A 144,179-nucleotide genomic window follows, 5' to 3' on the forward strand; every position below is an offset into this window, starting at 1 on the left:
TTATATACCTCTGTCATGTTCTCCCCCCTGCCCCCAGTCTCCTCTTTTCTAAACTGAGAAGTCCTAGTCATCTTAGCCTCTCCTCATACAGGAGCTGTTCAAAGTTGCTAATCATTTTAGTTGCCCTTTTCTGAACCTTTTTCCAGTGCCAGGATATCTTTTTTTAAGGTAAGGAGACCACATCTGTACACAGTATTCAAGATGTGGGTATACCATAGATTTGTATAGGGGCAATAAGATATATGGGGGGGGGGGATCATTTTTTGTTAAATCTCTGTTCAGCTCAGATGGTTTAACTGAAATGTGGCCTATAAATAGTTCTTGGCCTTGGCTTTTTGCCCAGCTTAAAATGTAGACAATCTGATGTACCTGGCATTGGTTGTCTCTTAGCTGAAGTAACTTTTTTCAAAATAAATGAAAAATCTGTTCTAATGACACTTTTTTTTCCAAAAGTGAAGGGTCAGGAAGGGGTGGGAGATGGGTGGCCATAGGGCAGAGATTTGGTGGGGGGCTGAAGGCAGGGGTGGGGTGCAGAAGTCTGGGCAGTGATCTAAGGACAGGTGTCAGTGGGAGGGTGGGGGAGCTGGGGCCACCTGTGACAGTGATGGTGAGGCTGCTTTGGTGGCAGCTCTTCCTGAGGGGGCCAGGGCAGCATTTTCCAGCCAATGATTCCTTGTGGGGGGTGGGGGGGAGGTGGTATGTATCTGCAGGGGTATGCTTGTCAAGTGGCTGCTGGTACTTGGTGAGTTAGCCATGGCTTTCAGCTGCCTTCCTGGCTGGCAGCTAGGAGGGCAGCCCCAGCTTGCTGCTGTCCCCTCCCTGGACTGCAGCTTCTTGGGGGGGTGGTCTTTGCTTGAGATAGTGGCTGCCCCATCTTACTGCCTGTTGTGGGTAGGGCAGCATTCTGTAGCTGCCCCACCCCCTGGTCATGCAGTGGCCTGGCATGGCACTTTAGAGCCTATCCCCAGCCTCCAGCAGTCACCTCTGTTCTTCCCCCTGTTTTGGAAGGGGGCTACAGGGGCTGGCCAGCTTCAGGGTGCTGGCCCACACCTCCAGTGTCCCATGTGGCCTACCGGCTCTTGGGGGCAGGAGGAGAGCCAGGCCCCTAGGGCTGTCCTTTCCTCCTGTAGACATCCCTCATGGCCTGTAGGTTGTTGAAGTGGGGGTGAGGTTCTGTGGGCTGCCTCCACTGGCAGCCTCCATTTGTCTGCAAGCTGGGGAAGGGGAAGCTCTTGGAGAGGCACCAGCCTCCAGTGGCCTCCCTACAGCTGACAGGCTCCTGGGGGTGGTTCAGTCTTATGCCCCCCCCATGGCCTGTCTACTATCTGGGTAGGAAGCCAGGTTGAGGGAGGTGGTCTGGTCCTCCAACAGCTCACCTCCCTGTGGCTTGCAGGCTGAGTGGCAGGGTCCAGGGGCTGTGCCCCTCTAACAGCCCTTCCTACAACCTTTAGGTTGTCTGGGGTGGGCCAGGCCCTGGTGTGTGCCAACTCTCTTCAGCTGTCTCTTCCAGCAGCCCCCACTTCCCTGTACAGTTTGTCTGGGTGGGGTGAGGTTCCCAGGGTGGCCCCTGGCCTTCAGCACTCCCTCCTGTGGCCTGCAGTTTGTCTAGGGGCTGCCCAGCCTCCAGCAACCCCCTCCTTGCCCTGTAGGCTCTCTGTGGGGTGGGACAGGCTCTAGGGTTGGGGCAGGGGAGCTACTTAGCCCATGTCTGTGACACGCAAGATGGTGGAATCCCAGCCCTGTTGACCTATTGTTGCTGCAGCTGCCCCCAAGTGGTGCACTCAGTATCACATTCCTCCGTCTGTGCCCCTTCCTTCTGACCCTTCCCTCTCCTTTGTTCTAGGAAATCATGGGAATTCGGGCATTTCCCACTCTTAGGCATAACCAAACCATGACCTTGGTTTGTGTGTGGTAAGAGGAAGCTGCATACCAAATTGTGGTCATTGCCTCTTAAACCATAAGAGTTTTCTTGAACAGACTTGGCACTTGCGGACACACACTTTAAAATGTATAGATTGTAGCTGCTCCTGTCAGTTTCCATAGAGGCTGTACACTGTCATCCTCTCCCCACCAAAAATGTTTCCCTATCAAGAACAAGAAAACAGGGTGAATAAAAGTGGATTCCGCATTTTCTTCTTTTCAGGGTTTACATTTTTTCCCCACAATCTACTATGTTCTAAGTTTTCACTTGAAATCAATTGCAAAGGAAACCGATGTGCAATGTCCTGGAGTTGTACAGAACCATGCAATGGCAGCAATGTGAAACTAACATCTCCTCGCATTGTTTGTCTGGGTTAATATTTAGATGTTAATATTCAGCAGAGGCAACTTCCTCTGACTTAATTACATGCACAATGGTAATGCATTGTCAAGGCTGCTCAGATTAATCAAAACTGAGAAATAGGAATGCTTACTTTCTGAAAGCAACAGTAGGTCCTGTCATAGTTCCTATATATATGATATAAATTGAACAGAACAAACAAATGCATTAAGCATCATATTCAAGAAGATCAAATAGGAAAGGAATTAATGCTCCTATGGCAACCTTCTGTTTTCTAACTTCTTAAAAAAACTAACTTCAATTTCACTGTTTCATGAGTGTAAAGCAAAGTACAGATCCATCTAATCTCCTTTGGCTGATTGTTTCATTTAGGTACATAATGTTTTTGGCTAAATTCAGCAATAACATCATTGTTTGCTCCAGTGATACCACTGAAAACAACTGATCAGGAAGTAAATATCTGGCTCAGCAAAGAGGGTTGCCATGCCCAATGTAAATCTCCTTTCCCCCTGAAAAGTTACATTTGGTTTAAAGGACTGACTTAAACTGGTACCAAAAGCTGTGGACAGTAATGAAATTATTTCAGGTAAATTTAAATTGATGAAGATATATGTTGACACTAAATGAAAATGTGACTACGCAGTGTCTTGCACCAATTTAAGTGCACTAATTTTTGTGGTGGGTAGAAATATAATATCTTCAGTTCAGCTGTGACAACTGCTGCATGGAGACATGGCCTTCAATGTTGCTAGTTTGTATTTTAGTTCTGGTTTCTTAGCCTTCTGGTGTAAACTTCATTGATGCTTGTTAGATACCTGAGATCAGCATGTGATCGAAGTCTGGACAAACAGCAAAGGAAATTAGATTCAAAAACTAGCTCTGTTTTTGAGCTTCTGAATGCTCTCCAGGGTAATGATACAAATAACAGAGGTTTGTGTGCTGAAGATATTGCACCTCTTCTCCCCAGAAGAAACTTGAATGTTTAAGCTATTCCTACCTCCACCTTAAGTAATGTGCTGGTAAGTCCTGAGCTCTTAAATGCAGAACTAGATTGCAGATATTCTAATCTATCAAGGATGGTGTTTGAGGATTGAACTGTTTTAAAAGCTCTTAAGAAGTGAAGAGGCTATATTTTGATTTACAAAAGGGCTTATTCAAAAAGGGAATCTGTAGAATACATACTGGGGTTTCTGATCACTCTGCTCTGCTTGCAGAGGACTGATGCTTAATCCAGACAATGAAAGTTTGATATCATGATTCAACAAGGATGAGCCAATGAGAGCTTTCACTGGAGAGTTGTGTGATAGTCAGATCTCTTTATTGATGTTCTGACACTAGAGGCAGAGTCTGCACTGCCCCTCCCTTGCAAAAGGGGCATGCAAACATGTCTGCTCAAAAACACAAATGGGGGGTGGATTTGCATATTCAGTGCCTCATTTGCATAACAGCAGCTGCTCACTATTCTGGGAGTGCTGTTTTTGAAAGCCAAAACAGCTTTGTAGATGGGGTTCCTTTGAAAAGAAGTGTGCCCCTCCCTGCTTTTGAAAGTGCCCTTCATGGAAAAAAAACTAGGAAGGGCACTTTCGAAGGAGGGGCTTCCTTTCAAAGGAGCCCTGTCTACACAGCTGTTTTGGCTTCTGGAAACAGCACTTGCAGAATGGTGAGTGGCTGCCATTAGGCAAATGAGGCACTGAACATGCAAATACACACCTCATTTGCATTGTTGAGGGGCTGTGTTTGCATGCCCCATTTGAAAGGGTGGGGCAGTGTTCAGGGCTGAGTGAGGTGGGTGGGGCAACTGTAAAGCTCTTTCCTGACTCTTAAATCTAATGTTTTTACATTTTTAAAAAAAAAAAAAAAAAAAAAAGTAAAATTTCTGGTGTGATTGTGCTTTCGTCTGGATGAATGTTTGCAGACTTTTTTATGCAGCCCCACAGGACAGAATAATTTTTTTGGGCTTTCTCTAGAGGCATTTCAGCAGCATAAAGTGGGCATGCTTGGTCCAGTCTATGGGCAAACATGCAGCAAAGAGCATCTTCCTATGACAGAGCTCACTGTAGTTCCCAAACTTTTTGGCATCATGCTCCCCCCTTTCAAATTATGAGAAATCCTCACAGCCCCCCCCACCTTTTTCCTCTTTTTTTTTTTTTAAACCATGGGTCAGCTGCCTGCCTGAGCCCCGCCCTGCGCCTCCCCCAAAGACAGGGACTGCCAGCCCCTCACTAACTCCATCTTCCTCCTCCCCCACAACCCACACTCACTCGCCTTTGCACGAGCTAGTTTGCGCCACATGAGCCTTCACCAGCTACCCGCTTTCTATAGCGGCTGTGCCAGGTCACCCATATGAAAAGATGGGCTGGCTTTTTCTTTTGGCGGGGGGGGGGGGGGGGGGGGGGCTGGTTGCCTCATCACTCCCCTGGGTTTTCTTTGTGGCCCCCCAGTTTGGGAAACCATAATCTAGTATGTCTCAGGAGAATTCCCCTTCCCCCTGCTCAACCTAGCCCAAGGAGGGATTGTGCACACTTCCCTGAACCAGAAGAAAACTGATCAAGGCATGTGGCAGATGGAACAGGGGAAGGAAGGGGTAATCCATATGTAGTTGCTCAAAGACAGCAAAGGCTGACTAGAGCCTGCCAAATTCACAGCCACCTTTGGTCAATTTCATGGTTCTAGAATTTTAAAAACTAAGTTTCACTATGGTATTCTGAAATTACATGGTGTGTAGTTGTAGGGGTCTTGACCAAGAGAGCATGTCCTGGGGGTATTCCAAAGTTATTGGCTGTTTCTACACAGGCCACTTTCTCTGAAAGTGGCATAGTAACACATGGCCCAAAATATGCTAATGAGGCACAGATGCAAATTCCCCGAACCTCATTAGCATACAGTCATGTGATTTGGAGTCCAGAAGACTGTTCTTCCAGACTCCGAAACACTCTGTAGAAGTGTGGCCCTAGGGGAGCTTCCAGAAGGAAGTCCTGCTTCTGGAGGCCCCTTCCTGAAAATTTTCACAAAGGGGCCTCCAGAAGCAGGACTTCCTTCCGGAAGCTCCCCTGGGGCCACACTTCTACATGGTGTCTTGGAGTCCAGAAGACTCTTCTTCCAATCACATGACCATATGCTAATGAGGTATGGGAATTTGCATCTGTGCCTCATTAGCATATTTTGGGCCATGTGTTACTATGCCACTTTCAGAGAAAGTGGCCCGTGTAGAAACGGCCATTGTGGGGTGTTACCTTTCTGTGCTGCTGCTGGTGATAGTGCTGCCTCCAGACCTAGGCAGCCGAAGAGCTCTGGCTGGCTGGGAGTCCAGCTCTGAAGCTGGAGCCAGCTCCAGCACCTGTGCAGAAATAAGGATGGCACTGTGGTATTGCCATTCTGTGCTGGTGAGCTGCTCACCTGAGGGCCAAGCTCTGCATGTGGTAGTACAGAATGGTAATACCTTGTGCACTACCCTCTTCTTTCCCCCCACCACCCCCGTACTCCTTTCTCAAGTCTTCCAGTTTGAAAAATGCTGAATTTTTTTTCCCTTTTCTTCCCCCTGTGAAATCTGTATAGTATTTTGGTAAAAGCACACAAGACCTGAATTTCCTGGTCAGTGAAATGTTTTTCATGGCTGTGAATTTGGTTGGTCCTGCTAACTGTTTGGTGACTGCAGCAGGTTTCTGCTACCTCCCAGTACAAAAGTGTGGCAGGTGAATAGAACCAAACAAATGGCCAGTGGACTAATGACCTAATACTAGGACTCCCAAGCCCTATTTCTTTGCCTGTTTCATAAGCCCCCTTAACACATGCTATGGGAAATATTTACAAATAGACTTCCCGAAGTACCAGGTCTGACACTGTTTTGCCCCAGGGTACCTCTTCCTTCATCCAGCTGACTTAAAGTTCCATAGGGATTTCTTGGGAGTCTGATACCTTGCCTGACTGGACAGGCATGCTGAAGAAACAAACAGCATTCTCTTGATTAGAGAGGGTAACACTTTTTTTTTTTTTTTTTTTAAGGAGATAAACATCTTGTCAGTGACAATCAGGCCTGTCTCAGCTATTTTTAGGTGATAAGGTAATTCTGAAAGCCAGAGAAAAAGACAAACTTTGGCCCCTGGGCCAAGAAACACCCCATTCCTCTCAAATCTTTCAAACTCTGATTCCAGGGATCCTATCTAAAGGACTTGTTTGTGTTTTGTTTTAGCTGCAATCTATGGAACCAAAGCACCTGCAAACGTGGGATTTCATAAGGTGGGAGTGGCGGGGAGAAATCAAAGGAGTTCAAACTCATCCTTGTAATGATCATTCTTACAGAAAACCCAGGCGTTGTGTGACAGAGGATGGCATATCAGAGTTCTGGTTGCAGTAGTGTCAAGTGGTTTTCATGTGTTCCCTTTTGAAGCACCTTGCTTTGTCTGCTGTTGGCAGGCAGGATCTGGAGCTAAATGGACCTTTAGTCTGGCTCAGTATGGCTCTTTATGTATAATGTCAGACTCACAAGGCAAACCCTTTAGGAAGGATTCCTTCTACCACTCATGCTGCTTTTTTTCCTGGGCATACTCTGTCCAGTTTCCTACCACGTAAGGCAGAATTCTTGTGTGTTCTGAGTAAGCCCTGTAGATATCCAGGGCTGTGCTGTTCATCCCAGATGGGTTGTGTTTCAGCCATGACTGCAATCAGCAAGCCAAGCATAGAAGTGACTGTTCATGGAAAGCAGCCACTCATATCTGCTCCTGGCATCACAATATTGAATATCCATCTTCTGAAAACTGATGGAGGCTTTTTTTAATTGCGTGGTAGGGAGGGTTGAACTAAATCCTCCCATCTACCAACAACGTACAAGGATCTAAGCCAAACTACAAGGTAAAGCAATTCCTTTTTGAGGCCGTTCTGTGAGCAATATGGTACAAACTCAGCAGAGAGCTAGTACTAAGGGGAAAACTGTTCTGGGGAGACTTCCTTCGAAGTCTCCCCATGAAACCCTATAAACTCAATGCACTTGCTCACAGTTGGGGGTCTTAACTGGGGTGCAGGCTCCCTTTCATCAGACAGGTAATCAAAATACATAGCTACTAGGAATAAGGTAAACTGACCTAAATGTGCACTTAACTTATGACTAAAACCTGGATGTAAGGGAAGCTATAGTCCTCTTTTGCATAGATCTGTGATGATGTTGCCTCCTGGCTCTGATGCCAGGGAGACTAGGAGGGAGCGGTGCAGTTCTGGAGCAGAAGTACAACTAATGCTGAAGTTTTAGATGGGTTAGTATCCCAAGGGGATCTTCCTCCTCTGTGATGGATGTTTAACTAAGTCTCCATACACGTGTCATCCAGCAGCAGTCGTCTTCACTTCATGTACAGTCAACACTGTTTCCAGTACACATCCTTACCATTTTGTTTCATGAGGTCTGTGGGCTGCTGTTTGCTGTTCGCTGTTCAACAGAAAAGGGTCCATGGTGTGATTTCTTAAATCACTTGATCCAGGCACCTGTCAGAAACAAGGTCCAAGTGGGTGGCTGGCAGTTCATATACATCAGGTGCATAACTTTTGATTTTTGTTCATAGCTGTTTAAACAAATTTTATATGTGGGTGCAGGTACAGAACTCCTATCTTAAAAATGAGAACAAAAGCTGACAAACCATCCATGTATTCTGAGGGAAAACAGAGTTCTTCAATCCAGTGCCTCCTAAGCCTCTTGGGCATCTTGTACAGAGCTTCAAATTGTGTCCATTTCTGCTCACTGAATTCTCCTTTTACCTCTGCTCCCAGCTTCCTGCTGTGATCAACCAAAAATGAAATGTTCAGATCACTGCAGTGGTAGAAGAGACTGATCATAGATGGTCTGCAGAGCTCAAGCCACAAGCTCATCCTGCATGGCTGGTGTATCCATGTGAACTGTTTTTCTGCTTTTGGACTTTTTTTATAGACAGCACAGAAATTGGTTAGAATTGCAAGGTGTTAAGTCTTGATGGGATCAATACCTTCATCAGAGGCATTCCAGTTAATAGTGCTTTGTTTGCAAAAGTGGCTAGGCTGCTCTTTCCTTGAGTCCTTGGCTTGAGCTCCATTCACACTGATGGAGAGATGTGTATGGTATGCATCAAAGGGCAAAACAATAGCCTGGAGGTTTGACAGTGCAGACCAGGTGGAATGGTGCATTCACAGATGTCATAACACAGCCACAACAGTTGTTAAATCGGTAGATCTGCTTTCAGACACAGATGCCAAATATTTTACTGTTTCAGGGACTGGTGGTAACAGATGTCTTCTAGCCCAGATCAGAGAACCTGTTAAATTCCTTCCATTGCTCTTCCTAAAGAATATGAAGAAAATCCAGGAACCAGGTGGCTGTTTTAATTCATGAAGCACCATACTGGCTTGATGAATGAGTGGGCTTAGTAAACATGAGCACTGTTCATTTCACAATTTTTTTTTCATAAACCTTTTCATACAAAGGCTGCTCATACTCCAGGCAAAAGCTGGCTGACCAGAATTTGTACAGAAGCAACCAAGAATATTTTAATAAACCACTTTAATTTTCTGGAAGAGGTTAAAAATTGGTACTTTGAGCAGAGCTGCACTAGGGTCAGCAAAGATACATTACTTTGCAAAGTGCCTGCAGATTGGCCTTGCTGTGAGGTTTACAGGCCCTTAAATTGAAGGGGTGTGCCTACTTCATTCAATGCAAAGAGAACTAACGTAATTGGGAGATCAAGGTCATTTGGGTTCATGTGGCTGCAGGGGGCATAGTGTGTTTGTTACATAGGTAGCCTCGTGTTGTACATAAAGGCAGACACTTAATGTTTTCCTTCTTGGGAATGCAATTTGAGGGCAGAAGCAGGTAATTGAAATCAAGGAATAAGGGAAAAATCTGACTCATTAAATCAAATGCTATCAGCTTTGAGTTAACTTGTAAAACTGGCTGCCTATGTCTTCATTGTTCATATAGTCCTATCAGTACTAGTGCTACTGTTTAACATTCTGGGAATAGACATTTAGGAGGATGCAGGTGCTCTGTTGCCTTACTGAATGTCACAAGGTTTTTGTTGAAGTTTGGGACAGTGCAGCTGGCTTAACCCAGATGTCTGTCTACAGACAGAATTGGTGCAGGTGTTCAGATCTGGAATTGCTACACATCATAATAGCTTCCCCTTGCATTCAACCAGTATCCATAGTGAAAATGGGAAAGTTACTCCTGTTGGGGCGGGGCGGTGTCTGAGTGGTTCTTGAGTTCTGTTTTTTCTGAACAGATATCAAGAAAAGCTGGCCCAGGAGCCTAATACAGCCAGAAACTTCAGGCTAAAAGCTGGGTTATGGTCAGCTTCTGCCTCTAAGACCATTACCATGCCTTAAAGACCTTATTGAAACAAGTTTGTATTGCTTCTAACTGGCTTTAGAACTGATTTGTTTACTTAGTGGCATGGGTGAGAAACCGACAAAGTTTTGGTATCTGGTACTCTGCAGCTGACCTGAAGTGGCATAATCTGTTTGTGTTTCTTCCCCTGCCACTTGTGGTTGCACCAATTTAATGCTCCAGTTTCTGTGCACCAAATTAGATATCTAGGAAAGCAAAACACTGCAGTCAGTCTTCTAAAGCAGGCTTAATTTTGGTGATGGACTTGTATCTGTGCATATTGCTTCCCTCCACTTCCTAGCAAGACTAACAGGTGGGAAGTGGCACTGGTTTACAACTGTTAAGCACACTGTATCGGTTTGAACCTGTGTGTAGCAACCCTACCTGACTAAATGATTTGCCATTGTTCTCTCTAATAGATCACTTTAGGCAGCACAGTAGGATTCATCTCCAGACCACTGATAAGACTGGGCCAAATGTGTGCATAATGTTTCTCGGTAGTGTACAAAAGCTCATAAAAGATGGGTACGCAGAACAAAATAGTAAAACCAAGGAGTCCTACCAGGCAGCGTTTAAAAAATGCTTCTCTTTGCTTCATGGAAAGCATAATCTTAGCAGGGGACAACCTAGGTCAGTGTTTAACTAGTGACATACATTTTGTCAAGCAGGTTGAGTGAAGGCAGTTGTTGCTTGTAGGTGGGAGAATAGCACCTCGCTTTGAAGATGGGAGAAGCATGATTTTCTTTTCTTCACAGTCCTATGTTTAAACTCACTTAACTTAGGTTTTAGAGGCTTAGTGCTCTGTGGCTAACAGTATAGGTAAAGAGGGTTGCAAAGAAATGACCTGTAAAAAGAGGGTGCCAATGTGAAAAGACTGGAGTTTTTAAATACTAGAAAAAACTTACTGTAATTTTGGGGGAAAAGGGATGTAGTCCAGCAATATAGACTCTAATTGTTAACTGTTAGGCAGTTAAAGTTCAGTGAACTCTTTCATATCTGGCATTTAACTAAAATTTTAGTTTTCCATAAATTCTGTATTTGCTGTCTTTGTAGTTAGTTTCACTATACTGTAAGGTTGGAGTGTACCATTGCTAAATAAAATGCTCTGCATAAATTTAATCTTTATCTTCAGTGTTAAGCATTGCTAGTTACCTCTTGCTTATCCAGAATATTTGAATGTCCGGCAGCCTCCTGGTCCCAGGGTTGCTGGATATGAAAGAGTTCACTGTACATAATTCTTGCCTGTCCTATGCCGTACTCAGCACTCTTAATTTGCATGCCATCCCTTGTGAATGGAATGAACCCATGGCAGCATTTAGCCTCTAATGATTATTAAAAATAGAGATTCTAAAATGCACTTCCAGTACTTAACTAATGGCTTGTCTAATAGCTGAGATGAAACAGTTCAGGTAGACACTACCAAATTTTCAGTGTGTTGCAATAGCTTGTCCCACAGTGACAGCAGCTGAGACTTAAAATGTTAGCTAAGATCCATTTAAATACAAGAATGAAGACTTTCAAAGATTGATTTAGACAGTCTCAAGGTTAACACTTCTGTATTATTGCCATTAGACTCCTGAAGTATGTCTAGAACTAAAGTTGCCAATCCTCCAGGACTGGCTTGGAGTCTCCCAGAATTGATGTCAATTTCCCAGTGACTATTGAAAGCAATCTTGCAGATTTAAATAAGATCTCTTTAAGAAAATACCATTGAGTGTAGAAATCTCACAGAATAGTTTCAGTTGGCAACTGTACACCTTTTAATCTTAAAAGCAAGCATTATAATTACAAACTTGCAAAACAGAGCTAATTTATGGTATGAGATTAGAACTGATTTTTTTCAAACTGCAGGTCATGAGCCTTCTTTTAATGGAGTCTCCAGGGCTGGTTTAGACTTGCTGGGACCTGCAGCCAAAGGTGAAACCTGAGGGCTTCGGCTGTGGATGGTGGAGCTCAGATGACAGGCTCCCTGTGTGGTGCTGAAACCATTAGACTTTGGCCTCTCCTAAACCCTGCTCTGCATGGGTGGTTTTGGATCTGTGCTCCTGCTATTTGCAGGGCAAAAACGCTTAGTCTTCAGTTTCCACTCGCACAGTAATCTTTACCAAAAAGATTCATGGTGCACTGAAGTTTTGAGAACCACTGGATTGTAACATTCAAAATTGTCTGAGGACAATACAGCCTGACAGTAAAATAAATGAGCTGTACCAGGAGGGCTTAGCAGAACCCACTTACACATGGGTGAGTAAAAATCTTGCTTGCATTAATCACCCCAAATGAGTCAGGGAGCTGCTGCTTCCTTCACTGGAGAGGGAGGAGGAAAGAACAGTAGCTTCTGTGCAGGAGGAGGAGGCAGAGAGCTGAGTGGAAGCTGGGATCAGGGAAACTGCCCCTTTTTCTTTAAGGGACAGGAAGAAGGAAGCAGGGAAGCTAGAACCACTACTGCTTTATCCAAAAGAGTGAGGATCCTGTGGGGGCAAATGTCTCTGGAAAGCCAAGGGCCCTCTGTTCTGTTTTTTCCACCCCCCCCACCCCAAGAAGTATATAGGGTCTGCCCTGTACTAACTTCTTGAGAGGATTATGGGGCAGGAAGAATGGGGAGGTCAGAATTCTCTTAGAAAAGAGTCTGGCAGAACAGACTTATTTGTAGGTGACACTACATAGACTACAGATACAGGTGAGGGGATTGTCAGGTGAGTCCCCCATTGTAAGCCTGTAGAGATCTGCCCTTGTAGGACAGGCTAAGGACACTTCAGCCTGGCTGGTAGACATGGTTGTCAGCTGAATTGGTATTGAAGACTTCTATAAGCTTGGGGAGAGATGCATCCTACATAGGAAAAAACTTTTAAAATGCAAATCTCTAACTCCTTATTAGCTGTTTTAACCCTCTTACGATCAAGTGCTATGAACAGCTATTAATCCACCCTGCCTTAGCATTTTAACCCTCTGAGTTATGCCAGAACTAACACCTTTGCTCCCCAAGCATTGCTAAGAAAACATGTAAACTTGAGGCTTAAAGCTTATTACAGTCCAGTGAGTTGTAAGAACTATCTCTTGCTAGAACAAAAATACTGCCATTCGAGGACAGTGTCCCAAATCAACCATGATGGCTTCACTAGTTATTAAAGAAAATGGCATTTGGAATACAGATTTCCATAGTGAGGTTTTGGTAATCTTCATGGCTATCCTGCTAAAACCATACTTCATCACAATAGGGTGTGTGTGTGTGTGTGTCTTCCTCCACCCTTGGGCTCTATTGCTTTTCTCTGATTAAGGAAGTGCTTATGATGTATTGTGCTGTGTAGCTGGAGCATAGCTCCTCACTGGCTAATCAGCATTTCTCTTCCTCTTCCTATTCTGAAATAGCTTTTGCTAGATTCATCTTGTTCTGCTCTGAAAGCTGGTAGTGTTACTAATGCTTCTGCTCTTACATCTCTAGGGGTTGCACCAACCCTGTCATCCCCAGGCTTTGTCGTCATGGGTACAACATTATTAATATAAACGGTTTCATTGAATACCCACGTTGCTCATGAGGTTAATTACAAAATAAGTACTCTTGGTTATATGCATTAGATAACATCAGATTTTAGAAAGACTAGGGATTTCAACATAACTGCAGTTTTATCTGATGGATCCTGTCAAGAAAACTACTTTGGAGGCAAACTTTTTTGTATACAATGTGTATTTACCACCTCATGCTTTTGAGGAAGCTGACTGTTGTTCAGTCTTCACAGCATGCTGATAAAGTCCATGAAGCCTGCAGTTATTTCTCCAACTTTGCTTATGTGTGATTATTTAAGAGTATGATGAATCTCTGCTTAAAACTTGCTCATGTGAATATATCTGCACTAGGCTGATTTTCAGATTTCAAGAGCCTGTCAATGGCCACTGCTGCATGGATGTGGCTAGTCATGTAATCTGTATTCTTCAGTACTAGCTCCCCTTTTTTGTTCTTTCTGGTATCCCATCTAATGGTTTGTGAAGACTTCAGCTGTTTCAAATGTCACACTTTTTCTGCTTCACTTTGACAGTTATGCAGTAATCCAGGTTTTTTAGAAAACTTCTGAAATTTTCTTCCTTGAGGCCTGAAGATGCCAGATAACAAGCTGTAGTAGACTGACCTGTCTAACTACAAAAATTAGTGCAGTGTGTGCAAAAGGAGTTTGATTTTTTTATCTCCTCTGCAGTATGGCTTGTGCATTAGAGAGGTTTCTGATTATGTTCAGCTTGAATTAAGTGGTCAGTCATTCAGTGGTTTTACAACCTTTTGTGCCCTACAGCAAATAGTGGGAAATGTCTAGGTTGATACTCAATCAAGTTAACTTAAATTAGTAATCAGGTCATTCAAATAATATGACCAACTCTGGAGAGTCTCTTGCAGTGTGTTTGTAGCAGAGGTTGAGGCTGGAAAGTTCCCTCAATGATGTCATCCCCTACCATGTGTGGGCTTTGGGATGGTAAAGTAACATTTGAATGCTTGGAGTCTGTAGAACTGAAGGGCTTGCACAGAATATTAGAACAGAAGGTATGAATGTTAAACTTGGGATGGGGGGAGAGAGACCCTTTAGTTTTCACCTTGCCTTAAAACATCCCTACAACCTATCAGTAATGTCAGATGAAGCTGCTATATTAGATGAAGAATAGAAAGATAGAATTCAGAAGCTAAAAAGAACAGAGGGTGATGGCTAATAACATGGCAGATTTGGTTGCTTAATATTAAGGCTGCGTGTGGGTCATCGTTCCCCCCCCACCATGCTCTGATTTACAGCATAGCCTGGTAATTCAGGTTCCTGTTTTTCCTTATCCAAAAGCTAGTCTAACTATTCCTTACATGGAAGAATCCATTTCTGACGCTTCAGTAAAAGCATGATGCCTCGTCTCTGTCTACTGATGCTGATAAGCTGTCATAAACAGCCTCGAGGCTATAGGTTGCATCTTGTACGAATGTCAGGACAGTATGTGTTGAAAGACCAACTTGATGTTCAGATATTTACGCAGAACTTTGAAGCACAATTGTGGTTTTAGGTTTCCTGCTTAAGTCTGAATTTATTTGCAAAAAGGAGCCTCCCTGAAGGGAAAAAAAGAAGCTTCAGCTGCACTGTTAAGAGGATCCTGTTGAAGAGCATGGCCTTGCTTTCACTTCAGGATGTAGTTTTTGTATTCTGACTCTGCTGCAAACAAATGGTGAACTCGAAAATTTATAGCAGGCAGTATTGCTGATCAGAGAAGAGGAGAATACTTTCTAGCATCAACTAAATACTTGAGACTTCTCTTTTTGGATCATGTATCTAATTTTATTCCCCATTCTGCAGCCTAAAAAGGGGAAGCTGTACGGTAATCCAGTAAGTGTATAACCAGACTGGCCAAAATAGCTGGCCCTTCAACTTCTTAAGACAGTCACACAGGAATTGAAGAGCTGGAGTGCATCTGTCACCTGGAGCAGGTTGGAAGCCCCAAGGCCTGGCAGGTACAGCCTCTGGGTTGATGCTCCAAGACTTCTCTTCCCTGCTGGGTGGAAGCCCTGACTGCACCGCCACCTACAAGGCAGAGGTCCTGAGCTTCCTTCCATTGTATGGGGGGGAGGTGTGTGTGTAAGGGTCTGAGTTGTACTTCAGTGGTCTTGTGAACCATGACTTGACTACTTCTAAGCAAATTAGTGTGCTTACTAATATTTGTAATTGCCAATCACATCACCAGTTTCTCTGCAGTATAGGTGGAGAAAACTATGGTAGCAAACCAGGTAGAAAATTAGCTGGTAGGTAGAACTTATTCCCATCTCTTTGAGCCTGTGTTAGACAGTTGCCTGAGACACATTTTCCTCTTCAAATGTATTCTCGTCAGAGCTAGGTCTGAGGCCAGTGGCAGAAAACAGTGAGTTTTAGATTTGGAGCAACAATGAACATGTGCACAGCGCGCTCGTTTCATAATGTGGGGGCAAATTGTCAAACCAGCCTATAGCTTTAACAGGGGACAGGTCTTGGTAGTGGGAGAAGCAGTACGTATGGGTTATCTTGAGTTGAGGGAAATACAACTTAGGTTCGTGGTTCCCCCCCCACCCCAAACAAATCTTTGGGAACAGTCAAATTAGAAGAGCATATTGAGTGGGGGTTCTCCAAGAATAAGTTCTGTTCATTATCTTCATTAGTGATTTAGGTAGTGGTGGGGAGAGTGCACTTAAAATGGCAGGTGATACCAAACTGGAAGGGATTGTGATTTAAAATTCAAAATGATCTGGAGAATGTCCTGTTTACTTCAGACCAAACACATGATTGGCTCTGCCATGAAGTCTGTGTGAGCTCCATTCCAGTCCCAAGCCTGGATGAAAGAGGAGGGTTGGTCAGATGTCATGCACTGGCCATCAAACAATGAAGTCTTATGTCAGTACAACTAAGTAAGATGCCAGCTTGGACATCACCTGGATGAACAAGGTCCACGATACCAATTGAGCAATCAGGGTTGGGCCGATAAGTTGGCTACCAAAAGAAAATTACAGCAACACACATGCTGTTCATTGGAAAGTGGAATGTCCGAACACTGTGGACAACCTGTAAAATTAGAGCTGCTTCGAAAGGAGATGGAGAGATACCGATGCAGTATAGGTGGACTGGCAGAGATGCATTGGGCAGGATCAGGAAAGATAACCATTTGCAAAATCATTTGGTCAGGAAACAAAATGAAACATGAAGTAGGAGTTTGATTCCTTTTTAGCAAAACAGCTAGAAGAGCATTATTAGGATACAAACTGGTGAGTGCAAGAATGATGGTAGTGAGACTTGAAGCAAAACTGTTCAACAGCTCAGCCATTCAGGTGAGTGCACCCATATAGGACAGTACAGAGGAAGCGATTGGGCTAGTCTAAAGATTTGACACAGACGGTGGAGGAGATAACGAAGAAAGATGCATTGATCATCGGAGGAGATGAAGATTTGGGAGAGAGTCATGTGAAGGTTTGGATATGGAGAAAGAAATGAATGAGGTGAGAAACTACTAGAGTTTGCTACAGAGCATGAGAGAGTGATCTGCAACACAAGATTCCAACAAAAGGATTGTAGAAAGTGGATGTGGCAATTGAATGATATGATTTTGATAGAAGATGGATAACATCAGTACAGCAGTGCTGAACTTTCCAAGGAGCAGACACAGGCTCAGAGCACAGTCTAGTGATGGCAAACATCAAGATAAAACACATAAGAAAATGTAAGACGCAGCTTAAAAGAAGAGACGTGGCGAGGGCATGTGAGAAAGAAACAGGGAATGCATACAGAGCAGCACTTGAAGAGAAGAATATTGCCACACGGAAAAACCTAGGTAAGAGTCGCAGGGATAGCCATTGCTATGGAAGAGGCAATTGAGCAGGCTGTTCCAGAAGAAGAAAAGATCAATAAGATTACCCAGGAGACACTGAAGTTAGCTCAAGAGAAGAGCGTTGAAGATCAGAAGAGATGTTTGAGATGGCAGAACAGCAGTGTAGGGTGAAATGCAATGAGATAAGGAAAGCAGCCAGAAAGGATAAGGAGAAATAGAGGTGTTACAGCGAATGTAAGACCAGGGAGGTGTATAAGACAATTAGGAATATTAATAGGAAATGGCAATCGAAGATGACAACTAAGAAGTGCTCAAGAACAGGGAGAAGATTGTGTAGCCGTGGATGAGATTGCACCAGAGTGTCTCAGACTGATTGAAGAACTGAAAGAGATCTCCACCAAGCATTGAGAACAACATTTCAAAGGAGGATGTAGAAAAAGCAGTGAAATGACTAAAGAGCCCTGGAAATAAGATCACAAGAGATGATCAAATACAGAGGAGGACGCATGATTCGGGAAATACAATGACTGTATAATAGAGCATGGAAAGAAGGGAAGGGGCTTAAGTAATGGACAAGGTCTGTGCTAGTGATAGTACCCAGGAAAGGAAGTACATTGGAGTGCAGGAACTATAGAACAATTGCCCTAACAAGTCATCTAGGCAAGGTGCTGATGATACTGATGGAGAGACTAAGATCTCAGAGAGAACATATAGCAGATGAGCAAGCAGGGTTCAGAAAAGAGAGAAGTACCATACAGCAGATATTAGCACTAAGACTGAGAGCAGAAAAAGCTTGACAAAAGAACAAGAATGTATACGCTTGCTTTGTCAGGTTTTTCCAAAAGGCATTTGACAGTATAGATCAGAATGACTTGGGCAGTGTTGGAGTCATATGGCGTGGATAGCAGACTGATATGGTTGTTAAAGGATATCGGTGACAATCTGGAGGCAGCAGTGAGAACATGCAGAGAGTTGAGAAGTTGGTTTTAGAACAAGTAGAGGTATGAGACAAGGAGATCCAATATCACCAAGTATCTTCATCGCACATCTGGAGAGCAATGGATGAAATCGAGGAAGAGGTAGAAGGGACATCCATGCACAGGAAAAACTTAAAACTTGAGGTTTGCAGGTATAGTTATCGTTGAAGGTGAGGAGATGCTCGCGAACATGGTGTGGGTGTTAAACAAAGAGGGGAAATGGTACAGATGTTTTAAGAACATCAAAACAATGGTATTTGGAGGTAAGGAAATAGGGTTAGGGTGTTGATGGTATTGGACTAGAAAATGTAGAGAAGCTCACATCTGGGGAGCAACATAATGCGTGGCCTAGACTAAGAAGGAAATAGCGACTAGAATAGCAAAAGCAAGAGCGAGTTTGAAGGTGAGGGATAAGGTCTGGAAAAGCAAAGTAATTTGCTTAAGAACAAAGCTGAGTATCTTAAACTTGTATTCAGCAGCATGTTGTACAGATGAGATGGGGCAATAACAAAAGATTTGAGAAGAATATTGGCAGTCGAAAGGAGTTGTTATAGAAAGATTCTAATAAGATGGATGCAGGTCACCAGTGAGGAATTATATAGAAAGATTCAGCTGAAAGAGAACCTCTGCTGCAGAAGGTTATAAAATGGAAGCTACAACTATTTGGGCATATTTGCAGAATGGACAACAAATGAAAAATCCAAGACCCTGGTATTTGAGCTGTCCACTATGCCAAATAGAGGCAGACCCCACAGAGAATTGGGTAGATTGGTGCGGAGCTAGTTTACAGAAACTAAGCCACTCTGCCCTGGACAAGGAAGATGGAAGGAAATAGTGAGAGGCATCAGACACCAACAGGTGTTGAGGCCATGGTTACTGATGTTGAAATGCACCATCGTGGTCCTTTCTGCCTAATGGCATTAAGGCAACAACAAAGGTCCTCCACTTCTCTCACTGGCCAGCCTCTCAGTAGTGCCCCATGCATGATTCATGCACTTCATTTCTACTTTTATAGTTTGGTGTCACATTGTCTTGGGTCATCCTCATTTCTGCTTCCCTTCAGGAGTCCAGTGCACAGCAGTCTTTGTGATGGAGCTTCCATCTTTTCTGAGCATGTGCCTAATCCATCTTCAGTGTCTTTTTATAATGATGGTGGGGGGGGGGGCTTGCAAGCTGGTCCCAATTTTGAATTATTCTTGGCCAAGAAAATAGAGGATCCTCTGAAGGCTTCTGGTGTGAAGGACCAAACAGTGTTGCATTTTTATTGCATGCAATTGATTCTTTCCTAAACAAACTGACAGCTTAGGAGGGGGTCCCAAGGAATTGAATTTGGAAATTAAGTGGATAGTAAACTAAATACGACTCAATTTAACCCTGTCAAGGGAGGGCAGGAACGATCATTGTGGGATATATGTATTAGCAGGGTTGTAGTAAGCAAGATAGGAGAAGCAATTCCTCCACTCTGTGGTGAGAAGCCTTCAACTGAAGTGTTGTGTAAAGTTCTGGGGACCAGATTTTTAGGAAAGAGGTAGACAAGTAAGACAGCTCTGAGGAGAGCAACTGAGTGAGTGAAGGTCTAGGCAACATGACTTATGAGGGGGAAATTGGGCTCATTTTCTCTGGAGAAGGGAATTTTCGGATGGGATTCTTTTCTTGTGTCAAGTACACACAAGGTTATTGGGAGGATGAAAAATTGTTCTTAATAGAACCTGACACAGATATGAACTTTGATAACCTAAACTACAAAGTGATCTGAAATAAAGTTGATATCTGCAAACTTGCAGAACTCTGTTCATTAATTCCTAAGCATAGGCGAAGAAGCAATGGGCTCAGCTGTAAAATATGATGTTTAGGTTGGATACATGGAAAAATCTTCCTTGTTGCCAGGATGGCTAAGCACTGGAGTAAATTGCCCAGGGAGGTGGTGGAATCTCATTGGTGGCTTTGTTAAACAGTTTATGCAGATACCTGTCGGTTATTGCTGAGTTACTCTCTAGTCCTGCCTTGAGTGCAGATGACCTCTTCAGATTCCTTCCCATCCTACACTGAAACTGTCTAAAATCATAATGTGTGAAACCCTTGCCATTTGTGAGTACATTCCTGACCCTGCAAATGGTGAAATCTACAAATGCTGTGGTGCAGAGGACAGGCTGTCCCAGTGGAGGGGTGGGGCTTGGGGCAATTTCCCTTATGCTGCAGTCCTCCCCTGACATGCTCCACTGCCTCTCTTCCCCCAGTGCAGTGGGACCTGAGAATTACTGGGGTCTGAGAGGCTGAATGTGGCAGACGTGGTAGGGGGTTGCATCCCCTGCCCTACCCCCACCTCTTGGGTTGTGGGAGCAGTAGCCTACTGCAGCACACCATGCCCTGCCTTCCTGCCCTGTTGTGCCTTGCTTCTCTGCATGCTGGGAGAGTGACATGGTGCAGCAAGGCAGAGCAGGCTGCTGCTCTTGCTATCTGCAGGGTGTGGGAGGGTGGAGAGGGGGACCCCTGCAGCCTCCACCACCTGCCTCTCGGCCCTAGGTAACCCTCTTTGGGTGGGGCAGGAGCCTGGCGGCTGCTGCTGCTTTGCAGAAGTCCCACTGAGGCCAGAGAGTGGGTTGCAATTGGTGGGGGTGGGTGAAGACATAAGATGGGGTGCTAGCAGGAAGGGGTGTGGCTTGGAGATATCTGTAGATTGAAGGTCTCCTGTAAAACATAGGTTTACCTGCTGAGGAGCATGGTAAAAGTTTTGCTTGCATTTCTGTAAGCAGAGTAGTTAAGAATCTTGAACAAGCTTTTCAGCATGATGAAAGTGGCCAAAAAAGGGCCAAATGGACACTTCAAACTTTTGTTTCAGCCGGTGATATATCAACTTACAGGCTAAAAGTCTCTTGCCCAGCACTCTGGGGAGCTGTCTGGTGTCAGACAAGAGAATTTGGTGGATCATGGCAGGTCGATATTGTCTAGCGCACAACCAACATTTTCCACTGCTTACTGACCTCTTTTTTTTTAAAAAAGTCAGTACACAACATGGAAAGCCAGGACTGGTGGCTGTAAAACTTCATGGCAGTGTTTCTTAAACTTTTTGAGACCATGGAACACCAATACGTATTTTTATGTGGAAAACCTATGAAAATTTTCTTAAACTTAAACAAACATTTAATCAGGCATCATAGCAATGAAGTAGTAAAATTCTCATTTTAAGAACAAAATATATACCATTAGTGTAAAGAGACCAAACATGCCACACGAGTGTTCAGTTGTTCCCTGGAATGTAGGTTAACACTGCTTTGTAGGACCATAGGAAGTTTGGCCACATCTATAAGTGGTGATCCAGCTAACTAAAATTATGCTGGATTATGGATGTTGGTGAATGAGAGCTCTGGATTAGAGAGGATCAACCTGAACTCTTCAATGTTAGTATAGCATTAGAAGCATGCAACAGAGTCCATTAGCTAGATGACCTGTGATCATTTGACCAGTAAGTAGAAGACACTACAACACTTCTTCACACTTTCATAATACTACAGTGTGCAAGACACGTTACCTGAGCATTATTTCTGTCCTACGCTTGAAGGAAAAAGTCAAGTGATTTGTCTAAAGTTTAATAGCTGTTCAGTGCCAGGATTGGAATCTTGGAGTCTAGTGTCCAGTAAGCAAGAGCTTGCTGCCTAGCAAATTCCATTGTTATCTGCGTGGCCAAAGTAATAGGGACAGAAGCAGGCTGTAAGTGACCTAGCACCACCTCCTGCAGTGGTTTGCAAATTGCTTATTTGCTCCATTATCTTTTTTGGGGTCCTGGGGTCAAGATGATTGGTCTAGATTTCCACAGGTTCTCCTTGCCACTTGTTTATAGACTGGCTCTGTGTCCTCTTCCAGTCCTCCTGGAATCTCTTGCTCTCCATGAGGTTGTTAAAATCAGTAACAGCTCATCGTCTCAGTCAGCTCCTTGAGTAATCTAGGATTGTGTTTCATCAGCTCCTAGTGACCTGAAGACCTTTTAACTCGTCTAATTTTAGTGTGTTTTCTTGTTAGCCTTATTTTACCTCATCTTCAATGGCATTCACTGCTAGACATCCAGTCGCTTCTAGCCTTTTTACTAAGAATTTAGTTGTTTCAGCACTTTAGCCATTCCCGCATCTCTCTTGTTATGGGTTTCCTCTCCACTGAGCAAAAGCCTCATCCTGTCCTTTTGGTTTTCCTCTAACTTCAGTATTGTTGTAGAATGTTTTCTTCCCCCCCCCCCCCCCCCCCGGCCCCTTGTCTTTAGGCAGCTTAATTTCATGTTGAGCTTTGGCCTTTCCAGTTTTGTCACTACCTGCCTTTTTTTATTGCTTTGTAACTTGGCCTAGCTTCCACTCGACCAGGGTAGGGTTTTGCATATTTCCTGTTTTTCTTACATAATGGAGAGCTGGCCCTTGTGCACTGAAAATGTCTCCTTGTTTTCTGGGGGGCTCTTACCTAGCAACTGAGTTTGCTGATCTCTGCCACCTTGAACTCGGTTATCTTTTATTCTGGTGGCTTTTTTCCCCCTCCTACCTTTCCCTAAATCATGAACTCTCTCTCATTTCATGATCACTTTCACTGTAGCTGCTTTCAAATTCACAACCAGTTCCTCCCTCTGTCAGAATGAAATATGGAACACTCTTTTCCCTAGTTTTCCCCGCCTTCTGAAATAGTTGGCAATCCCTCTGTAAACTGGCACAGGCTAAAGTAATGTGGGTTTAGTCTACCAGTCTCTTCCAGGAACACAGTCCTCCGCTCTTTCTAATACTTAAAATAAGCAGGAAATGTTTTCACTGCTCTTCAGTTATTTTGGGATGTAAGCACACAAAAATGAGATCTTCCTTGAATTCATCTGCTGTTGCTTTGTCCTAGTTTGCTGCAGTCACCTAACAAACCATCAGATATGATGATAGAACTTCAAGCTACAACATCTAAATTAGATCTGGGCCCTCTTCTGGTGGATGAAGGTGAGTGCCTCTTTCAAGGAGGGGTAAGATCTCGCCTCTATAAGAGCTGTAATTTATTCTGTGTAGCTCAGTCATGTTCATGCTAATAGATGTGCTGATTTTTGCGAACAAGTGGTGCGTGGAGCATTCCAGTTTGCTGCTGCTGCTGCTTCTGTTACTACTAATACGTAACACCGAGAGGGTCATAGGTCTCCTACAAGTCTCCTCCACGTCACGCTCTCAAGACAGAACTTGTAGCTGACTCCAGGAGTACCCCAGTTGTTGCTTGAGTTCCCTATTCTTTCTTCAGTCAAGTAAGGCCTTTTTTGACTTGGTTGTGCTGCAGCTACTAGGTGATCTAGGCAGGGATGGATATTCTTGCTGTGATTCCCTTAAGTTTTCTAAAGTACCTTTAGTGCCACAGGCCATAAGATGATGATGGTATAACTGGAGATACTATCTATGGTATTTGCAACCACTTTTAGGCAAGTTTTTGAGGGTGTGGTAGCATTGGATGGCTGCTCATGTTTGAGAACTCATGTACTGTATTCTGTTACATTTGCTGTTTAGTGTGTAGTCTGGGCTCTTAGGAAGGTCAGTTCCGCCTGCCTGCCTGGTACAGTTAGACAATGGGAAGCCTCAGGAGGATGGTATTTAGTTTTGGGGGCTGTCAGAATGAGCCTATTTGGACAAGGTGGGGAAAAATGCTTCAAGGTAGGTGACTGATTCTGCCCCACTTATTAGGGGAACCTTGCTTGTGACACTGGTATGCTGCCTGGGGATCTCTTGGACACTCATGCAGTCAAGGGTCTAGCTGGCAGGCATGATTTTAGAGCCTCTTTATAGGGGACGTGAACTGGTTGATTTTTGGATTGCTGGACTCCTAGCATCTTGTAAAGGGCAGGCTATTTCAGGACCACTTCTCTCCCCCCCCCACCCACCCCCAGAGACTTAAATCTTGCCCAACCCTTACCCGGCCTGCAGTGGAGCTTGCTTAGTTTCAAATCCCAGTGTACTGTATGTATCCAGCACTTTGCCCAGTTGTGCTTTAACCTTTTGGCTGTGGCATGTTAGAATGGTACAGTAGCCTGCTATTTCTTGCCCTCTTCCAAACGTCTCATGAGGTGGCCAGGTGGTAGCTCCTTCCGAACAGTCCTGTCTCAGTTTTTGAATGCCCTCTAGCTCTTCTTTCTGAAGGCTTCCACTTATTTCATTAAAATGAGGAACACACTCACTTCATTTTTTTACTTACTAATGCTTCATCTGAGGTAGCCTGCGCCCCATATAGTTCTCTTGCCTCTACCCTCCCCCCATATTTCATTTGGGAAGTAGCTTCTCAGACTGCCATCATAGCACCGAAGAGCTCTTCAGCTAAACTGTAGAGGAAGTTTGTTTTCTTGGGGCAGATGGTTGTGATGTGATCAGACTGCACTAATGCTCAAATTTTACATCCTACATTTTATCTGTTTAGCAAATCTGAAGGTTCACTTCAGACTTTGGAACTGTGTACTCACAGCATACCTATGGGGTGGGGTGGGGGGAATAGTCTGCTTCTAGGCAGGAAAACTGTAAGACTCATTTAATTGCTTAAGCATTTTGTAACTTCAGTTGCTATGCCTTTTTGTGCAACAGATTTGAGTTTCCTCTAAGAGGCTTCAGGATAACATGTATACATATGGAGAGAGAATATCTTCTATACATTTCTTTAACTTTTTTCATAGCTAAGTGAGTCCATGCTGTTTCAACTCATTTTAATTTGGCTGTCCAGCGAAGGTTTCCTTCCCTTGCGGTTAGCTCAGCTTCCTTCATCTGTAGTGGGTTGTTTTGGTTTGGCATTTATTCACTATCTTACTACGAGCTCTGTGGGGCAGTTTGCTTTCTAATTCCCATGTATGATGTGTCCAAGGGCAACAACTCTACTGCAGGAGAGAGTCCAAGTTATAGGTAAACAAGTTTGGCCTATTTCTGTTATGGATCTCCCTACCCTGCATTTTCAGTCTCCCACACGCTTTTTATATCCTGTATCTCTTACTTGTGCAACATGGGGTACAAGATGGGGGGGTTGTTGCATGGGAGCAGTTCTCAAGCTGTGGGTTGGGTTGCCAAAGTAGGTCATGACTCTTCTTTTGCTAGTGCTGCCATTAGACTTACTGAGACTGAGGGCTGAAGCCAAAGCTGGCTGTTGTCCCACCTTTCTTAATCCTGTAATGGCATTGTTGGATTGCAGTGCAATAAAGTTTGCAATTCTGTGTTGCATGGGAGTAAAATCACAATTCTGACACAATGATGACCTCAGTTTTAAAACATAATTGTAGTTTTGTCATCTCAGCTTCAGAAATATCTTTTTGGCAAGGAGGAGGATGAACATGTTAAGTCAGCAGGAGTAGCTTTTTAATATTTCTAAAACTTTTTTGCAGTTTCGTATAGCCATAAGTGGGTTGATATTTTGAGCAGTTTATACTGTGGGGAAAAATCAAAGTTGTAGGTCAGAAAACATACTTTCCACTTCTTCCACACTCTCTTGATTTACTTACAAATCTGTATGAGGTAGGCTCCAGCTTGCTGCAGGAATTGGAAGACTCTTTTCAGGAAGTTCACTGTGGGTGTCTTGTAGCTCTTTGAAAATCTATTGTTCAAATCCTCTATGTACTACTTCCTCCCTTACCAAATAAAGAAGTAATCTCAGAAGGGTAGCTGAGTTAGTCTATAGCTTCACAAATAGCACGCAACCTTCTAAAGGTGCTACAGGATAGATAATGAGCTTTTATTGGTGAGGCCCACTTCTTTAGATGGTGAAGACCTCTCTGACATCTGCACGCTGTATTTAATAAAGCTACTTACTCAAGTGCAAGTTGAAAGACCTTGTCCAACAATCTCAGTGCAACCATTCAGTTCTAAAATGCTCCTATGTTGTCATGGTTCTAAACTTATGGGAACAGTTATTTGAATAAGACACAAAGGAAACAGTCTGATTTCTGGCTGTACATGTAGATATCTATGGGTATGTAAAAAGTTTTAAAGCAGACAGTTTGAGTTTTGGGTGGCCTTTTGAAGCAATCTCTGGGTTAGCAGTAAGGTGAGCAGATAGTATGGAGGAGTAAATAGGTGCCTGTGTAAGACAGCCGCAAACATCAAGCCTGATGACAGATATTGGGATGTCTGGTCAGCCTAGTAGACAATTGGGGCCCCTTCCTAAATCTTCACAGAAGTAACCCACTTCTGTTAATTTAGCTGATCAGTTGTGTTAAGCATACCCATGCTTATCTGAACTGCATCATACAGATGGGTGGGCAGCTTTGCATTTCTCATGATGCCTTACACTAGGGCAGGGATCTGCAACCTGCGGCTGTGCAGCCACATGCCACTCTTTAAGGTCATCTTTGTGGCTCCAATGCTATAATTCCAAAGTTTTTAATTTTGGGGGGGGGAAAAAAAGCAAAACCCTCCTGATTATTTTAAATGGTGCACATCTAAAAGCCCAACAGCAAACTCATATTGAAATAGCAAATATAACTCCCCTTTTTATGTGCAGTGCACTGTGGGTTATGAAACTAATCTCTGTTGCTAATAGTCTTGATTTTTGAAAAGGAAGCTTGCAGCATGCCTGTTAAGGGCAACACACATTTTAAGAAACAACTTAAATGAAACATGAAGTGTAATTGACATAATTTAAATGGCATTGATATGCTTTCAGAAAAGAGAAATTTAAGATGGAAAACAACTTCAAACTGAATGGCTCCAACTCCTCACATTTATAGAGAGTTCGGCTAGGCTCCATTCATGTGTCGCTTGCAATGAGAGAGTCACCAGCCACAAACTCAACCTCAACCTCAAGAGAGGCATTTTCTCAAACACGCTACTCTGGCTGAACAGTATTCAGCTGGAGATGGCAGAGAAAGCTGTGGAGGAGCTGCTAAGCAAAGTAAGATCAAACTTGCTAAATGGGTGAAATCACCAAGTTGGAGCTGACACCAAACCACCCACAGTTATGCAGAGATCATGACAAGAGGAAAGCTGTTCACTCTACAGCCGTTGGAGTGAAAGGCAGGAAGACAGTGATAGTGGTACTAACATGCATGTGAAGTGTGAAGAAGTAGAATACGTTAGAAGTTCATGCATGTCAGGCAACGAACATGTATTGCATTACAAATCCATTCTGTGCACGCTGTTGAAAATAGAGCTTACAAAAAGCGTGGCTTGAACTTAAGGACCACCTGAGAGTCACATGTAGTATGGCTCTTGAATTGAATTGAGTTTTTTACCAAATTCTGGAAAAAATGGCTCTTGCTATTTTAGTTGTGGACACTCATACCAATCTTTAAATAAATGCTAAGGGACAATTGTCAGACTAAATGAGGCTTTGGGAGCGGGCCAGGGCCCTTCAGTTATCTGAAGGGCTTATATGCATTTTGGTGTTCAGGTTAAGCTAAAGTTCCATAATTTCAAGAAGAAAGGGGCATGCCCCTTATTCGCAGCAGTCAGCCTGTGACAATAGCCAGGGAGACCTTGGCTGTGCTGCGTTTTGAATACCTCTGACTTCAGTTTAGAGACTGATACGCACAGACCTGAAGTTGAGCAGGCATATCCAAAAGGAAATGGAATAAGACACTTTGCTCCTTAATATTAGAGAAGTTACTGCTTCCTATTGGGGATGAGAAATGCAAAGCTGCCCACATATCTGTGTTATGCAATTCTGGCCAGTGTGGGTATGCCCAACAACCAAATTAACAGAAGTTAGTTACTTTTGTGAAGACTTAGGATGGGGCCCTGATTGCCAAACAGGGTGACCAGATGGCCTGTTATATTGGGCTGTCTTACACAAACACCTATTTATTCCCCCACATGATCTGGTCATCCTATTTCTAACACATGAAAGACCACCCAAATCATATGCATTTCAAGCAGGCCCTTGCTTGCTGCAGAAGGGTTGCTGTAGCCCTCTGGGCTGCCATAGCCAGGGGTGCTGGAACAGTCCCCATTCATGGTGGCTGGACAGGGAGCCAGCTTGGGAGGCCACTGGATCCACCTGCCTTTCTGTGCTGCTCCCCTTCCCCCCCCCCCCCCCCAAAGCCTGTGGCATGGTAGGGAGAGTCCTAGCACATATGGTGCTGGGGACAAGGGTGGGAGGGCACTAGGGAGAGTGGCTCTAGCACTGCTTCCCCACCCAGTTGGCTAACTAGCTTAACCTACTGTTTAACTAGCTAATGAATTAAATGGGATTTTACGTTTCTAGTTGTCGTACCTGTTAAAGAATGAATTGTCTGTAGTAGGCAGGCAATGCTGTGCATGTTCTGAGCAGGCTAATGGGTGGGGGAGGAAGTACAGTCTAAGTCCTCCTCTAGTGACTTTGAGCTAATGGGTGGCAAGTGTTAGCCACTGTAAGTGGAAGACGGGTAAAGTGGCAAAAGAATATCCACCCCATGAAAAGTTGTTTTAGAAGCTGATTCACTAAACCTGTTTTGGGGGTACTTTTAGAAAAGATGAAGCTCTATTTCATCTGGCCAAATGTAAGATAGGCATAGCTCCATACAGAGCTGGAAGGGACCTTGAAGTCGAGCCTAGTCCCCTGCACTTACGGCAGGACCTATTTTGCCCCAGATCCCTAAAATGGCCCCCTCAAGCATTGAACTCACAACCCTGGGTTTAGCAGGTCAATATGCAAACCACTGAACTATCCCTACAGCCAAAGAAATAAAAAGTTATTAATTTCTATGTTTTCTGTTTGAAAAGCAGGGAGTCAACTAAAATGATCCAGTTAAATCCTCTAGCCAATACTTGTAGGTGCATTCTTGAGTAGAAAATAGTACTAGGCTGAAAAGTGTTCTACTCACTGGATAAGAATAAAAGCATCTAAAGACATTAAATTGTTTTATGTGCACTAACTAAGTGCAACTGTTTTGAAGAGGGAAGTATCTTCATCTTTGTTAGATGGAGGACAAAAGAGGGTGGTGGTTCTTTATATTGGCATAATACCCTTTAAAGATAGTATGACTTGGTTCTGCTGAAACAAAGCATCTGCATTTAGCGAATACAGGCAGCCTTTTGCTAGGCAGTATCTCGAAAGTCAAGTCAATCCTCCATCTCTTCAAACCCTAATGGTGGGGTGGGGGAAGTGGTTTGGTGGGAAACTCTTCCAAAAGAAGTCTGTTTTAAAAGTCTGCATGTGCACTTAAGATGAGATGGATCTGTGCTTCCACACATGCTAATAGACTGCTCTAAATATTTGTCTTGGGTGTCTGTCTACTCAAAGTTTTAATCTTGCAAAATTTTGTTTCCGTGTGCTTCAATAATGAAGCTGGAAAATAGTGTGTTGAAACCATTTTGTGGTTGGAATAGGAGGGGAATAGTGGTGGAAAGATTCCATGTTTCTTTTCATGATGGGGACAGGATTCCAGTTCTCTTTTTGGCACTGAATGCTAAGGTTTTAAATACCAAAGCTTTGCACAAGGAATGGTTTGGTGTGTGCTACTAGTGCTCAAGATGTGGGGTGGATTTTGTGGAAGCTATAGTATTGCAACAAATTCTTTCATTACTTAACTATCCTTATTTAGCCCATGAGTAAGTACGTACTGAAGACTAGTATAGTTTCGATAGCTAGAATAATGTTAGTAATTACAAATAAACTGCAGTGTTTCTTGCATCCAGTATGAATTTGTGGACTAAAATTCACTTACTTGCAACTGCTCTGTACAAGTCAGTTACATGAAAGCCTGGCAAATCTGAAACGGAGTGAATGCAAACCTTGTCCTCACCTGAAGAGTCTCTTACTTTTGTTTGGTTGTTTTTTTTTTTGGCTTTTTGCACTCTAGTAGAGAATTACTGTTCCAGAAGCAACGGATTATCACCTTCACCTCTGCCTAATACTCTGGCATCATGTTGAAGTGGGCATCCCATCTAGTGTCTTCCTTTTAAAATGCAATCTTTATATACTACAGTATTTTATTCCCTTGAACAGATTTGTGAAGTGGAAAGCTTGATGTCAGAAAGCTTTTCTCTCCTCACTTGCCCTTTTCCTAACTAAGACAAACTTTCAAAGGGGCAGTGTGCATGAAAACTGGATGCAGCAGTGATGAGATCGTTACCTCAATTGTCATCAACACCCTACCAAATACATGGCTCACTTTTTGGCATAGGATTTGAAAAAAACAAAACATGATTTCAGCTATTGAAATGTGAAATTGCCATGCTGGCTTTTTAGGGGGTCATGACCCAAGAGGGAACAGGTGGAGGTGGGGTGTAGTACTGCTGCAGGCAGAAGTGAGGCTTCTGTCAGAGCCACCAGTAGCAGCAGTGCAGGAATAAAGAAAATAGTGTAACAACATCACCTTTCTGCGCTGCTGCTGGAAGGATGCTGCCTTCACAGGTGGACACCTGATCCACAGCTGTTGCTCTTTGCCTGCTCAGCTTTGAAGGCAGCTCAGAATTGAGGGTCGCAACCTGGGTGGATAAAAATAAAATGTTGTAGTATTTTGATTTAAAGCATGTGTAACATCTTTGGGATAAGCAATTAACTTTTAAAATGTGAAATTTAATTGTTGTAGTCTGTCTAGCATAAGTATCTTAGTGCTTGAAAGTTCTGGGCTTCCACTTTTTCTGAGCAGACTGACATGTACAAAGAAAGATACAAACTGGATAGGATTGTAGTGGTGACCCTTGGCCAGGCATAGCGGGGGAAGCACATGAAGGCATTGTATTGTCATCTGCCTTTTAAGACTTAAAGTTCAACAGCAGCATAGACAGGAACACTGGACTAAAAGTAAAAGAAGCCACTCAGCATAACAATTTTGTTTGTAGATTTGACACTTACCCCAGGAGGACTAGCAAGGTTCTGGGCATAAGATACCCTAACTGGGAATATTCTGAATGGCTCAGGGATAGCTCAGTTATTTGAGCTTTTGCCTGCTAAATCCAGGGTTGAGTTCATCATCCATGGATGGCTCCATTTATGTATCTGGAGCAAATACATTTAAAAAAAAAAAAAAAAAAAATCTGTCAGGGATGGCAAGTCCTGCTGTGTGTGCCGGGGACTGGACTTGATGACCTGTGAAGGTCCCTTCCAGCTCGGAGAGGTGTATCTGCATATTAAATTGAATTAACTTTGTTCCCTTGGCTAAAAATAAAACGTCGCACATAAGCAGTGCAAGAAGATGATACAGGGCCTGCTTGAAGGGAGGAAGCTGCATAAGGAAAACAGCTTCTTTGAAGGATATGACTGAGGGTATACCTTCACTACACAGGTCGATGCTGTCATGGTCAATCTTCCAGAGTTCATTTTAGTGCATCTGGTAAGGACGTGCTAAATGGAACTCGGTGGGTCCCCATGTCAGCACTTGTACTCCTGCTCCCACAGGGAGTAAGGGAATGTTCCTGTTGACCTCCCTCAGTGGAGATCATGTGGAAGCTCAAGTTAAGGTACATGGACTCTAGCTACATATTTAACACAGCAGGAGTTGTGTGTATATCTTAATTTTGACCTTCCATCTTAGTGTAGACCTGATCTGAGTGGATCAATTGGTTAGTAACTTAACTTAAAATTGTAGTGTATTTATTCAAGACTGCCTTTCTTTTACTGGAAGTGTGATTTGACAAGTAAATTCCAAAGCTGTTTGGTTTGTTGGATGCTTGGTGGGGGTGCAGGGGCAGGTTTAGCTTAGCTAATTCTTAGCCCTAGTTAATGGCTAGGTTTGGAATGTATCGCTCAATATACAATACAGAAAGCTACAATAAGTCTAAAGTTACCAGTTGTCATCTTAACTTATATTGCATGATAGATGCTCCGTATTTTGGCATATCATGGTCACAGACCACAATGGTGATGCCATAAGTCTATTCCCTATTTTACTTAAGCATAATTCTGCTTTTCCAAGGAAACCCCATAATGTACTTGATTTCTCAAACAGAAGTGCCTGTGAGTACAGTTGGGATTACTTTAAAATCAAGATTATTTAAATCACCTAGTAAAAGCTAAGGCTGACTCTGTAGAGTGCATTTAATTTTGACCAGTCCCAGCCTGGTTGCAATACCACAACTTCCACCCCAAAATAACACTCCCTGCATCTCCCTTTTGGGTCAGAACTCCCAATTTGACATGCTCTGGTCTTCCCATATGCAATCTGATCTTTTGTGTCCTTTATACTTAGGCATTTCAGAGATGGAGGGGAAGGCCAGATTTCATGGTCTATTATGCATGTTTTTCAAGGCCAGGAGTTTGATAGGAACCTAACAATGAGTCTCCGTTTGTGCTTTATCTTCGTTATTTCCTTCCTCTCTGTGTTGTAGAGTTGCAAAACCTGCCTGATATTGCTGGCTTTTCATTGCATTAATTTCCCCTCCCCCCCCCCACCTTCACTGGCCAGTATGTCCTTGGATAGCTACAGTGCCTGGCAGAGCTTTGGGTCATCTCAAGCAGGGGCTTTTATGCAGAGGATGATTACAGGATCAAGTCCCTATTAGAATTCAGTGTGTCTTGCCCTAGATTCGTGATCCACCGTTGGCAGTATCCTCCTCCCGCCCCCCCCGCCCCACATGCTGTCCCTAAAAGTTCCATGGCCCTATCTACAAAATGTATAATGGCTGCCTGCTTAGGAATTTGCTCCTCTGCTTCTAGTCTCCAACCCCAGAGGGGGAAGTCCAGGTAGAGGTAGACCCTTTTGCCACCTCTGCTCATGGCATTAGAATCCTCTATAAGGGTATAATTATCTAAACCAGTGCTAAGGCTATAAGAAATATCTGTGATGCTCAAAGTATAGCCAACTAGGGAGAGTGTGTTTTATGGCCATCCTGTTAGATCTCCCTAATTGCAAGGAAGAAAATGCTGCAGGCCTTCCCAGAAGTTTCTAGCCTCAGGTATCATCTTTAAAGCCCTGTGGTAGCTATGCCATGTGGGAGGAGCTTTAATGTTATCCCTTTTTCCTGTACTTCTATCATTCACCCAGCCCTTTTCAGGAGACCTCCCCAGCATCTTGGTTGGTGGGTTTTTTTTTTTTTTTTTTGGGCGGGGGTAGAGATGTAGTGTTAATGTGATCACTGAGTTAGCAAGATGTCTGTTCCTGTTGCCAGAGTTTCTGCTGGCTGGAATGGCTTGTTTTTTCAAATGATCCTTGTGGTTTAATGGTGTCAGACATGCTTTATTTCTGGGTTACCCTGGAAGGGGCCAGTTTCCACCCGTGGCAAGTAACCATAGCAAGTGGATAGAACACCTGTCTACTTCAGTTATGCTCAAGGTTAGACAGGGAAGGACATGCTGCCTGTCGTGACAGTTACATTACTGTCCATGTGTGGTTCCCACCCCCCCAAGTCCAACATGGTATAGCCACAGCCTATATGGGTCAGCAAGAGGGGCTAGAACAGGTTTTGCACTTACTGCTGCAGCCTGTTTGCTGGATGTCCTGGGAATTGGCTTTGCCAGCTGCAGAGCATCTCCTCTGTCAATGTCTTGCTCATTGTTACGTACCTTATAGGTATCCCAGAGCCCCTGTCTCTGGATGCCGCCCTCCAGGGACTCAAATCATCCTTAAACTTACCTTTTGGCCAACTCTGTGTAGTGAGTCAGTGAAGCAAATCCTGTCATTTAGCAAGGGGATTGGACCTGTTTCTACCTGACTGCCTCTTGTAGCCCCGATACCCTCTCCAAGGTCCCATTTGTCAGAGCTTGAGTCCATGTGTTAATCTGTATGGAGCCAGGCTAACTCCCTTGCCTATGCCAGCATGGCTGTGCCCATGGTACTAGGTCCCATTAAGCAGTAAGTCCATATCTCTCTAGCCTTGGTGAGAAACTGAGCTCCCTTTTCTCTGAAGCTGTCTTTACAGGGTCTAGCCTGACCCTGTGATGGGCTGGCTGCCTACCAGCCCTCTCAAAGAGCTGTTTCAATACCTTCTGATTCACTGTGGGGCCAGTGCCATGTCGTTCCCCCTTTTGGCATAGCAGGGTCTCTGGCCTGGGCTACCTGGAGATGCCCTTCCAGGCTCTCCCACCTCTGTCTGCTCTAGCTGAATACATATGTTCCTTCTGCTGTGATCTCTAGGTATTCCATGTCCTCCACCTGCCTGTGCCTTGAAGCAAGCCTGTCCCCATGACTGTAAGTTGGACTCCCCCTGGTTCTCTTACTTCCAAGGTATGGGTTCCTACTGTGACCTACTTCACCATAACTAATTCCTTCCTCTGCCCATCACCCTCTGGTTTCCTTCACTAGGCAGAATTACCTTCTAGAAACTGATAGAAGTCCACAAAGTCCACTTGTACAGTGGGTGCTACAGTTGGACAGTAACCATTTAGTGACCCATTCTGTGTTTGAACTTGGGGCTTAGAAATGTTTCTTTTGCAACTGTATTCCCTAACTGTATTTCCTAAATGGGAAATCTTCACAATGGAAGGGGGTAACTAGTGGTGTTCCCCCAAGGTCAGTCCTGGGATCAGTCTTGTTCAACTTATTCATCAATGAATAGAGAAAGGGGTAAGCGGTGACGTGGCAAAGTTTGCAGATGACACCAAAATGTTCAGGATGGTCAAAACCAAAGCAGACTGTGAAGAACTTCAAAAAGATCTCAGCAAACTGAGTGATTTGGGCAGCAAAAATGGCAAGTGAAATTTAATTTGGGTAAGTAAGGTAATGCACATGGGCGGGGGGGAATAACCCCAATTATACGTACAACATGGTAGGGGCAAATTTAGCTACAACAGAACAGGAAAGGGATCTTGGAATTATAATAGATAATTCTCTGAAAACATCCACGCAGTGTGCAGCGGCAGTCAGTAAAGCAAATAGGATGTTAGAAAACAAGACAATCTTACTTTCCCTTTATAAAACTATGGTACGCCCATATCTTGTGTACTGTGTGCAAATGTGGCTTCCTCACCTCAGAAAAGATATATTGGGATTAGAAAAGGGCAACTAAAACGATTAAGGGTTTGGAACGGGTCCCATATGAGGAGAGGCTAGAGAGACTGGGACTTCTCAGTCCAGAAAAGAGGAGACTGAGGGACGATATGATAGAGGTATATAAAATCATGAATGGTGCGGAGAAAGTGAATACAGAAAAGTTATTTACTTGTTCCTGTAATATAAGAACTAGAGGACACCAAATAAAATTAATGGGTAGCAGATTAAAAACTAATGAAGTTTTTCTTCACACAGTGCACAGTCAACCTGTGGAACTCCTTACCAGAGGGTGCTGTGAAGGCGAGGACTCTAACAGCGCTTAAAAAAAGAGCTTGATAAATGTTTGGAGGTTAGGTCCATAGATGGCAATTAGCAAGGGGTAAGGTATGGTGCCTAGCCTTTTGTTGAAGGCAGGAGATGGATGGCAGGAGACAAATTGCTTGATCGTTGTCTTCGGTTCACCTCCTCTGGGGCACCTGGCATCGGCTATTGTCCGCAGACAGGATACTGGGCTAGGTGGACCTTTTGGTCTGACCCATATGGCTGTTCTTATGTTAAGTCAGGCTCTTGGCATTCTTTTTTTTTTTTTTTTCCCAGTCATGAAGCTTGTAAGTGTAAAGATAGGAAAATTCTTGCCGGCAGTAGCAGAGTATTCATTTGATATTTGACACACTTCTCTTTTCTGATTGCTGGCTTACAACCATTACCAATGAAAAGTGGTAAATTTTACAGTTGATCCAAAAACATGGTAGTACAGGTCATTCTTACACACCTTCACTGTAGGTTTAATGTTTTATAGTAGGATGTCTGATTAAGTGAACTGGGTAAGTGTTTTGAGATGGCTCCTCTGTGGCCCTTGCTCAGGCTTCTGTAATGAGGGGGGGGGGGTCAGAAATTTGATAGCCTTTTGTGCATGTAGGAAGTCATGATTGGTTTGCTTTATGCATTCCTTTAGGAAACAGCATTACCATTAGTCCTTCTTGCATATCTCACTTTTTAAAAGCTATAGTACAGCACCTTTTTATTTGAGACACTAAGGTTTTAAGCAAAAGTTGTGATGGGAGGGGAGAAGAGACCGTTAGCTGTGTGTAGAGCCTGCTGTAATTAAGGACTACTGCTGATTGATCCAGAATTCTGAAAACTGGAACTGTGTATAAAGAGTAGACTAATCAAGCAGATTGCTAAACTATACAAGGCCAAAACTTTCTGGTACAGGTTTCTGGGTCAAGTAATTTCAGTTACAACAGGTTTACAAAATTGTCACTTTCTTCAATTACATTTTGAGTGGACACTCAACCGGCTGAATCACTTTACCATTTAATCTTCCCATGGTCTGTCAAGAGAGTGCTGCTGATACTGCTTTGTCACCTGCCTCACTAAATACAAAACTCTCCGCCTACAGATTCTTGCATCTCTTTTTAGCAATTCATACTAGAGCCCCAATAATACCTTCAGCCTTGTAGCTAATCCACTTATGTATTGGATTATAGTAAAACACCACAACTGTACCATTATCCTCTAATTATAGTTAGCAGCTTGTAATGTGCTAGAAAAATCAGAGGCTTGCACAAGAAAATTAGTATATACCAAATGGATTTTGGATTTAGCTGGCAGGCTGAGCCACTTGCAGTTCAGGTTCCTCTTTTTAAAAAAAAAAAAAAAAAAAAAAAATCAAACTCCTTGTCTTCCTCTCCTTTTTACAGTAGTTTTTCCTAACAGTTCAGGTGTTACACTGTATCTGGAGCTCCTATTGACCTTCCATTTTACAAAAAGAAATGAGTTTGGGGGCTCATTTTCAGTATGACTCTTCCCCAACTAGTACAGATATTACCTACACAAGACTTGATCTGGAGCCTTCTAATTGTTTCATAAAAGACAAGTCTGTCAGTTGGATGCATGCAAAAATATATGTTGGTAGGCTGATTTTCCCAAATCAAAACGCTTAGCTTTTCTCCATTTTCCTCACTTCTGGTAAACAGTTGAGCAGGTTTTTAAAATTGTGTTGGTTTAGGCTGACACCCTATTCACTTAATGTTAGTAGGGTCACTGCTGCTATATCTGTATTTCTGTGATACATGATTTAATTTTCATTTCCAAAGAGTCTTAATTCACTTTTTCTGGGGGTGGTCGGGGGGGGCGGGGGGGGGATAAAGGAGTGGAGAGGTCTCCCGATGAAATGGGGATGCAAACTTTTTTCTTTTGGCTCTGATAAAATTCAATTCATGATTTCAAGAGGCATCTTAGAATATTTTAAGGAATTTCTTTATCCAATTCCAGGTGATCTTTAATTCGTTTTTCTGTGTCTGGTATGGTGTGTGTTTTTTTTTTTTTTTTTTTAAAAAAAAACAACAAAAAACTGGACTGTGCAGACAACAAAAGCAAATTGCTAGAACATGAGAATGGAACAGTTAAACTTGCATGCTAAAGTCAAATATTAAATGTACAGAATTGATATTTAGGAAGGAATTAAATTCTTTTCCTACCACCTTTCCATTTTTGTCACTTGGGTATTTCTTTGAACTATAGGAAAGGAAAAGGCGGCTTGACAAGTTGACTGCATCCCTTGAATCATTATTTTACAGACATACAAACTTAAATTGAGATACGCTACAGATGAGTGAAGAGACCTATTGTCTTTGGGGTTAAGGGCTATAAGACACATGTACAAAGATGTGTTAGAAGCAAAAGAAATCTTAATTATCTCATTCTAAGCCATAACATTCTTATAGAAAAGGCAAAGCTTCCAATAAATGCTGCTTGTGTTGTGTTTGGAAACCAAGGTGTATGATGTACTTGGATAATTCTGTAGTAATGAAATGCTTTCTATTTCAGCAGTACCTGGCTTTAAATGTCTAGCTTCTAACAGTTGCGGTAGGCAGGACTGGATAGGTTATTTAAGAGCTTTAAACGACTGGCTGAGAAACTCTCTGCACTAATCTTCTTGATAATAGTGGAATGCTGAGGAAATTCCAGAAAACTAAAGCTCTTTTTTTTGTCAGTATTAAAGGATGATTTGATGTCTCAATGTTTTTTTTTTTTTTTTTTTTTTTTTTTTTTTCTTGTAGAGAAGAATGAATGCAATTGCCAGGTATATTAATATGGCATATTGAGCACAAAATTAAATTTTATTTTAATACTAGTGACCACCTTTTTGTTAAGCCAAGGGTTTTAGCAGGTTATAGTAGGTAAATGCAGAATCTGTGGGGGCAGAGGGGGACTATCTCTAACTTTTGCCATCAACTGAAGGTTTACCAATGTTAGGCACTTCATTAAGTTCGTGTTTTTTCAGTTTTAGCTAAGTATTAAATCATGCTGACATTTTTTTCCAGCTATCAGTACTTTCTGTTGGGTAGAAGAATTTGATTTCATCTTAGCAGCTGCAGAATGTCTTCATTTGGACTACTTTGAGAGATGACACTGAATTGGAGGGGTGGAGGAAAGTCTTTTTTTCGTAGTCACTTGACTGCTATCAGAGAATAAGATGTACTGAATATAACATGTTGAATGATACAGGGACAGATTTTTTTTTTTCCAATGGTTTTAGGGACCCAAAAAGAAGCAGTTGCTTATTGAGACTTTTTTCCAACAGTGCCTAACTCCTGTTGGTTTCAACTCATTTGACTTCAGTAGAATTCAGACACTTTTGAAAACCCAGTAGGCACATACCTACATTTTTAGGCACCTAAATATCTTTTTGGAAGATTTAGCCCATGGTGATCAGGAATCTGAACTCACTAACAGTTATTTGCTTTCTTTATCAATGTGATTTTCATGTAACACTGATTTATTAAACTTTCCTTTCAGCCCATTTAGGGTAGCCTTATTTGACTACTTCTGAAGGAAGGACTGTTTTAGTGCACTTAAACTTGAGTTCCAGTTTTCCTGCAAACTGTGTAGGAAATTAGCAAATTACAACTAACACATTTGTTGTTTAAAAGCATAGTTTGAAGTATGCAAATGATATTTACCAGCTTGAGTGAGGTATGTAATATAAAATAAAATTATGATCTTCTTGGGTAGAAAAATATACCAAATTCCACGTACATGCTGTAGTTTGATATATATCATGTTGGCTGGGATAAGCATTAACCAGAACAAACTCTTTAAGGCAATAACATACAAATACAAAATGAGATTTCAGCTCAAGCAGGAAATTTATTTTTAATCAGTCCACCCTTAGATCAAGTTGGCTAGGGAAATTTTTGTTAACTCTTGAGATATAGCTCATTGCAACTAGATATTCAGGGCTGGCCCAGGCCAGCTGACTTTGGGCTCATAGCCTTGGGCTATGAGACTGTTTATTTTGTTTTAATTGTGATGTCACAGTGTAGATCGAGCCTTTGTCTTTGGCTCCATCTAAACTAGAGTGTTCCACTGACAGACATTGTCAGAAGATTGGTGGCCAGACGCTAAAGTGGATCAAAAAAGTAATCCACCTTGTTGACAGAGGTGCCAGACTGCTTGGCCGTGCTCTTGACTGTATGGCCCCCAGAACACTGGTGGACAAGTTCACATGACTGGCAGTCCCTTTTTGGAGCTCTGAGGTGCGCCCTTGAAGGGGGTGCTCCCCCAGACGCTCATAGCCTGCCAATGCTGAGGCATGCCTACCTCCATGAGGGACAGCACAGCTGCTACAACAGGATTTGGATGCTTGCTGAGACACTTCTTTTTCCAGCTAGCCATGGTGGCAGAGCGGGTCCAGTGCAAGCCTATGGCCTACTCAGGTGCTTCAGCATCTGCTGCACCTCCTCACAGCCATCCTAGTCTTCCTCTGGCAAGGCAAGTCTGATGCCAGTTTGGAGGAACTCCCCGTTGCTGCTGCTGCTGCTGCTGCTGGGTCCTGCCACTCCACACAGCCAGGGCCGAGCCGGCTCTGGAGGTTCTGTATCAGTTCTTACTGGTGGGACTAGCTGGTCAGGGGCAGTGGCTCGACTAGCAGTGGCTCCAGAGCTTCCAAATGTGAAAGGACACCTTCCTGGAGCACTGTCTGGCTCACTCAGAGACAGGGCCCCCAGCTGCTGCCCACTTTCCCTATGGTTGCCCTTGCCCTGTGGAAGTTTTCTATTCCCTGAAAGCTACTGCTGCATGGTAAACCAGTTTTCTTTAAGGAGAAGTCCGGTGAGGGGGGGAGCTTCTCATGGAAATAAGGCACCTTTGCACAGAGGGCAGTGCCCCTCCTAAGGGGAACTCTCAGGAAGCAAGGTCGGGTACAAGGGGTGGGGTTGGTGGGAATCCCTGTCTCTGGGGGACTTTTTTTGCCATCCCACCCTTGCACAGTCCTGTTGTGGGGGTGAGGGGGTGGCTCTGTGGCTGGGGGTGGGGTTTATCAGGGGAGAGGGAGGATGGGAGGGACCCAGGGGCTCCCTCAGTCCCTGATATGTGTGTTTGGTCCCCTCTCTTTGCAGGTTATGACTGCCATCAACATCACGCTGCTCCAGAGGGTTATCAATCTGGCAGATGTGGATGCAGTCATGTCTGGGAACCCCAGGGCAGTGAAACCAAACTGTTTCAGGGCTATTGATGGGACCCACACCCCAATGTATGACCAAGACCATAGCACAACCAAGTACATCACTGTGAATAGTTTCAGTGTTTGGTGGTGGTTGGGCCAGGCACATGGTGTGGGTGGAAGTGTAAGCTGGCTGTTGGGGAATGTACATATGCCACTGTGCACCATGGGGAGCAAGGCCTACCTCCTCATGCCCTAGCTTATGAAACTCTACTCCAGGATCAGAGCCAAGGGTTCTTTAATGCTTGACTTAGTGGGGCCTGGAGGCAGGTAGAGTTTGCCTTTGGCCACCTGGTCGCCTGTCTGCTCATGTTCTGCTTGCATGGTTTGTGCCCTCCACAGCATAGTGGAGGGAAAGGAGGAGGCCTTCCTTCTCAGGTAGGGGAGTGCATCCATGAAGCCCTGAGGGGGAGCTGCTCTTAGGGCATCCCCAGTGGTGGTCTTGGGCCTACAGCCCTACCCAGTCCCCACCATAACCCCTCCTTGACCTCTGCCCAATAAATACTTATGGTGTCTGAAGTAGTTGGCTTACTGAAAAAAGAAAAGGGGCGGGAGGGCGGGGAAGGACAGTGTGTGGTGTGTTATCACAAAGTGCATAACCAGCAAACTGTGTAGTGGAGGCTTGGGATGGGGCTGGATGTCCAGGAAGCAGAGTGGGACAATGAGCAGTGTCAGCCTCGGGCTCCTCTCCTGCCATGGGTTTAGGGCCCCTGTTTGGGGCTGGGAGCAGGGGGCCTGGGGAACGAGTTCATGGGTTGCTGTCTGTGACCTTCAGCTACTGCATCAGGTCTCGGATGCCCTGTGGAACAGCTGGTGGGGCCAGGGTGGTGCTGGTGGTGGGGTGGGGAGGAGCAGGGGCAGCTGCAAGTGGTTGGGTCATCATGTCCCACCAGATGCTGATTGTGTCAAAGTGGGCCATGAATTGGTCCCAGGCCCACAACCACCACCTCCCAGTCCTCCTGCACCCCCTGCTCCATAAACTGTCGTCCTCCAGAGAGCAGCATTATGGTCCATCTGGAGGGCCTTCTGCACCCAGCAGTGGCCCCTCTGGCTGTGGGCCTTCCCTGGTGGTGGTGGTGGTAACAGGCATGGCTTGCCCTGGTGGGGAGCTGGGCCTCAAACTATGGTTCCCACTGTAAGAGAGAGAGGGGAAATGGTCAGTCAGGAATGCAACACAGCCCCTAGGCCCCTGCCCCCCGCACCCAACATGAGTGGCAATGCACATCCCTGGGCCAAAGGATGGGGATGTCCCAAGAGCAGAACCACATGTGACCTGCACTCCCCCACCTCCAGTTGACAGGCTGGTGGCCAAGCAGGGGTGTCCAGCCAGAGGAGTCACCACATGGGTGGTGGGTGAGCCTGGCCCTCCCCAGGGCCCCAGCACCTCCTGCGGCTTACGGTGCCATCCATGGGAGACACTGGTGACTCTCTTGCCTGCAGATATGCCTGTGTGCTGGGAGCTGCACTCCTTATTGGGTCGGGTGGCGGCCTGACCCCATTGTAGCTGGCAGTCCCCATGCACCTCCCAGGCTTTGGGCTTGTCTGGCCTCCTGTGAGGCTGGCAGCAGGCTGGTTCCCATGCCCCAGGGGCTGCCTGCTGAGTCCAGGTGGGACACGTCCTTGCACATGATTCCATGGGCTGGGACCACAGTGTGAGGTCCCACCCATACTGGCCAGATGACTCTCATAGCATACCCTGTCTGTACCCACCTCCTGTGGCGTGTGGGCTACTTACTGGAGAGACCCTTGCTGAGCTCCTAGGCTTCCCTGGAGGTGGCCTGGCTCGTGGGGACTGACTCTGGCATGATGGCCAGCATCTTGCTGTTTTGGCTTCAGTCCATGTCTGCCTCCAGCTCCAGTGAGGGGGTTGGCTCTGATTGCAGAAGGGTGGAGGAAGCTCCTGTGCTGTTTGATAGAGGTGGTGGAGGGGATGTCTTCCCCCTCCCCACTACCCCAGGAGCCAGTGCAGCTCCCTGTACTAAAGCAGGTTCCTGGTCCTGTCTGAAGTCTTCAGTCATTATTGTGGGCCCAGGTATAGCCTTGCTGAAGTCTTTGGTCTGCATGTGCTCTGTGGTGCAGGTGGGGTGGCCCCATTTGAGTGTGGTGGCCAGCCAGGTATACATGGGGGCATTGCACCACTTTGCCCTGGTCACGGAGGATCTCTTCCTCACCCCACAGGTCCAGGAGGGCCTGGATCTGTGCCCTGGTCCAGGAGGGAGCCTGTCTTTTAGACAGGTGGGGAGGGTCTTGGAGTGTGTCCTTCAGCCATCAGGTTCTGGGGAATGGAGTAGCTGCAAAAATGTAGGGGAGCACAGGTGGAGCCCATGCTGCTTCCACACTTTCAGCTTCCAGTGGCAGGGTTTCCTGGGCTCCCTGCGGCTTTTACAAATGGCCAGAGGTAGGGACCATAGAGTTCTGAGAGCTGTGGATGGGGCATTGCCTGTGGGCCCCTGCCTGGCACCCTGTAGGCCTTCTCAGTCAACAGACGGAACCCCCAGAATGTCCAGATTGCCTTTCTGTCTACAGATTTCTAGAGAGAGAAGTAGGTGTTCTTCCTCGTGGGGAATGACACATGGTTGTCAACAAAACTTCTGAGTTCTGTCAATTTGTCTGATTGGATGCTTCTGTGGGTTTTGTTAGCAAAGCTCTAGTTTAGCCATAGCCAAGTTTGAGGCACTTGCCAGAATACGTCAGGTTCTTGTGCTAGCCTCTCAATAAGTGTGCAAAAAATTGGAGAGGTTTTAACTTCTGAACTTTAATATCTGGATAATACGTTCTAGCTTCTGAGTTGTAGGTTGCTTTTGATTGGTATTAAGTCTGTCCTTTCTGTGTTTCATCAGTTATGTGGCCATTTCACTGGAATAAGTGTGTATGTAATCCAACAAAGCATTTTTTTAAAGGACTGTTTGTTTGTATGCAGTTGGAAATAGGCCTGTTTGTACATTTCTGCCAGTTGAGCTCAAAGGGTCTGCCATTCAGTTTCTAATTCTAATGACTTTACCTGGCAAGTGGAAATAATGTTGATGACAAAAGTAATATTCTTCCTGAATTGTGTGCCTCTTTCATTCCAGCTTTGAAATTTATTGGGACTTGAAGGGTTAGGAAGAGGTGATTTCAGCTTCTCAATAAAATTGCATATTTTCCTCTCTTGTGCCAAACAATTGAAGATGCTGCTTGAATAATCACCTTAGGTGCCTCCTTGCTTCACTTTTGTATCTCAGGCTACTAGTCATGTTTGCATCCATGTGGTGGCAACTGCTTTTATTAACCATCCTTTATTTGGGACCAGTCAGCCCTTTTTGGTAGTTTAACTAAATGAGGTGATCAGAAGTGTTGAAAATCTGTTTCCCTCAGAGTACATCTGTGTGTCTAGGATCAGTACTTTTTCCTGGCTGTTTCAAAATTTCTTTTGCCCTAGGGCTGTGTCTACACTTACATTCCTCTTCTGAAAGAGGCATGGAAATAAGGTACAGATATACATATCAGGTGCCTCACTTGCATATTCCTCTTTTGAAAGAAAAAAGCAGTGCAATGCAGCTCTTTTGAAAGTAAGCCCCATCTTCAAAAGAGCCACATCTATACTGCTTTTCTTCTGAAAGAGGAATATGCAAGTGAGGCACCCGATACATAAATCTGAACCTCATTTGCATTCTTGATTTCCCTTATTTGCATGCCTCTTTCGAACGAGGAATGCAAGTGTAGACACAGCCTAGGTGTAAATCAATGTAATGACTTATAAAAGTGCTTAGAGATATTTAGTTGTGAAAAGATGCCTCTCTTGAGGAGGATCTCTAACTCAAGATCTGGTGGTTGAGTTCAGTAACTTCTTTTCTGTGTTGACATTTCCAGCTAGTTCTTTCACATGTTAATCATGAGCTATGTTGCTTATGGTGAGCAAAAACAGTGTTTCACCATCAGATTACACAGGGCTGCATAAATGGACTTATGAAAACTGTCCCATTCAGACAGTCTTGTAAGTCTCCTGTTACAGGTATATTTTTTTTCCATAAAATTGTTCGAATGCTGTACATACAGCCTGTCTACACAAGTGTTTTGGAATAAGCTATTCTGGAAAAGATTTACCACAATAGCATGTTTACACACAGTTTGTATCAAAATGGCACCTCCGCATTGGGCAAGAGGGCACCCGGGCCTGGTGCTGGAGGTCCCCTATTTCAAAATACCTGTCAGAATAGGTGCTATTCCCTATAGACTGAGGTTCACAGAATTCAAAATAAGCTCTGTTATTTCAAACTCATGGTTTTGCTGTGTAGACACAAAGTTATTCTGGGATAGCAACTGTTGTTCAGAAATCACTGTCGGTTGGTTGCACAGAAAAGTTACCACTCCTTTTCCAGTTGGAATGAAGTATTCCTTGCACTGGTTCTCCTTTCTTTTTACTCTGTCACTATCACAGTATTTTTTTAAATGCTTCGGTCCATTGCTTGAAGTGGCAGTCATGTTTTGAGGGTTTTTTGTAGATCTGCTTCTGTATAGGGTAGATGCCCAAGGCTTCAACCCTGTAAATCTCACACTTATGAAGTAATGAAGCTCCTGATGGGTGGTGGTGTGGTTTTTTTTTTTTTTTTTTTTTTTTTTTTTTGTTATAGACTCATGGGATTGGAATAGACCTCAGGAGTTTGAGCCCAACTCATTGCTGAAAGCAGGACCAGTCCCAACTAAACTGGTCCAGCCAGGGCTTTGTCAAGTGAGGACTTAAAGACCTCTAGGGAAGAAGATTCTACCACCTCCCTAGGTAACCCATTCCAGAGCTTCATCGCCCTCCTTGTGACATAGGTTTTCTTCCCCTAATATCTAGCCTAGACCTCCCCGACCCCTGCAGCTTGAGACCATTGTTCCTCTGTCATCTCTCATCACTAAGCAGCCTCTCTCCATCCCCTTTGGAACCTCCCTTCAGGTAGGTGAAGGCTGCTGTCTGATTTCTACCCCCTTATCTCTTTTTTTCTGTGGACTAAAGTGCAAATTCCTCTCTAAATTATGCTCCAGCTCCCTTACTGTTTTTTTTTTTCTCTCCCTCTGCTAAACTCTCTCCAGTGAGCCTACATCCTTTCGGTAATGGAGATACCAGAATTGGATGCAGTACTGTGTATGATGCCTCACCAGTACCAAATGAAGGGGAATAATAGCTCCCACCAGTGCACTCCAGGATGCCATTAGCCTTCTTGGCTCCAAGGGCACACGACTTGTATCCAGCTTCTCATCCACTGTAATCCCCAGGCCCTTTTCTAAAGAACATCCTATAGCAGTGCTTGGGGTTCCTCTGTGCTAAGTGCAGGACTCTGCACTTTTTTTTTTTTTGGGCCCAATCCTCCAATTTGTCTAAATCTCCTCAGTTGCTACCCTACCCTGCAGCATATCAACCTTTTTGCTCTAGTTCAGTGTCATCCACAAACTTTGCTGAGGGTGCAGTCCATCCCCTCATCCAGGTAGTTGAATAAAACTGGTCACAGACCTGCCCTTTGGGGTATTCCACTTTAGTACTAGCTGCTAACCAGACAGAGCCCTTGATCTATACACATTGAGACTGATCTAGCCAGCTTTCTATCCACCTTATAACCCATTTATCCAATCCATGCTACTTGCTGACATCTTTAAATTTTCTTGCCTCCTTTAAGTTTATACAGATATTGGGTTTCTTCCTGCTCTCTCTGCTTGTGAGACATGCTTGCGATTATTTTTTTCTACAACTGTTTGCAGTCATTTTTTCTAAAGTAATATCTTCTCCCAGAAAAATCAGTCCACTAATGTTCTATTGACTGCTTTTGAACACACACATAAAGAAATTGTGGTTCCCATTGCAACCAATACTATAAAATGCTCTTTACGTCTGTGGTGTTTCTTGCGATGTCTGTTACCTCCTAGGGTGTATTGGATCACTTACATACATGCAGCTGAAAATCTCCTCCCTTCCCCCCCACCCCGCAGTTGGATTCAGCTAATGTTTTAGGAAACCATACAAGGTGATACCCCTATATACATCTATCATCAGTAGCTTCTAGGAGACTCAGCCTATGGTACCTCAATCTTTAATACATGACACAAGGTGGGTGTGGTGGTGATGCTGGTAGACCAGGTGCCAGCTCCCAAGGCTGTGTCACTTGTCTGGCACAGATCTAAGTGATTCTTGAATGGTTGTGTGTTTAAACTTAAAAACTAATGAAATGTTACTTGTGGTCTTCTCACATCTGCATCACATTTTAATGTGGCAGCAAATACTTAGAATGTGCACCTCTCTGAGACTAAATGGCCCATCAGAGGTGTCCTTATGGAATGCAAAAAAATACTGAGAGAAGTGCTAAGTTGAAAGCAAGAGTAACATGTAACGAATAGAGGTCAAACTCAAAATGTATTTCTCAGCCTGTAATCAAAGGAACAGCCCAAATGTGAAGTAACATTGTTAGTATTTCTGTGAGAAGAAGCTATAAACATGGATTCAGTGAAGATTTTTTGATCTCTTGAGTTTTTATAGACTCTACAGAGAACTATACTAGTTGCAAAGTAGAGATCTCTGGAGACACTGTGTACTCCAAATTCTTTTGGGAAACTGGCAGTATGTTACATCATTGCCACCATTTGGAACTGTAAACTAAGGCAGTAAAATGTTTGTACAAGTGAACCATAATCTCTAACTCTTCCCTTAGAGCTGGCTACTAGTGCTGTCTTTTGGGGGTAAGACTTCGAACAGCATTTGATCTGGGTTACGTGACCGTTCTCTTGGGGCTGGGAGAAACCGAACATGATTTGGTGGCTTTTTTTCCTGCCACTTTGCAATTAAAAAGATCAAAGTGACATCAAACAGCTTTTGTTGAGGAAAGAGGCCGGCTTCTAAGCTCTTGTGTAAACTGTTTAAGACTGTGTTGACTAATTTAAATTGGTCCCAGAAAAAAGATTCCATAATGTCCTGAGACTAACACTGTTACAACACTGCAGACAATCTATAGTTAAAGGACATGCATTATAAAGAATTAAACAAACAAATTTAGTGTCTAGATCAACTTCCAGCCTAGTTTGAAAGACAAGGCCTTAAACTACTATGGAAGGGAGGTGGAAAAATCATCTCTGCAAGTTACTTCTTTGTTCTCCTCTTCTACTTATCACATGATGTATATAAAGCCATCCAAACAAGATTCTCACCAGCCAGAAAAATGGCATCCCAGACAAGCCCATCTGTTAAAACCTATTTCTGTCCCCTCTATGTAGAAGAGAAAGTGTGTGAGTAGCAGCTGGCAGACGCATTTGTAGTGCCCTTAATGGTAGCTTGACTTCCACCAGTGTAAATTTACAATTGGTAGAAAATGTAGCTAACTCACAAGCGCTGTTGAGGTTATTCATTTATTAAAGCATCCTAATAGAACTAAGTATAGTGATGATGGCCAAAGTGTGGCAGAATGTTGAAGTCAGTTAGCGCAAATGATAGCGGATTTGAGGAGGTGATCAGGAAAGACTAGTGAAAGTGTTTTAAAACACGCACAGGCATGAAGCTTTTCAGTCAGCATCCGCATTTGGTATTACAACTAAAGCAGCATTTTGGTAGCCTTAGATGTAATGATTAAGTACAGAACAGCTTTCTTATTTTGCTGGTTAAGCAGCATAAAAATGCATAATTTACTTCGTCAATGTTGAGCTGCATGTCTCAACTTTGTCCTTGAGGACCACTTTCTTCAGCATTCAACGTGCCTGCCTTTCTCCGTTTTAAATGGGATAGCAAGTGTCCTATTACTGAGTTCTATTAGAATTGAAGACTGGAGCACGATATTTTAGTTGGCCATTAACTAGGCTCTCTTACAGAGTTAATTCCACTGCCTTATGGAAAGGCTATTGACCTGTGAGTACGGATGCAAAGATGAAAGGCACATGTTGGAAATTAGGGTAACCATTAAGGGGAGCTTAGCAAAAATGGTTCCTATGAGGAGAAATTAACATGCTGTGTTTTGGAACACTCAGATGAAAGATCATATAAAAAGTACAGGGGTACAAACCGAGTGATAGCACAGCCGCTATCTCACAAATGTGAACTCGTGTGAAGAGGTAGAACAGTGTTTGGACAAAAATCGGTCTCCTAAGGAAGGGATTTTACGTATTTGTTAGCTTCCCTTTGTTGCAAGCACAGTGGAGAAAAAACAACATTGGCTCTTACAAAATATTGTTGTATTAACACAGGACTTCTCAGTCAACTGCTGTCTGAGCTTTGCTCCTGTCAAAAAGAATGTTGAGCACTGTTGAAAAATCACTCTGTAATGCATCTAATTGTATACTTCAGTTTGGGGGCTGCAAAGAAAAGTTTGACAATAGCCAGACATGTTTTTTCTTTTGAAACAAGAAAGTGGGCCACTTAACTTTGAGTGACAAACTTTGTTTTCAGAATATTTGAGTGAAATCATAGTCCCAGAGCTGGAAGGGACCTCAGGAGGTCTTGGAGTCCAGCCCCCTGCCAAAAGCGGGATCATCCCAGCCAGGACTTTGTCAAGCTGGGAGTTAAAAAGCTTTTTGGTGACTTCTGATCCTTTAAAACAAATGTCAGTCGTCATTTTCTACAAGATAAACTTCAAATTTTTATCTGAATGAGCTGATGTTGATAAATCACATCGTGCCATTTCATTTGTGTTTTACTCATTGGGTGCTGTTTTCTTATGCTAGTTGGGTACAATTCTGGGCTGCTCTTATTGGCACTAGTTAAGGAAATACTACCATCAACACCACCAAGTAGCTATTTATTTTGGTAAGTGGGAGATGCTTGGCAAACCAGGTTAAAGTAGCCAGCACTGAAATTCAGAACTGTTGATAGGATGTTTGGCCAAAAGACAAATACCAATGATGTTGGAGGTGCTTCAGATGTTAGGATTAAACCTGAAGATTCATATTTCACCAATGTTTTTGCAGATAATAGGTTTGTAAGGCCATTTTAAGTGCACTATTAGATATTCAGCATTTGTCAAATAGGCTACTTACTGAAGTGCTAAAATGTGGATTTAACAGCATAATGTCACACACCGGGTTCTTTCAATATCTCTGGTTTAGAAGTGTCTAGCTGTCAATTGTGTTTGTTTTCTGGCTATGGAATAGGAAGAAAGTGGTAGGTTATATTAGGTACCTTCCTGTCTTTTTTTTTTTTTTTTTTTTTTTCTTTTGAACTGCAACAATGCAGTTGTGAACTTCTGTGGTGGTGAATTCAATGAAAATATATATTGACTTACAAAGCCCAGGAGTTAGGATATGTAAAGAGGGTAATGGGGGGAAAAACAGTAGGGCATCATATAAATTAGTGGTATACATGCTGAAATACTGTGACGTCTGGTCCATTATCATTTTCTCCCCTTACTTAATCTTGAGCAGTGCCTTTGAAGGAGAGAACTAAAGCTGCATGAGGTTACAACGATATTGCAGCTCCCCCACTTCCATAAAGGAAGAGCAAGGTAGAGAACGCTGATTAGAATGTCTTCAGTGTAAAGAGCTTATCTCTGCAGAAATCAGGAGCGGAAAATGCTGCAACTCAAGTTACAGCCTTCTGTGATATCCTGTATGCTGAAGATCTTTGCAAGATCCTGTAGCAAAGAAAAAGATACAAATTTAATATCTGAAATGTACAAAGCAAGCTGGAAACCTGTGTGGAAGACTGTTCAATCTGTTGTCCCTCTGCCCCCATTTACACAATTTTAACTTGCACGTTTCTTAAAATGATGTGAATTGAAATCAACTAGCAAGTGGTGAGGAGCCAGGAACTAGGCAGCAGCTGAGCCCTTGCACACTTGGCTCGCCTCTGCTTGCAGGAGCCAGGAAACTGATGAGCACTACTGCACTGGTCAGTCTCCTGGCTCCTACAAGTGGCAGGCAGCCAGGTGCAGCAGTGGTGGTCAGTTTCTGGCTCCCTGCTGCTCATGGGAGCTGGGAAACTGACCAGGGCTTCTGCACCTTGTTCTGGGCTCCCTGCTGCAGCCATGACCCCTGTCCAGACATAAATGAAATTTGACTTAAGCAAGATTGCTGAGGAATGCAGCCTATGCATGTTAGGGGTCTAGGGTGCATCAAAAGATAAAGGGTAAAAGTGCATTTTTTTTTTTTTTTTTTATTTCACCTTCAGTAGAACATTTAAGAGAAAATTAGTATCTTTTTTTTTTTTTTTCTACACTGCAAATTGGCCACTGATTACTACATTAGAGAAGAACAGGTTTTTATTCCCCCTAGTGCACACCATTGATCTGTGGAAATAGTTCGTGTTGCTTTGAAATCTTTGTACTCTACTTGGGGAACTCCTGCCACAATCTGTTACATACTAGCAGGTCAACCACACACCTCATTTGGAATGAGAGATGCAGTCAGGCAGAGGTGGCAATGAAGAAAAATCATATGCAATGCAATTCTGGGTTAAACAAAGAGTTTATGGGGGAAAAAAGAGGCAAAGGAGTTTTGTGTTTTGCATTAAGGTAGTTAAAAGCAGCCTTTGTCTTCTGTATTGTGCGCACAATACAGAAGGGTGATTTGATAGGCAGAATTTGGGTACTCTTCACACCATGCAAGGATTGCTGAGAGGTATGTGGGCATGTGAGATGACTTAAATTATGGCAGAGTTTGGATGTTTCCACAAGTGTGGCGTTTTATTTACGTGGTACTTGTCCACACTAAACACATTTGAGTTATGGCCTGGAAGTGTGTGTGGTTTACCTTGCTTCAGTCTCCCTTCTTGGAGGTCAGTGTCTTGATTCTACTGCAGTCTTGTTTCTCTCTTCCCTTGTGATAAGAGCTTAATTTTCTTGTTGTTTTAGGACTAGTCAGCTGCATTGATATGTATAGGAAGGTGGTTAAGAAGATTTTTAATCCTTCTGTTGCATGGAAATAAGCTTAGAGATGATTTTAGAGCAATTGATGCCACAAAATCCCAGAAGTGAAGTTCAGGTTAAAATTTTAGTGCTGTTTGTGCCGCTCGTTAGTTTTATTCCTTGCTCTTTGTATTTATGGTTCCTAGATTGCATCTAATCTTGGTCTTCCACTTCATTTTGACCAGGGATTAGCAACCAAAATGGCAAGAGGAGACATTTTTTCCAATTCGGTAAACTCTAATTCAAGAGTGCAATGCATGTGAATGAGACAGTCCTTAATAAATAAAGCCAAACCATACTTTTTTAACCTCTATTTTAAGAACTGCATGCGCACGATGATTGGGGGGGCTGTGTACACCACTGTCTTCCTGACTTTCACTCCTGAACCATCTCTCTTTAATAAATCTCCCTAGCATCCTCTAAACATTTGAAGATCACATTGCTCGATGTTTAGATGAGTTCATTTTGGGGCTTTTTCGGGCGCCACAGAGAAGTCCTTAAAGAGCCGCATGCAGCTCCAGAGCGGCATATACTGATTTTTGACTGATGTAAGGCATTCTTATAGTGCTTTCTCACTCTTTACTCTTAACTGCTTAAGAACATCTTATTCTTTTCTCACACTAGTCTTCAGAAATGCCAACTATATTTGTCTTCTGATGCCAAGAATGCTTATCCACTTCTAAAGCTTATATGGAAACTTTATTTGTATCCCTCTTCACTGTTCCCTGCTGATGTTTGCCTTAAGGATAATAGATTCTTTTCCTTAGCTGATGTGGCCTTAGCTATTTTACATATGTACCTATTTCTGATGCATAGAACTACATGGTTACCACAATGCTGCAAACAGAATCAGTCACTACCTAGCCGAATTCATCTTTTGAGCGCCTCCTAGCACTTATGGGCCTTGGCTAAATCTATAGTTGGATAACTCCCCAAATCTTACATGTTTGTTTGTTTTGATTCCATTTGTGCACATTTGTAATCTCCAAAATTTCCCCTAAGTTACTTTTACTGCTTTCTGTCTGTCTAAAAACTTTTAGCCAAAATAACCATTGCTTGCCCCCTGTGATCAGCCTCTCCACAGCATCCCATACTAGTGTGCCAAATTTTTAACTTGGTCTCCCAAGGCACAATCCATATCTTTTCACCAGCAGTGTGCCAGTGATACTGATAGTCTGTTTAGTTTCTGTCTTTACCCTATTCATAGCTTAAAGTCTATGCAGCAAAACCTAAAAATGAACAAAAGTAGATTTGCTTGCAATGTACACATTGAGCTGTGGCACTTCACCTTTTTGCTACATCCGTGTTCTCTTTCCTTGTGTTGCCTTGATTTTTTTTTTTTTTTAAGGGGCACAAATAGCTTCTAACTTTTTAGCGAGGTGATGAGCATATATGGACAATAGCGTATACCTTTCCTTCTGCAGACTAAAACTATAAAGATGGTAACATTTTCCCCATTTTATGGTTGGGGCTATATGTGGGGAATACTAGTATTCAGTCTCCTCCTTCTCTGCCCCCCCAACCCATGTACCTAGTTATCATGGAAATAGGTTTAAAGACCCTGGGTATGAAGCACTGAGCCCAGTAAAATTTAAGAGAAGTCTCCATATTACTCTGCCAGCCCCCCACTTTTTTTTTTCCTGCCACTATCAACCTTTGCTTTCCATTACTTGAGAGTTAAAACTATTGATTCTGAGAGGACTTTGCTCTGTTCCTACATGCCTATGTCCGCACAGGAGAATCTTGTAAAAAAAAGAGCCCATCACTTATTCCTTCCAGTAGTACTCCTTGTGTAGGCTGAATTCCCATCCTGTCTCTGATTTTCATAGAGAACACCATTCTGTATATTTGGATTATGCTTTGAAGGATTAGAACTACCAGCACTTGTCTTTTTCTATTGGTCTTCATTGGAGTACTGATGTAAAGAGTTCCTTTCTTTTAAATAACACCCTCAAATGCAGAGTTACCTAGGAAAAGGCTTAGACACAATTTTACTCTAATCACTATGCCAATCACTTTAATTTTACCAAAACCAAATGCAGTGCAGTCCTGGTATCTCTTCTCCCATATAGTTAAATGGCAATATTTACACTGGAGTTTGCTTCCATTCCCCTACCTCTCTTCAAAGGCCTGATGGAACAAAGGGGCCATATAACATATCCTGAAGGCCAAATAGTTTTGGGGTGTTTAAAACAAAAAATGGGTGCTCTTTCAGGTCATTAAGGATAGCACCCTACCAACCAGCCATTATCTGTTAAGGAAGAATGCAGTGTAGTGTTGGCTGATCTAATGTCATAGTACCATATCAAACTGAGAAGTGCCCTTGCAAGTAGGCTTATCTCTGTCCATTTTGGAATTATAGGACAAAAGAAAGTATCTAAATGTGCATCCAAGGGGGTTAACTAATGTAGATCTTGGAGCACAGTTATCTCATTTTATAGGGTCCCTGTATAGCTGGAGATAAGAGCCCTATTCAAAAGAAAAGTCCTGTATCTGTGTGGAGAAATCTAAAAAAATCCTTCCTGACCACTGTGGTTGTTCTAGCTCAGGGTCCTGCACCTGAAATAGCAAGAAGAGCTATTTTTGTCCAACTTCAGTTACAAAATCAATACTTCGAGCTGCAATGCCTGTGAATGAGACCATCCTTTAGTAAAGAACATCAAACCATACTTATCACCCCTATTTTAAGAACAGTCCACACGCCATAACTTATACCAGTTAGAAAGTTTATCCCCATCTTCAGGCTTTGCTCCGCCTCTCTTCTTCTCCCCCCACCCAATCCTCAGGCCTATCCCTTCTGAGCCCTAGCCCCTGCATCCACAGAATGAATTCTCCTCTTTAGTCACCACCACTGCCGCCTCCTCTGTGCGGCTCTGGCAGGGCAGGCTTAGCCACCCCTTCTGCTGGCTTAGATTTTCCCCATGTGGGGCGGCTCCTTGCCAGCTTTCTTTTCTGGAGCTCCTTGCCCTATCTGCAGCTGATTGTTCAGCGGCTCTGGAGGCTGCCACCACTGAAACCAACTGAATTTAGTTTTTTTTTTTGGTTAAGCTGCATCAGCCTCTGAAGCCACAAGTGGCTTCTTAAAGAGCCACCTGCAGCTCTGGTGCCACAGGTTGCCAGCCCCTGCTGTAGCTAAACAGCTACGGAGTCCCAAGCTTGTAAATTACCACTTATTCTCCTTGGGAAATTTGTCTGGTTTTCTATTATCTCTAAAATATCTTCTGCTAATTGTTGTGGAAGAAACCCACATAAGATCATGGGAAAACGTAGGCTCTACGGTGTTGCTGTCAAAAAGCGAACAAGTGTGGGAGCAAGGGGAAGGCAGTGTAAACTTCACCTAAGCTGCTCATAATCCGGCAGGGTTGGTTTCAGTTTATTCCACTAGTCCACTTAAAGCTGTGAAGGTAACTGAAAGTTGAAAATGCAGGAAAGTCTCTTATCTGAAGAAAAATTCGTTCTAAAAAGATAGATCTTAGTTCTGAAGCCTGGAAGGAATCTGTTCAATTTACTTAAATGTTTTTAAAATGCTAAAGAAATCTAGGAAACACTTTGATCAATTTTAAATACATCTAGAACATTTAAGGTAGTTCTGTTTTAAAAACAACTTGTATGCATTTTAATTGAATTGCAGTATCTCTCCAAATATAGCTTGACAGTCAAATACCTAGTACATAGAAGACACCTTGCTATTTACTATAATGTTAAGAATATGAATGATTAGCTAAAACTGTTTAAAGAGCACACACAGTTCATAAAAAAAAAAGTACCAAACTATTTTCAAAGGCTGGTATTAACCTTTGTACAGAAAATTTAAGTACAAATGCAAAACAAGATTAAAATGGATTTCTTGCTCACTGGTTTTAAAGCTTAATTTAAATCACCAATTTTAATTATTCCATCTTGTAATCAGTTCCATTAAAATTTCTGTGAACCTTCAAAATAGCATCTAATATTATGGAGTTGTCTGAAATTCAACTGAGATACCAATCCATAGGAGTTAGGATAGTCAACTTCCATTAATAAGAAATCTTATTAAAGAGAAAAATTCAGTTTAAAGGCTATACAGCTTCAAAAAGGGCATTGGAAATTTTATGTTGCAATGGAAGAGATGAGGGGAAATGGTTAGCTCATAAAATGTAAGTGAAGCCATTTCTCTGACCAGAATTTGTGTTAAAGCCGTGAAAGTTGGTGACTCGGCAAATTTATACTTCCAGGAAATTTTGAGATTTAGAGGTGTGCGCATGCTCCTGTCAAGGTTGGTGGTAATAAGTGAAATTGAACAATGTGCCAGAGAGAGAGAGCTGTCCTTGAGAAACAGTTTGGGTAATTCAGTTGACTAGCATAAAGGATTGTACAGTGGTACAACATCATTTGAATATTGGGTAACCTCTACCACCAAAGAGAACTGATTATGCTATGGGTCTGCAGTCTACTGCTCTGGAGATGCATGAAGCTCTTTCTGGACTTCTTTGTGATTCCTAATGCTATATTTGCAAAGTTTTTTCTTTTTAAAAAAAAACAAAACAAAAAAAAAAAAAACAACTTTTTTTTGATAAGTAGTGAATGTCTAAAAGCCCCAGAATGAACTCTTAGCTAAATAGCAAACTATGATCTCAATGTTGGGCAACTCCCCCAGCGTCCTCCAGGGAGAAGGTTTGGGAGTGAAAGTCCAAGACCACAGTGGTACAAACACACAGTGTGAGGAAACACTTTGCGAACATCCTGCAATAAACATGTATCTTGTGTGCATGCTGTTTTTAAAATAGGGGTCACAAAAATAGTGGTTTGACACTATTAAGGGCTCTCATATTCACATGCATTGTGGCTCTTGAATTATTGATGTTTTTACAAAATTGGAAAAGAGAGCTCCTCTTGCTCTTTTTTTTTTTTTTTGGTTGCTGACCCCCTGGGTTAAGCAAGCCAGTTGACAGCTTGAAATTTAATTTCCTATGGTTTAGTCTTTTTTGAATGTGAAAAGTGCTTCTCAGAAGTGGTGAAATTCTAGTTTTACTTCAGTAACACAACTATGGCTGCTGCTACAGTCTGACTTGCCTGCCAGAGGTGCTGTAGTAATGAGGGAATTCAAAGCAGGCTAATGAGGTGCTAGTGTGCATATTCAGTGCCTCATTAGTATAATGGTGGCTGCACAAATTTCAAAATAGACTTAGAATTACAGAATGACAGGGTAGAAGGGGGCAGCTTCGAAATAAACCCCCCCACTTCCACAGGACTAGATCAGAGTAAGGGATTGTCAAAGTAGGGGGCTTTATTTTAAAGCTGCCCCCATCTACTGTGTCAATCTGCAATTTGAAGTCCTGCACTTTGAAATTAGTGCAGCTGCTATTATGCTAATGAGGTACTGAATATGCACACTAGCACCTCATTAGCCTGCTTCAAATTAACTTACCACCATGCCACCTCCAACAGGAGAGTGTAGAAGCAGCATATGTAAACTTAAGGTTTTATTATTTTTGAAACTTCAGTACAGGGGAATGCACGCTACTGTAAATCAAGACAATACAATATTTTAACTATCTTTCAGTTCTACTTCATTGTGAACAAACTGGCAGGTCCGCTTAAAATAGTTGAGAATTACTTGAGCTTTTTGCATGTGTGGCTCTTCAGTCTGGAAAGGGGTCGCTGTAGGGTAAGATTTACAGCACATTTATGTAGTATTCTCCTTGTGTTTGAGAAGACTAGAGAATGTCTGTCTCAAATGGTCTCTTCAAAGATTTACTAAATCTGCAACTGATAAGGTATAAATATAGGTTTTAACTATGGGTAAAATTCACAGCTTTAACTTTTCAAGCAAACTCTTCATAACCAAAAGAGAATCAGAATTCCTCCGTCATGGGTTACTTAAATTGAACAGTCTTTCTAAATTGTGTGCCTAAAACAACTTTCCGAAAGGTGAATTCTTGGACTGCGGCTGAATTAAACAGTCTCTAAATTTGCATGCATTTAACAGAAATGAATAGAGCAAAGATAGATTTGACTAGTACAGCTAAAGCTGTGGCAAAAAGCAGCAGTCTCCTCCAGTTTAATGCCAAGATCGTGGCATTTATATTTAATATCAACACTAGTTGTAAGTGGTCCATTACCTATGTTAGTGGCATCCTAACATTGCTGTTCTCAAATCCTACTGGGCCTTGTGATTTTGCATATTTTTAAAGCTGGTTGGTATGCTTGGGGATGACAATACTATTACTCAAGCATTACCTTTAGCACTTGCATTTATTGGTCCAGTTTACTTCAGTTGACAAATGCTGGTTCTCTGCTGCTGCCTTGTGTATGCTGCTAGTTTCAGTAAGGCTGTTTTTGAGTAAATTCACATTGAACTGACGCAACAAAGCTTCTGTACAGAATTAACACTTTTTTTTGTTTGAAGTGCAAAGGTTAAAAATAGCCAAAATTCTATCAGAGCAGTGTCTTGTGACTTCTGTAGGTGTGCAGTGTGCAAGTTGAGCACTTTTTACAAAAAAGTGCGTGACTGTCTTTTCTAATGGAAATTAGACTTATTTTTCCCCTTTCTTTCTTGTTACAGGGTATTTAAAAACAAATGTTTGTGGTGGGGTTCCTTTTAGACTTGCTGTGGTTATGAGGTAGTTTCCAGGTAACTAGTTTGTACATCAGGTCAAATCTCTCTAGTCGAGCACCTTCTGGCACTGACAGGTGCTAGACCAGAGAATTTGCCAAACTACGGGAGGTCAGTATTGTCTAGCAGCATTACCAATTCCTCCACAGCGTGCTGGGCTCTTAGACATTTAAGGATGAACAGCAGCACAGGACCCTGAGAACCAGGACTGGTGGCTGTAAACAAACTTTGAGATAATGGAATGGGAAACTTGGCAACACCTGTAAGTGATTACAGGCTAACTAAAATAATGCCAGATTAGATGATGATGGATGAGTGAATGCTGAACTACAGCTGTTCAACCTGTAGCTTTTTAAACAGGCTGTTTTTCTTTTTAAAAATGAACACAATTCACATAATGTTTTAACCAAGTTTGAGAAGATTAGATTGGAATTGCCTCAAATTCAATTAAACCACACTGCATGGACGTGCCGGGAATATAAATACAATTACTGTAAATTTGTACAAACTGATTTGTTGCATTATCTTGCTAATCTAACATATGGTACTTTTTGTGTCCATATTGCAGACGGCAACTCCAAACTAACATGGCAGTCAGACTGTGTGATGTGGCTTCTCTGCTTAGAAGTGGTTCGTGGGCAGCAGAGCCTTGGACTGGGGTCTGTGGGATTTTTCTTAAATTCTGTAGGCTGCTTTTAAACATGTTTAAAATAGTGCTGAGGCCATACCAAACACTTCAATCTGTACTGTATATTCTTTCATGTCTCTGTATAGGCTGTGTCCATTTTGTCAGGATCCGGAACAATGTTTTATGATGATATCTCTTCAAAATATGGTGGCCTGTAGACCATTTAAACTGAACTGTTTTTTTTTTTCTTCTCATAATTACAATTAGATTTTCAGTGCTGATTCAAAATAACCAGTGGATTCTGAAGAGCAGAATTGTAATAACTGTTTTGGTATGGTCTGAATACTAAACTATAGTAATCTTTAAAACCTGTATACTGTGTTTCTTGCAAATACTACTTTTTTTTAAAATTAGTAATCGATTCCTTCTTGAAAAGTTGCTTAGAATGGTCATTACCTAAACTCTTTTCTGGCAGGGGAAGAAATGCATAGTTAATGTTGAAAGGCTTGATACTCAATGGAATATGCATTATTTGTAAAATACATCGTATTATCACTTGATTCAGAGCAGATGGTCACGTAGCTCAGAATATTGTAATTTCAGTGTGCACAGGCTACTGCAGCTGTTCACTTGAATGCTGGTTTAGGATCTCATTCTTGCCTCCTAAACATGCGCACACACAATGTGCAATGAAGTGAAGACTCTTGTTGGTTGTCCCTGCTAACTTCAGTCCATGAACACTTTAAATTTTAAATGCAGACCAGTGAGTTTCAGACGGTGCAACATTTGTGGCTCACATAGCTCCACCAGATATACTAATATTTGAATTGTAATTGTCTTAATTGGCCTCAGCTACTTGTCTTTGAAGCAGGTTTGTTTTATTATAGGTCCAGGATCAGGTTAATGCACAGAAGTTTAGGTGAAAAGAGAATGTTGCTGCTTTTAGTGTGAGCTCAGTTCAGCAAAACTGGATCAGTTTCCTTTAAATGGAAAGGAATTTTTAATATATTAAACCACTGCTTTCTGTTTCTCACCATTGCAACCCCCTGCGCAATACTGCATTTCTACATGCTTTGTAAATGTCCCCAGGAGTTGTCCTACCTGTAACTTTTTTAATGAAAAAGAACCCCAAGCCAAAACCTGCAAATGTTGCATTGGTTTTAAAATATCCTGTTTGGAAGAGACTTGCACTCAGTCAAATGTCCAGGCTTTTAGAAACATTTTACTGCATAGAAGAGACTTTAGCTACTCAAGTTATGGATCTATTAGTTTCAAAGAGGCCCTCAGATTGGAACAGTCGTCTTTCTGAGACTATTTTGATTCATGCTTATGATTTTTATTGTTGGAACCTCCTATTTTGTGTGGCAAAACTGACTCCATTTAGTTTCCATGGATAAAATGAACATATTTAACTAGTTCTGTAAGAAGGTATATTGTCTTGGATACAGTGGCTGCTGTTTGGTTTTAAAAAAAAAAAAACAAAAAAAACTCACCAACAGTTACTGTGCACTGGGTACTTGATACCCCTCTTAGTTGGCATAGATCTCTGGTATCATGTTAGGCAACCATTGGCTTTTTAACATGCTCTTCTGCATATGAGTGTTGCCCATTCGCTCACTGAGGGTGAATTAAGTCTGTACCATAATTGCTCATGAGTAAAGCAAGTACAATACAAATGAAGCTATTTGTTTTAGTTGGAGGAGAGGAGGAGGAAGGGGTCTGTTGCTCCTTAGAGCAGCCTATTGGGATAGCAGGTGTTCTTGAAAAGCCATTACTGAGCAACAGGTAGAGAAGAAAATGGCCTTAGATTCATCAAGGAAGAAGGGTTCCAGTTTTTCCATCCCAACATTTGTTTGTATAAACATCTTGACTAAAGATCAGGGATTATTACGTGTCCTTTCAGTGTTCATAAGCAGTATTTTTTAGAAATATTGGTAACTTTTTTCAATATTGGAAAAGTAACCAAAAGAGTACATACTGACTTTTTCCCTAAAAGTGCATCCCATACAATTTTAGTGGTCAGTTGTAAACTATTTGTGTTAATGCTTAGTAACTGGCTAAAATATGTTGATATAGTCCATAGATTTAAGAACAATCCATGTCCAAGTGTAGTAAAATGAGGTGTTTTTTTAAACTGCAGTGTAACTTCAACACTTTCAAGAAGCAGTCATAATAAACCTCTTAGTAACAAACTTATTTGCCTCTAAACCTCTTCCTGTGTAATGACTTAAACTCCTTTTTCATAGAGGCATTATTGGAAACCTGGAAATAACTACTTTGTGCATAGTGATGAGTCTTTAAATTCTTGGCTGGAATCGCCAATAAACTTTGAAGTATGAATTCTGACAGTTCTTCTTTCTCTGTGTTTAGCAGGTAATTGCTGCCATGGAAACACAATTGTCTAATGGACCAACTTGCAATAACACAGCCAATGGTCCAACCACCATAAACAACTGCTCATCGCCAGTTGATACTGGAAACACAGAGGACAGCAAGACCAATTTAATAGTCAACTACCTTCCTCAAAACATGACACAAGAAGAGCTGAAGAGTCTGTTTGGAAGCATTGGGGAGATAGAGTCCTGTAAGCTTGTAAGAGACAAAATAACAGGTATGTTGGCACTATAATTTTTGTGTCTGCAGTGTGTTTAAGCCAGCATTTTGCATAATGCTCAGCTGTTGTGAATTATGGGATTCAGGTGGAAGAAGCAGATAAGTATATTGCTAGGTTGAAGATATTAGTTATACTTTTGAAAGTATGTTTAAATGAAAGCTGTTGAACAATGTTGAAATGCTTTATTTGAATTTCATCCAAGTTGGTAGATGAGCAATATAAATGTTAACGGTGCCTTTAACTGTTCTGTGAACTGGACATTAAAGGCTCTTGGAAAGCATACTGAGATGTGGAAAGAATAGATAACTGCACGTTAGTTTTTAGTTTTATGCAAGTAGGCAAGTGCTTGAGAAAGGAGTTCAGATTTTGGAATATTCCAACTCTGAAGGGTGGATATAGCTATCTTCCCTACCCCCACCAGTTGTGTTTCTAGTACACTTTTGGGCAGGGCTTTTTAAGATGTCTTATGCTCTGATGCTAACAAGACTCTCCAAAACTGTCCAAACCACAAACCTGCTGAGTTTGATCTGAAGAGAGACTTCTATCTCACCAGCAGTTTTGCTTCAATTCGGTCTTGGGCAATTTTTTCTTTACCAGCTCTAGTAAAGGACTCAGTGAGAGCAGCATTGTAGAGTAGAAAGGCTTGGGCCCCAGCTTAGAGAATCTTCACTTTCGTTCTGAAAGTTAGCTTTAGGCACACATAGCCAGTTGTAAGTGAAGGAAATGGGAAGGTCAGGCTGGAGGATTGTGAGCATAAACATATGGGAAAGGGCACTTCTCCCTTCACTGAGACCTGGCCACAGTCCACCTGCTCTGATTATATATATTTCTTCCTGGCTATGTTGTTCCAATGGCACAGGTCTTTGCAGGCATTTTATCCAGCAGCAGCAGTAGTAGTAGTAGTACGCCAGCTTCTTGAGTGAGGAACATCCTGCTAGGAACCACCCAGCCAGAGTTGGTTATGGTGTGGGGGGAAGGTTCTCTTCTCTTTCCCATCAGCACATGAAGCTGTGCATATGCCTAGAACACTGTTTCTAGACCATCTTGGCCTGCCTTCTTCCATCCTAGTATTGACTGATCTGCATATTAGACTAAATTCTATAGGAAGATTAATTTATTATAGAGCCATGAAACATTATCCTGCATTCCCTTCCTTCCCCTCCCCATGTGTCATGTCACTAAGTTTCCAGTTCAAATTACTAACTGGATTTGAACGGCGGGCGGGGTGGGGGCGGAAATCAAGCCCTTCTCTTTTTCAGGAGGACTTCCTCCATTGTGGTTCCCTTTCCCTGGTGTTGAATTCCACCTTGCTCTTACCGGGTAGCCTCATGCCTTCTTCCAGGGATGGGGGAACTTCAGCAGCTCTCTACTTTGGTTTTCAGTGCTTCTTTTTTTATTAGTTAGCCACAATGGCCAGCCTATTCTTAACCTAGCTTCTAGTCCTTCCTGGCTGCAAGATGGAGTCCAACATACAGGTCTTTGACCTGTTGCCTAGCTTCATAGGGAAGTTCAGGAAATATGCACTAGAAGTCAGTTAACTTTTTATTGAGAATCCCTGAAGATATAAATGGGCCATCAATAAGTTTAGCCTTGAAATTAGGTAAAGGTTTCTAATCCTCAGAGGAGTGTGTTTCTGGAACCTCCTTCCAAGAGGAGCAATGGGTATAATCTGAATTGGTGTAAACACTGAGCTTGATAAACTGATGGAGGGGATGTCATTGCAGGTAATCCCTGCATACCAGGTAGTTTATCTGTGATTGCTAGCTGTCACAATCTTTAATGGCTAGAGGTAGGACACTAGATGGAGAGGTCTGAGTTACTACAGTAAATTCTTCCCCAGGTGTCTCATTGATGGGTCTTGCTCACATATTTGGGGTTCAACAGATGGCTATATTTGGGGTTACTTTTCCACCAGGTAAATTTTTTCTGTATCATATGGGACTTCTGTGCCTTCCTCTGCTGCATGGGGTGTCACTGCAGGTTTAAACAGTATAAATGGTGGATTCTCCATAACTTGAAGTACCTCTAAACCATGATTTAATGAGTTCACAAACTCTGTTGAAGGTTAGTGGTCTGTCACAGGAGTGGGTGGGTGAAGTTTTGTGGTCTGAAAGATACCAGACTAGATGATTGTGATGGTCCCTGTTGACATTAAAACCACATTGTGACAAGAGGTAGCAGCAGTAAGATCTAGGCAAGAAAACATTCAATGTCTTTGGGGAAGCTAGGTCCTGAATGACTCCATGTCAGAAATAGTCTTGTGATATATTGGGGAAAATCCCAAATTCTATGACTTGAGAGTTGTATGGAGCTGTTAATGTCTTAATTACTTCAGTCTCTGCAGAGACTAAAGTAGGCAGGGATTGCTCACTTGAGCACAGAGCTTTGTCCACCAGTATGTGGGCTAGAAACAGTGTTAAACTTCCCAGCTGTAGAACTGCATAAACTAGGGCTGCTGACTTACAAGCTTCTGTTCCTGTGTAGCCATGGGAACTTTACTCCCAGTAAACTAGGCAGGTGGGCATGGTGGAGTGGACCTATTCAGGTAAGCAGGCAGAGTCCCCATTCGAGCACCCTGACTGTCCCTTTAAACCTGTGATAATTTTTGGTCAGGATTTCATGAGACTTGCCAGTAGCTGTTTCCCAGATGTATCCAAGTAGTGAAAGGGGAGGGTCCTCTGCAAGATAGGTTTACAATAACTAACCTTGAGTTTATAATATACAGCGTTAAACTTGGCAGGTTTCCTGGTGAAAACCACTTTTTGAAAACAAGTCATTTGAACCTTTGAGTGAAAATATTTGTCCAAACAGTTTTTTCCATCTGTTGGAATACAACATTCATTGCAGTTCTGTTGTTGTTCTCCTAACCTAGTAACTACTTCCACCTGTTTTCCCCCTGCTTTTTTTCCAGACGTACTATATATAATTGAGCTTGCTGTGTATATTCCCACCAGAGAGGCAGTAAAAAAACAAGGTATTTGTTACCAAAAACAAAGGTAAAAGGTTCTAAATGTTATGGGCTCACTTAGTACTAAATTCATTGGTTATTTGGGTGGAATTTCTGGGCAAAACTTGTACGTTTAAAAATTGTACATGTAAAAAAACCAGATCTTCAAGACAAGTGAATAGTACAGATTAAGCCTTCTGCAGACCCCACGAAGGCGCTTCTAGTGCACAACTGAGAACGCCCCCATAATAAATTAATGTGGAATGACCTTGTGTGCTTTAAATTCACACCTTAGTGTGTACTCTCTACATCCCTACACACACAAGCCCTCGGTCTCAGCTCAGTCTGACTTGATTTCCCTTATGGGTAGGGAAAGATGCTGAAATTGCTCTAGGTTTGTGGAATTCAGCATGGTCTGTGCATTTGAGAACAAGATAAGGAGTGTAAGTGTGTGGGGAGAACATAAGCTTAACATCTTCAAAAGCAGTATCCCTTCTGGGATGCACTTTGCTTTGCCCCTCACCACTTAATTGTGCATCCATATATAGTCATTATGTCTCCATGTACACTTCATAGTGGCTTCTCTGCTGTAGTGGGTGCTCTTTAACCAATACATAAAACAAGATCACAGATCTACAGGAACTAATGTTCTACAAGCTATTGATGAAAGAGCCACTTATATGCTGCCCACTGAGTAGACATACACTTTGTGAGTGGTATATCTTCATCAAATTTTGTTGCTGAAATAGTGGCATTATCAAAAACTTTTTTAAAGTCTTAAATGGAGGTATTGCTTGCAAGGTGTTGAGCAATAGTTAATGTCTGTATTGGCACATTAGGTGTCTGTTTTTCAGTGTTTGTGCAGATGTATCCCACTTCGTGGGTCATAAGGTAGGAATCTCTTTTTGATTAGCACTGTTCTACAGCATAGGGCTTGCATTCTGCCTGCCCTCTGGTGTTCTGTAGCTAAGGGCATAAAGAGCAGAGGCTGCAACTGTATTTCAGTTCCCTTTTTATTTCCTACATCAATAGAGCAGTATCCTACCGGTATCTACATCACTATAAGGTGGCTTCCTTGCTTGCTTACTATTTTGGGAGTTCTAGGTACATTGTCTAGTTAATTTATCTTTTTAAGCACATAGGGGGTGACGTGGCAATCTGGTTCTCTCAAATGGAGAAGTTTTGTATTCTGGAGATGCTAGCTCTGTCCTCTCTTCAGCACTGTTAAGCAGATGTACAACACACACACTGTGAAAAAGGCCCACAAGTGCTTGAGTCTCTTGGAAGCTGTGATATTCCGAAGAATGGCCATAATGGGTCAGACCAAAGGTCTGTCCAGCCCAGTGTCCTGTCTGGCAACAGTAGCTAATAGGAAGTGCCCCAGAGGGAGTGGACTGAACAGATAATGATCAAGCAATCTGTCTCTTCAGTATAGAGTGACTCTCTGGAGACTCCCCATAGCCTGCTTCTGGCATCCCACCCCTTTCCTGCATCACAGCTCCCTTTCAGGTCTCACGCTTCCTTGCATACAAGTCCCCTACCCCAGTCTCCCTTCAGCACCCAACCTCCATCCGAGAACTCCCAACACCTCCATAGAAAAGTGTGGCTCTTGACCATGTATCAGAATCTTGTAATGCCCCCCCTCCCCAAATCAAATTATTGCAAAGTCCTGCTCTGACCCTATGAATACACTGAGGGAGCCTTGGAAGTAAGTCACCAAAAAGTATGAATTATGAAGAAAAGTAAAAGATCTGTTACACTAGGGCAGTGGTTCCCAAACTCTTCGGCATCATGCCCCCACTTTTTTTTTGAGGAAACCCTCACACCCCTGCCTCTTCTTCACCATAATCAACACCTTCAACAAAAAATTCAATTTGTAATTTGAAATAAACACAAAAGCTTGATACAAAATGTTTAAAACTTTTCCTTGGCCCCTTGTGGTTACCTGGTGCAGCCCCAGCTGGCCAGCTGCCTGAGCCCCATGACAGCCGCCCACCCTCCTGAGACCTGCACTGCCAGAGCTGCCCATGCACCTGCCCGCCAGCCACCTGAGCACCATGCTGCTGGGACCAGCTGCCTGCTCATCAGCCACCCATCCCAGCAATGGGCCAGCTGCTCGCCTGCTCAAGCCCCACACTGCCAGGGTCAGCCACCTGAGCCCCATGCTGCTGGGGCCAGCCGCCTGAGCCCCATGAGTTCCGCAAGCTGGCTGGCCACCTGAGCCCCACAAGCCCTGCAAGCCCCCCACCTAAGCCCCTCCCATCTCTCAAAGCCAGGCACCTCCAGCCCCCATCTAACCCCATCCTCCTCCTCTTCCCTGCCCCCCCAAACCCACTCACTCATTTTGCAGAAGGCAGCCAGCTCCACATGGGTCTTTGCTGGCTGCCTGCTTTTTATAGCAGCTGTGCCAGGTCACCCCTGTAAAATGTCAGGGGCTGAGGCAGAAGCAAAGGCCAGATCTTCTTCAGGTGTGGGCAATTGGGCGGGGGGGCCTGAGTCACCTGGCATCCCCCCGGAATTTCTTCACGCCCCCATTTAGGAAGCCATCCACAAGGATGACCATTTCTCCCCCCCCCCGCCCCAGTCCCAATGTATGTACATAGAAATTTTTTTAGCTTTTATGCAGTAGTATGGCAATACAGCTTGCACCTGCTTTGTCTGGCACCCTTGGCAGACAAAGCAGGCAGTTAATAAAGCAAATAGGATGTTGGGAATTATTAAAAAAGGGATAGATAATAAGATAAGATATCATACTTCCCCTATATAAAACTATGGTACACCCACATCTTGAGTACGGTGTGCAGATGTGGTCTCCTCACCTCAAAAAAGATATATTGGCATTAGAAAAGGTACAGAAAAGGGCGACTAAGATGATTAGGGGTTTGGAACGGGTCCCATATGGGGAGAGGCTAGAGAGACTGGGACTTTTCAGTCTGGAAAAGAGGCGATTGAGGGGTGATATGATAGAGGTATATAAAATCATGAATGGTGTGGAGAAAATGAACATAGAAAAATTATTTACCTTTTCCCATAATACAAGAACTAGGGGACACCAAATGAAATTGATGGGTAGTAGGTTCAAAACTAATAAAAGGAAATTTTTCTTCCCACAGCGCACAGTCAACCTGTGGAACTCCTTGCCGGAGGAGGCTGTGAAGGCCAGGACTCTATTAGGGTTTAAAAAAGAGCTCGATAAATTTTTGCAGGTTAGGTCTGTAAATGGCTATGAGCCAGGGGTAAAGTATGGTGCCCTAGCCTTCAGAACAAGGGCAGGAGCTGGATGGCAGGAGATAAATCACTTGATCATTGTCTTCTGTTCTCCTTCTCTGGGGCACCTGGCATTGGCCACTGTCGGCAGACAGGATACTGGGCTGGATGGACCTTTGGTCTGACCCAGTATGGCCACTCTTACGTTCTTATGGGATCGGGTTGGTCCAGATGAGGGAATTTGCTGGATGAAGGTAGGTCCTCTGCTCCAGCCACCCATTCTGCTTCCCCAACCCACTTCCAGCCCTCAGGACTCCCTTAACTCTTGCTGGGCCCCTGCTGGCCTGCCCATCTCCTGCTGCTGGCTGCAGAGGCCAGTTCCAGCCCTGTGATGGATGTGCCCCTGGCCAGGTGGGCATTAGCTACACCATGACTGAGCTTCTGGCATGGCCCCAGAGCTGCACTTGCAGCTCTGGTCCTGCAAAGGCCAGCTCCAGTCCTGGCTCTGCAGGCTGTGGACTGGTTAGGCTTCCACCTTGCAAGTGCCTGATGCGACCCCCACTAGGCTGCTGGCATCATGCTGTCCCAATGGGTTCTTGTGCAGTTCTGGCCAGGCTGCCTGCACTGTTCCGGCTCTGGCCAGGGATGGAAATCCTGCTGGCCTACCCTGGCCAAGGTGACTGGGCTCCCTTTACTAATCTCCCAACCCAGGATCTCTGGTCCAGTAACATCTGTGGTCCTGCCGGATGATGCATGTTGCCAGATAAGAGAACTCTCCTTTTGGAAGATTCAAGCTGTAGTACTAACGTGAAAAAATTTGTTGGACTTCTAAGATTTGCCAAAAAAAAATCACTAAGTGGAATAGGGCCAACAATTGAACTGAGCATAAATGAAAGGGTTAATATCTCATTTGGGGATTCTATTGGTTGTTAATACATGCTTTGTCTCTCGCATGTTAAGTAAAATCTAACTTTTGGTATTTGATCTGCAATCTTACACTGAATTTTTGGCTGTGTATTTTTATAGCATCTTTCCTTTCCTCTTCTGAGCCTCTGCTTCCCACCTAGTTTTAAAAAGCCTAGCAGAATGTTTAGGCACCTGTGTATTATAATACAAATTAATAAGCAGTATACTTCAAGCATAAGCTTATTTTACTCAGACTGAGTAGAATTAAACATATGGCCAATGTTTCAACTCCCTGTAAGATGGAGCTTCTCAAGCTTTTCTATCGGGACCAACTATTTTGTACATTTTATTAAATATAGCTTCACTTGATATCCTATTTAACACACTTCAAAACAAAGCCGTTTCAGCCAGCAAAGGCTATTTGCATTACTCGGTGGATTCTCCTGTCTGTGGAGCAGCATAAATTTATTCTGTGTGAATAATTGCTTGTTTGTCATATTTTGAGGTTTCTTGGGATGTCAAAGTAGAGATAATATACTTGTGTTGATTGTGATTTGTCTTGTGACAATAATTGCTGCAATTAAACTGGAAAAAAAAGCCCATTGCAAATCTATATGGGAAAGGGAATAAAATGGGATAATTTATGGTTTTGAATATGTAATAGTTGTTAGCTTACATGTATTGGAGATGTGGTTAGGAATGAGTATGCAAACTCCTTGGAAACCCCTGTGTTCATGTACCTATGTTCCTCATTTCAGTCAAGAGTTAACTTGACAAGCAATATCCCCCCCGCCCCCTGCCCTTACATATTGTCTATTCAGCTAGCATATACTTGTCCTCAGAACAAAAAGGATAGTGGTTGCAGTTAAGTGCTGATTTCAATCTGTTTGCTTCTGATTGCATAGTTTTATTTTTGCTATATTCTAGAAGAAATAATTGCATCCTTTGAAATGCCCCATTGCTGTCCTTCTGGAAGCTGCTTTCTGTATGTAATTAGGTGTACATTTCCTTTGTGTGGCAGGGGGAATGTTGCATTTTAAATCTAACTGCATTTAAAAATATCTGGGGATCCTGTCCCACATCTGCAGAAATGCTGATATCAAATTATCAGGGGAATCATGCAGGAGAAGCTGCATGACTTCCTTTTTTCTTTGAACTCCCAAAGATGAGTTTGAGAATATGGAATTGAATCTGGAAAAAAAGAGGGGTGGTGCTAATCAGCATTTCCATATATTATTTATTTTTTTTTGCAAAACAGCAGTGTGCAAATGTGCAAATCTCTAAATCACTTCCTGCCTCAACAAACAAGATATATATGGACACCAAAGCAAGTTGGTCTTCCTTTATTCTTGGCAGAATGCCATCTGTGAGCCAGCTGCGTGGCATGAGGTATAGAATGTATTGGTCTACAGCCTGAAATATCCATCTTGCCCTCATTGTATTCTGCAGCCTGAAAATGGATGGTACGCTGTAATAGAATAACGAATGATATTAGCACTGAAGGAATCCATAGCTGTTTGCTATGAGATCCAGTGCCTCTAAAATATTGGCATCTCAAACCACTAATTTAGGACTTTGGTCAGAGATCCCTTCTGCATTCTTATCTAGAACAAGCATTTTGGTTAAGGAGCAGAGAATGAGGATCTCCCAAATTATTCCTGCAAAACAAGCACACCCATTTACTTCTTAAGGACTGCCTGAATTACGTTTGTTCTTTTGCTGTTTCGGTTTAGAATCGGAAGCAACAGGTTTTTATCCAGTAAAAAAGGCCTGGGCACCCATTTTTGTCATCTTATTCCTGGTGTGATAAGAAAGTGGTGTACACAAATGTGTTACTGTCTTTAACAGGAGGAGTAAGACCAAAATAGTGGTGGCCTGCTGCTAGTTTTGGTTTTTCCCCCTTTGGCAGTTTCCCCTACTCCCTAGCACCTTCTTAGGATCCTTAAGTTATTTTGTAAGATTCCTATCCATCCACCGTATGTAATCTATTCAATTCTGAACAGTTTTTGGTTTTCAGTCATCAGATGAGCACTTAATTTCCTTCATTTTCCTAAATTATTTGAACATGGCCTCGCTCTTCTCTAGTGGCTATCGTTTTGGCTAGAAGAGTGAGTGAAAGCTTTCTCTTGCCATCTTTCCTTTCTTCCTGTTTTTTTGGTAGGAAAGAAGTGATCCTTACACAGAACATTTTAAAGATGGCCCTGGCTAGTGATTTTTCAAGTTTTTTCTAGATACATGCAGGTGTCAATGTTCAATGAGCTGTACAACTATCTGTTGGCCCATGGTGGTTGATGTCTAGGTATTAAGACTCCAGACATGCTTGTGACAGGTTGTAACCATATGTAAGTTGGAGAGGGCTAGAAAGAGAACTAATTTGCTTGTTTGAATCAGAAATTGTTGCTCTTCAAAAGCTGTATTTAGATAGCTGTTTTAAAGGGTGTCTTAAGCCAATTTAAAATTTGTTATGCCATAGTGACTTTTACTTGAGTTTTGTACTCTTGGGTAATGATGCTTTGTATCAGGTTTAACTTGACACTTTGAAATTCTGCTTGGTTTGTCATCCCCACACATTCTGCATCACGCCTCTGCCTCAGTGATCCGAAGTCTTATATTTATTTTAGGGCAATCTGGGGTGTAAATCTCTTGCACATGAATATCCTGCTGCTGTATTCTAGTAATTTAGTATGCTTTATTAGTGCACTAACAAGCTTTTTATAGGATTATTAGCACATGGCAGTGAGATCCACAGGGACACTTAGTGCATGGAAGACCACTGTGGTGGAAATCTTACACCCCAGCTTGTCTTGGACAAACCGTTAAACTTATGTTGGCCAGTATCCTTTATTACTGCTTCCAGGCTCTGTGGATTAAATGCTTTAAGGTGAGCAGAGATGCATTCTAGACTTGCACAGTTCTCCATGAAACATGGTACAACCCAAAAGGTAACTAGTGATATAAAATCTTGCACTGTGAGATTGTAACTTGATAACTATATTAGGCATTCTTTGACTTTATTAGCTTGGGCATCAACACTTTGTGTGGTATATATCTATATAGATAGATAGATATGTGTGTGAATGTATTATATATTTTGAAAATACTGTATTAAATAGGGGAGCTTTCAGAGTATAATAGGCTGGTGAAGCCAGTTTGATAAGCAAACGTTCTTCTGGCATTCCTCCTTAATACCAATGCAAAATGCATTAATTCTTTGAGGAAGTGCCACCTCTTCCAGAGGTCTGGGCGTAAGCGAAAGAAAAATGTGGCAAATGTATTGTTGGAATGGCCTTAGTAACTTATGAGGGGGACAGAGTGAAAGTGACATGACTTTGGCAATATTGGTAGTTTCAGGCATTGGTCTCTGCCCTGCTCCCTAGCAGTGCACCAAACATCCCGGTGCTCAGTGTCAGATCAGAGTTTGTCTAGGTTCTCCATTGCTAGTGGCTTTGGTAAAGGTATTACAATGAGGCATGTAGCTAATGATCATAGCTCATCCTTAGCCTTTCTTCTCTTTAAACGTTAAAATTATAATCCAAGATCAGATTTTCATAATAGGCTCATCTGTGAAGGAAGCGCTTGCTACTGGTGTAACTTAACAGACCTTGTTATATAAGAATTTAATATGGGCAACTGTTTGCAGAGGATTTCTTGTTCGGTGACCATGTCCAGCTTTGTTCATCGTGTGTGTGTGTGTTAGAGCATCTTAAATTGGTATTTCTAAAATTTGTTCTTTTGAATTTGCTCTTGTGCATTCTAATATGCGTAATCATCAGAAAACCTTTTCCCTAGCAGTACCCATTAGATCAGCTGTAGTGCCTCTCTGTGGTGCATATTTCCCCTGCCCACTGACTGACCCCGACCTGCTCAGTTCCTTCTTTCCCCAGAGATGGTTGTTTTTTGAGCTTTGGTCTTGCACAAGTACTTTGTTCTTCCTTAGTTGAACAGTTTTTTAATGTAATTAGCTTTCATTGTGGTGTAGTTATCAGTCTTCCCCTCTGCTTTTAGAGCGCTCAGGCTTTAACCCTTGTTCAAAGTGCAGAAGTTTGCACGCCAACATGTTGGAGAGAATGAGTCCTCTGTGGAGGATTTAAGCAGAGAACTAACCGAGGGACCAGCAGCTTAAACTCCTCCTCGTGGAGTCAGCACACTGGCCGCAGTCTCAGACAGCCTTCACTCCTTTAGTGCATCTCGCGCTGCCCTTGTTGTGGAAGGCCATAGTACCGCACTGAACACCAGCACCACAGGACCAATGAGTCCTCAGTCACTTGCACCATATTCCAGAACATGGGACCCAGATCTTCTTCCTGGCACTGCTCATGCTTTCTGGTGCTGAGGAAGTGGACAGAGACCCCTTTTCCTCGCTGCACAAACAAGGTCCCAGCAGCACCTCGTGAGGCCTAGAGTCTCAGCCACAGCATCATTAACCCTGACACCCAGGACAGGGCCATTGAGTCAGACTCTGAAGGCCTCTGGTGGTGGATCTCCACACCACATTCATTTTGAGGCAGCATTGGACCTCATTTGAGTTAACTGCACTGGCCCCTGTGGAGCCGCACCAGCCTGTACTGGGACACTTGTCAGCCTTGGACTTGACCTCAGCAACATTCCTGACCTTGGCCCCAGCACCAGTTGGCTTTTACTAAACCTCATACTATTGATTGGGAGTGGCCTTGTATTATCTGGATGTGTGGTGGGTCTTGGCTTTATGCTTAGTGTACCAGGCCTTTCCAGAAGTCATCACAGTTCATGGTGAATGCAAAACATATGAAGGGTTTCCCAGTGATGTCATAGCACCTGTCCTGCTGGATCACCACCTTCTGCATCCAGGTCTTCTGTGTCCTGGCTAGGATTCTGCCCTGCAGTTGATGGTGCACACTATCTGGGCTTAAGACAACTTTGGCAGAATACGTGGCTCAGATTCTGGTCCAGGATACCTGCATGGTCTGTGGTTCACATGTTTATTACACATTATGCCATCCCCCAGCAGGCATGGGCTGCTGCCATGTTCAGTAGGGCAATGCTGCAACTGGCACTAGATGAGGTCTGACCTTCCCTCCACTCAGACAACAGGTAAGTTGTTTTTTTTTTTTTTAATAGTGGAATTCACAGAAGCAAGTACTGAAGAATGGCTACTTATCCTGCAGAACAGGTGCAGAGGTATGTTGCTTCTGTTCATGCCAGGCTGTCCTGTCTCCCTTCTTTCAAACTTTTCAAGCAGGAAGGAACTGAGCAGAGGGTAACCTATATGACACAGTTACATTGCTATGGCTGGGGCATGACAGCTGACCTAAAAAGTGCATCTAGGGAAAAGTCTTCTGAGAGTTGCACATCCAGTGCATGCACATGCATATATTTGAATGGACAGGAATGTAACATCTTGAATTTTACAGAGGTAAATAACCATTTTTGCTAGTTGTCCCATTACTATCTGACTCTTTCTTTTGTTAAACTTGAAAATTTCAGCACATCTCCTCAATATTGCACCCCCAGGTAGTTCTCCATATCCTGTGGGAATGTTTAACAATGGAAAAAATTGCTGGTGTGCATGTAATTCTACCTGTATTAAAGAGGGAAGCAGGGCAGAGAACCTCATTTAAATATACAGTTGGGGTCCTGGCCTCATTGGGTTAATATTAAATTAAGGGCAAACTGTCAGATGTCTTTGCTTCTATAATCTGAGATACTTTAATATTGGTTTAATATTTGTCTGTCTCACTGCAGTTTTGATGACTTTAATCTGGACTGTGCATACTCTACTGTTTTGCCACTTTGAGATTCTTGAACTGCATAGCTTTTGGGATGTAATATGAAAGTTTATCCTATATTGTAATGATCTTGAAATCTATAGCTACAATTACTTGTCTCAAAAGCTGCCTCTTTAAAGTTGCCTTAATTTTATCATGAGATGCATGTTTTCGCTCTGGATTTGGATAGAAACAGTGTGACGTTAATCCACTAGTGGGTAACCTGCTGGGGTTCTGTCACCCACTAGACTTCTTGTTTTCCATTGGCCACCTGCATTGTTGGCAGATTCTGTTTTTACCTGTGTAGTTTTTTCCTCACTGGTACTTCAAAATGCCCCACACTTAAAGCAAGGAGACACTCCCTCTGCATCCAGTTGAAGCTCTGCTTTGGTTCAGTCAAAATACCCCACAAATTCTAGATGGGCAGGCACAGCTTGCAAAATTGTCCTACCCCAGGACACCGTCTTGCTTACAGCAATCTTGCAGTCCATTAAGATGGAGGGCCACTTGGGCAGCCCACTTGCTAATCTAGGTTGCCGCCACTGCTCTGATCTGAAAGGTACTTTAAAAATGGTGCATCTTGATTCAGTGTAGCCACTCCCCTTTTGCTTTCTTTGTACTTACCTGGCCTTATGAAATGCTTTTCTGCTTTTTACTATTTACACCACATAGTTCCTGCGGCTGAGTGAGCTGGATGTCGTTCTTCCTTGTACATTGGCAGCGCTGTCTTGAGTTCCTAAAAGCCTTGTTTAATTGGGCTGTTTTTGATGTTTTACTATGTTCAAGGTCAAAAGGAGCTAGACTAGGACAGACTATTGTCCATCTTTGCTCACTTCAGTCCTGGCAAGAGTGATGCACTCCAGAGGTCCAAACTCTTCTAGACTGCATGGGAGCCAGGAGAGGACTAGTGTCAGAGCTGAGACTGGGATAATGAACATCTGTGGTGCATAAATATAAACAAGACGCACACTTTTTCAGGGAGCAGCAGACTACTTAAAATTCAAAATCATACTCTAAACAGTTTCCATAGAAAACTTTCCATGTAATGACCACTCAGCTCTCCAGAGGCCACAAATGATCTATAGACTGTTGTACAATAATAGGTGCATGAGGGCATTATGGTTTTAGAAGTTAGGAAATGAGAGCACTAATTCTTAAGATGCTTATTGTCTGGAATAATTTTGCACACCCAGTTTCTACATTTGCCTCTCTTCTCTGCAAATGTCACATGAGCTGAGAGTCACAGCCCTCTCCTTTTGCAGCAGAAAAAACTTCTGGTACACAACTGGAGAGTCCTTGGCTCACATGGCAGCTATTCATCTGTTCCAGCTAATAGGAACCATTCACCCTCTAAAATGTTGTGGTCTTCTACCAGTATTTAGACAGAAACCAGCAATCAAGTGTGTTTTCTTCCCCAAGTGCACCTTGAGGGTACCTGCCACGCTCCCCGAATACTTATTAAAAGACCCTGAAATTTCCTCCTGGTTGACCTAGATTAAAGGATAACTCTCTAAGCAAGAGAATTTTATACCCTCTCCCCATTGTAAGTCTGTCTTGTTTGGTGTGAAATGTCTTTTTTTTTTTTTTTTTTTTCGCAATTAGTGGGGTTCTTCCTCAGTACGTGAACCATAAGCAAAGCTGAGGGAGCAGAGTCCAAGGTCAGCTTGGAAACCTTAACTGACATCTTTCAGATTTTGACACACATTTGAAAGGTTTTCAATGGTGTATTGAGAGAAATTCAAAACTGTATGTAATTATGTGCCTGCATATGCTCTTGGTTTGTCCTTCTCACAGTGTATTATCTGCAAAAAACCACCCCTTAGCTTTTCATATTTATTTAAAGTAAAACTTTCATTGCAAACTAAACAGTGCATGACTGATGGCAAAAAAGATGCATTAATATTCACTGGAGATCAGCATATCTGCTTTCAATCAAGGTTAGCTGACAGATCTTCAAGGAGTGATTCTATTAGAAAACAACTTAAAAGATAGAGGAAAAGCAGCAGAGTTCTGAGAGCCTTTAAGTAAAAAATCTGTTTTCAGACCTAGACATTTTTCATACTCTTTAGCTATATTTGTAAAGCCAGAGATTAAATTTAAAATGTGTGTTTTCCAAAATTGATGCAAATGTCATGTACTTTTATTTTTAAGAAGGCTTCTGTAGTGATTTATTCTAGTCTTCATTAGTTTAGAATATTTGAATCAGACACATTAAGAGACAGGAGTAAGAGAATATTCAATCTTTCAAGTCAGAAGTAAGGTTTTTAAATAGATGAGTTGTCTGCTTATAAACAAGGTGGTGCTAGATAGGCTTTTTTGGTCTTGCTCCTCTAAGAGGTGTGTGTGCAGAGTTAAATAGAATTTGTTCATGTGAAATACTGCTCTCCCACTATTTTACCCTATTTTCCACCTGTTCTTCCTTATGCCAGAACTCAATTTTTGTCAGACGTTTTGCTCTGAGCTATCAAGTTCAAGAAGTTGGACGTGTTCAGTATTTGGACTCATCAGTTAAAAATGAATAAAACTGACAATGCTTAAATCTTTAAGATATCAATGTTTTAAATCAGAATTGAATAATACTGTGAATTCTTGTCACTCACCAGATTGGTGGTTGCTGACAGCACCTAAGGGAGGAATCTTCTTCTTCCACAGGCTTCAATCTGTTAATAAGCTCACTAACACCTTAAGGAAAAGTCCAGATCTGAGGTCGTTTCTATTTCCACTTATTTGTAAATCATATGCAATTTTTTTTAAATATCCTACTATATAGTTGGCTATTTCACATGCAAGTAAGGACCCTGTCGATTGTGCCAGTAAACAGTAGACTTTTTTCCCCAGGAAAGTAATGGCCACTCACCTGATGATCCTTCCTTCCAGTCTGCGGCTACATCTACACTACAAGAGAAAATCAACTAAGTTAGCTCTTCTCCCTCCCCCCACCCCATACCTGTCCTCGCTGTAAATTCCATTAGCTCAATTTATGGACCACTAAAATTGACATGATAGAAATTCAACTTGAATTTAAAATTCTGAATGAAGGGTAGTGAACATGCTCCATGTCTTTAAATTGAATTCTTTAGCCTCCACAGATGCCTGGTGTGTGCCCCACAATGCACCACAGTTCTCCTCTGGCCTCTTACATCTCCACTGCTCTCAAGTGTGGTGGAATTAGGCAAGAAGACATGAGAGGCTCAATTTTTTTCCTTTTACTGGAAGCACAGGTGTGGAGTGTGCTTCTGTTTATATACCTGCTAGCTGCCATTTTTCCCCTGTGCTGCCTGGCACCAGCTGCTGGCCCCCCATACCATGCGTCAGCTAAGCTGTGGGTAGGGGCTGTGCTTGTCTGGTAGTAGAAGGTTCTTTTTGACTGTTTACATGTTGCCCTGACACCCACATCCCCTCCCTTCCCTTCCCCTGGAGGTGCCACATTGTCTGGAACATTCCTGCTCCCAGATGCATCATGTGGCTTTGCCCCAAACCAGTAAAAGAGCATACTGCCAAGGTGCCAGGCAGATTGCACGTGGTGAGGGTCACTATTTTTGGGGCCTGAGCTGTAGTGGGGGTCTCTTAAAGGCCCGAGCCATACATGTTTCAATAAAAGCAATGCATTAGCTGTACAATTAACACAGTTGTCGAACTAAGACCTTGCAGCAGGGAATATTCTTGTTCTAACGGTCGTCTTTTCCAGGTGTAAACCTGGCTGTAGTCTGGAGTCTTTTAGCCTCATGAATCATTCGTTTCAGTGTAGCAACAGTGGCTACTTACACATAAGGGCCTTCTTTGGTAGGCAGCCTAAATCCAGGTTTAAGTTCCTGAAAGGGCTTCCGTGACTGGTCACAATTTTCATGGTTGTCCAAAAGTGTACTGTCTTTTAGCTTCTCTGAGACGTTACTGGTGAATCATTTGAGTTTCAGTGTAGCACTCGTGTCTCCTTCAGAGTCCTCTTTCCCAGGAGGTGTAAATTAATATCCAAGCCTAAAATAAAGCCTAGACATGCTTTTTCAGTGTACCACCCGTGTCTAAACATACTTAACATGGCAGGATGAAGAGGGCATCATATCCACATCTGCTTGTGGAGCCAGAATGCAACAGGGCTTAGGGAGCTGTGGGACAGGTTCCCACACTACACTGCAGCAGCACTTGGTTTGAGCTCGATTTAAGCTACCTGTGTGTGGCAGCAGGAACTCTATTTTTTGCAGGGGGAGGGGGGAGCATATGGGAATGTGAAGGTGCTCAAAATCAAATGGATAAAAATCAGTGTTAAATCAGTTTTAATAAAATTGATTGCATCTACATTATGAGATGCAGCCTCTGTCACTAGAATGCTAGTTCTTAAAGTGATTTCTCGTGTTCCTGCTTGGAGCTGCTTGCTGTAGTGTTAATAGTTCCATCTGTGTGTTTAGTGTAGTCAGTCAGTCTCCTTCAGGGACTTGTCTTGGAGAGAGTGTGTGCCCTGCTCCCCATCTTTAAAACATGGGCTAAACACTGCAGACTTGTGCTAATTAATGACCCCACAACAGCTGTCTTCATTGTATTTAGAGTCTCACATCTGTCAGTGTTGGATCTGCAGATTTTTGGCCTAGAACTATTAAAAACCTATTTGTCCACTTAAAAGCACTGTTAATGGAGTCTGAGTGCTAGTCTCATGGAGCCAAGGCAGACTCTGCACCGAGCACTAGTGTGTCAGTGCAGAGCAGTCCCCGGGAGCTGTCAGACAGTTGGCACCAGGTGTCCCATGGTCCATCTGAAAATGACCAGAAAGATGGGCAAGGACAAGTTGCCTGGCCCTCCAAAGAGAGAAGCACAAGGAAATGGGGGATCTGGGGGGAGTTGGCAGGCTGAGTGAGTGAGCCCTTTTTGTTCCCTGCTACTCACCCCGAACGTTCAGGTGCCTTCCACAGCAGAGATTTTCTAAGCAGCCTAGTACTCTGTGCCTGTGCCACTGACAGTAGAGGGCCCCACCATTGAGATTTCTTTTATTTGGATGAATCCCCTGAAAAGACTACTTTTTCTAATGTAAGCTATATATATTTTGGGTAATAAGCTGAAATTCTTTCCCCTCCTTGTGCCCCACTTCTCAGCAATAGTTTGAAAAAATTTCAGCCATGGTCAGCTGCAGAGAGTTGATTGGCAGCTGCTTTCAAGGACTTGGTAAATCAGCAAGCATCTTAGACTGTGTGTGTAAAAAGTTGAGCTTCAGATAAATGTGCAGTGCAGTGTAATGGTAGACTTTATTTTCAGTTACCACCTTGCTGATTTTTAACTAGGGCAGAACTAGATACATGACAATCTGGATGTAGCAAAACAGTGAATAGATATCTTACAACTTTGACCAGTTCTTCCATAACAGAGTATGTATGGTATCTACAAGAGCACTAACAGTCAAACTCAGGGAAAAAAAGAATCATTTACAATATAAGTTTGTAGAGATCTTCCCTAGAGTCTCATAAGCCTACTGAGAAACATTTTAAGTTCTGTCAACCGCAGTGGGCGGGGAGGGGTGTTCATGGTCTGACACTACTGCACTGATGTCCATGACCATTTAGTCATCAGGGTCTGTGGCTCATTGTCCACATTCCTTAGTTTAAAGCCATTGTGGCTACTGATAAAGACCTTTTCTTAGCCAGGGTAGGACTGTTGAACGTCTGTGTGTGTTTCCTTCCCAGGCAATTGAAACTGAGTCTTGGCAGTTTTTGCCCTTTTGGTTTCATCATGGTTGGTGTAAAAGTAGGAACTATTTGCTAAGCCAGATCTGCAGTCCTCTTGGATTTGCTAAATTCAGTGTTGCTGATCACGTCACTGTTAAGGCTTTCAATTTAAGTTGGAGGAATTTCTGATGTGTGTGTTAATGGATATTAGACAGCCACCTAGAAGACGATTTCATGATATCCCACCTTCCTGGAGATGGGAGGGAAGGATGGAGGAAACCTTAAAGTAGGTGTATTGTGCAGAATTGACTTTGGCTTAGTTCTATGACAAAGGGGGGATGTTTCCTTTTATATTTTTAAGTAAGAATAGAGAAGAAATCTCATCTTTCCCTGTTCACAACTTCCTCTAATACAGCAACTCCCTCTGGTTAAGTGATCCAACTGAATACTTACACAAGAGTTCTACATATAGTCATCAGAAATAGAAATTATGTATTGAGACATTGCATTGCAATTTGAAATTCCATGGGGATTCTTACTCTCAAGTGACTTGATAAGCACCCCTAATTTAAGTTGAAGTGCTTCTTTAGGGGTGAAATCTTACTGAAAGCAATGAGACTTTCACCTGTCATAAGTTTTATCAAAATTTTTACCAAAACACAGGTGGTGCTATGAATCCCTATGATTGGTTTTTAATAACAAAATTAATTTTATGGATCTTTTTACCACTGCACATTTTATTTAAAGTCAGGTATGAGTCACAGCTATTATGCACTTAAATTTGCACCTGCAAATGAAGTGGCTTACCTTAATATCTTTTAAAATATGCAAGTTTCCTGGAATATGTGAAGTCCCATACTGCCAGGCAGCAAACTGAATAAACTGTCACAATGAACAGCTTGCTTGTATGCTGATGTTCCAGCTGGTTGAACTCTGCAGATGGACCACTTCAAGATGTCTTTTAGTCTTTGCCTTACTTCAACAAAGGTGCAGAGTAGTGACACTTTTGAAGATTAAACACTCAAAATGCAAAAGGAGCAAATCAGTAGTAGTTTTGCTCAAGATTCTCCTAGTTCTGGCTGCCTGCTTTTCTTCATTCCTAAAACAGAAGGTTGTGCATTAACAGCTGCAGAGGAAGAGAAGCATGATACAGAACAGAAGTGGCACCAGTTTAAGTACACCCAGCCAGCTGTCCTGTGATCTTAGTATGCTTTAGTCAGCAGTATACAGAGTTAGTGCTCTTCTTCTGTATCTGGAAGATGCATGTTGGGCAAGAGAGGGTGTGCTAATCTTTTTTGTAACCTGTGTAGGTTTCACAGAATTATGGACTGTTAAAGTTCAGAGCTGGATTGCAACCTACCCCTCATATATAATACGGGTATCAGTGCTACGTTTGTTTTCAAGAATTCCTCTTAAACTGTAAGCTGTGATTAGAAAACTTGGTATGCAGCTTCTTCTTACCCAAATGTAAACCAAAATCAAGGTTTAGTTGTGCCTGGGAATTGGGAAATGCCTGAAGTGCCAGGATTTCTCAGAGCATGGAAAGGGTGGGTAGAAAGAGGGAGGCCAAAGGAAGAAACACAGGAGGGATGTGGGAGTGGCCCCTGGGGGACAGTTCTAGCCCTGAGAGGTCATCAGGGCAGGGGCTTCACCATCTTGCCTGCCATAGGCCATGGATATGCTAGCCCCCACCTTTCAAAAGGGGTATGCTAATGAGCCACTTTGGCAGATGCTAATGAGGTGCTGCTAAAAACCAAGTGGGAAGAAGGGGCTTTTGAAATCCAGGGGTTCCTTTCAAAAGGCCCCTGTTGACACAAGCAGTGTGAGTTTAGAAAGCAGCACTTTCAAAACACGTGTGGCCACCATAATGCCAGTGAGGTGCTGCATATTCATGGCAGTGCCTTACTAGTGTCTGCCAAAGTGGCTCATTAGCATCTACCTTTCAAAAGTTGGGGGCTAGTGTAGCCACAGCCCCAAAGACTACTGGCATCTTTTCCTCAAACCCAGAGCCTGCCCCTCTGTGGACAGCCTACAGGCTGTAGAGGAGGCTGCTGAAAGGAGGGGAACCCCTAGCGGGTTGCTGCCAGCCCGCAGAGCCTGGCCTCCCCTAGACAGGCTGTACTCTATCGAAGAATAGTTAGAGAGGGAGAAGCTATAGAAGGGGCCATCCCCTGCAGCCAGGTCCTTCCCAGACAACCTGCAGGCTGCAGTAGGTTGAGGAGTAAGGGCACTTCGAAGTACCAGTGGGTGTGCCATGGCTAGATGCGTGCCTGTTCTTCAGCGTTTAAAACTTGAGTTCCTGTGGGGGCGAATTTGCTTAATGAAGTGCTGCCTATGCATGGCAGCACTTCATTAGTAAACTCCAAACAGCCTCATTACCCTCTTTCCTTTTGAAGGAAGGTGGTAATGTAGACACAGCCTATGAATAGCAACAAAGGGTCCTGTGGCACCTTATAGACTAACAGAAAAGTTTTTGAGCATGAGCTTTCGTGAGTACAGACTCACTTCATCAGATGCATCTGATGAAGTGAGTCTGTGCTCACAAAAGCTCATGCTCAAAAATTTTGTTAGTCTATAAGGTGCCACAGGACCCTTCGTTGCTATTACAGATCCAGACTAACACGGCTACCGCTCTGATACTTGAGCCTATGAATAGTAAACACAGAACTGTTCTGAAGTTCTAGAGTCACTTGATTTCTTGAAGCAATCTCATGGTCTTCTCTTCCCCACATGAACAGAACCAAAGGTGCTCCTCTGTAGTTCTTCAACTTTGGTGTGGAAATCACTTTAATTTAGTAATGTAATGCAAAGACAAACTTCCATTGGAAGGCCACTGGAATGCCTAACTTGGCTATTCTTGAGATACACTTTAGGTAACTAAATGTATATTGCAGCAGGTTCCAATTTCAAATATTTTTCACTGCTGTTCTTACATGCTGTACTGTTTTTTGATAACTTATTTCATGCTCTGTTTCCTTTTTTTGGTAAATTGCATATGCTTATTCCTGTCTGGTTTTGTTGGTCTTAACCTCTTCAGTTGGCCGCCCTTGGAATTTTACTGTAGTTGTACAAAATCATCAATGTTTATAGGTTGCATTTCATTATCTTGCTCTTAAGCTGTGTCTACACTTGCATTCCTCTTCTGAAAGAGGCATGGAAATGAAGAAACTGAAAATGCAAATGAGGTGCAGATTTACCTATATGGTGTAATTTGCATATTTGTCTTTTGAAAGAATTTCTTTCAAAAGAGAGTGTAGACACGGCTCTTTCTAAAGTAACCCCATCTTTGACAGAACCCTTCTTCCCATAGGTATTTACTTTAAAAAGAGCCACATCTACCCTGTTTCTTTTGAAAATATGCAAATAAGACACCAGATATGTAGATCTGCACCTCATTTGTGCTTTTGATTTCCTTATTTGCATGCCTCTTTCAAAAGAGGAATGCAGCTGTAGATGTAGCCTTGGTGAATTCAACTTGTTTTCCTTTTAAAAAGATTTCATAGAAAATTTCCATTTATTCAGAAAATCTTAAATGTGCTTGTAAGTACACTGCTGTTTCAGAATAACTAGAAATGTTCACTGATCAGGGTTCCTTAAAATCCTTAGTGTGCTGATGTGATGTCCTTCCATTTACTGTGTTGTTTCTTCTGTGTCCTACAGGTCTGAATGCATGTTTTCAGACCATTTTAAAATAAGTTGAACACTTAAGACAAGAAGTCTCCCACTTTTGGATGGTACATGAACCTTCTCCTTTCTAAGGTTTCTGTCAGCGTGAGCAGAAGTCTGGCTCTGATATAATCACTATGGCTAGGGAACTTGATTTTTCCATTGCAGTATGTTGTATGAGAGAAGTATGCAACAAATACTCTTCCAAAAAGAGGAGACAAGTAAATATTCTTCTGGAAATGGCTCCTGTATGAACTGTTCATTTGTTTTAAAGCTATTTGGTGGGTTTGGAAGTGACTTAGCTGTCATGGACAGCAGCCATTTTGACATTGTTTAGCATTAGCCACAAGGGAGCTGTACTGTGATGAATTGCTTCTGATCAAGCAAGCAGACCTGGTATGTAGGAGTCTTTTGTGATGCATCTTTAATGTTCATGTAGTAGCTTTAGTTCATGATGTCAGTGTGAGTGTATGCACCAGCTACAACCTTCTGACTTGCAGATTACACAAACAGAATAGTGAATCATTTTTACATAGTAATCAACAGATTGGCTTTCTTCCTGGACCTAGTGTGTGTGTGTGGGGGGGGGGAGTGTGTGCACGCGCACACATGTTCTGTTCTCACCCTTTCTGAAGCCAGTGCAGAAGTACTGCATAGTTGAAGGGTTGTCTAGCTCTAAAGGCAGTGCCGTAGAAGTGAGGATGGCATGGTAGGGGAGGTGGTCAGTTTGGAAGCAGGGTGATGTGGGCAGTGGGCCACACCCCCCCACATAAACAGCAACCCCAAGTGCTGGGCTCAGAAGCTGGGGGCATCTGGACTGGGCTCTTCCCCCTCTCCCCCCCCCATGCATCAGGATTCAGGCTGGGCAGGGATAAGATTTTTTTTTTTGCTTGGCCCCAGGACTAAACTGTTCCAGGGAAAGGTTGGATCTGTCTCAAGTCACCTTTCGGAGGAAGCCCCAAAACTGGTGGTTGGGATTCCGGTTCTAAAGGCTGCATTACTGCTAGTGGGGAAGTCAGGGTAGCATTGTATGTTGTTGTTGTTGTTGTTGTTGTTATCCTGACTTCTGTGCTGCTGCTGGTGGTGATGCTGCTGTCAGAGCTGGGGGCTAAGCCAGCAGTATCAGACATGGTGTGTCACTGCAGTGACTTCTGACCTGTTCCCCACTTGCAGCAGTCACATAAATCCCGTTCCTCTGAGCCCTTTGGAGTTTGTTAAAGCTGCAAGGGCCACATTGATAAAATCCTATGGTAATGACATAGACCATGAATTTGGAAAGGCCTTAAAAATATAGGGAAGTCCTTTTTTTCATAAACACTGAAAGGACACACCAAGTTTTTCCCTTCATCTCAGCACTGAAGTTAATTTGCAAACCTTCTTCCAATCCCTCAAAAAAATTCACATACATGAAATCTCATGTTTAGCTTAGGCGTATGCTCAAGGCCATAACAAAATACTGCTTCTGAAGGTCGGGGGGTGTGTGTGTGTGTGTGTGTATATAAATCGCTCATGTTCTCAGTACATGGTTTTTTGGTTGAGGCTGGTCAACAGTGATAAGCAATGAGTTTTTGTTGATAGGCCTGTACGTTTAGAAGCATATTGGAATGCTAAAATGTGCTTTATTCAGAGATTCTGCATTTCTACAAAAGTCCATCTAGAGCAGCGGTTGGCAACCTGTGGCCCGAGAGCCATGTGTGACCCACTGGTTATGTGTCCTGAGACATTTTGTTTACTGTTGCCGACATGAAGGATTACTAGATTAAGCTGGTTTCTGTCTGCAGCTTCCCACCCATCAGTATTAAAGTGACCTTCACTTAAAATTAGCAGGTCAAGTGAGATGGGTGCACACATTGACTGAGAGCCTTGTGTTCCCTCTGTATCCAGTCAAGGTGCTGCTATGGTTTCATTAGTGTACACTGTAAATTCTAGGTTTACAAGTTCAGTTAATCTCATGAGAGAGGGTAGTTTTTGCTAACTTGATTATGATAAACCTTGCAGCCCATTGAGATGGAGGGTCAGTCTCATCTGGGCACTCACTCGCCTGGGTTGCCCATTGTTGGTATAAAGGTTGGTAGGATGTTAACTAGATGGACTGCTGGTTAATCCTCAACTTTCATAGCTTTTTTCTTTGAAAAGTCATTTAAAATTTGTGGCTATTCATTGATTTCTGAGAAACCATAACTATCTTGTGCATAAGGTTTTTGTGGGCTGGAGTCCATTTTATCAGACCCAGCCAAGGAAAGCTTATGCTAAATAAATCTGTTTGCCTTTAAGGTGCCACAGAACTCCCCATTTTTGCTGAAATGGGAAAAACACAGCTACTCTTGAAACATGAGTTTTTGCTCCTCTTTGGGCAATATTTGTGTACAGGCACGTATAATCACATGATACGCATTTCTAAGGTATTCATATTGCTTGAAAGGGAACTCTCTATTTAAAGTGGGATGTGGTTTTCTTTGGCTAATACTCTTCAAGGGGGAGTTCTGGATACTCACAGCCTTGTGACAACACCACCATGTAGTTGTCCACATGTAAGTTCAGCTGCCTAATTTTAGGGATCCAAAGACCAATTTGTCTGGTGCTCATTTGCCCAGTATAAAAATCTCTAAAATGTAACTCAGCTGTGTCAAAAATTAGTGTTCATAAAGCGCTTTGAAGATGAAAAGGTGTTAATTTTTGTGAAAGATAAGTTAGCTAAGTTTTTTTTTTTCTTGTATATATGCATATGGAGGAAATCTTTATTTTTAAAAAAAGGCCATAATCCTGGCACTTAACATTCAGAGCAGCAGAATGTAGGATATGAAGTTTCAAAAAAATTTCTGATCTTTTAATTCCTCTTTTACACTACACGCTGAGACATAACCTTATTAGACTTGGGGTGTATTGACTATTTTTAAATAGCCATTGTAGATGCCAAACACCCAATTGTCATGTTTTTATTTTATGAAATTACCTTTAGTTCATTCTTAATATCTGTGGTAGAGAAGCTAGAACATGAGTTAAAAGGGCTCTTGCTGTGGTGCAATGCCCATTTTAAACATCTACAGTTGATACCCTAAGTAAATATCTGAAGAAGTTTCTTGTAAAAAGCTTGCTTTCATTCAAAATGAGGGATTTCCTAATTATTAATCCATTTAAAATGCTGAAGCTTTTAAATACGCTCAGAGAACTTCATCTTTGTTCCGTAACTGAACATAGGAGAAAGCAGGTGATATGGTAAAAACCCACAGAATTAATCTTTTAACCTTGCAGAAGGGCCTACATTTCCTCCAGTACCGGAATCTGACCATATTTCTCACAAGAATGTTTCAAATTCTTAATTGAACTGGGTATTGTGATATCAGCACTAAACCAAATTGTCTGAATGAGAAGGTAGGACAGCAGTCATAAATATTAATGTCTGACAGAACCGATGAGCAGTAAGACACTGAATGAGCAGTGTCAGGCAGTCCTTTTTAGAGTATGGTGTACTTAATGTACATGCTACACAAAATACCTTGGTTCATTTTTGTAGTACTGCAGAACTAACTGTTTCTCTTCTCTTTTTTTAATCTAGGACAGAGCTTGGGCTATGGTTTTGTGAACTACATTGACCCCAAGGATGCTGAAAAAGCTATCAACACGCTGAATGGATTGAGACTTCAAACCAAAACAATAAAAGTAGGTGGTACTAATTACAGATTTAAGTCCATTATGTTACTCTGATCTCCACAGTATGTTCTCTTCCCTTTCCACATCTGTCTTGGGCTTGCTGCTGCAGGCGGGGAAAACTAGTGTGTGTTCATAACCAGGTATAAACATGAAGAGAAGTTATTTTGTGTGCCAAATTGTCTGCACATCCAATGTGTATATTGATGATTTACCCATGAAATTAAACTTGATTCGTGTCTTGTGTGAGGTGGGTTTAATTATATGATTGCAAAGTTTTCCTCATTAAAATATATGCCATACTGTATTTTCAAAAGTGTTCTCTCTTTGGAGAGATGGTACCATGTCCCCATTTTTTTTAAACTGAGTTCTCTATGAATGTTGCTTATGAAGACTTCCCAAGGATGTGTCCTTTTGGAAAACTTGTTCAGGATAAAATACAGCAAAAAGGAATAAGTTCACAGGAATATTAAAAACCTTGGCACTGCAGTTAGATGCCTGTGCACTTGATATAGGTTTGCCAGGGTCCCAGAGCTTAGGATTGCACCTGAGCATGAATGCTGGACAGAAGTCAGTGTAGTCAAGAGGCTATAACAGCACATTGGGGTGCATAAGTAGGACTGTTAGCAGATATGTCGTGTCCTCATTGGGTAAAGAGAACTGTTTATCTCCTTTCTTGAACACTGTTAAGTCCACCTTTGGTCTTCTCTTCACAAAACAACTTTCTCTCCAGTCTTGAGCAAGTCAGGACAGAAGATTAAAGTATAACTTAACCATTTCTAAGCTGTTAGCATCCATCTGACTGAACGAATTCTGTAGTTTTCTGAGAAGTTTCTTTGGGCCCCAAAAGCCAAGGCTGAAAAATAAGTTGTCCAGAAGTGCTTCATCTCTGGAGGGTAGCTGTATCAGTCGGACAGGTTGAACATCTCTAGCCCAGCACTGATGGGACCTAACCAGTGCCAAACCACAGGAGGTCAGTGTTGTGTAGCAGCATTACCAACTATTTGACTGCTTACTGGGCTCGTAAAAAAAAAACAAAAACAAAAACATAGGGTATGAGAGCTAAGTACTGGCACAGAACACTGAGAGCCAGGACTGGTGGCTGTAAGCAAACTTCTAGGGACCACTGGAAACTTGGCCACAGCCATATAAATGGACATCTGGCAAACTAAAATCATGCCAGACCATGGATGTTTCCAGACTGGAGAGCTTCATCCTCTATCTTCTGTGCCTTTGTGCAGCTTCTATGGGCAACTGTCCCTCTGGTCACTATCACTGAGGTTAAAGGCAATGTGTGCTTTAGATAGTGACTTCAGAGCATGGCTGTCAAAGGTATCTTGCTTTTCCCTTTTGACTTTGGTCAGATTTGGACATGGAGTTTGCTTGTTAAAGGGCTTAAAAGTGAATTTGGGGATTCAGAAATAGTGTGGTGTGGGGGAAAAAGTAAGTGTGTGTGGTTTTTTCCCCTCTAACCCATGAGATTTATTAAAATAGTGATCTGCAAATTTTATTCAAGGGTGCCATTCTATAGCCTGTTAAGCACATTTTGTAGTTGGTGATCAATAGGTGTTCAAGGCTGTAAAAGACTTGTTCCTCCAGCAGATGTTTTGGTTCTTAATGATTTTTCTTGACCTGATGAAGAAACAGAGGGATAGGATTAATTTCTCTAGGAATTGGCTAATTTTTAAAGAGTTTATTTGATAATGTGGATTGTTTCCCTGAAGTAAAACACATGTTTTGTGGCTTGACAATGAAAACTTTTTGAATGTTCTCTTTTGTATTTGTGGCACACCTCTTGCTCAAGTAAAATACTTTCACGTAGAATGCTGTTGTCTCAACCTTATTGCTGCTTGAATTGCAAGTCAGAAGGGGCTATTGCTCTAATCATCACGTCAGCCATGCAAAATCACAATGATCCCCCAAATCTTTTGAGAGTAAGCTACGTGAGGTTTGTGTATGTGTATATTAGGGTGGTCAGTTGCAGACTGAAAAAAAAATTGCACATTAATTGCATCAGGTCCCAGCCTGAAGCTTTACAGGTGGTGGAGGGCTGAAGCTCAGCCCTGATTTCTGGCCCCCATCTTATTTGTAAATACAAGAAAAGTCCAAAATAGTTAAATAGATTCTGTTAGTGTTGTGACTAAGACTGCTGTTAAAAGCAACTAACTGTTTTAATTTCTGGACAACCACAATCTATATGGAGTCCTCCTCTTTCTGTGTAGATACTCATTGAACAAAAAAGTGAAGAGCAATGGAAAAGGTGGTCTTACCAAGAGCGCTCCTCTTCCTATGCACACAGTACAGCATATCTGCTAGGTGAAATACAAGCATTGAGTTAAATTATAAAAAAAAATAACCACAATTGATAGCTGCTTAAGAGAAACACTTAGGCTTTATCATTAAACTTGCAAACTTTGAAACACATTTGGAGTGCATCTAGCTGTGTTTATACATTTCATCTCAGAAGGCCAAAATGATGAGACCTTCTGTTTAGCAGCACCTTGTTCTTAAAACTTGTATCATTCATGTTAAGGACTGAACTCTGATTTTTACAGCGCTCAGTGGGAGTTTGATATAATGGGGAGGAGGGCCAGCATTTGGCCCAAGTGGGGATTATACATAGAATCACAGAAGATCAGGGTTGGAAGAGACCTCAGGACTCAACCCCAACTAAATCTTTCCAGGCTAGACTTTGTCAAGCCTGGCCTCTTAATCCTCAGAAGGATGGAGGTTCCATGCCCTTGCAGTTGCCTTTGTTGAAAGGCCTGCATGCTGTATTGGCTGAAATGTTAGGCTTGTGCTGTCTGCAGACAGCAAAGTTCTGTGACACTTGGATTTCTGGGCTTGGGCAAAAGAATTTTTTTTCCTGTGCTCTTTGTTTAGAGAGGAGGTTGTAGCGAATTGGCACAAGTGTTAAGGGCTGTGACCTTGATTCTCTCTCCTTCCCTGCCCCCTCCAAGTTTGTTTCTAAAGCAAAGGATACTTAATGTTTGGGGAATAATTGAATAGTTTGTTTAACTCTTGAAAGTTCAGAGCTTCTGGATAGTGGTAGATAAGATTCTAATTTAGGTTATCTGCTCTCAGCTTTGAACAGCAGATCCTTAAATAACTGTTCCACAGCATAGAAAAGACAGGGTGGTCTCTTGACATCCTGGCTTAAGAAACTAATGATCTACAAATTGAGTCCTACAAAAAGTTGAAAATAGGTCAAATGACAAAGGATGAATACAAACAACACAAGCATGTAGGGGCAAAATTAGAAAGGCTGAGGCACAAAACAAGCCCAAATCAGCTAGGGACATAAGTTAATAAGAGAATGTTTTACAAACATATTAGAAGAAAGATGAAGATCAAGGACAAGATAGGCCCTTTTCTCAATGAAGAATGGAAAAAACAAACGAAAATGTGGAGATGGCAGAGGTGCCTAATGATGATGCCTTTTTTCATTTTCAACAAGAAGGTTGGACACCTAACAGTGCTAGAGAAAATGAGGTATGTTCAGAAGTTAAAAAATAGGAAAGGAGAAAGTTTTAAAAATTCATTAGAAAAGTCTCTTCAAATCACCAAGGTCTTGATGTTAGGCACCGTCGAATACTCAGGGGGCTGATGGAGGAGGTATCTGAGCCATTAATGTTCACCATCGAAAAGACTAAGGCTGGAGAGACAGAAGACTGGAAAAATGCAAATACAGTGCCCACGTGTACAACAGGACAGTTCAGGAAAACCTTTACTTCTGTGCTATGAAAGATAATTTTGTAAATAAGTAATCCATTTGCAAACATCTGGAAGATACGTAGCTGTCCATGTTTTGTCAAACAAATCATGTGAAACCACCCTTTTAGCTTTGACAGGATAACAAGCCTTTTGTGGATGATGGGGGAAGCTGTAGATGTGGCATATCTGGACTATATAGTGAAGTACTTGATACAGTCTCTCATGACCTTATAGAGAAACTAGGGAAATGCAGCCCAGATGGGGAGCTGCTATAAAGCTGGTTCATAACTGGTTGGTTAAATGTTCTGAGAACAATTATCAATGGTTCCACAGAATGTGACAAGTGGGGTTCTGCAGGGATTAGTGTGCGGACTGGGTCTGTTTTAATATCTTCGATTTTTTTATTTGGGGTGAGCAAGCTTTTTACATCGGGGGCCCCCCTTTTTGTCTCTGCAATTAACAGAGCCCCTCAACCTGTCTAATGTAATCCACACACAGAAATCTGTTTTCTTATCCATGCTGAAAGGGTTTTTATATGAACATAAGTATATAGAATACACATGTTGAAATGCTCCTGTTTTCATACATTTTTCCATTAGATGGATGAACCAGAGACCCAGCAGCCAATCATGCTGCACCACCTTATGAAATTTCACACCTGCCATGGGGCATGCCACCCACTTTGTGCACACCTGGTTTAAGTAATGGTGCAGAGAATATGCTGAAAGTTTGGGGGTGGATACCAAGCTGGGAGGGGTTGCAAGTGCTTTGGAGGTTGGGATTATAAGTCAAAATCATCTGGGCAAACTAAAAAAAATGGTCTGAGATAAATAAGAGGGTGAAATTCAATAAGGACAAATGCAAATTGTTCCTTTCTAGGTGGAGTAATCTGTTTCACATGTACAAAATGAAAAATGACTATCCAGGAAAGAGGACTGCAGAAAAGGATCTAGGGGCCATAGTGGATTACAAACTGAGTCAGTGTCGCTGTTGTGCAAATAAAATAAAACCCAAACCAAACATCATTCTGGGCTATATGAACAGTGTTGCAAGCAAGACACAAGTAATTCTCCTCTACTGTGCTGATTAGGCCTCAGCTGGAGTACTGTGTTCAATTTTGGGCACCGTATTTCAGAAAAGACATAAACATAACCTATGAGGAAAAGTTGACAAAATTAGGCTTCTTACATCTGGAGAAGAGAAGATTCAGGTGGGACTCTTTTCCAAGTACACAAAGTTATTAGAAGGGTGAAGAATTGCTCTTCTGATGAGACAAGAAGAAATGGGCTTAATTTGCAGCAAGGGATGTTCTTCTTCGAGTGTCCCCGTGGGTGCTGCACATTAGGTGTAGGGCTCGCCCGGCACCGCAGATCGGATCTTCCAAGCAGTTTCTGCTGGACCGCGCACGCGCCGTTGCGCACTGCTCCCTTGCGCACTCCTGGCCATGTGCGCGATCCGGTCCCCGCCAGTTCCTCTTAACCGCCGTCGGCTGCAGACGGAATCCGACTAGGCTCCAGCCAAGTTAGCGTATTCAGTGGTTTTTAGCTGTTTTCTTTAAAGTTTTCAAGTTCTTAGTCTATTAAGTTAGCCAGTTGTTGGTGTTTTTTGAAAACAAGTGGGACGGAATTCAGTCCAGTCCTAGTAACAAGCGGAGCACCGGAGGCCAGGAGCCTAGGGCCATTAGCCCTCCTGCTGCGGCAGGCTATCCGAGAGGGGGGGAAAACAGCACAGAGAAGGTGCTAAGTACCCCATTAACAACTAAAAGACTCACCAACAATGTCCTCTTCAGGATTCAAGAAATGTGAGTCTTGCCGAGAGGCAATGCCAGCGTCTGATGGGCACAGTCACTGTATAAGGTGCCTTGGGGAGTCCCATGTCACACAGAAATGCTCCTTCTGTGCAAAATTAACAGCCAGAGCAAGGAAGGACAGGGAGATGCGGCTTAAAATGCTACTATTCGACAAGGCCCTCCAGCCAGACATGCCAGAGCGGCTGCAGCAGGAGGGACCCTCCGGGGCCCATAAAAGGAAAGCTGCCTCCCTCACCCCATCAGCGCAAAAACGGAGGCAAGTTTCCCCAACCTGATCTCTGCCGGCGGCAGCAGCGAGCGGGACGGGAGGAGCGCACAGCCCTCAGCTGCAGCAACAGCTGATCGGCGGCGGCATGGAGAGCCACGTGGAGGCGGCTCAGCGTCCGATGATCAAACAGCCACCTGGCACTGCAGGCAGGGCGGCGGCTAAACAAGTGCTGGTACTGGCGGCACTGACCCCTGGGGAACTGGCGGTGCAGAGTGCGCAGGCACGCAGCCTGCAGGCACTGGGGGACACCGCCCGTGCGGCACCGCCCAAGAGCATGCTGAGCGCGGCGCGGACGGGGCCGAGATCCCCTGCATGTCGGGGGGCGGAGCCACCCCCTCAAGGGAGGGGGAAGGCTGCACAGAAAACAAGGCACCGCAACCCCTCTCCAGACAGGGCTACAGAGTTGCTTTCTCTCAGCCCTCCACTCATGCTGCGGACTCCAACTAGAAGGCAGGGGTCCCCCCTAGCCTACCCGGAGCCCCCGTCTCCATTTTTGCAACCAGCCTCGCCCTGGCTGGGACCACCCTCACCCTTCTTGGTGTTTGAGCTGCTGGAGTACTATCACAAATTGCTCTCTCCAGTGTCCCATGTCTCTCGACGATCTCGCTCCCCCAGATGCAGGGGGTATGCACCAAGGGAGTGGTCCAGGTCACCTTCCCAAGAACAGTGCCCATGCTGCCATGGTCATCCCTATCATGCGGGGCATAGACACCACCAGCAGTCTACCAGGGAAAGATCCCCACAGACGGTCCCGTATCCCCGAGGAAAATCGCGAACGGGGACAGAGACTCAAGTATCTCAGGGGGAACTGGTTATGGAACCCCGAGATTTTTCCCTCGCAAGCTTCCAGCGAGCAGATGTACCATCGCCAACAGGAACCAGAAGGGTCCAGAGAGGCGTATCCTAGTGGTTCCTCGCTCTCCTCCCCGGACGAGGCTACGTCCCCGGGGGACGTCCATCCTCCGGACGATCTCAAACAGTTTCAAGAGCTGTTTAAAAGGGTGGCCTTCATGCAAGGCATCCAGACAGCAGAGGTGCAAGAGAAACACCATAAGCTCCTCAAAAATCTGAGACCTCCGGCCTCCTCCAAAATAGCAATACCGCTTGACGAAGCAATCTTGGCGTCCGCCACTACGATATGGCAGACCCCTGCGACTATTTCGCCTGTCCACAAGAGAGCGGACAAGAAATACTTCGTGCCGGCGAAGGGCATGGAGTTCTGTTCAGCCACCCACAACCAAATTCCTTGGTGGTAGAGTCATCGCAACAAAGATCAAAGACATCTCAATTCAAGACGGGGGAACAGACAAAGATGCCAAGAAGCTAGAGCTGTTCGGCAGAAAGGTCTACTCCTCCACACTACTGTTGCGAATGGCAAATTACGCAGCGCATCTAGCGAACCACAATTTCGACAACTACACTAGGTTGACCTCCCTCATGGACTCGCTTCCAGAGGACAAGAAACCGGTGCTCAAGGCCATCGTGCAAGAAGGCTACGCGGCCTCGAGGACGGGAGTTCAGATTGCCCTGGATGTTGCGGACACAGCAGCACGCTCCACAGCTATGGCAGTGGTGATGCGAAGGGAGTCCTGGCTCCAGACTTCGGGTATACCAAGGGATCTGCAGGCAAAGATCGTCTATCTCCCCTTCGACACGCAGAAGCTGTTTGCTGAATCAACTGACCTGGTTCTTCATTCCAGTAAAGATTCAAGAGCCACACTTAGGACCCTGGGGATTTACACCCCTCCATACAGAAAGAAAAAGTACTACCCTCAACAAAGACGGTACCAGTACCAGCCACAGCATCCCCAGTACCACAGGGGTTACGAGCAAGGGCGACATCAACAGCACCAGCAGTACAGAACTCCCAGGCGACGTTCCCAACAGAGCAGTGCGTCCTCGGGGCAGGGCCAAAGGCCACAAGTTTGACACACAGATCCAGGGCTGTGCCATCACTACCATCACACAAGGTCATCCGAAGCTGTTGTTCCACCATCGCCTCCGACCATTCTACGACTAGTGGCAAAGGATCACCACAGACAAATGGGTGCTGGAGATCATAGCCGTGGGGTACGCCATCCCCTTCCAGTCGCTCCCACCACCACGACCTCCACCCAGGCCCCACCTCCAGGAGGCCTCCCACGTAGCGAGGCTCAAGCAGGAGGTAGACCATCTCATGCTCGTAGGGGCAGTGGAAAGAGTGCCGGAGCAACTGCAAGGGAAAGGGTTCTACTCGAGGTACTTCCTCACGAAGAAAAAGACAGGACAGGAGGCTGGAGGCCCATCTTAGATCTTCGAGGCCTCAGCCGGTACCTGCGCAAGCAATGCTTTCAGATGATCACAATCTCCTCCATCCTTACGGCACTAGACAATGGAGATTGGTTCGCAGCCCTCGAATTACAAGACGCGTATTTTCACATAACTATCCATCCGGCTCACCGACGATTCCTCCGGTTCATGGTAGGCAAAGAACATTTTCAATACAAGGTCCTACTGTTTGGCCTCTCCTCGGCCCCCAGAGTCTTCACCAAGACCTTGGCAGTGGTGTCAGCCTACCTGCACAGATGGGGGGTATTTATTCCCGTATCTGGACGACTGCCTACTCAAAGGGGCCTCGAAGGAAGAGGTACTACACATGATACGCGTCACAGCAGGCACGTTCTCTTCGCTCAGCCTGGTTATCAATCTGGCAAAATCAAAGATAGACCCCACACAGGACATAGAGTTCATAGGGGCACGCATAAATTCTATTACAGCGAGAGTGTATCTACCAGAGACACGCTTTCGGGCCATCGGCTACCTCGTGCAAGTCATCACCTTCAGCCCTACAGTGCCGGTTCTGACGTGCTTACAGCTGCTGGGCCACATGGCGGCAGCAGCGACGTTCGTAGTGCAGAATGCCAGGTTACACATGCGCAGCATGCAGCACTGGCTGGCGAGCGTATACAAACCGGAAGCACACACCGTTCACAGGGTGGTGTTGCCCACAACAGAGGTGCGCAAATCCCTGCAATGGTGGGTAAACCCCAAGAACATGCTAACAGGGGTACCCTTCCACCAACCACAAATATCGGTTTTTCTTACTACAGATGCCTCCCACGTAGGGTGGGGAGCACACATGGGCGAAGAGGTGACGCAAGGACTGTGGTCCTCCACGGAACAGTCACTGCCCATAAATATACTGGAACTCAGAGCAGTGTTCAACGCCTGCAGACACTTTCGAGACCATATACAAGGCAAAGTAGTCGGGATCAGTACAGACAATTCCTCCACCATGTTTTATATAAATCGGCAAGGAGGAGCTTGGTCCCATGCCTTATGTGCAGAAGCAGTCCGGTTGTGGAACTGGTGCATCGCCAACAATATAATCTTGAAAGCCTCGTACTTACCAGGTGCTCACAATGTGAAGGCAGGCCAGCTGAGCAGGCGTTTCGCACTCGCGCATGAGTGGCAGATCCGTCCCGATCTGCTACGACCGATTTTTTTCATGCATGGGGCTTTCCCCAGGTAGACCTGTTTTGCCACTCAACACAACAAGAAGTGCCCACGATTCTGCTCCAGGGCAGGACTGGGACAGGGGTCCCTGGGGGACGCATTCGCGATCTCCTGGAGGGGCCCCCTGCTTTACGCTTTTCCTCCCACAGTGCTGATCCACAAAGTCTTGCAGAAAGCCAGGAGGGAAGGAGCCCGAATAATCCTGATAGTCCCAATGTGGGATCGACAGCAATGGTTCCCCCTACTCCTGCGCATGTCGGACCGTCCACCAATGCCCCTTCCGGTGGCGCTGGATCTGCTCACGCAAGCCCAGGGGTCCATAGTGCATCCGCACCCCCAAGGCCTGCGGCTACAAGTGTGGTTAATCCATGGCTCAGCTCCCTAGAGAGCACATGTACGGAGGAAGTGCAACAAGTCCTAGAAAGTAGCAGGAGGACTTCCACCAGGAAGACCTACAAGCAGAAATGGACTCGCTTCATGGCATGGTGTTCTACCAAACAGATAGGCACCGAAAGAGGGGCTATACCTGTAATATTAGAGTATTTACTGGACCTCCAAGAGAGGAGGACTCTCACTATCCTCGTTTAAAGGTCCACCTTGCTGCCTTTTCGGCGTTCAGACACGAAGAGGAAGGGCACACGGTGTTCGCCCATCCCATGGTTACCAGGTTCCTCAAAGGGTTGGTAAACCTATACCCCCCTCGGAAACTGCTTCCGCCTTCGTGGAAGTTGGACCTGGTGCTTAATGCGCTAACGGGAGCCACGGTTTCCCTCCGCCTCCTTACAATAAAGATGACCTTCCTTCTCGCAATCACTTCAGCTCGCAGGGTCAGGTGAGCTTGCAGCAGTTATGGCAACGCTACCCTGCACTGTTTTTTCCAAGGAGGCGGTGACTCTACGGCTGCATCCAGCCTTTGTTCCTAAGGTTTCTTCAGAGTTTCATATTAACGAACCTATTGTTTTACCTTTGTTTTACCCAAAGCCTCATAACTCTAATGAAGAGGCGCGCCTACACCTTCTGGACGTGAGGAGGGTGCTGGCCTTCTATATAGACAGGACCAAGCCCATCCGGAAAACGGATAGACTCCTGGTCTCTCTCACTCCCAAATCTAAAGGAGAAGGTCTCTCTCTTCACAGAGAATCTCGAAGCACATCGTATCCTGCATAAAAATGTGCTACGAACTCAAGAAGACTCCTTTACTGGCCCCTCCCAGGGCTCACTCCACTAGGGCGGTGGCGGCATCAACAGCCTTTTTCAAGGGCGTTGCGCTAAAGGACATCTGCAGAGCGGCGACCTGGTCATCCTGTGACACCTTCGCCAAGCACTACGCCCTTCACAGGGTATTCCAAGAGGGATACCCAGCTCTCAACAGCGGTCCTCTTGGGGACAAGCTGTACATGATCCGATTACCCACCTCCTATCTTGGGTTACTGCTGGGTAGTCACCTAATGTGGAGCACCCACGGGGACACTCGAAGAAGAAAGAGAGGTTACTCACCGTAGTAACGGTGGTTCTTCGAGATGTGTCCCTGTGGGTGCTCCACTACCCGCCCATCCTCCCCGCTTCGGATCTCTGTTTAGCGTTTTGCAGGAGCATCCGAGGCGGTTGGTCAAGGAACTGGCAGGGACCGGATCGCACACGTGGCCAGAAGCGCGCAAGGGAGCGGCGCGCACCGGCGCATGCGTGGTCCGGCAGAAACTGCTTGGAAGATCCGATCTGCGGCGCTGGGCGAGCCCGACACCTAATGTGGAGCACCCACAGGGACGCATCTCGAAGAACCACCGTTACTACGTTTAGTAACCTTTCTTTTAGGTTGGACATTAGGGAAAAACTTCCTAACTGTCTGGGTGGTTAAGCACTGGAATAAGGTGCCTGTGGAGGTTTGTAGAATTCACATCATGGGAGATGTTTAAGAGCAGGTTAGATAACGCCTGTCAGGACTGGTCTAGAGATGGTCCTTGGTCCTGCCATGAGTGCAGGGGACTGAACATGATGTCCTCAAGTTTCCTTCCAGCTCTGGCATTCTGTGATTGTGTAAGCTGCTTAGGTCATCTTTTCTGAGTCACTAATCAGCTCTGAATTAGTGACTTGTGTAAGACAAGTTGCTTATCTACGGTGTATATACTGATATGGCATTAATCCTAAAGGCTTGTGTTGATACAGAATGCACATATGGGTGAAGTTTGCCATCTTAGTCTTCTCTAAGCAGCGACCCAGCTAGTACCATATCAGTCTTGTGAATTGTACCAGAGTTATTTTGTAGCTAAAGACTTCATTCTGTTTCTGTTAGTATGTGGTGCTCTTTCCGCAGCAGTCTAGATCTGGCAAAAATACTAACGTGCACAAACTGGTCCTTTATTGTTAGTTTCGCATATCAGCAGGGAGATAATTCTTAGCCTTCACACATTTAGTTCAAAGTGTGAGGCTGTCCCTCAATATTTGATTTCCACAATAGAATGTGATTAAGAGCTGGAGACGTAATTGACACTACGGGCCTTGTCTCCCATGCATTTTGCAGATTCAGTGGCAGCTTCTTCAGCTGAGTATTTAGAAATACAAATGTAAAGACAGTAGGAGAGGTATTTTAACTCATTCCAAAGTCATGGAATGACTTTGTTAAAAATACTTGTATTTTTTCAATTTCAGGCCCATTGTAGTAGTGACAGCAAGTTTTAAATTTCTGTCATGCTGACCTTTGGCAATAGACGTCTATAGTGTATTGTGGTAGTATCAAGAGGCCCCAGGCTGGTATCAAAGGTAGATTCTGCTAGGTGCTGCACACAGAGGACAAAAAGGTAGAAATCCTTGTTTCAAATTGACAGTTCTAGCAGTTAGGGTGTGCAGACTCAATCTGCTGATCTAATCACATTGAGATATTGAATTCAGCTTACCAAACAGTTTGATCGTAAGATGGTACTTTTAGTTTTCTAGAAAGCATTTTGTGATTCTCTCAATGCCCCCCACCCATGCTGTTTGTTTTTGTTTTTGGAGCACAGTGCTTATTGGAACCCTTCTTAGTGCAGAGTTATTCATAAGAACAGAAAATGAACTGGTTGAAAAAAATCTAACTTGTGACTGGGATCAGTACACGCTCTTCTCTTTCTTTCTTATCCTTTCATCTGGTTCTACTTGCTTATATGTATTCACTCTCTGGGAAAGTTTATACCCTCCGGGGCAGAAGATAGTGAGGCTTGAAAAGATGCCTACAGATACTAGGAAAATAAGCTGGTGGATATATTAGTGTGTTGAACAAAGACTGAGAGCGCCAATTATGTGTGTCAATTTGGTTTGTCAGAACAATTTCACATTTAGAAAAAACAAATATTGGCATAAGAACAGGCATCTCCAGTGGTCTAGTCTACTCTTCATGTTTACTTAAAACTGCTACCAAGTTGCAAAGCTGACGGTCTGAGGAGAGGCGCTGTCTATAAAGACAGGTGCAGACAACTTAATTTTTCTACCCGATGTCAAAAATGAAACTGGGTGTAGTAGTTTAAGCTGTCATGGATGGGAATGGGGAAACAGCTTTTCTGCACTTTTATCAATCAATCAAACTTCTCTGCTTAGAGGAGGAAAACTACTTGGATGTGCAAAGTTGACTTCTGGATGACATCCCTTAGGGGAGTGGTGTCTCGCAGATATATATTGGTGAATATTTTCCCCACCCTCATCATGCCAATTCAGATTGAATTGGGCTAAAATGCAAGGTTAAAGGTTAACCATATAGTATGGGAGAGATTATCAGAGTTTACTTAATTGCAAGAGTTGGCATGGAATTTTCTGAGATCACCACTGACATTGATATGTATATTTTCTTAATCCTAAATGAGCTTCAAGTAGAACCATTCAAAGTGTTTCTTTGTGTTTTGGCTTTTGTCAGCAAATTCAACTTCCAGAACTCAATCCATCTTTGAAAGTTATTTGGTTTCTTGCTGGACAAAAGCAGGTTAAACACTTCTTTCAAGATTCCTGCAAGAAACATTTTTGGTTGACTATCCAGGTATTATCACCTGTCAGGGAACATCAATTAAGAAATATTTAATCAAAAGTATTAAATCTGTAAGGTTTCTTCCCCTCTTCCATAGCTTTTGCATATATTTCAAAACAAAACCCTTAGGATTAAAATTGAGTGTCATTCATGCCAAGTTGGCAGAAAGTTAATTTTTCTGGATTTCTTAACCATATGTGTTTAGTGAAGATTCCCTTCATTGTTACCACCACCAACTGTCTAATAGAAGTTAGTGTAATGCAACACAATCGTAAAATGGGAAGACCGTTGTAAAATATGTTCTCATCTGAGTGCCAAGAAATTATATGCCATATTTAAAGGAGATGTGAAATGAGGAAAATACAACAGGTGCACACAGCTTTTGAAATGGCGTGTGCTTCATTTCTTCATTCAGTAGCAATGCTTGGTTAATTGTGAACCATTCCTGTTGCCAAACTAGGTAATCATCTTATCAATCATCTAATCAACTTTTGTAACATGATTTGTTGCTTGCCAAAGAACATTCCCTGCTTATGACAGTGTTTTAAAACGGTTGCTGTGCGCTGTATATAATATAGTGGCAGTGCGGCTAGTGCATAGGCTCACTAACTTCTTAAGCAGACTTCTGCTAGTGCTGAATGTATGTAGCAATGAGGGTATTTTTCAATCAAATTGCCACTTGTAGGTCTGACCTTTGCATGTTAATGGACGTATATTAACAAAGGAATCTTTGGGATATGTATTTAGTGATCTTCCTCCCCTAACTAATGATCTTGATCTGAGAGATGTGTTTGTTGGATAAAACTTGTTAGGATTCTGGAGACCAACTTTGGGGGTGAGGAGGAGAATCCTTCATTGCTTTTCTTGCACTGTTTAAAGAATGTTGGTCTATCAAGTGGCAAGAGGGGCTTCTATCTGGACCTTCAGTTAAATCAAGAGAACTTGATATCAGCAGAGAGGGAAAGGGCATAATGCTAGAATGTTCTGCTGCTTCAGTTCTGCAAAGCACTTTCGTTTATCTTGAGACTACAGTCCTGAGGTATTTAGCCCATCAAGACGACTCAACAATTTATCTTTGAACAAAGTAAAGGTGTTTTTTTTTACCTACGTTTCTGCAGGAATTCTATTAAATGGTAATTATAGTTGTCTTGCTATGCTATAGTTAAAGCTTTGTCAGTATTTCCATTTGAAATCACTTTTGTCAGTCCCCTTGTAAAATTTGTTCTAACAAGACTCAATACACAGTCACTCCTGAAGACCTTTTTTACCATTTTTATAATAAAATATGGATGTTTCTTAAAATGTAAAACTCTTGAAAGATTTAAGTTGATTGACCTCTAATCGACTCATGGTTATCCCAGTTTTTGGCTGAAAATTAAATATTTAGTTTCTGTCATCAACCTAAAAGGGGTTTTTGTTTCATGATTTCCATAGTTATAAAAGCATTCCTGAGAAATATTAAATTGGCATTGTATGTGCAATTGTTGCTTTGTCTTTGAAATGTATTGAGAGAGCTGAGACTTGGAAGAATGTGCTTTGCAGTGGCAAGTACAGTAAAACCTTGGTTATGAAGTGACCACTCACTCACTTGCCTCACTTGGAACCATAAGTGTGGGAGGCTAAGTATATAAGTATAGTTATTGTTGTGTTGGGATACAGTGCTATCCTGAAAAAGCAACTCCATGGCTAAACACCATGCTTGAGCCAGCAGCACCATTTTGAGCACAATATTTCATTCCCGCTACCCCTTGCCATACAAGGGGTAGCAGAAAATTCAGAATACCCACTTATTTTGATGGCAGTAAGCTCAGAATTTATGCAATTTCTGCAACACAAATTGCTTAGTTATTTTGATTTATGGCTATGGTGTAGCCATAGCCTGATTGCATAGCAGCAGAGAGAAAACAGTACTGTTTTTTAAACATTAACTACCAAAAAAGTGCTGGTAAGGAAACAGCTTGATCCAATCAATATGGCTAAAAGCAGCAGATGATTTGAAGCCATACCAGGACTTCCTGAAAAAGGCTGCCTCTAACCTCCAGCGTCCAAGCTGGGGAACTGGAAAATCTGGTAGATACTCTTTTGGGCATACTGGACCAGGTGGCCTCTGGGACACTCTCTCCAGGCCTTCCCTTTACATGAAAGGGTTGTGAAAATTGGCCAAAGCCCTGTGGCAGGCCCCTTCCAGCCTGCCCATTTCCAAAAAGGCGGTGCAGAAATTTGTCACTAAGGGATGTGACTACCTCTTCTTGCAGCTTAATGACCAACTTCCTCATGGTAAATAGATGGGAATGATGAGGACAGACCTAGGCCACTCCTAAGATTAAAGTTCAAGGCAAGTCCATCTTCTTGGCTTATTCAGCTTCTAGCCTGAGTGGAAAATTACCAAGCCCTGATGGCCACCTCTGTTGTGAATGTGGCAGGCTATGGTCAATTTTAATCTGCCCTTCCCCAGGCCTCCAGAAGTAGTTCTGGGCTTTGGCTGATGAGGGCACTACAGGAGCCAAACAGGCACTCCAGATGACCTCTGATGCAGCTGACTCCAGCTCACTACATGGCCATGGTGGTTTCTAGGAGGTGGCATTCTGGATGCCACTCTAGGCCTCTCCAAAGGCTCAGCAATCAAGCCGGGTCACGAGAAACGCATCTTGTAGAACATCAGTTATAGAAGCAATTCTTAACTCTCTTATCCAATAACCCCTTGCTACAGAACTGACACTTTTTCAGTAGAAAAAGGGGAATTGCAAGGCTTATTCAAACATACTCTTTTTAAAATTGGCTGCATGGTCTAGTGTAATATTGTAGCAGTTGTCTGTGCATCTGCAAAGGGCCATTTAATACTGTTGTATCAGTCTAGCAGTAGATTCTAACAAAAAATAAAAGCAAAACTTGCAAAAAGTATGACCCTGGACTGCTCTTTAGCAGACATCAGTTGCATATGGCTATAGTTTGGGGACTCCTTGTGAGAACCTGGAAGCCTTGGCTTTCTTGTGGTGATTGTAAAACATGCAGTCCCAGGAAGTAATGCAGGTTGCAGAGTGGGGTTTGACTGTCTCTAATAGGACGTTACATCGATTGGTTGAGATCTCTTTGCATGTAACGTACCTCCCCTTCTTGGCCACTTGGTAGTAGGACTTCACAGCTGTGTCTGACAAGCTCTGCTCTCTGAGTTACTGATGGGGAACCAGACTGGGTGAAATAGCACAGTTCAGGGTTGAGTGAGATCCTTGAAAATCTGAAGGAGGCTGATTTAAACCTGTGAATAGACTCTGTGGGATGTTGTGGTGTAATGTGTTGCAACTGTCCATCCTGCCTAGGAGATGTCACTGCATTTATATGGGTTGTAGCCTCTCCATGCATCCATCTGAGCCAGAAGTAGAATGAACAGTGCTAGTTCATATGCACATCCTGCAGGCAGGTGTGTGCTTGTTTCCAGATGGAGACGGAAACAAATCACAGTAGCAAGAAATTTCTAGAAATGATGCTCTGTATCTAAATCCTCGTGATACACTAGCGTGTGAGAATTAGTGTTTTTACTTGCTGTTAGATCAAGCAGGACAGATTAGCTTGTACTTCAGCTTCCTGATAACTGGGACTCCTAAGATCTGTACATTTCCAGCTTTCCCATAGACTTACGATGGCTGTGTCACTTAATCTTTGAGTCTTAATTGCCTACAGGTAAAGTGGGTCTAATACTGGTTTTCCTCATAGGCTTTGATCCTTTAGGTTGAGGTCTATAAGTGGGAACTATAAATCCTGCCTTCTCTGTTGGGAGTCTTTGGAATACAGCTGAAGGCTTAAAAAAAATCATGCCAAGTGGTCAGTGGAATACCAGGAATAGTTCTGGATTTCTAACAGTGGATTCAAAGACGAGCATCACTTGTGATCCAGCTTATAGAGTGATTTTAAATAAGTGCCAGACTTCAGTGTGCCCGTATGCGAGCATTATGCTACAGTGATGTTATTAAATAAAGGGAGAAACCAGGTAACTTCTTCTAGTGGGTAGGCATGCATCTAGAGTTGCTGTAGGTTGCATGTGTCCATGATGGCCGGGCTAAAGAGACAGGACTCTGACAAATGATCCTGCTGCTGGTAGATCTTTTGTGTGATACAAAGGGGGTTCTGTAGACTGTAGTAATCTCTTTTCATCTGAGAGTGCTTCAAAACCCCTGCACTGTATACTGGATCAACTGGCACATCTTCATCTAAATACCTTTCTGGTTTGCAGAGAGGCATTACTGATGTATCCATCTTGGACTAAGAGCTCCTGTTTCTCCAAATTTGTTATGGTTGGTAACACAACTAGCAATGAGTTTTGCACTTCGACGTGTTCATGCACAATTTGGTAAGATAACAATCTGCAGTCATGTTACGTGAGTCAGATACTAAGATGTAAAGAGAGAGCAGTTTAGGCAAAGTTATCAAACTCTTCTGTTTTAATGTGAATTTGATCTTAGAGACACATGTTTAGGAATTAAAACCCCCCTGGTTTGGTGGTGTGGTGTACTAAAGTGTCAACTGCAACACTACCCACGTGAGCTCCTTTTGCAATCCCAGCTTCAGCCCAGCCCTAGGGCTTTGTGGTTAATACCCTGCCCAAAAAAAAAAAAATCTGATAGCAGTGTGTACTGCTCTCAGATGGAAAGGTAGTTGACCGCTGTGTAGACAAATCTCGTTCAAATCATTGCTATCGTATGCATGGCAGTTACAGCCCAGGCCCCAGTGGGCATGATTGATGTTAACTGAGGCCCTTATTGATGGTCCTTAGTTTTTACCTTGAGCCTGAATGGAAAAACTGTTCTCTTCAATCCCTGAGGTGATCTGTACCAAGTCAGAGTTGACCCATACGTTGGTGTCGGAGGCTACAGCTACACATAAGCCGTGACACACAATAACTTGTGCAACACACATTGTGCAAGTTATTTCGAGGTAACCTATTTCAAACTTCTTGCTTTCTCTCTCACAATGAGGGGTAGTGGGAACAAAATACTACGCTCAAAGTAGCCCTGCTATTTCAAGCACAGTGTTCAGCTACAGGTTTCTATTTCAGGATACAGATGTCTTCAAAGATAGAAACCAGAGTGTAGCCATAGCATATGGAGCCTTCACTCCACTTGTTGGTGCTTGTCTCCTAAAACATGGCACTGGACCTATAACCTTTTAATGGCAATAGTGCTAGTGGTAAATACAAAGTTTGATGGGAACATAATATATTTAGGTCTAGTATTTAATTTACGCAAGAATGGCAGCATGTTAAACAACTTTTAATGAATTACACTAGTTTTGCAGAGGTTGAGCTTAAACTTTCTTTACGGAATGAAATGTAATTTATCATGTCTTTGGCTAGAACAAATGCTAGAATCAGCTTGCTGCTCTTAAGGTGATCTATCAAAATTAACATGTTTAACAAGGTAACTTTATATATGCAGGGAATAGTTTCTGCTTAAAGCAGTGGTTTATGGATTGAGGAGTTCGGGAACACTTTCAGGAGGGTGCACATGAAAAAAAATTCAAAAGCTCCTGCCTTGAAGTGGATATAATGCTGGGAAATGAAGCTTTTTCCTTTTCAGGTTTGGTAGGGAAGAATAGCTCATCCAGAATGGAATTGCAACAAATTTTATCATTTCCTGTTCCAAGGATAGTGTTAAATTAATGAAAAGTAGGATCTGAATCTTTCTCTCCTGTGTACTTCAGCATCTCTTATCAGTAGTAAGGTACTGTGGGAAGAGTTCTTGACTGGCATCCAAGACGTTAAAATTCCTAATATGACTATATTCTTTTGGTTCAGAAGGAATAGCATTTGAAAACTACAGTGCAATCATATTAAATGTTTTTGCCCTTCCTTATGAAGGCATGGAAGGGGCTCATAAATCACCTGTGAAGTTTGCAGAAACGTTCAATGCCCCTGTTTGGAACATTCAGCTTCTCATCTCTCAAAGCATGAATCTTGTCCCTGCTTTCAAAGGTTCCTAGATGCATATAAGGTGACACATGTTGGGTGGGACAGCCCTGTATTTTGGATGCCAGAAAAATATCCTGACTTACTGTTTTTTTGTGTTTGTTTGTTTTTTAAAGGGGCTAATTTGGTCTTGCAACTCAGTACAGCACTGAGGTAATGGTACATGCACAGGAATTGGTTGAAGTTTCTTCCTTTGTGGAGACCATATTCTCTCTCTACCTTTCTTCTTGCAGTAACTCAAGATCTTTGAGAGAACAAAAAATTGAATTCCAGTAATGGATTGTTTTTAAGAAAAGCAAATCTTTTAGACTGAATTAAAAGAAAATAGCTAAATACAGAGCTTCCTTATCTTTTTCAGCCACTGTTTGAGATGCCATTCTAAGATCCCTTGTCTTTATTTACGATGCAGTTTGTAGGATAATGGAAAATTCCGTAAAGCTTGTTTTTAATATTTGTCTCCATAGTAGCTGTGTGAGCATTGTACAATGTGTATCATCTTTAAATATTAAAATTGTAAGCTTTCTGGCTGCCTTTCAACTTAGATTGTGTGCTGAGTGGTTTTGACATTGCATAACCTTGATCTTCAGCCATTAAATATTCACCTGTAGAAACAGCTTTGCAAGTAACTTTGAGCATAGTTGTTAATTAAATGGATATAGAATATATGGCTGGATCACATACAGAATCAACTACTATACTAACGAGAGCTTGGAGCAGTGGTACAGAAGCCGCATGTTGGGAAGAAAGAATCAGATGGTGTACTTAGCATGCAGATAAAGCAACCAGTTTGTGGATTTTATATGGCAGTAGGGTTAGAAACTAATTAGCAATCCTAGGTAAGCAAGTGCTCCTTCTGAAATAACATTTTTTCTGTCTGTGTTGTGTTTTTCTTTAGGCGTACTTGTTTTAAGCATGTGATATCAGATGGGCACAAGTTACTAGCAATGTTGGGTTGTAATTGAGCTTCCCTTCCCTTTATTTTTTAAACTCATTGTTCTCCTTAAAATGACTCTTGGATTTTTTTAATGAACTTCCCAAATGATATCTGCAAACTTACATCTGCCTGTAGGCTGATACAGGATTGCATTTCACTGCTGCTGTCTCCTGTGTAGCTGTCTGTTAAAACTCCTTCCTTTAATCAGTTATTTTTTCCGTTGTAGCCTTAGTGCTCTTCATTTTTCCAGTGCAGCCTGCTTGTAAGAATTACAAAATCTGATCAATTGAATTATATTTCCTAAACAGTTTGTATGCAGAGGATTGTGCTAGTCCTGTGAAATCTAGTGATAAGGAAGGGTACTTCTGTTTTATGTTGAGTATTAGTGAAAGCTCATACTTTCAGGGTGCCACCAAATAGCACAACCCCAGTCCCACAGTACAGCATGGGAAGAATACACAAGTCAGTTTCAGTGCAAAAGAAAACTATTAAATGTGTGTGTTTAAAAAAAAAAAAAAAAAAAAAAAAAAAAAAAAAGGCAAATGAGTATTTTACTACTTTATTGTGAAAGGAATGGGTGGGCTGATAAATGAGGTACCTTTTTGTTTTAAAAAAAAAAAAAGTATTGCTTTTCTTCTCTCTGATGCTTTTGGTTTGCAGTATCTGATTAAATGATAGACAAGACATATTGTTGGGAGGGTTTTGGTGTATGACTCCTGCAGTGTTCTTTTGTGGAAGGGAAAAAACTATGGCCATGTTTCCTTAAAGAAATAGGGGCAAAACTTTATTCTAAATTAGCAGTGCTATTCTGTACAGGATAAATCTGCATTCTTTCCAGTCCTGCTGAATGGAGACAGAGTTGGCTTTATTTTTTGAAACTGCAAATAATCTTGCTGCTGTGTTGGCCAAATATCCCCATCTTCCATGGTGTGTTCTGTCATGATAGTACAGATGTCAGTGTCTTGCGCAAGGGAGTCCTTTCTTCCAGGGAACTACTTTTATCTCCCTTTTTTGTCTCTGGCTCACACATTGAGTTTAGGCTTGAAGCAGATACTTCTAGCATCTGAAATCTCTTCCTACCATTCACCCAATGTTTATTCCTCCCCTTCTTCTGTCACAGAGTTCAGTAGCTAACATACTTTTGCAGCTAGCAGCTTGGTCGGCTCTGGATGTACAGCTGCATAATTTGAGGATGTCAAGAGAAGATAGGGGCCTCAGTCTCCTATTGAACACTGACTTGCATCCTCTCCCAGGATTACCATGGAGGTAGCAATCACTGTAGGGCTATCAGTAATGCTGTTTTTTGAGCTACTGTGATTCTGCTCTTCACCAGAACCTACAAATAGTTTTCAATAAAAACTCACTGTGGCATTGCGCAGACAATTGTGGGAGATGTGCCGTGCATTGGATGGAGAAAAAGCAGCCCTATTAAGTATTATGTACAAAAGTGCTGACTGGTCTTCAGTGCATTATTTTTCTAAGCAGTACAAACTTGAGGAATAATCTTTCTCTGATCAGGCAGTAGATAGGCACTACTACTTATAGAGTAGTACTTATATACTACTATTTATAGAGAAGTAGAAATATCTGGCATTCAATGCTAATTGAATAGATTTAACGGCATATTTATAAATGTTTGAGATAATTGTGGTTTGCAGAAACGTCTCCATGGGAGACTTGTATCTGATCTGCAGTCATCTCCTTCCTTTGCTTGTCGTGTGTTAGATGATTACAGGTTGAACCTCTCTAGTCCTAGAACTCTCTCATCCAGCAATGTCTGTAATGCAGCATGATTTTATTAGCTGGGTGACCACTTATCATGGGTATGGCCAAGTTTTCAGTGGTCCCATAAAATTTCTTTGCAGCCAGCAGTTCTGGTTCTCTATTTTCTGTGCTGTTTTAGCTGTAATTTACCCCAAAGGAGACAAATGGTAGTGTTAGCACAGCTCCTCACCCCCAGAGCTATGTTGACTGTCAGAGCAGTGCTTCCATGGCACCTAAGGGGCCCTGGGCCCCTTCAAGATGCTGGACCCCAGAGCAACTGCCCCCATTACTTCCCCTCAGCCTGTCAGCAGGCATCACTTCAGAAAAGGGGAGAAACTGATCAGAAGCACTCTGGCCACCCTAAAGGGGAAGACGCCAGATTCTGTTATCCTTGCTGTGTTTGCACAGACTTTTGGTTTTTTAAGCCATGAAGGTGACAGTGCAGCTATGTTGATATCCATGGGAACTGAGACTTGCCTAGTGTTAGGAAGTCAGGCTGCTTCTTTAAGGGCTTAAGAATTTAGGAACCTGACATTGGGAACATAGTCTTGAAAATCTTGACAGAAATTCTTATCCCAGTTTTAGTGAGATGTCTTTAAAGTAACTGGCTGAAGTTCATAATATCTGATGCCCAAGAGAATTTGCAATACTATTAGTCAGATTTGGTTGTGGTACCTAGCATCTCTTCAGAATGCCAGACCTTGAACAGTATGGCGCATGCCCACCCTGGTTACTTGTTCTGAAAAATAATTGTAAATTCATGTAGTACTTCTAGTCCCATTTTAGTTCTAACCTTCAGGAATGATTTGTATTTTGGAGGGCAGGCGGCGGAGTCAGCCAAATGCAGAAGAGGAGCAAAGTAAAAGTAAAATTACTTTTAATCTGGCATGTCCAGGACTGGAGAGGTGCCAAATTTTTCTGAACTATTTGTCACCAAAACCCCCATGCTCTAGTTCAACTCCCTATTCCCCCACCACAGCTCACCACTGCCACACCTTCAGCTTCTTCACCACCTTTTGCGTACCCTGGCTTTACTCCAGCCTCTGCTCCCCTCCCACGGCCCCAACCCACCACCCAAGCCTCAACTTAAGCATATTTCGAGGTACGCATATCTCAAGGGACTTGTGTGTGCTGGACCATCAAATTTTGCCAGATAGTCCATAAATCCTGATGGTCTAACATCTTGCAAAAATAGGCCCATTTATGGGGACAGTCAGTCTGGTTTAAAGGAATTTTACTGTACTTTTAATACTGGAATAGCAAAGTTGCAAATGTGTTGGACTGATTATCTTAAGACAGCTGATATTTATCTTAAAACTAACCATAATTCTTGCATTTTAGTGGGTAGGAAGAACAAAATGACTGGATAAAAATAGCTTTTATTTAACTTTACCCCTAAAGGGCCTCAACTTGTCAGAGCTTTTTTTTTTGTGTGTTATCAAGAGCTGGCTTAAATATGCAGTCATAACACTGTATTTGCTGTGAGATAGGGCTTTAAACTAAAACTTTAACTGGCTTGGAGTACTCAGTAAATCCTATTTCTTTGCTTTTATGGTGTTCTCTGGATTGTCTGACATTAAAGACAACATTGGGAATTTAACTCCTTGAATAGGGCCATTGTAGTTAACTTGTAGTCATGACTAAGTGGAAGGAACAATGTTTTATCTCATTTCAGTCGTGGTCTGATTGCATTTTTTAAATGAATGTATCCTTCCTTTCCTAAGGTTTCTTATGCACGACCAAGTTCGGCTTCTATCAGAGATGCAAATCTGTATGTCAGCGGACTTCCAAAAACAATGACCCAAAAAGAACTAGAGCAGCTCTTTTCACAATATGGACGTATTATTACTTCTCGTATTCTAGTTGACCAAGTCACTGGTAAGTAGGCAACTGCTTTGCATGGTATTTTACTTTCTCAGACTGGCAGATTTGTGAAATATTCCACCTTCCAATGCAGGAGTTTTGCCTCCAGAATGTATCAAAGGTATATGTGGGCCAGAAAAATGTAATTTTCTGCTGGAATTGTTCATAAATATGCATGGACAGAAATAGATTGTGCAATGTGGTGAGCCAGCCTGAGTCATTTCTACCCTGAAGGTGCAGGTTTGAAGCCTGTTTCATGGTTTGTAATAAATATATAGCTGCTATAATCTTCATTTTCCAAGCTTCTGCATGAAAACAGTCCTTGTGCTTCTTATAAAATGGTGGTAAACAATCTTTTTTTATAAAAAGCAAAATTGTATGCAGTAATGCACAGCTGGTTCTCTCAGGCTAAGATTACAGAAAACCTGAACTGGTAATTGCTGTTAATACTGTTTTCAAGGTTATCACGTACTAAGGGCACATAGAAGAATATGAAATTTAAGATCCTTAGGAGTAGGTAAGTTCTGTACTTAAGCAGTGGTAGCACACATTAAAAGCAAACTAGGAACTCAGGCAGATTTACTTTTTATAATAAAAACAAAAAGCAGTCAAGTAGCACTTTAAAGACTAGCAAAATAGTTTATTAGGTGAGCTTTCGTGGGACAGACCCACAAAAGCTCACCTAAAAAACTATTTTGCTAGTCTTTAAAGTGCTACTTGAGTGCTTTTTGTTTTGATAGTGTATAGATTAGCACGGCTCACTCTGTTACTTTTTATTATAGTGGTGCCTTCACTATACCCTGGGTGCCAAAAAAGTCCAGTGGTCTTTTAGTCAGATTTGGATTGCAAGCCCACCCCGTATACTCACAACCATTCAGTTGGCAGAACTGAAATTTGGAAGTAACACATCTTCTGTCTACACCAAAGTTAGTCTGTAAAGTCTAAAGGTGTTTACACAGAAATGAGGAAATGCCTGGAGTGCATTTAGAAGGCCTATGACAAAAGCTAAGGCATTGATTAGAGAGAGGAATCCTTTTCTGTCCCTTCAACGCTGTTACTCCTTTTTAACCCCATACTATCAGTGCAGTAGATGGAAATTCCAACTGTCAGTGTTAATTTTGGTGCATTCTTGGGTAAAACATTTTTTACCTTTCTAGCTGATTCTCTATAAACAGGATATTATTGGTTGTAAAGGAAAGTATCCTAAATTTGTAGTTTATTTTTTGTACGTGCTGTTGTGTCTTATATGTAGTTAGTGAACAATTGCATGTAAGTATTCTGTAGCTCAAAACACCGAGCTGTGGTTTGTAGGCTGCTCAAGTGAATCACCAGTTTTGTGATTAAAAACCAATATATGCAGTTTCACTGTCCCCAAAACCACTTCATACTCATTTAAATTTCTCGTGTGTGCATGTATGATTTAGTACCAAAATACCCAGGTGAGCAGACTTCTAAAACTTCAAATGTGTAGTACCCCCTAAATATAGTAGGTGGAAGACCCTAAATATACATTCTTGTAAGTTACCCGAAGAACTTTTATACTAGAAGTATTTAAAGCATTTTAAATAATTTTTCACACAGTTCTAGAAGTAAAGGGAAAAGTTGGATTCAGAATGAGTAATGATGTATCTCAGAAATGTAAAGTTGAGCCTGTGGCATTCACCTCATTAAGATTCCTTGACAACTTATAACATCAAAATAGCATTGTTTATGAATAGAACATATTTTCTTTAAGAGCTTGTGTACAGACTTCTTTTTTCCTTGTACTTTTACTGATGCAGTTATTTGAAGGTTGTTTTGTTTCAAGTTTCTTCCCATTCACGTGAATTTGTCCAAGTAAGCACAAGTGGCTTAAAATCAGTTTCAGGTTTAATGTTCTCCTCAATCTCACCGTAAGAACAAACCCAACCCCCCAATGCTATTAGCACACCCTTACTTTCTGATGGCATCAAATGTTTTCATCTCACATTCCACTGTAGGTGTCTTTGAATGATCTGTTGGCAAGAAAAGCAGGAAATAAGGATTTTTTTTTTCCTGGGGGTGCTAAAAGCCTGTGCAGTAAAATATTAAAACCCTTCAAGTTAATAGGAGTATGAACACTGAATATTAAAGTAACAAATTCCAGTTGTTGAAACCTGGAACTTGTGCTTCAGTCTTGAACGTGACACAACTCTCCTGGGCATTCTTTGTCCCTAAATTATAGGAACATCCTCCCCTCACTTCCAGCCAAATACCTTAATTGGGACCAGTGTATTTTGTCTTTTTACTTATCAAGTCTATTTTAGAGCTGGTTCTAAAGTCCTTTTTCAAAGTGCCACATAAAGTTAAGTCTAGACTCAATGGATGTTACTTTCAGAATTTTTCCCTCCAAGCTGCTTGAATCCTTTCACTGCTAGAATTCCCTTTCCTTCTCCAGACTTCTTTGCATACAAGCTGTGTGGCCTACTGTATCTATAATGGATAAGACTGGACAGTAGGAAATCACATTTTTGTAATTCTCACCAGAACTGAATCGCTGCTGTTAGAAGTTTTGTTCATAATAACCTGTAAACTTACATTTAATCTCCCTAATGTTGGTCATTCTGCATGTCTCTGAATTACTGCTTCTTTCACACTGATCAGGTGTATCAAGAGGTGTAGGATTCATCAGATTTGACAAGCGGATTGAAGCAGAAGAAGCTATCAAAGGTTTGAATGGGCAGAAGCCTCCAGGTGCCACAGAGCCAATCACTGTAAAGTTCGCTAACAATCCAAGCCAAAAAACCAATCAGGCCATCCTTTCCCAGCTTTATCAGTCTCCAAATAGAAGGTACCCTGGACCTCTAGCTCAGCAGGCTCAACGCTTTAGGTGAGTTGATACGTTAAGTTTCTAGCAGAACCAATGAGGTCTGGAAATCCCAGGGTCCTGCTTATTTCAGTTTCCTCCTCCCACCTTCTCCTCCAGTGATCATTCTCCACACCATTCACAGGAGACGACATATTTTTTGAAAAACCTTTCAAATGTGTGGTGCAGAATGCTTTTCTTAACCCCAAAAAGGCAATGCCATGTATCCAGATCAAAGTGTCTAATTATATAATCAGCAATACAATATTAACCAGGATATTTTCTCCTCAAGCCCTGGTAGAAAATCATGGCTTTCAAAGTTACTTTCAATTTTCTAGAGTACTAATTTACTTCGTAAGCAAGTCAGTTCAATTAACATGGGTTTAGACCATGTCATTTTCTCCTTAGGCCCATGGCATGCCACAGCTCAAACACCACTCCGATCCTAGCTTTCATTTAGTTTTTTTTCTCTCCAGGTAGACCTCTAAATTCTGTGTGCCATATCTATTTGTTTAAACCTGTGTTTCAATTTTGAAAATATAACAACATTGTGTGGTGTTTACTTTTTTTGTGGCTCTTTTGTTTTCAGGCTGTTAGAATTTACAGCCCTAAGTATTTTTCAGCACTTTTTAGTGTGTCAAAAAGGACAGATGGTGAGAAGAGTGAAACAAATATTATCTATGTTCATAAACCTGTTAAATTTGTATTTTCCTCCACTTTTTTTTTTTTTTGCTTCACCCCACACCTATGGACAATTGCTGCAGGCCTGGGTGGAAGGTGGGATGGTGGGGGGGCAGCTTCCCAGCACCAGAAGGGATGGGACCAAGGGCAGAAGGCGTGAGATTAAGGCAGTGAGCCCCCCATGGACCATGCACTCCAGCCAGTGGAGGCAGTGGGAGCAACAAACTCCTTTGAAATACCATGCCTAGGGACAGCTGCCCCCCATGTCCCCTCGCACTCCATCCCCCAATGGGCCTGCCTAGTGTGCGTGACCAGAATACATTAAACTTTGAAATGCTTACCTATTATTGTGAAAGCAGCTGCTTTTGTGCTCAAGTTAAAACTGGATCTGCTGGTATCTCCTTGGAAAGTGTTCACAGTTACAAAAACTACAAACCATCCTCACTAAAACTCTGAATGTCCACACATCTGATGTGTGAAGTGTCTGTCTTTGCTGAGCAGCTGACCTGCAACTACGGTCATGCAGCTCATTCAGTGCTGGTGACATGAAGTGTCCCGCTCCTTTGCAGGCCAGGCAGTCTCTTAGGGGAAAGGGTAACTGGTTTAATTCAGTATTCAGTGGATTTCCTTAAATAGGGCATTTAAAAAAAAATAACTTCAGAAAACCGCTGAATATTGGATAAAAATAGGCTTGCCCTTTTTGCATGTGCAGACTGCCTGCTCCAGTGCTGATTGCAGGGGTGAAAAATTGCACTGCTAAGATGACACATCCCAGAGTGCAGTGTTATGAGCTAAGATCATGAGAGAGTTATTCTGTGGACCTGAAAACAGAGGTAAATAACTCCTTGCTGTCATGGCCTCCGTCTTGTGGCATTCAGCATCTTGTAAGATTGGCCATCAGTCCCTGAGTCATTCCTATGTTAGGTACAGTTGTTTTCATTAGTCTTCTATTGTAATCATAACTGAGGGGTCTCTCCAGTGGTGTGGTGTTAGCTTTTTAATAGTGATCATGGTGTCTGCCCAAGTCTTAGTCTAGCTATGTGAATAGTAAGGGTACACCAGCTGTTAGTTACTCACAGCACCCATGTGTTCTGCAGTAATGGAATTTATCATTGAACGCAGTCCTGTTATGCAAAATCATATTCTGGAACCTTGATTAAACTCCCTTCCCAGTAGAGATGGCTGCAGAACATGTAAACAGGCAGGTGTCTGAATCAATGTCTGCAAGTTACCTGAAACAGTGGCTTTGAGAGAAATGTAAATAGTCCTATCGAACTGAAAAATTAAACACTTGTGTTGAAAGCACGGTAGAGACACTAACCAATTGAATGTCACAAGCTGTGTCAGTTAAACTGATATAAGAACAGGGAACATCATACTTATAGGTGGGGACAGAATTACCGACAGTCACCCAGTGAATCAGTGGCAGAGGCAGGATTAGCATTCAGGGCCTTCTGACTCATTCCTCCAAAACATGCTATCTTGTCAATGGGGTGTTTATAAATTGACAGTTTAGAGGTTAAGTCACTGCTTTTTAGGGCTTGTGTGGCAGATGATGTACCTTGGGAGCTCTTATCTGTGTACTTTTTCAAGAAGCGCATAAATAATCACAATCATAGCATTTCTCATACTTTCTGGATGTCCCAAACCAGGCTAACAACCAAACCTAAAACTTCTAGCTTCTGCTGTGCAGTTTTTGGCTTGGTAATCTGCTTACAACAGTGTAGCTTTTATTTCTGCACAGGAAGATGATGATACAGTGGTATAAATTGCCTTATACTCTTAACGTTATACATTTTGCATAGTAATAACACCACCTAATATGAACATGATTAGAATACTAACCCTTGAATAAAGACCAGACCTTATGTGGCAAATCTCTTGTCTTCAGTGAGATGCCTACTAAGGGGTGATCTTAAATCCATTTATAACTGAATTTATAGATGAATGCCACCGTAAATGTTAGTTTTAAAATTCTGCCCAAATAGATTTACTTCATTTCTAAAGGTTAGAGGAGTTCTTAAACTTAAGTGTACCTGGGTTTCGCTTGTAATAAGCACTTTCAGTAGAAATGGACAGTAAGCTTCTGAAACCTAGGCTTGGCCAACACTAGGCGGGTAAGTATATTTCAGATACGCAATTCTAGCTAAGGCAGTTGCTTAGCTAGAATTGATGTATCTAAAATACTTACCTGACTGTCTTTGTAGAGGGAAGTCGATTGGGAGCAATTCTCCCATTGACCTCCCTCCTCACTATTGCAAGGAGTACAGGGATCACCTGCTGACCCCAGACAGATTAATTTTGTGCCTCTGTACCAGAAACACAAAATTGAACTCGGAAGATCAACCCTGAGCAAGTTGATCTTCCCAGAAGGGTAGACATACCCTTAAACTGTTCAGGTGTCCATGTTTTGGATTGTAAGTTTTTTCTTAAACACTTCATAGCGTGATAAAAGGATGGGTGAAGTGTATTGTACTTGAAAGGGGCACTGAAATAAGCTACTTAATTGTGCTGTCCTTTGATTTTTACTGGTGTGCTAATAATAAACGAAAGCAAGTATGATCACAAAATGCAAGCTCATGACCAGTGAGCAGTAGTTGGGTAAATATAAACAGGGCAAAAATAAATACAAATGCTCAACCATGCTGTACAGCTAAAACAGACGAAAAAAACCCTATCTTCCTAGGAAGGGCTTTGTTTGAAAACAAAACTTTTTAATTGTTACTTGTTCTAGTTTTGCTTCAGAAAGCAATACAAAATGTAGCTGTTTGTTAATCAGAATTCCTGTATTGCTGAAAATGGGAATTTTAAAATCAATCTGTAGTAACATAATAGTGAAATTATTTTGATAGGAATGTAAATGTAGTCTTAAAATATTGATTCATTTATGATCTTAGCTTTGAGTTAGAGCAGACAGGGAGCCTCCTTTCTTTTCGACCTATTAGATTCCTGCTGTCACTCCTCAACTTAATACAGCAGGTGGTTTTATTATGAAACAAAAGGACCAAGTTTTGTATCTGCAGTAATCTTCCCAAAAAGGTAGCTTGACTAATCTTCATAGGTTGCAGAGAAGCAGCTTGGAACATACCGCTTTGTTTTTGAAACCTCTTCAGAAAACTATATAATGTTCATGCAAGTCTGACAGGGAGACAAAGGGGCCAACAACTCTGGGGCCCAACAGCTCAAAAGGGCTGAGGACTCCCAGTCACTGCAACTGCTGGTGAGGTGACTCTCTGAGCAGTGCTGTAGGGCTGGCAGTGGGAGGCTAGCTCCCAGCCTGGACTCTTCCACCTGAGGCCTTGCCCCTTCTGGGAGCATGGAGCCAGTTTTCCCCCAACCCTTATGCCCAGGGGCCTGGCAGCTGACATATTTTGACTGTTCAAGATCAGCACTGATGAGATGGGTGTTTTTGGGGACTTTTTTTTTTTTTAATATGACTGAACTACAATACCATGTGTATGGAATAAATTACTTTAGTTGTGAGACTTTGAACCTGTAATCAAAAGTAATCACCCATGTCAGTGGGTTCTAACAACTTGCAATTTGACAGTTCAGTCACCTGATGTGACATGATCTGGTGATCTAAGTCCATATGCTTTTGGATATGAGCCCATCAGAAAACACCATCATAAATGGTGCTCATTTACAGTCTCCAAAGGACAAATCATTGAATATGCACTGAGGAATGGTAAATCCCATTTTGCTCTCTGAGGATAATTGCCCTACCTTTATCCAAATGGGCACTAAAAGAGATGTTGATTAAAAAGCAAGTTTTGGAAAGCATCATATTGCCTTTCTGCCTGTGGTATAGGCATTGTTCAGACTTTTCAGTATCAACATCCTTTCTGGGGTCTTCTTAAAAAGATGGGTTTTGTAATACAAACTAGGACAAGCTGGTTAATTTTTTTCTTTTGGCTAGTTTTAATGTAACTCTCAGCATAAAATCAACACTTTGCTATTTTACTGAATGTACAGGTAATTCTTATTTTGTAGAGTCCTACACTTGAAAGTAAGAGGGAATGTTACAGGATTTTTTCCTGGGCATGCATGAGTTTCTTCCTGGAATAAAGTCATAGCCTTTCCATACAGCCTCACAGTTTGAGGAAACAGTTAGATGTTTAATTAGAAATTTTAAATCTTCAAGGATACTCTGGCATCCTAGCATTTGTTGCATGCCACTTATCCAAAGACTTGCAGCTGGGCAAGGTGAAATTAACACTTAGTGTCTAATGCAATAGCAGGTTACCTTACTACATTAGAAATATCTGGTAAGATAAAACAAAACTGGAATTTGAAGTGTTCAATATTTTATGTTTTTTAATTTCTGTAACTTGAGGTAACTTTCTCTTTTCAATAATAGAGCAATACACTGATCTGGGTAGATCTGTGTGCTCCATGACCCCTAGAAGTGCATCCCTTCAGTAAGAACTGAATCTTGTATGAATACTTTATTTTCTGGAGAATTCAGTGACCATGTGGTCACTGGTGATGGCACTACTTTCTATACTAACCTGGACATGGGAAATTTGTTCCCATACATGACCTCCCCTATGTGAACATGCATGTTTGAGGGCAAATGCCTGTATTTGCAGTAAGATGTATGGTAAGATACGTCCCTTCTTAGCAGCTTTCAGACTTCGCATACAGATTCTGTGGATACATTTCAAGGAAACTGGCAATAGTACACCAAATTCCTTGAAGAGAATCCAAAGACTGAACACTTTGCTAAATGTTTTGCAGGTTGGACAATCTGCTCAATATGGCTTATGGAGTAAAGAGGTAATAAAGACTCATTAGGTTGATAACTTCCCAATACTTTTTTTTTTAGAGAAAATATTTTGGAGTATTGTAAATCCTTTTTTTTTCCCCTTAAGGTTTATGTTGGGTTCCTTTTTGCATGTGGAGTAGTTAAACTGCAACAGTTTTCATTTCAGTGCATCGTTCACTAAGGGAGAACCTCCTTTGTCCTATTCCATGGAATTCCTCTTGTTTTTTATTGTTAATCATCAGTTTCTGGCATGGTTTTTTCTTTATTTCTTCTAGCCAGACTCTGTTCCTCACTTGTGTAGTGCCAATCAGCATTGTGCATATTCCCTGTACATTCAAAGTGTAATTTACAATTTTTAAATTTTTGGTTTGGTTGGTGTGTTTTCAAAAACTGAAAATAGTCTGTTTGCTTTAGAATTGACTATACAATAGTCCCTCTTTTATTCTTATCCTTGATTCTTTGTTTCCCCACATTGTTTAGTAGGTTTTCTCCAATGACCATTGATGGTATGACCAGTTTGGCTGGAATTAATATCCCTGGACATGCAGGAACAGGATGGTGCATTTTTGTGTACAATTTGGCACCTGATGCAGATGAGAGCATTCTGTGGCAAATGTTTGGACCCTTTGGAGCAGTAACCAATGTGAAGGTCATCCGTGACTTTAACACAAACAAGTGCAAAGGTTTTGGATTTGTGACTATGACAAACTATGATGAAGCAGCCATGGCTATCGCCAGCCTGAATGGATACCGTCTTGGGGACAGAGTCTTGCAGGTTTCCTTTAAAACAAACAAAACGCACAAAGCCTAATGAATTATCCTCAGTCCATTTATATATGAAAACTATACAACAAAGGCAAGTTAAGAGAAACTTTATACATTAGTAAAATGTCTTTGTTAAGTCAGTGTTGAAATGGGGATAAAATGACTACTTAGCATCCTAAGAATATGTGAGATTTTTTTATTGCTAGTATTTGAATTAAAACTTCTTAAATATCTTTTATGTTTGAATATGGACAAGAGGTACAGGGTTTTTTACCTGTCACAATGCATTCTATTGCCTTCTTTTGAAGAAGGTGGACCTTTTAAAATAAAGAAGTTTCTTTTCTTTTTACATAGCTGCCTTGAACCTGTGAGTAAATATTGAGGCTTCGTGTTGTAATCCCTCAGTTGGTTGTTTTGTTTTCCCTGATTAGCTTTGTGTTTAATTAACATTTAATGCATTGCTGTTTTGTCTGTTCAAGAAAAGTATGTTGAAGTTTACATTTTATTTATGAAGTTATAAACAGTATTTATTTTGTAATTATAATTTGGGTTGGGGAAGGGGGTACATTATAATAAAAGCTTATTGTAAGAATACTGGAGAACTTTTCATAAAGCAGTACCTTGCCAAAGAGATAAGAGCCTCTTTGATGTGGGTTTAAAAAAAAAAAGCATCTATTTTTATAAAAAAGAAAAATTTGGAGAAACTTTTTACTGGTCCTGGAACAAATATTTTGACTTGAATACTTTGAGAAATCTCTTCATATGACACCTAGTGAGCTTTTAAAACTTACCAGGAAATTTGCAATGGTTGGGGGAAATTTAGAAAGATTTATGATGTAGAAATACTTTTGAGACCTTTGTATTAAGAAGTAGAATCAATGGGAAACACTGTTGGTTTCATTTTTGTAATCATCAGTGAAATTTCTGATCATCCTGGTTATTATGTGATAGGTGGCTCACATTAATTTGTGATTTTGAAACAAATGAAAATTTAAAAAAAAAATGCAGGCAAGAAATTTAAATTACTGAGAGATAGGGGAAAAAAATCTGTTCTTCCTAAAGAATTCCCTTCAGATACAGCTCATGGTGTTTAGTGATGTACTTGCAGTATTGTTTGAAGAATTGTTTTGTCTTAAGAAAAGACATTGCACATGGTGTGCACTGCAGCAAATCAGCAAAAGCAGTCTGAGTTGGGTATGTTTTGAAGGTATTTTGAAAGTTATGTTCAAGGCTAACACCTGAGCTTTGTGTAATGTAAATAAGACCTTGCGTTTAACCTTTCAGCTAATTTTGGTTTTGGTTTAATTTTTACTTACATTGCCAAGTGATGTTCAGATTTTGAATGTTTTTGTATGAATTTTTTTTCCTTTGTAAATGGCATTAACATTGTTACTTGAGGTCTGCTTATTCATTTTCATTGTCCTGGGGACTTGAATTTACAGTGCATCAGATTTGTTGCTAATTTTGTCTGTAGATAGTCCTAGCTTCAGCTGTTTATGGTGATGCTACATTTTTGTTTATAAATATGTTTGTGGTAAAAATGAGTATAACCATAGGATTTGAACAGATTTCCTTACATTTTTCATACAAAAATCATAAATACCTGTATGCTATTAAATTTAACTTTGTATGATGCTTAAATCACTATTTGGGGAAATTAGTCTTTACCATGTATCGAAGAAATTTAAGAAAAAATAAGAAATATTTTCTGATTAGCATCTAGCTTATAATAAATTTTTTAAAAAGCTGATGGTTATAATGCCTTCACCAGGATGCACTGACAACTATAATAGTTACGTCCTGCTTTTTGTATAAACTGAGATGCTCATATGCTTTCCCCTTTAGAACAAGCAACGTGCTATGCATAACATAGTTGTACATTATCTTTGCAATTGCTTTTTTGGTTCTTTTAAACTGTAGTTATAAATTTTTCAGTACAGTACATATACTGTGAAGCGCGTGCTAAAGTGAATAAGCAAATTTTCATGCTGATCCACTCAATGCTATTCAAAACTCAATTGACTTTCTGAGCATTCTCTCATTCTTAGGTGCACTTAGATTGTTGAAGCTAATCCTCTGCATTAAAACTTGTATATACTTCAGCAAATAAACTTTTCCAATATGGGAAAAACAGTGGCTACATGCTTCTTTCCTATATTACTGTAGCAAACAAAGGCATTGATGAGAAGGCATGTAAATTGGGCTTCACTTTACAGTGTTTATCAGAGCACTTAATAAAATGTAAGGCTGGTATTTATTTGAAGTTGTACAGTATTACTTCACATCTGTTGGAATAGAAAATATATTCTGTTGAGTATTTAAGAGGCTGTACATGTTTTTCTTTTGTGTTTGGATCCTTTGTACTTTTTCATGTTCAGTACATCAATAAACAAAGTTGAAGGGAAGACAGTCTGACGAGCAGATCTTTTTAACTTTCTCCTATGCTCTAATGGCTTTGCTTTCTTACTGGGTGAAACGCTTTCCCCTAGTGGACAGCTGTGAGTGAATAATAGCATTGCCGAATACTGCTCTCAGTTAAGTGATGATAAATCCCAAATCACTCCATAGGTTTTACTAGTTACTCCAGTCTTCTGCAGGGGTAAATGAGGGCAGAACTCAACACAGTCTGTACAAACCAAACACTTTTTTTTTTTTTTATGGAAATCTGAAATATGTTAAATGGGTGGGTTCAGTGTCAAACTTTAAGTGCAGCCCGGGCGGGGGGGAACTACATAGAGGTGGTGAAACGCTTCAATTCTGTCTCTTGTCCCTGTATACAATAACAGGGTTAATAATCTACCAGTCTCCTTGTTAGTGTAATTAGAAGTGTGTGTGTGTGTGTGTGTGTGTGTGTGTTGTAGTGAAGGTTTAAAGTTCTTCCGTTAGTCTGTTTCTAAAGACTTTCTCCAAATCTCACTTTTTTTTTGCTCATTTTCATTCCCTGTACACACCTAACATCTGTAACAGAGCATCAGAAATTTAAGTTCCTTTCACCTTGGCTTTCCACTTACGATGTGTTTTTGAGATTCATAACCATACAGTGTACGTATAGTGGGCTGCTGCTTTGATAGCTATTCTAGGTGCCCCAGTGGGGTTTACTCGTGGGGGCGAGGGTGTTATAGATATTAGTGCGTTAATCCATAGCTACAGTGTTCAGAAATATCTTCAGTCTGTTTAACCTAAAATTGTGCTTGTGATTTTCTTGTTGCAAATGTATCCTTTTAGTGGCTGGATGCCTGAAAAGGGGTAGGTGGGTGTATTTCTCCCTCCCCCCTCCCAGCAGTAAGTTGCTGGTATGTGTTCAAGTCCTAGCAAGGACAAATCTTCACACTAAGGGAAAGAAAAGCCTATGTGTTAAAGTAGCACACTTTCATGAGAAGACAACTTGAGTATTCAACTTGTATTCCACTCAAACCAGTATTTTTATGTGAAGCTATTGGATCCAACTATGTCTAAAGTGAAATAGATTTACATGAATGCCTGCTTTAATACTGGATGCTTGTATTACAAAATGCCATGTACAGATAAAAACAGTCAAGTTCACAACTGGGAACACGAGCCTGAATACCATTTGTAAAAAGGCAGTTATACCAATGCTTTTTTGGATAAACACATTCAGAAGTTCAAATTCAAAAGTAGTATTAACCCAATCATTTAACACTGCTAAACTTAAGTTCCGTGGGAGGTTGTACAGAAATGGGTTTTGTAACAGATGTAAGCTTTTATCATGGAGAGAGACAGGATGAGATGCAAAAATTGTTTTGTAAATAGTGTCGGAGGCAGTAATTTTGAAACATAATACTTTATCAAATATAACTGTGAGCATACAGCACTTATTTCTAACCTAACCATTGCATTAAATCACCTTTGCTCATGAATTTACAACATGAAAAACTAAATTAAATTGCAATTTAAAAATTGTCAGATCCAGAAAAGCATTTGGAAACTTACAGAATGGATTTAGCATTTGTAAGAGGTGCAGATTAACTTTGCTAGTTCCGGTATGTGCAATCTTTTATATAGAAGCTGTTTGCCCTGCTGACAGCCATGTTGCAAACTTCCTGTCTGTATGCAAAAGCTCGAGTCTGGAAGAGAATGACTTCCAGTGATAAGCATTTGTTTTTTTCACACAGCTGAGTGTAACTTCCTGTAATGGTGGGCACCTATCAGTCGGGAACTGGACTGAGACTAAAAATGCACTCCATGTATATTGCCAAACAGCCATAAATTGTTTGTTCCAAGTGGTCCCTGACTGAAAAACCAACAAACTTATTTTCCTGCAGACACCAGCCCCAGAGCCTACGAGGGGCTAGTGCAATAGATTTTGTGGGCTTGGGGTGGGGTGTCTGGAAAGGAGGAGTCCAACAGGATGGGGTGGGGGATAGTGAGCAGCAGCAGAGCCATTTTGTGGACCCTGCCACCATCTAGCAGAACCTGTGTGCCATATCTGGCCCTGGCTTGTCTGACTCCAGCCTGTGAGGCTTGGGGCTCTGTGCCTCCCATCCTGTTGCAGGTTGGATGCTGGGTCCGGGAGCTCTGACCCTCAGGCAACCCAGGAAAGCTGAATCTGGATCCTGACCTTTTAGACCCAGGGGTTCCTCTCAGTTATGCTCTTAAATAGTCTGAAAGTGCATCGACTACTTAGAAATAGTCAATGTTGACTGAAAACCTGTAACTACTGATGGCATTTTACAATAGCTTTATTTCCTACCTACAATGACAGTGTCTCAAATTCTGTACAAAAGCCATTGGCCAGAAATGAGGTTCCAACTTCTTCTGCACAGCTGAAAACATTTCTACTTTCAGCTGGAGTTGTTGTACTTGCCATACTTCTAAGGTAGCACTTTTTTTGTATCTGAATCAATAACCAAACCAGCATATAAAATGAATTACCTGGGACTTTCTGACATATGGGGCGCTCAGAACTACAACAGAAAACTTTCTTTGCCGTGAATTCCTCATTATCAAACAAAGGAATTTTGTTTCAAATGTGATTCAGTAATGAATGACCCAAGAAGACCTCGGACTGCTTCTAAAGTGATACTAATAGCAGCTGACAGAGTTTTAATTATTTAAAACACTCTGCATCATATGTGGGGTGTTCACAGTAAACAGAAGCATTGTGGTAATGCATGGTTCCTCCACTTCAGTGGAAATCAAATCTGAATAAGTTGTCCTGTTTTCCACTCTACTGTTCTTTCATAGATTTTTAGTTGTTACTTGTGCCGCTTTACTAGGACTTATCGTGCTTAAGTACATGATAAGGTATCTTTCTTCTTGCAGGGTGACCAACTAGAATAGTATTACTAAAAGTAACTGGAATTGGAAATGTGTAAAACTAAAATAAATTACTGATGACTTGAAAATGGCAACTCAGTCATTTTGAATGCATTTCTTTTTGACCATGTTAGAGTCTAGTACAGGGGTTGGCAGACTGTGGCTCTGGAGCCTCATGCAGCTCTTAAAGGCTGCCCCCGCTGATTCCCCTGTGGCCCTCTACTGGGCCCCTGGGCAAGGCCTGGCCACAGAGGTCTCCTCAAGCAGGCTCCCCACTCCACTGTTTGCTGACCTCAAGATACGTGGAGTCCAGGGAGTGTGCATGCCTGAGCTGCACATGGCTTTCTGAGCAATAAAATGCTCAGAGCTGTGGGAGCGCTGTGCTCTGCTGTGCATACATACTTTGTGTGAAGTGTGAGACCATGATGATGGTGGTGGCAGCAGCTCAGGGGAGTAATTCAGGATAAGTAAAAAAACAAATCGACAGGGCCAGACGAATACCCAGAGAACAGCTACTCCAAGATTGGCCCAAAAAGGCCAAGAACAGAACACCACTGGTCATCACCTACAGCCCCCAACTCAGACCACTGCAACAAATTATTAGAGACCTGCAACCTATCCTTAATCAGGATGCCACACTCCAGAAGGCCCTGGGTGACATGCCTGTTCTCTCCTACGGACAACCTCCCAACCTCATGAGGATCCTCACTAACAGCCACAGTCTATACCCCAGGAATACCAGTCCTGGAACCTTTCCCTGCAACAAAGCCCGCTGCCAGCTTTGTCCACATATCTTCTCTGGAAATACCGTCACTGGACCTAACCAGGTTACTCACAGAATCATGGGCACTTCCTCATGCTCCTCTACTACCATCATATATGCCATCGTGTGCCAACAATGCCCAGATGCTTTGTATATTGGACAGACTTCTAACTCCCTTAGACAAAGGGTCAATGGGCGCAAAACAGACATCAAAACACTCCAGATCCACAAACCAGTTAGTCAACATTTTAATGGAATGGGGCATTCTGTCAATGACCTAAAGGTATGTGTGTTACTGAAAAGGAATTATCGCACTGTTTTGGAAAGAGAAACATCTGAGCTGGCTTTTATATTCAAATTTGGCACATTAACACATGGTTTAAATCGTGATGGGAACTTTGAGTCACTATAGGGGCTTGTCTGCATACTTGGCTCAGTCTAATTCTTGACCTTCCCTCCACTCTGATTTGCTCACCTTGATTATCTTTTTCTTATTTGTTTTTCCTTGCTTACTGTTTTTGGTTCTCTGTGCCTTAAATATTGAGTCTGTTCTGGTCTGGCTATGGTCTGAAGAAGTGGGTCTGTCCCACAAAAACTCATCTAATAAACCATTTTGCTAGTCTTGACTGCTTTTTGTTTTACCAGTAAACTAGTACAACATTATATGTACTGGTGATTAACTCAGAATGGTTACGGATAAATGCTCTTCCCTGAAGACCTTTGCCTGTATGGTCACACAGGGATTTATGTAATGCCATCCTGTCCATGTTCATGTTCACTCTCTGAAATAGCCAGTTGGTAATACTATGTGAATGAGACTGTTTTTTGTGCTGTTTTCAAATGGTGCAACTATTGCTGTTACCAAAGCTTCAGACTTTGTGCCAGAAATTCTCTCTTGGTTGGAGAATGGGTGGCTCAGCCTGAATCCAAACAAGACAAGTGCTGCCAGTTGGAAAGAGGAGAACCTTTTAAAGAACTAGCCAAGACATCTCCACCTTACGCTGAAGGCATCTAGCCTCCATTTCTGAAAAGTGGTGTGAAGCCATGAGGTCATGCTCACTTCTCCACAAAGCTTAGCTGATCAGGTAACATCTCCTGGGGATCCTAGCAAGCTTTCCTTCCTGGCCACCCCACAAAACTGCCATAAGGTGAATCCTAGGTTCTGTACCCTGGAACCCTTGTGGTTTGCCAAGCCTATAGGTCAGGAGTGGCCATCTCTGACTCAAAACCCATATGCAGCTCCTTTCAATTAAACTGCTGCTCCCAGAACCTTCCATCACACCCCCATTCTCCACCTACCAGCCTGAGGGAGGGGAGCCTTGCAACAGGGTGGTGTAGGGGCTTCTGCCCAGCAAGGAGGGCTGGGAGTCCCAGGGCTTTATCTCCTCAGGTCACGTCTTTGGGGTTCAAGGCTTCAGCAGAAGCAGGGCTGAAACAGAGCCCCAGTAGGTACCTCCCAAGGGCCTGAAGCCCCGACTTCTGCTAGGTCTACCTTGGCTCCCAAACTTCTGAAGATTGTGGAATATGACGTGGGACAGCGTTTGGCCAACCCTGAGCTAGACCCTCAGCAAGCTAGTTTCTTCCCTTGGGCCTGCTGTCATATTTCCTTGGTGTGGTTCTCTATTCATAAATCCCTAGTTGGCAGTGGAGCATCCCATTGTTCTGTGCCCACCCTAGGGGCTGGGAGATACATCAGTTGCTGGAACACAGCCTTTTTTTTTTTTTTTTTTTTTTTCCAAAACTCCACCCAAAAGGTGTGAAGCGTCTGGTTCTTGAAGGGCTGTCACTGTGGGTGCTCCACTTTACCTATCTCTGAACCCCTGCACCCATAGTCAGACTTTAGGTAACAGTTCCTGGTTGCAGAAGGTGTGTGTGCCCTGCTTCATGCCCTTCCCAGCAGTTATCTGATGCTGTGCCATTCAGCTCTTTCTCTACCACTCCAGGCTCCAAATCCATGCATTCTGCAGCCCTTCGCTACTTTGTAGTTAGTTTAGCTTGATAACAAGGAACTAAGTAACTGATACTTGCCAAAAAAAAAAAAAAGGGGGGGAGTGGGGTGAAGGGGGACTTTTTTCCTACCTCAGACTGTCTGTAAAGAACTTCAACACCCCTTGGCACACAGAGCCAAACAGCAATGCCTGGTTCCCCAGCCATAAACATTGCCTCACCTGCAAGCTCATGATTTGGTTTTTTTTCTCAAACAGTTAAGCTTCATTTTTTCTGCCTAGGTGAAGCACACATCCCACAGAAGTGTCAACACGGTCTCAGGCTGACAGCTAGAGCAAGAGAGGCTAGAAACTTGCAGCTCACATGCCTTCTCATGGGGAAGTCCCTCAGATTTGCATTGGTGCCTGAAACTTGGGGTTTACCTTTCCAGCTACAGCTTCTGATAAGGGTCCCTTCTTTACCACTACCAAATGTCCTGCTAAGCATCTTCCAAAGAGGAAGGCACCTGAGACAGAAATTAATCAAAATGACAGGCACGTAACACTGGCTATGCTGTGAGCACCTGGAAATGGTGCTGGAACTAGGGATGCTGAGATGGTGTAGCACTCACTGGCTTGAAGCAGTTTCCATTATAGACGGGCTTCAGGGTTTTTGTTCAGTGACTGTGAACACCCTCATTATAAATATTGTTCCAGTGCCCCAAGTGGGAATCACAGTAACAGCAAATGCTGGTGATAAAGGAGCCAGGGACTCTTGAGACTCCGACAGAGGCATCAAAGGGAAATGAAAACCCCGTGACTCTCTCTCACCAAAAGACACCAGGACTACAAATGGCTTCATGCCACCACTTCAAAAGGCATGTCCATCACTCAGAGATGCAGCTGATAGCTCAGCGCTATGCTTTGCAGCCACCAGCGCTGACAGCCAGCTACAGGGTTTATTCAAATGTGCATAGCATCAGTTCCTCCAGCAGAAGGACAGTAGGCTCTGCCCCTGATTCCCTAAGGGGTATAAGACACCTGTTTGGCACAGAGTATCCTGGCATCCCTGATATCACCTGCTCCTTACTTGAGTGAGGAAGAACAAGAAGCTTTCCCAGCACTGCCCCCTCTGTCAGGAATAAGCAACACAGAAACCCTCATGATGCATATTGTGTTGACCTTGAGTCACGGCAGAGGTATGAACAACCCCCTCCTCAATGGGCACATGGGAATCTGGGGGCTACATACCCACCGCAACAGGGACTGCCCACCACCATCTCCGGGCGCATCATGCAACAATCACAGGCATGTTCTGCACCAGCACTCTGATGCCTGGGGAAGAGGAGGAAGAGCCTGCCCTCCTGGCAAGGGTGTCACTTACCCAGTTGGCATCGTTGTCCATGGAGGTTTGTCTCAGCTCCATAATATATGGGATTTTCAGATTTATGCCAAGACCTATTTGAGTTCCCTGAATATCTCCTGTGAGAAGATCGAAGTAACACTCACTCTTGTGGACCTTTAGCATATATCAGCTTCATTCAAGATCACCCTTCCTGTGAATGATGCACCAGTGGACTCTGTCTAAACCATTTGGCAGATCCCTGCAATAAGCTAGAAATCCTCCAAGAAATATGTTCCAGGCAAGAATTCAGAACTCCTTTTCTCACATCTAGCGCGTAATTCTTAGATTTGAGGCTGTCCAGGAACATGGTAGGCACCCAGGAAATAAACACCTAAAGGGACTAAGACCCCAAATAAGTCATACTTTGTGCAAGGTGTGTTCCCACAAAGAAAGCTCATAAAAAATATCTGCATATACCCCTCCTCAATGACGAGGGAATAGACACTTCCCCCACCCTCACCCCAGTAACAATGATTTACATTAGATTTAATAATAAAGGGTTTTTAATTAAATATATAAAGTAGGTTGTAACCGGCCACAAGTGGAAAACATTCAGATAAAAATAAGTAACTTAGTTAAAATAAACACCGTTCTAACATACTAAAAGCTACATGCAAATTCTTATCCTGAATAATTGAGCTAAACATCTTTCACAAGCTGAGCAGCCTTATAGCCTGGATCCAGTCCTTCCACCTGTTCAGTCTTAAGATGCTGCTGGAAACATGTAGGTGTTAAATGCGGAGGGATGGTGTTTCCTTGCATCTGACAACTGTCCCTATTTGTTTGTCTCCTTCCCCCTGTTGTCCAAAGCAGGAATTCTTTGTACTCAGTACAAACTTTTTTCTCACTTTGGCTATGTCTAGAAGAGAGGCTTTTGTTAACAAAATGGCTTTTTTTTTTTTTGGGTGACAACCCATGGCGCATCCAGATGCCCAAAGGGTATTTTGTAGACAGTGTGCTGGACTTTTGTTGACAGCTGTACCCTGCTTGCCACGCGCAAGAATGCTTCAGAGAAAACACTTGCCTGGACATTTCCTGGGCCTCTCTGTCAACAGAGCTTCCAGGACACCGAGCACCCCTGTCTGCTGTGCTTCCAGTTGGCCATTTTACTGATAGAGCAGCCAGGCAGTCTAGCCACTCTGACAGAACAGATCGCTCTTTTGATCCGCTTTGCTGTCTGGATGGGATCTGGTGACAAAGTTGGGTTGTAAAAACTTCTGTTGCGAAATTGCTCTAATCTAGACTTTGAGTGGAAAAGTACTAGATCCAAAGTGGGTTTCAGCATCAGGTGGTCTGTCTTTCTAGAACAAACAGCACCTTATGCTTACAGGAAAAACAAGACTATTCCCAGGTTGTGAGTGTGATCACTGAGCCATTAAGTTTCTGAAGCATCAGTAGTGGTCCCTTGTTAGCACATTTAGAAATATAAACTGATCTACACTTCATACATCAGCTTCACATACAAGAATGAAACATGCCTAAAAATAGGCATACTGTGCCTGTGTGGAGCTTAGTTGATATGTAGCCATCATTGTAAGCAATGCATGTTTGCTGTGGCATGTCACACATTCAGCAGAGTAGTAATAAAAATGTTAGGTGGTATTTTGTGTAAAGCATCTTTGAATTATGCATACTCAGAAGAAAATTTGCATAAAGCATGCAAGATGGTGATACCCAGGTCAAAACAACATGGGGCTAGGGTTTTATTCCCACTACTTACCCAAAAAAAAAAAAAAAAAAAAAAAAGGAAACCAATACTAGACCTATGACTCATTAGTCAAAATGCTACTACGGTATTCAAGATGGTCACAGTGAACTCCAAAGGAAGAGGGGATTTTTCAGCTCTCAACTTCAAGGATGCTTATTTTCATATAATTTATCCCCCTTCTGATTGCAGATTCCTTTGATTTACTATTGGGTGGGACCATTTTCAGCACAAGTTACTCCCTTTTTGGTGTCTTCCCTCTCCCTCAGATTTTTTCAAAGACACTTGCTGTATTGGCAGCTTACCTACGCAGCCATGCAGTTGCAATATTCCCATGCCTGGATGACTGCCTGCTTAAACATGTGAACAAACTGGGCAGTATTGCAAGTCACCAGGTAAATGGTAACCTTCTTCACAAACTTTATTACCTCCAAATAAATACTGACAAGTCCACTGTAGTGCCAGTGCAGGAACTGGACTTCTGCAGGGGCCTGCATCAATTCTGTTGAGGCCATTGTCTCACTACCCAGGCAATTTTCTTGCACTAAAAAACCTTGTATCTACAGCATGAAACAGCTCATAGGTATCTCCCAGGACTTGCCTGTAGCACCTTGGCCACGTGGCAGCAGCAATCTTTGTCAGACGTGCCAGATCAAACGTGTTGCTTGCAAGGATGGCTGCGGAGCATACACAAATCTCATGATTCTGGACAAAAGACCCCTCCCGTGGATGTGCCAAATCAATTAAAGCACATGTGTCCCCTTAGTTTCAAACATGCTGATCCTAACCATCACAACAAATGCCCCTCTTGGGATAGGGAGACGACCCGCACTCATTCTCTACAAGGCCACTGGTCTCCTACACAAAAACCTATTAGAATGCTGTGCCGTCAGCAATGCTTGTTTCCATTTCCTAACACTCATCAAGGATAAGGTTATTCAAATCTTCAGGGGAAGCATATCTTGTATATTTTATATAATCAGGCGAAGCATATCTTGTGTATATTTTATATAATCAGGCCATTTTATATAACGCACTCCCTTTGTTTGGAAATTATAAAGCTGTGATGATGGGGCATCAGATGCAATATCTACATCACTGCAGCTCGCCTAGCAGGTCACAGTAGATGCCCTCAGCAGGGCATTTTCTCAGAACTGTGAGTGGGAACTCAATGCTGTTTTCTCCCATGCTTTTCAGAAGTGGGGGTTACCCACAATAGACCTTTTTGCTACTTCTCAAAATACCAAATGCCTTTGGTTCTGTTTCTGGGCAGGCCTCAGCACCTAGTCATTAGGCCACGCGTTCCTCCTTGAATGGAATATACCCCTTCATGCATTCTCTCCTCTTCTTCTTTTCAACTGCATGATCTAGAGGGTCAAGGTGGACAGGGTCACTAATTCTCACAGCACCAGCATGGCCTTCCCAATCCTGGTGTTGGTATCCTCTCAGGATGGCTGCAGATCCCTTGATCATCCTCCTACTGCAACATCTGCTATCCCAGAATTCAGCTTTTCCTCTGTACCTAGAGCTGCAAAAACCTCTACATTAGAGCCTGGCTCTGGACCAGAGCTGACTTTTTTTTCTGCTCAGAAGTACAAAATATTCTTGAAAAGAGTTGCAAAGATCTCATATGCACACTCTGAAGTAGGCATGATTTCAGACATGGTGCTAACTACAATATATGCTTCATCTCTGGTATTACCTCCGTACTGGATTACCTAGTAGAACACAACTAGTCAGCCCTATCCATGAGCTCAGTAAAAGTCTATTGGCCGTCTCTGCATTCCACACCTAGATGAATCATGACTGTCCTTATTCATTCATTAATCAAACCTATTTCCTCAAAGGATTCAATGCCTACGCTGACCTCTGTCAATTCACCCCACCATGAGACCTGAATCTGATCATTGGGCCCTCACTTCTCTTTCATTTGAACCACAACAACTTGATCACTTGGCACTTCATCCTCTGCAGCAAGGCTCCACATAGAATCACAGAATCATAGGGCTGGAAGGGACCTCAGGAGGACATCTAGTCCAGCCCCCTGCTTCAAGCAGGATCAACCCCTACTAAGTCATCCCAGCCAGGACCTTGTGCAGCTGGGACTTAAAAACCTCAAGGGATGGAGAATCCACCACCTCTCCAGGCAATGCAATCCAATGCTTCACCACCCGCCTGGTGGAGAAGTTTTTCCTAATATCTAACCTACACCTTTCCCTCTTCAACTTCTGACCATTACTCCTTGTTCTGCCATCTGACACCACTGAGAACAATTTCTCACCCTCCTCTTTAGAGCTCCGCTTCAGGAAGTTGAAGGCTGCTATTAAATCATCTCTAAGTCTTCTCTTCTGTAAACTAAAAAAAGCCCAAATCCCTCAGCCTATCCTCATAGGTCTTGTGCTCCAGACCCTTAATCATTTTTGTTGCCCTCCACTGAACCTGCTCTAGCAAAGCCACATCCTTTTTATACTGGGGGGCCCAAAACTGGATACAGTAGTCCAGATGTAGCCTCAACAGTGCTGAATAAAGAGGAATAACTACTTCCCTAGATCTGCTCAAAATGCTCCTCCTAATGCACCCCAGTATGCTGTTAGCTTTCTTGGCTACAGGGGCACACTGTTTACTCATATCCAGCCTTTCATCCACCATAACCCCTAAGGTCCTTTTCCATCATAATGCTGCTGAGCCAGTCGGTCCCCAGCCTATAACAATATTTGGGATTCTTCTGCCCCAGGTACAGGACTCTACACTTCTCCTTATTGAACCGCAAAAGATTTCTTTTGGCCCAGTCCTCCAATTTATCCAGGTCCCTCTGGATTCTCTCTCTACCCTCAAGCGTATCTACCTCTCCCCCTAGTTTGTGTCATCTGCAAACTTGCTGAGGGTGCAAGCCAGTCCCTCATCCCAGTCATTAATAAAGATGTTGAATAACACCGGCCCCAGAACTGAGCCTTGCAGCACTCCACTTGAAACAGACCACCATCCAGATATTGAGCCATTGACCACTACCCGTTGGGCCCGACCATCAAGCCAGCTTTCTATCCATCTTATAGTCCAAGGATCGAATCCATATTTCCTTAACTTATGGACAAGAATGTCGTGGGAGACCATATCAAAAGCCTTGCTGAAGTCAAGGTATCTCACATCCACTGACTTCCTCATGTCCACAGAGCTTGTTACGTCGTCATAGAAGCTAATCAGATTGGTGAGGCAGGCCTTGCCCCTGGTGAATCCATGTTGGCTACTTTTGATCACTTTCCCCTCTTCCAGGTGCTTCAAAATGGATTCCTTGAGGATTATCTCCATTATTCTCCCAGGGATTGAGGTAAGGTTGACAGGTCTATAGTTCCCTGGATTGTCCTTCCATCCTTTTTTAAAGATGGGCACTACATTTGCCTTCTTCCAGTTATCCGGTATCTTCCCCAATTTCCAAGAGTCTTCAAGGATAATGGCCAAAGGTTCAGCAATGACCTCTGCCAATTCCCTCAGTACCCTGGGGTGTATTAAATCCCGACCCATGGACTTGTGCACATTTAGTTTTTCTAGATAGCTCAGAACTTGTTCCTTCCCCACAGATGGTTGCCCTCCACCTTCCCGTACTGCATCATCTAGGACCATCATTGGGAAGTTGACTTTGTCTGTGAAGACTGAGGCAAAAAAAGCATCGAGTACTTCAGCTTTCCCTGCATCATCTGTCACTAGGTTACCTCCCTCATCCTGTAATGGCCCCACACCTTCTCTGATAACCTGTTTATTGTTCACATGCCTGTAGAAACCCTTCTTGTTACTCTTCACATCCCTTGCCAGCTGCAGTTCCAATTGTGCTTTCACTTTCCTGATTACTGCCTGGCATTCTCCAGCCGTACGTTTATACTCCTCCTTAGTCAACTGTCCTCATTTCCATTTCTTGTATGCCTCCTTTTTGAATTTAAGCTGACTAAGGATTTCCCTGTTAAGCCAAGCTGGTTGCCTACCATGTTTGCATTTCTTACTACGCAGCGGGATTGTTTGTTCCTGTGCCTTCAGTAAGACTTCTTTAAAATACTTCCAGTTCTCCAACTCTTTTCCCCTTCGTCTTTGTTTCCCAAGGGATCCTGCTCATCTGGTCTCTTAGGGAGTCAGTCTGCTCTTCTGAAATCAAGGGTCTGTATGTTACTGCTCACCCTTCTTCCTTTCGTCCGGATCCTGAAATCTACGATCTCATGGTCGCTGCAGCCGAGGTTCCCCCCCACTTCTATTTCTTCTACTAGTTCTTCCCTGTTCGTGAGGAACAGGTCAAGTTGCGCACGGCCCCTGGTTGGTTCCTTCAGCACTTGTACCAAGAAGTTATCCCCAATAGTTTCCAAAAACTTCCTGGATTGTCTGTGTGCTGCTGTATTGGTCTCCCAACAAATGTCTGGATGATTAAAGTCTTCCATGAGAACCAGGGCCTGTGATTTAGAAGCTTCACTAAGCTGCCTGAAGAAAGCCTCATCTATCTCCTCTCCCTGATCTGGCGGCCTATAACAGACACCAACTACAACATCATCTCTGTTACTTCCACCTCTCAGCTTAACCCAGAGACACTCAACTGGATTTTCTCCTTCCTCATACTGGAGCTCTGAGCAATCATACCGCTCCCTCACATAGAGCGCAACTCCTCCTCCTTTTCTCCCCTGTCTGTCCTTCCTAAACAATTTATAACCTTCCATGAGCGTGCTCCAGTTATGCGAATCATCCCACCAAGTCTCCGTTATTCCAACCACCTCATACTTGTGTGACTGTGCCAGGGCCTCTAATTCTTCCTGTTTGTTCCCCAGGCTTCTGGCATTAGTGTACAAGCATCTTAGAGAAGGGGCCGATTGGCCCACTTTCTCCTCTTCAACCAGGAAACCCACTTGATTGTTCCCTCCTCCTTCTCCACTTACCTCCAGGCTTGTGTCACCTTCCCCCAACAAACCTAGTTTAAAGCCCTCCTCACTAGGTTTGCAAGCCTGCCAGCAAAGATACTCTTTTTCCTCTTTTAGTGAGGTGGATCCCGTCTCTTCTCAGCAATCCCTGTTCATGAAACAGAATCCCATGGTCAAAGAAACCAAATCCTTCCCTGCTACACCACCTACGCAACCACGCATTTACCTCTGTGATTTGACGATCTCTCTGCGGACCCCTTCCTTCCACAGGGAGGATAGACGAGAAGAACACCTGTGCTCCGTATTGCTTGATCTTTCTCCCGAGGGTTACGTAGTCTGCCATGATCTCAAAGTTGTTCTTGGCTGTATCATTGGCTCCTACACGAAGTAGGTGGAAGGAGTAATAGTCTACTGGTTGAAGAATTTTTGGCAGCGACTCTGTAATATCCCGAATTCTAGCTCCAGGCAAGCAGCAAACTTGCTGGGATTCTAGGTCTGGACAGCAGATGGATGCCTCCGTCCCTCTTTGGAGGGAGTCCCCAACCACCACCACTCGTCTTTTGTCTCTTAGGGGTGGTGGTCATAGAACTCCCATCCCTAGGACTGCGCATCCCATGCCTTCTAAACTGTGGGGACTCTTTCAGATACAATCCCTGGGAGGTATCAGCCCCAATTATCTCTGCTGTATCACCTGTGGAGAGAGGCTCAAAGCGGTTACTTAACTCCACTGGAATTGGAGCGACTGGAACTGGTTTTCTCCTCGTGGAGGACACATGCTTCCAGTTCTCCTCCTTGTTTTGGGTAGCCTGCTGTTCCTGCAGTATCATCTGTTGCCTTCTATCCAGAAAGTCTTCACCCTCTCCGATGGACCTGAGGTTTGATATTTGTGCCTCAAGTCCTTTTAACCTTCTCTTCTAAAATGGCTACCAGCTTACACTTGGTACAGAGAAAATCCTCCTTTCTATCGCTCGGGAGAAAGACAAACATGGCACATGATATGCAGGTCACAACAACAGACCTCTCAACAGCCATCTGGTTCTTCAGTACGCAGTGCACCATCCTCCACTCTGCGCCCAGAGCCAAAAAAGGAATCTTCCTGGTGCCGGTAGTCCTCAAAGCTCCTGGAATGGCACTGCTTTCACTCTCTCTCTGTGTGCACCTCCAAGTGGTCATTGGCACCAGCTCTATCAACCCCAATGTCTTCAATGTGGCTAGCACCTGATGACACTAAGGCCCGTGATCCTGATGCCCCAGTGTCATATGCACCTGTTAGCATCCCAGAGCATCTGCGACTGTCAAAGGTGGGGAAATTGCCTTTGTAATGCATAAGACAGTTGAGATCCTTGTTCAGACCTAGTTTAAATGTAGCAAATTTGCAAATGAATTTGAATTCAGATGTAATGTGGTGGTGATCTGCTCTTATGTAATCTCAGGGCAGTGGGGCTTTCCGAGCCCCAGCAGGGAAGAGGGGTGGTGTGCTGGGGGCTTGTTCCACCCAGTGTTCCTGCTGGGTAATGGGACTGGGTTGTGATGGGCGTGCCCTTCCCAACACTCTTGCAGAGGAGCGGGCTTCAGAGGCTTTTAAGGTCCCAACCCTCACTCCTCAGCTAGAGCTGAGCAAGTCCCTGTGGCCTGACACGGTTTCCCAGCAAGAGCACAAGACTGGCTGAGCAGGGCCGGTGCTGGGACAGGAACAAAGATGAGATGGATGTTGGGTGGGACTCAGCCCATCTGTGGCTACACCACAGCTCTCAATGCTGATGCCCCATGCTGTGTCTACCTAATAAACCCATACCCAAAAAAAAGCCTACTTTTAAACCAAATGCTAAGCAGTATTTTTAGTTTTGTTTTTTTGGGGTTTTTTGTATTTTTACCCCAAACAGGGAAGAATACCAAAGACTGCATGAAATCTGCAAGAAATACTTTTATTGGTTTTATGTGGCAGGTGCACAGCTGTTTGTGAAGGGAAGTGGTATTAAACCCGAAAATAGGAAAAGGCTGTCATGCCTTACATGTTTCTTCACTTTCAAACTTGTTTAAACCTTCAGAATAACTTTACCCAAGACCTTTAACAAACTCTGGCTGCTCAACAATGCATTAATATTTCACTGCCTCCCCCGCCCCCCCCAAAAAAAAATCCTTCCTACAGTGAGTGAACTTTTCTTTGCTGAGAGCAATTAGCTAGAACAGTCATAGTTGCAGCTGTTGGATACTATAAGCTCAAGCAGAGATCACAAATAGTCTTGTGTGCATTTAGATTCTGAGTTGCTTAAATGGGTGATTCTTAGGAGTATTCTACATCTGGGAGATTTTTGGCAATCAGGGTGCACTTGAAATGAAATGCACAGTGTGGTCATTGGCTCAGTATCTTTGAAGTCATTTTAACATCTTGTTTAAACCCATTGAAGCAGAATTCATGTCATACAGCAGTGTGCCGAAACAGCTTCTCTGTGTGGCTTTATTTAAAGAATAATTTCTTTTCCCTCTGCCTGTTCAATTATTGCAAGATGCAATGCAGTTTGCTCAATACATCTCCTGTATGTTTAATTTGTCACTTGGCATAGTTTTCTGGGGAACAGCTACAGGTTGGTGGATAATTTCTGTGGTAATAATGAGATGTGGAAATGTAGATCGTTTGCCTAGTTATGTTTTTCAGGTGTTTTGTGAACCATTTGCTTTCAATGGCTTGACAAAGGGACTTCTTTCTGATGGCTTCTCCAGGAGTCATATTGACCATGTCCGTCAAGGAGTGCTCCCTCTATCGGGTGTCCAGTCTGTCTCCTTGCTGAGTAGAGATTTCTTGTCATCCCACCGCTAGCTGTTGTTGCCTTCTGCAGTAAGGTCTGTTGCCACTGTGTGTGCCTTCTCTGGTCTCTGCATATGGGGTGACTTCACACCTATCATGCTGGCCGTGTCTACACTATCCCAAAACTTTGCAATGGCCATGCAGATGTCAGAATCACCTTATTCCCATCAGCAGATAGGAATAAGGGAATTTCAAAGTTTCTGGGGTCCTGTCTTGATTGAGCTACGGCAATTTTGAAGTGCAATGGCTGCCGGCATTCTAATGAGGCGCTGAATGTGTATTGCAGCACTCATTAGTAAACTTCGAAATGGCCATTTGCGTGGCCATTTTGAAGTTTTGGGATAGTATAGACATAGTCATTCTCTCCCAGTTTAACCATAGCAGCTCCAGCTGTCTGGACAGTGTACTTGGAAGCATATTTTATTTCCATCTTATTTCATCCTTTTTTAGGAGGCATGTGTCTGAGCCCCCACTCTAATCAGCACCAGCCTGGCTTTTTCTTCACTTGTGGTCCCTTGACTAGAAGACTTATTGTCTCAGGCCTCTTCTTTATCATCTTCCTCATCCCCACCCCCCCTTGCCCCCGCACCATCTGTCAAGCAGATCAGAAAGGCATGGCTTCATCAAGACAGGCTTGTTCAGAAGGTAAAAACCCACTAAGTTCCCAGTGTCTGTTATACCCTGAAGTTTAATGTAACCAAGGTTGAGTCCAGAGCTTCCCCTTCTGAAGCAATTCAGTCCGTGCAGGTGCCTACAAATTATCCAGGATCTGTACTTCCCTCATAAGCCTGTACAAAGATGTGGGGGGGGGGCAGAGATGATTTCCATTTGGTTCCATTATTAAAGAAGTGATTAATGCCGAGATGAACCTCTTGTACAGGACTGAGGAGCCATAAAGAGGAATGCAATAATACTTTGGTCTGGTGAAATTATGCTTTTATTAGTAAGTAATGACCACAGCAGTTTTGGCTGATTATGTTCTTTCCCCTTCAAAAAACTAGGCAAAGGTATAGTCTGAGGTGAAAACACAGGCAAAAATTAGCCTTACGTAGGGATATACACTTCCATTCAGATGAAGACCTCAGTTAGTATATCCTAGGTTTAATTATATCCTTTGTGACTTGTGGGCTAGGAAAATGTATTTACTTTTAATTCCTATCATGATGCAAGTGTAAGGGGGCATTCAATCAATCAGGAGCATATTTAAAATCAGATTTCTGTAGTGCCTAAGTAGGCCTGTGGAACTCATTGCTGCAAGATTTCATGGAGCTCCTGGAGCTCTAGTGCTAGCAGACTGTAAAAAAGCATGGGTTATGGAAAACTAGTTCACTTTTTAAATTCTTTACTGTTGTAAGGCTGTCTACCTGCAACTATGAGCAGTTATAAGCCAGTTATTGGGTTCAGAAAGAAAGTTCCCCTGCAAGCAGGTTAGAGTAACTGCCTGCCTGCAAAGTTCCCTACGCTCTCCTTTGAAGCATCTGGTCATGGTCTCTTTCAGGGAGAGGTTACTGGGCTTTGTTGCTGTATGTTGTTACACAAGTAGTGCAAAGTAGTTATCAAAGCTCTTAGGCTTGGAGTCTGGTCCTGTGTTTTTTTTTCAGAGGCACAAGCTTTCTTAATCTAGTTCTGAAATTAATATTAAGCACTTAACTGTCTGACTGAGGAAATTGTTTTTTCTAAAAATCACCTGCCAGTGTTGGTGATGTGACTCTCAAGTTTAGGGCTAAGTTAATAGTAGGCAATACGATAAGTTTCATGGTCATAACTTACATTGCTGTATTGTGGTTCCAAGAATTACCTGATATCCCTTTCCCACCATGGAAATAATCTGCCTATTGACAGCCTTTGACTGTGTTTAGATTGCTGAGAACTGTCTGCAAAAGATATGCAAATGTCATTGAAAACCCTCTCCGCTGAGACATCCCTTCTTCCTCGTGTAACGTGGAAGATCAGGATGCCGTTGGAATGCTCCTGACATGGCAGACTTTTGCTGAGACCTCTCCGGTCTCCCAACAGAAGCCTGCAGTCTAGACACAGCTTTAGTCTGTTTTCAAAGCTGCTCTACTCCACAAAGTTCATGGCTAACAGAAGAGGGAGCACACATGCTTTGTTTCCAGGGCAGAGGAGAGCTGCTACTGCTGTATTAGGGTAAACCATCGCTTGACATTCTCTGTATGTTTTACCAGAAATTAATCTCTGTCTGTCAGCATGCTTTTTTGACAGGCCTGGACCAGGCTGTCACATTCTGTCTCAATTATACAGGCCAGGGAGCACTGCTACTTAAGGCCCTATTTAGTCTTTAATCAGACAGATCAAAAAGGATTTTATTTCCCTCAGCTCTAAACTGTTTCCCTTTTCTACACACTTAATATTTAATTATCTAAGAAACACATCAGGCCAATTTCTAATAAATACATAAATTGTGTATAGGATTTTTGAATAGTGAAATGCTTAACCCGAATTTTGTTTAAATATTTAAGATTTGTGGAAGACATTGCCTTTGGAATTTGAGCCAGCAGCAAGGGACTGGTAAGGCACTTAGCGAGACTGTCTGGAAAAAGACATCAGAAGGAGGCCAGGTGGTTAGACTGGTGAATGGGCATCTGCACAAAACCCATTGATAGGTAGGAAGAGTTTTCCTTTTTATGTAAAGGGAAGTATGAACCTTATAAGTGACCTGCTGTTCAGTGCTTATGCTTGTAGCAAAGCAGAGGACAATTTCAACTTCATGACTGAAGTTGCATAAAAATATTTTTTCTACTTTTTCTATTTAAATATTAAAGTGAATTTGCACATCTTGTATCACAGTGGGGGCCCCAATCCTGATTACGGCTTTTACGCACAAATGCCATGAAAATAAAGCAAATAATGGAAATGTTTTATCACACTGACTTATAAGTATCTGCTCTGTAAGTGGGTTAATCAATTTTACCTAATTATTCTAAGATTTCTCTTAAGTTACATTTCAACTGTTTCATTTCAAAAGGACTTGAAAGAGCTCAGTATAATTTTATTATGATTACAATATTGAGCATAAATCTGTCCTTTTTTGTTAACTTCATTGTAAGAAGGGATAACATTCCAGTTTTGTACCCCCAAGGAAAAGTAGAAAACATTTAGTAGAAAACATTATTTGTGACGTTTAACTGCATGCTGATTGAGAGTCAGAATGCAGGCTCCCTTATTCAGGTTACTTTAATTTGTTTGCAAGACTTTCAGTGAGTTACTTTCTTAAAAAAAAGTTCTGTTGAAGTGCTAAGTTCTAGGTGGATTGTCGGGAGTAGTTAGCAGTCAGGGGAGCTGGAGAAGAGAAAAAACTACGGGCAATCTTTCCCAGGAGTTAGAGGGTAAAAATCCCTTTCAAATCAGTTCACTTGTATATTTCAATGGAAACTTTTCACATTGAAATGATCACTCATATCTTTAGTGTTCCACCTACCTGGAATGGTAAAGCAGCCTAATCCTTTTGTATGTAGGCTGCCATATATGAGATGACTGCAGAGTTGCATGAAGTCCTGTCAGTCCATACAAATACCTACCTGTGGAAGGAAGAAAAAACCAGGGAGGCCTCTGTTGGAATTTGTCCTGATGGTTCCGGTTCCAGTTCTGAAGATCGTGATGGCTAATCTATTTTTCCTGAAGTGCCTTGAACCTGTTTCAGGGGCTATGATTGTGGCCCTAAAGAGTCTGGGATAATGAAGAGAGAACAGACTTTAGCTCTTGTGAAGAGTTAAGGTTCAAAGTAACTCTCTATAGTAGTAGCTTTGTGATACCACCCTCCTGGATGAAAGGAGGAGGTTCTTTGTGGGAATTGATTGGCTTACTGAAATGAATTCTACTTTTGCACCAGTCACTTTAACATCTACACTAATTTTATTCATTTGTAAAATGGTGTGCTATTTAGGTTCCTGCTTCTCAGGGATATTAAGATTTACTAAATATTCTAAAGTAATAGGCAAGTGCCAGATTCTAGTTAAAATATTGACTATCTTTTGCAGTGAAAGAGTAGACATGATCAGTTTCATCCTCTTTCTTCCAACAAGACAGTAACAATACCTCACCTATTTTGAAAGTGGACTCAAGTCAAATGGCTTACTTATAGATCTTTATCTGGAGAGAAGAAAAATAACCAAAGCTTATCAAATGAAGATATTCCCATCAAAATATGCGTCACATTTTATGAAACCACATATTAAGTCTCAGAAGAGGGATGGGAGGGGGCAAGTGTATGCCTTTGTCAAAGATCAGGGTAAATACTAACACCAAGGAACAAAATAGTAATGCTCCAAAAACAGGCATTTGTGACTTTAACAAAAATGCAAGAGAATTAATTGAGAATTGATACATGAGAAGTGGGATGGTTAATTTTACTTCCTTATGTATCTTTCAAGAATCCTATTTCCTAAATCCAGGGGCTGGTAAAGTGGGGGTGAATTGTAATGTCTTGCGAGTCCATGCTCCTTTTATGTTGAATTTTCTCATGCAAGTTCTGCAATTTATGAAACACTGTTTAAATGTTAAACATTTCATAAAGCATTGCCTTAATAAGCTACCAAAATATTAATGCATACTTTAAAACAGGCTGTGATCACAGTAAGAAGTGACTTTGCTTTTATTAAAGAAACACATTTGATGTTAATGCATGAAGAGCAGAGAACTACTACATTTGTTCAGTCTATACTTGTTACCATCTCATCATTCGTTTCATGCTGCATGTTGGGGGCAGTGGGGCGGGAATCCACAGGCAATATAGTGTAAGCAAAAGCCCATGTTATCCTGGGAAATTAAGTGCTGTAATCTATAGTACAGCATAGTCATGGGTTATTTTTCATAAAATGCAAAATAAATGTATTCTGTCCTAAAATGTTGTAGCTAGACAGGTTCTTCTTTGGGAGTTGGTCCCTATTGTGTCGCATCATGTGTCTAGAGTAAGCGAATTTGAAGTTAATTTCAATATGTCTGTGCATGTGTTCTAACTCACCTACTGCTTCTGTCTAGAGAGAAAAGGCAGGAAGGAACGACTGTCTCCAGTTCCTTCCGGCTGCTGTGTAGTCTGGTTTGGAACCATCTGTGTCCTTGTCTCTGACACAGTTGTAGATGGTTTTAACCATTTTAGCTTGTTTAGTAACTTTGATTTTTCTTTCCTAGTTTTACTAAACTCTATTTTCTCCACTACCACCACCTCCTCGCTCGCTATCAGGGTACTATACTGTGTCCAGAACAGAGACTCATGCTCTGCTTCTTACCTGCAACCCTTCTCAGTAAGCAATGACCACCAGTGCTGCATCTGCCTGGGAGAATCTCACAGCACAGTTAAGAGCAGTATCTGTCAGTTCTTCCCCAGCCCAATCTGCAAATGCTGAACATTTCATCTCAGAAAATGTCATGGAAATGGCTACTATCAGTCTGACCCAAGCCGAGGAATCCCTCTATACGTCAGGCTGATTCAATGACTAGCATAGTTCCTGTTACTACATTCAACTGCAAAGTGAGTGTAACCATGCTCACAGACCCTTTGGTGGGCCCAGCTGAGAGATTAAGCATAAGCATGGGAGTGAGTGATTGAAGTCCAATAAACTGGACATTTCCTCTGCTGGCTTGGACCAAGGGAAAGTAGCATATTGGAAGACCACAAGCCTGAGAAGATGACCCTGTAAACAGTGGGATCCAGTGATTTCAAGCAGCTAACAATTGGTACCTCCATCTCAGACATCTCAAAAGCCATGAGATCCTCCTGCGCCGGGAAAGACTTCAGCGCCAGTACCACAACAAGGGGAAAAAATGCCTTCCGCACCAGAGATCAGGGTTTATGGCTGCATCACAAGACATGTTGGGATTACTGTTTCCTGAGTTGTCACCTCAGAGAATGTATATACATACCACAGGCTATGCTTACAGTGTGGAGGTTCACCAG

General features: G+C 42.7%; 1 protein-coding gene across 7 annotated transcripts; it reads left to right on the plus strand.

Annotated features, from left to right (window-relative positions):
* Nucleotides 1-58,241: 58,241 nt before the first annotated feature.
* Nucleotides 58,242-119,541, plus strand: ELAVL2 (ELAV like RNA binding protein 2). 7 transcript variants are annotated; one of them, XM_074994057.1, is made up of 7 exons: nucleotides 58,242-58,313; nucleotides 60,653-60,893; nucleotides 86,571-86,674; nucleotides 110,319-110,472; nucleotides 113,080-113,305; nucleotides 118,703-118,741; nucleotides 119,211-119,541. In XM_074994057.1, exons 1-7 carry the CDS (start codon nucleotides 58,242-58,244, stop codon nucleotides 119,539-119,541), a joined length of 1,167 nt encoding a protein of 388 aa, XP_074850158.1. The 7 variants fall into 7 exon arrangements, with proteins under 7 accessions (XP_074850158.1, XP_074850159.1, XP_074850160.1 ...); XM_074994058.1 differs by having other exon boundaries at nucleotides 119,214-119,541; XM_074994059.1 differs by having other exon boundaries at nucleotides 60,656-60,893.
* Nucleotides 119,542-144,179: the final 24,638 nt, after the last annotated feature.

Source organism: Carettochelys insculpta, chromosome 5, assembly GCF_033958435.1.
Source record: "Carettochelys insculpta isolate YL-2023 chromosome 5, ASM3395843v1, whole genome shotgun sequence".
Taxonomy (NCBI): Eukaryota; Metazoa; Chordata; order Testudines; family Carettochelyidae; genus Carettochelys; species Carettochelys insculpta.

Coding starts and splice junctions, on each gene's coding strand:
- ELAVL2 (XM_074994057.1), top strand. CDS start 58,242: ATGGCAGTCAGACTGTGTGATGTGGCTTCTCTGCTTAGAAGTGGTTCG. Junction 58,314..60,652: donor CAGCAGAGCCTTGGACTGGG/GTCTGTGGGATT, acceptor CTCTGTGTTTAG/CAGGTAATTGCTGCCATGGA. Junction 113,306..118,702: donor CAGCAGGCTCAACGCTTTAG/GTGAGTTGATAC, acceptor AATGTTTTGCAG/GTTGGACAATCTGCTCAATA.